Consider the following 144,179-nt stretch of genomic DNA (forward strand, 5'->3'; position numbering starts at 1 on the left):
AAAAATGGGTGTGATGCCTTTTTTCCAGTCAACAGGGACTTCACCTGATTGCCAGTTTTCAAATATCACTGGGTGTGCCTTGGCAACTACATTAGCTAATTTCCTCAGGACTCTGGAATACATCTCATCAGGACTCATAGACTTGTGTTCCTCAGTGGTCACAAACCTGATCTTCACTAACAGTGGGAAGGGCACTGCTTCTTCAATCCTCTCCTACCAAACCAAACATTTGAGGGCTATGTGATGAGCAGTTATCAGAGAAGACTGTTTAGTACTTCTGCCTTCTCTTTGTCTATTGTTTCCAGCTTGCCTGTGTCATTCAGTAGAGGGGATATGCCCTCCTAGACTTTCCTTTTCTGGTTGAGGTATTTGTAGAAGCATTTCTTACTCTTCTTGGCATTCCTTTCCAAGTTCAGTTCAAGCTGGGCCTTGGCATTCCTGACCCCATCCTTACACAGTCTAGCAGCTTCCTTATGCTCTTCCCATGGTACCTGTCTCCATTTCCATTACCTGCACATTCTGTTCTTGCTCTTCAGTTTGACTAGCAGGCCCTGGTTCATCCGTGCCATTCTCTTGCCTTGCTTTCCTGACTTGCTACAACTGGGGATGGAGAGCTCTTGCATGCCAAGGAAAGCTTCCTTAAAGATTTGCCAGCTCTGCTCTGCACCTTTACACGAGGACATTTTCCCAGGGTATTTTGTTGATTAAATGCCTGAAGAGCTGGAATTTAGCTTTCCTACAATTTAGCATCCTAATTTTACTCTTTGCCTGTCTCATATTCCTCTAGAACATGTACTCAACCATAGCATGTTCACTACAGCCCAGGCAGCTCCCAATCCTTCAAGGCCCCTGCTAACACCCTGTCCCTCTAATCTAGCTATGCCATCCCACAACTTATCATGGGAAGGCTCACTATCCCCCTCATCCCCTTTCAGACATGGTTTAAATCCCTCCCAATGAACTCCGCTAGGACTCTTCTCCCACCTGTGAGAAAGGTGAACCCTATCTGGTGCCTACAAACTCAATGCCATATAGGCAATTTGGTTGTCAAAAAAACACAAAGTTTTGGCAATGGCACCAACCATGAAGCTAGAAGATAAGCTTCTTTGATTTGTTTCTGTGTCCTTACCCAATACAGGAGGCAAAGAAGAAAAGATGACCTGTACATTCAATTCCTTCAGCCATTGTCCCAAGGCCCTCAAATCCCTTTTGCTAGCCCTTAACCCACATGTAGCTGCTTCATCTCTCCCTGTATGAAAAAGCAGTAAGGGGTTGTGGCCTGATGGCGTCTCAGGCTAGGTAGTTTCCTGGTTACATCCCTCACCCGAGCCCCAGGAAGACTTTCCCAAGAAGAGGGTCTGCTCAGCATATTGGACGCTCAGTTCCCTGTAGAGAGGAATCACAACTAATATGCATCTCTTCTTCTTCAATGATATTGTACTGATGTTGAGGGAAGGCTTTTCTTGGTTTGGTTTTGTTAGTTTGTCTAGACTATGGGCTATTATGACCCACAGAAGGGCCTTCTGCATTCAGGGCCTCATACCTGCTGTAGAGAGGCACCTTGAGGGCTGTGGAGCAGGCACGCAGGGTTTTCATTCGCAGCTTTGAGCGCTGACTTGCCTCTTTCCTTTCCTTCCATTCCTTTCCTTTGTGTTCTTGCCTGCAGCCTTGCAATTTTTTTCCTCAACCTGATGTGATATGAACTGCCTAGGCTTTTGTGTTATTTCCTTCAAAACATGCTAGTTTCTTCAGATAATTGTTGTATAACTTTTTTTTGTAATTATGTTATATTGCTGTTTTATGATGCGTTTTAACTGCTGAATCTTCTGCTAACAATGTTTTAGGCTAGCATAATCAATACAGATAAAAAGCCAGTTCATGAAGAACAGGAGAAAGGAACTAGAATTATGTTAAGTCCAGTGAAACCAAGCCAGTAAATATCCATTTAGTAAGGAAAGACTTAATGAGAAAGTCTTTTAATCTCATTTTGTGCTGATACCTCAGATATATAATGCATCCAATCATGTTTCTGTGGGTTGCACAATTCCTCTCAGCTTTGATGAAAAAATTTAAAAAATTAAGACTAGTGTTAACCTAAAAATGTGCAACATGTGAAACAACCAAACATGGACACCTTTGTTGCTTATTAATCTAATTTGGTGTCTGCTAAACTGATGAAATGTTGTCAGGCTTAGGAATTACAGGGAGACAGACACTCTGAGAGGCAGACTGTGTTCCAGGCATGAAGATGTAGAACAAAATAAAGAAAAACTGGGAGCAAAATAGGAGATGGAAAATGGGGAAGGAAGAGAAATGAAAGCATGTGGCAAACATGGGTACGAATAAATGACATTTAATATAATACCAAGGGAGAGAACAACTGAGAATAGTGATAGAAAGTACAGTTACTGTGTAATACCAGACTCAAACCTTGACCTTGGTGCGAACTTTCTGTTGTCTTTAATGAGTGTTGGACTGCACACTGTGGCAGATGCATGTCCTAAAAAAAATAAATACAGTGTAATTTTCCTGCCTTTGTCAGATGAGAATCATGCCCTTCTGCTGAAGTGAAGCCCGAAGACCAGGTGAATGCAAACAGGCTTTGCATCAGAAGCTCACTCAGGGGCATCCTGGCTCTTGAACAGAGCTCTGGAGGCAGATGGTGCATTCAATCATCTCTCAGGAAGGATGGCCATCTTACACATGGGAAGCAATTAGGTGAATGAGAATCATTTAGGGTAAGACTTAATGTCCAAGTACACATATTAAGTATTAAGGACTACTAGTAGAGGCATATAGTTAAAATATATACTTGCTAAGAACTTGTCAATTGTGTGGTATAAGATCCTGGTCAGGTATATGATACCTCCCTCCTCATATGCTTCTTGTTTTTATTTTTCTTTTTAATTCTCTTCCTCTGTTTCAGCCACATTGTCTCTGTGTATGTTCCTGAGGAACGCTTTCACGTATTTATGCTGTTAGCTCTAGGCGGGCCTTCGCCTACAGCTGCATGGAACAATAGCGCCAGCCAGTGGCTGCCTGCAGTAAACAGGGGGATTTTCTGTGTAGCTACCCTTCAGGACTGTGAGAAGCCTGCTACCGAGCTGTTCTTGACCTCAGCGGTAAAGAGAGAGGTGAATAAGCGAGCCTGGCTCGAGGCTCTGAGGAATTATCCCTGCTGCCTGCGTTCCCCATGCTTCGAAATGGGCTCTGGGGAAGATGAAAGATTCTCCCTTCCTCCCTTCCTCCCTCCCTCCCTCCCTCCCTCCCTCCCTTCCTTCCTTCCTTCCTTCCTTCCTTCCTTCCTTCCTTCCTTCCTTCCTTCCTTCCTTCCTTCCTTCCTTCCTTCCTTCCTTCCTTCCTTCCTTCCTTCCTTCCTTCCTTCCTTCCTTCCTTCCTTCCTTCCTTCCTTCCTTCCTTCCTTCCTTCCTTCCTTCCTTCCTTCCTTCCTTCCTTCCTTCCTTCCTTCCTTCCTTCCTTCCTCCCTTCCTCCCTTCCTCCCTTCCTCCCTTCCTCCCTTCCTCCCTTCCTCCCTTCCTCCCTCCCTTCCTCCCTTCCTCCCTTCCTCCCTTCCTCCCTTCCTCCCTTCCTCCCTTCCTCCCTTCCTCCCTTCCTCCCTTCCTCCCTTCCTCCCTTCCTCCCTTCCTCCCTTCCTCCCTTCCTCCCTTCCTCCCTTCCTCCCTTCCTCCCTTCCTCCCTTCCTCCCTTCCTCCCTTCCTCCCTTCCTCCCTTCCTCCCTTCCTCCCTTCCTTCCTTCCTTCCTTCCTTCCTTCCTTCCTTCCTTCCTTCCTTCCTTCCTTCCTTCCTTCCTTCCTTCCTTCCTTCCTTCCTTCCTTCCTTCCTTCCTTCCTTCCTTCCTTCCTTCCTTCCTTCCTTCCTTCCTTCCTTCCTTCCTTCCTTCCTTCCTTCCTTCCTTCCTTCCTTCCTTCCTTCCTTCCTTCCTTCCTTCCTTCCTTCCTTCCTTCCTTCCTTCCTTCCTTCCTTCCTTCCTTCCTTCCTTCCTCATTTTAACACAGGAGCCATTTTGCAAAAAAGCTGTGGGGAGGTTTGGCAGCCAGGCAGCAGTGTGATGCAAGTGACCTTACCTTCTGCAGCTTTATAGGAATGTTCCATGTTCCATACAAACAGGATGGGGAACGGCTGTTTGCAAGGGTGGATAGTGATAGGACAAGGGGGAATGGTTTTAAACTGAGACAGAGGAGGTTTAGGTTAGATATTAGGAGGAAGTTTTTCACTCAGAGGGTGGTGAAACACTGGAACAGGTTGCCCAAGGAGGTGGTGGATGCCCCATCCCTGGAGGCATTCAAGGCCAGGCTGGATGTGGCTCTGGGCAGCCTGGTCTGGTGGTTGATGACCCTGCACATAGCAGGGGGTTGAAACTAGATGGACATTGTGGTCCTTTTCAACCCAGGTTGTTCTATGATTCTGAATTACCAGCACAGTGTAAGCAGTTAGAACAATAAATTACTGAATTTTCAGTTGTCTGCATAGAAGTAACTTGCTGCACCAGTTATGTGGAATGAATAATAAAGGATTATGCACTAGAAGTGCATTCAGCAAATGGTTTCAATCCACAGCTATCAGTGCTTCTGTATGTATGAATATCACTTTACTCGCAGGAAATACTTCTAATTATTAAGGTGGTATCTGTTTTAAGTAGTTCAACAAGCTTTGCATATTTTTGCTTATAAAGTAACTATGTGAATTTCTGAATAGTATTGCAAGAATTACCTACTTTAATACTCTGAAGGGTTTTCTTTTAATCACAAAATTATTAAGCTCCATGAAAATCTTCTTATCTTTAGCCTAAGAAATAGTTAAACTGTTGTTTGAAGGAAAGAAAATATATCATTTATTCTCAGCCCAGCATCTTCAAATGAATTAACTGAAGATAATAGTGGAGTAAGGTGCAAAAATAAATCAACTTTTTGCTGAAACAGGCACTCTCTCTGAGCTAGGTTAGATACAACTTACCTTAGTTACTTCTGTTGAAACTTCTTATGGTGGGAAAGACTCACTGATTCTAAGCAGCAAGTGGAACACGCTAGCCTGATTATAAGTACGGGTTCATCAACCAGATGGAGGTCGTGTGAGTCCCAGTGCTCCTTCCACAGATTTTGTGCAACAAACAAACAAACAAATGAACAAACAACACCACTCTCCTCAATCAGGTGAAATGCATAAGCAACCTTCAGAGAAGAAAGGTAACAGTCAGCCGCCCTGCTGCAGAACCCCACATTCTTCCTGACCTCCCTGGCGCCACGCATGTTTAATTCCCATACACAAATAGGAGCAGAGAGCAGGAGGAACCCCGGCTGCTGCTTGCCCATCCCGCGGGGCTGCAGAAAGAAGGGCGGCAGCTCCGATGCAAAACCCGGCTTTTAGACAGCGGGCCTGGGGCTGCGGCTTCTCCCCGAGCACCTCCAATCCTCCGCACCTCTCGCAGCCGCCTGCGGAGCCGCCTCGAAGCCCCGAAGCCCCTCGAAGGGGCACGGCACAACCCGGCCCCAGCGGCAGCGCCGGCTGCCGCCCCTGGGTGGCGGTGTGACCCCGCGGGACGCGGCCCCGCTCCGCGAAGGGCTCGGCCTCTCTCTCCCCGGCGGGGCTCTCGGAGCGTCGCCTTCCCGGGGATTAAAGGTGTTCAGTGAGGGGCGCTGCTCGGAAGCCGGGTGCTGGTGAAAGAGTTCGGGCGGGAGTTCCGGAGGCCGGAGACATGAATGGTTTTGCGAAGGAAAACACGGCCTCGCCTTACATTAAAAAGTCGTGTTAAGTCTTGGGGGACGGACGTTTAAAGAGAAAGAGAGGGGAGGAAAGCAGCCTTTTTAAAAGCGAAATTATTCTCAGTTAATTTTTAGGAAAAACTTAGCAGGAGAGGTCTGGGAGAGCCGTTGATTATTAGAGAATAAACCTTGAGGAATGCAGGAGAAAGGCAGAGCTAAAGTGATCAGCGCGGAGATACAGTGGGAGCGGATTGCTCTGCCCGGCTCACCGGGGCCCGCCGTGAGCCGCCCCGCTCAGGGCCGCTGCTTTCTCGTGTGCTATCCTTTCCCTGACAGCAGCCGGGGGGGTCGAGCCCTACCCTTGAGCAGATGTCGTTTGGGAGCTGCGGGCGGCCCTGGCCGTAAAGCCGTCTGCGAATGACCCGCAATTTCACACCGCATCACTGCCACCACGGCAGCCTGGCCGGGCTTTAAACTATCCTTTGTTTTCACCATCCGGACAGATACTTTACGATGAAGTTCTGTGTTCAGGCTCTTTTACTTGCTTGTCACTGCTCGCTTTCCTTTCAGCCTTCACTGGTGTGTGTTTAGCAATTTCTCTGGCAGAGATGCCCAGAGCTATCCGTGTTTGCTGTGTAAATGGGCACAGGCGCACGGGTTTGTCCACTTCTGCAGAATTTACCACAACCCGTAGACGTGTATCTGAGTGTTCTTTCAGCGTGTGTATGCATGCGACCCAGACAGGAGCACGTTGTGTAGCAGACTAGAATAGATGGTTTGACAGAATGCAGGAGTAAACCGAACAGCTCTGGAATCAGACAGAAAGAGAATCAGACAGAAAGAGAGAGAGAAACACGGAGAAAGAAAGGAAGAGAAAAAGAAAAGAAAAAAAGACAGGAGTTTTGCTTGACTGTGCCTGAGCACAAAATTCTTTTTTTTCTCCTTATTTTCCCTACGATCAGCAAACTGAGTATCCCCAAACTCTTGCTAAAAGCCAAGGAAATCTGGTTTTAAAAGGAAGAAGAATGTTTTCTTACTGTGGAAAATGAAATCGAGTTTAGTGACGGGCATTTGTGAGTGCACAGCAAGGTCAGATGGCCGAAGAGCCCCGGCACACACACACAGCATTCAGGATACGGAGCTGTGAGCAACCCTGGCTAATCCCTGCCTCTTTCTGGTTAAAAAGGAAACAGTTTAACCATCTCTTTTGGAAGTCCGTGCGTTACAAATCTAGCCGCGTTACCACACTAGAGCAAATGAAAAAGCACTGCAGACAGGACAGACGACGAGACCTTTCTTTCCCTTTGTGGACATGTTTGTGTGTTTCCCCAAACGCTGCGGCTGCTGCAGGACGTGCCTTCCGAAACACAAACTCACAGCTCGCGCACACACCCGCACAGACAGATAAGACATGTATTAGATTTTGACACATACGGGGTGGGGGGAAGAGCAGGAGAGAGAGAGGGAGAGAGAGAGAGAGAGATCCTCCTACCTGGAGCCATAGATTGCAAGATACGTAGTGTTACCTGGGGAAGTCAGAACAAGTAAAAACACATTGAACTTCGGGGCTCTATGAGGCAGTTGATCAAGATCAGGGCTTGCTCGTTTTCTCCCTCCGACCGTCTGCCTCGGGTTTTTTGTTTTACCCGTTTTGAGCAGCTCTTTCTGTTTTCCTCCCTCTGTAGCTTTAGTACCGAGCCAGGTTCTGTCACCATGGCTCTGGGAAGAGCTGCCCGTCTGCACGCCGCTGATTTTGTGCAGTTCGGCCGGCTTTGCTCCCGGGCAGCTTCCGAAACGCTCTTGACTGGGATTTAACCGAAACGATCAATTCGACTTTTTGTGCAATTTTTATGGCTCAGTCCATTCTCTAGATCATGCACAGAAACTTTCGGAAGTGGATTTTCTACGTGTTTTTATGCTTTGGAGTCATCTATGTCAAATTAGGGTAAGTCCTCGCGCACGACAAACCTTGTCTTTTGGGTCACGTTATTGCGGAGTTGCGAACAGAGCGTTGAGACGGAAAAAGAAGACGAAGCAAACGAAAAAGGCAGGAAAGCGACGGTTTCCCTCCGCCCCTTTCCCCGTGCGCAGCCCCAGCGCAGTCTGGGGCCGCTCCGCGTCGCGCTCCGCTCCCGGGGATGGGCACTGCAGCGGCGTTGCCCGCACGGAGCCCTCTGCTTTTGTGCTGCTTAAGCGACCTTAAGTATTATCTCTGGCGTACAGTACTCTCAGACAGAAAAAAAAAAAAAAAAAAAAAAAAAAAAAAAAAAAAAAAAAGCCTGACGGAGTTAACTCAGCCGCTGCTGATGAGACAATGGAGCAGAGCTTAAGTATTAAAAAGGAGAAAGGGGCGGGAGAAGGGGGAATCCCTGCTCTGAACCTGCGCTCAGGGATTTGCTTTATGCAGGCCTAGACACAATTTGCTTTTCTATCCATCAGGCGGACGTGTTGAAATGAGCTTGACAAGCGGCCCGGCTGCCCCCGCGATAAGCTCCGGGCCGGGCGGGCTGAGGGCCGGGCGCGCCGGGAGGGCTGTGGGCAGCCCGGGCTTTGCTCCTCGTTATTTGATCGCAGAGAGCGAGATCGCGCTGTTACTGCAGTTGCCAAGTTTCTCCCTCTGACTCTCCCCCTTACCTGTATGCCCTTATTAATATTGCTCGTCGCAGTAGGCTGACTTGAGTTGAATTTCCACATTCCTGAGCCCCAGCCGAGTCCTTACCTGTCGAGCTACAAACCCTTTAAAGATCCTGTCTTTGCATAGCTGCGGGATTTTTTTTTTTTTTTTTTTTTTTTTTTAATGATCAAGAATGCATAAGGTGAGTTACAATCCGAAAACGCTTGTTTCCCGCTTCGAAGCCAACACAGGGAAGAAGAGGTGCGAAAGGGCAGCTCTGAGCGGCGAGGCCCATCCGCGCGGCACCCCGATTCGGCACGGGGATGGGCGCGGGGCCGCCCGTCTCTGCCCGCCTGCAGCCCGCTGCACAGAGCGCGGCGGAGCCCGGCCTTGCTGGCAGCGGCCCGGGGAGCAGGAGGCTGCCGGGGGGCACTGCAGGAGGGAGAACGGAGCGGCGGGGGGCTAAGGTCACACGATACAGGGGTGTTAAACGGGGCTTCTAGGGACGAGAAGGGAAGCGTTGTTTCAGCCGGAGCTCCCTCCCCAGCCCGGCTTTTGCCCTTCTTTTGCCGGAGGATCCCCGGCAGGTTGCTCGGCAAGCACCGGCCGGACTGCGTTCGCTCGTCCGTCTATCCAGCTATACGTTTCGTCATTTGGGCAGGGCTCTCAGCCCGCCCCGCGGCTGAGCCTCTAGGACCGACTGCCCTGCCCCTGCGCCCCAAATCAGCTTGCTAGAGACAGGTTGCTATTTGGCCTCGGGCCAAATATCTCCCGCTGTCATCCTAGCTGTGAGCGATCCTCCCTGTCGTCTTCCAGAATGACGTGGATTGGGGCGAGAAGCGGGTTGGTGGGACTGCGTACCCGTAAATTAAGCACCACGACGATCAGGGCACCTAATCAGTTCCAGTAGCCGGAGGGCTTCGTGAGGCACATTCTCCTCCAAATCACCGGGGGACAGAGGAGCTCAAAGAAAATGGTTTGCACAATAAGGGGTAATGGTATCAGTGCTCGCTTTCGCTGCTGTTTTATTTTTAAAGGAAACAGAAGATTCGGCACACTTTACAGGGTGGAATGCAGATTTACTTGAGAAAATGAGCGTGGCTGTTTTAAAAAGGGGTTTGGAGCAAAAAAAAATCACAAGAATGTTGTTGAACTGAGCCTGGAAGCAAAACTGAATGGACGGCAGGAACAGTGAAAGCCCTTACAGGAATCCCATCAGATCCATCACCGTGACTGTAAGGCGATGAGGATACTTCTCTTTCTTTGAACAATAGGAGAGAAATTCTCTCTGAGATCCAGGGCTACCACCAGGCTGAGCATGTAGGATGCAATTATTTCCTCTTTCATCAGCCACTGGAGCAATCACTTTGTTGAAACCATATCTTCTTAGAGTAATGATACCTTTTCTGGTGAGCTGTGTGCATAAGAAAGGGGAGTTACTTGAGACAAAACGTAGTTTGTCTTCCAGTGTATTCTGTTTAGCTTGCACAGTAAAGATGGAGATAGCAAGGAGTTACGCGGTCATTTCATTTGCTACGGAGCACGTGTTCCTCTCTTAATAAAACGTGCTAAGAACTCCGCTTCCTGGCTGGACAGGGGCAACCCCGAGCCCAGGGGAGGGGAGCAATAAAAACACCGCTGTCTGTGTGCACAGCAGAGGAGCAGCAGATTGGTGGTGCCATGGCAGGGGACCAGGGGAGTGTGGCACAGGAAAGTCGCTGTTTCCAAGTGGGAGGAGAGAGTGAGACCCGCTCAGGGGATCCTCCTTCCTTCCTTCCTCCCTTCCTCACGTGGAATTGTCGTTATTCCCATTTCCATTTTGCATTTTGCCGAGGAGGATGAGGTGCGAGGTGGTGTACCTGCCCGCGCCCAGTCTGCCTTCCACGTTTCTGGGGGCAGGTAGGGAGAACGGAGCGGGCTGCAGCGCTCACACGTTGACTTCGGTAATAGCTGTATTGGAACGGGAATTTCGCCTGCGAAGATCGCAGGGCGATCAGCTCCAGTTTAATTAATAGATGTATCGGAAGTCACAAATCACAGCTGTGCCACAGATGCAAATGACAGCAGATGCTCTGAGGGTGAGCGATGGACCTTCGGAAGGACGAATCCGTAGATACTGCGGGACTCGGGGCAAATCGCCCTTTCCCCTTTATCTCTCCTGCCGGCTCGCCCGGCCTCAACGAAATACCCATCTTCTCGAGTCCCCTCGGGGCGGGGGAGGCGGCCCCAGCACCTCCCGCCCCCTCCAACCCGACCCCGCTAATTGCACGCTGCTCAGCTTTGCCCCCTTCTCCCTTGCGCTGAGCTCGCAGCGGTGCGGGATGCAGGGAGTGGCGGCTGTCAGCAGGAAGAAGGGCAGCGCGGTGCAGACTGGACGTGTGTCCCGAGCTGCCGACGTGCTCTGCTGCCGCACACGGCGCTTTTCGGGGTCAGAGAGAACCCGCAATTGAAAAGAGATGAACGGAAAGGGAAATGTTTTTTCATGCCCGCTCTGCCTCATCTGCAGTCTGTCGCAGGGAGTAGGCAACCGTTCCAGTTCCGTACTGCTCTTATTCTGTCCGCAATACACGTGTTTGGGGAAGAAGAAGTGGCAGTACCCAGGTGATGTGTTACCGACAATATTGGCTCGTCCAGTGTTACACCAAGAATCTGACAGAACAAGCGTACTTCTCTGTCCCGAGCTGACACACATATAGAAAGAATCCGTACAGAACCTAACACGTTATCATTATCAGCATCATTACTATTAAATTTCCGACGCAATAACATCTCCCATTTTTTGAGGAAAAAATATTTTCCCGAAAGGGAACGGCTCGATTTGGTTGATGCCATACGAGATTCCTCGGACTCCACGATTCGGCTGTGGAAAAATCCCTCTTCACCCCGAAACTGTGGGGAATGGCAGAGCACCGTCGTCTGGATTGGGTTGGATCATAGCCCGCGTCCTCACCCCCCGGTGCTTCAACGCCAGCAGCTACTTTTCGATTTTAGAATTCAGTTCTATTCTATTTTTTCTTTTTCCTCAGGCACGTGTTTCAAAGCAGATGCCCATTTAAAATATATGCGATGCCGAACAAGTGCTCGAAATAAGCCGTCAAACCTCATCCCCCGTTCTCCATCCAGCTGGCGCTCGGCAACGCTGCCGCAGCCGCTTCATGTGTCTGAGAGGTGACGGGGAGCAAAGGGGACGCACAGCCCTGTAGCTCTCGAGGTTTACGGATATATGCATACATACGCACTTAAAGAGGTAAAAACACGTCGATTTTAGGTTTGTTCTTTTTTTTTTTTTTTTTTTTTTTTTTTTTTTTTTTTTTAAGAAATTATAAATAAAGGAGACAGTTCTAGGGTTGTAAGTGATCGCTGGAAGGCTTCAACTTCCCCCGATGTTAATCAACAGCAGCGTTTCCTACAATGACACTCTCGGCTCCAGCACACGCACGCACTGCGCTTACAGATGAAAGTGCTTAAATGAAACAGAACCCCGAGGAGATCCTTATCGGGTGTTCGGCGAAAGACGACGTTTTTACACCAATTCTGCAGCTGCGGTTCCATCCGAAGGAATATTTCGTTGTCCCGCAGAGCCTGCAGCAGCCGTGTGCAGGGACTGGTTGACTCGGGGAGGTCACCCCGGGGTGCTGGGAAGAGCTCTCGGCCAAGAGATCTCCCTCAGGCATCACGCAATTAACCCGAGACGAGCTCCTCAATCCCCGCAGAGCGAGGGTCTGTCGGAGCCCGCTGAACGTTCAGTTCGACTGTATTTCAGCTAAACTCTCCACGGTGCACTTTCCTCTTTCGGGCTTCCTTTTTAAACCCCGGCATCCCGGAGCACGTCTCTCCGTCAGCTCCCAGGACTGCAGTCGCTCACCCGAAGAGAGAAGGGGCCGTCGAGGCACGGAGGAGGAGCAAGCAAGCTCTGCTCCGCGGGGCTCGGAGAGGCGAGGGGCGGGCGGCCTCTGCCCGGTAGCGGCACGGACCTGCCGGGAGCGCCCGGCTGGGAAGGAGGCAGGGGAGAGTAGAAACGGCTCCGAAAGCTCTCTCCGAATGCTTTCCTTCCCTTTCACCCGCGGAATCCAGCCCCGTTATGAAGCTTCGAGCTGCCTTTACTCTTTACTCCTCACTCACTCACTCACTCACTCACTCACTCACTCACTCACTCACTCAGGCGGGCTGCCGCAACTTGCATGTCTTTTTTTTTTTTTTTTTTTTTTTCTTTCTTTCTTTTGGACAGAGCCCCCTGATATCTAATTTTCAACACGGGGGGCAACGAGAACCAAGAGCCTGCGGGAGCTCTTCAGGGGAACCAATAGAGCCATTCACCGTCCGCTACTGAGCCGTTCACCGGGAGCTGCCGACTGTCCCGGTCGACTCTCAGCAGGAGAGCAGCCCGCTCCTCCCGCGGAGTGTCCCCGGGGAGCGCTGCGCCGGGAGTGGGGTGCACGGAGCGGGTTGGGCCGGGCAGTGAGGGTGAGTTGCAGCCGGGGCTGGAGCGGTGTCGCGCCATTGTCATCCTCTCCTTTAAATAAAAAAAAAAAAAAAAGGGGGGGGAGAGAGGGAGAGAAAAAAAAGTAGGCGGATTGCAGCGACTGACTGCCCAATGGCAGCCCCGAGTCTCAGGAGAGTTGCAGAAAGAGGGAGAGAGAGAGAGAGAGGCACTTTCTGCCATCCAAATCCCTTAAACCATCCTCATTCCAACACGAGAACCCACTGTAACAACTTCCAACCACTGAGACATGACAGGCAGGAGCCCAGAGGCAGCAGCAGCAGCGAGAACAGCAGCAGCAGCACATACTCTGCCCCGGGAGCAGCATTAGCGCCAGGGGAATACCAGCCCCACCAATACAAACTAACAAACAAACAAACAAACAAAGCCCCCCCAAGCCCAAGGGACTGGATTCCAACTCAGATTCAAGGCACAGCTGACACCAAAAAGGGTGGGGAGTTACGACCGGGGGGGGCCAGAAAGGAATAACCAAGGAAGCGAACTCCAAGAGTGTAAACGGGACTCAGCCATGATCCTTTTTTCATCTCGCAGTGTGTTACTCTCAGTGTATTACCCTCAGATTTTCCTCATCCTTACCAGTGGGAGTTACCTGTAAGTGATCCAGATTTTTTTTTTTTTTTTTTTTTTTTTGGTTGCAAATTCTGTTTGAAATGGCCCCGCCAGCTACCTAGGGGCGACGCGCACACGGAGGGAGCCGGGACACGCCAGCTCCGCGAGGCGCGTGGTGGTGAGGATGGTGATGGCGATGGCGGTGTTGGCAGTGCCGGTCGGACCGTGCCAGGGGAAGGGGACCCGCCAGGTAACTCCCGGGGCTGCCCGGGGGTCGGCGGGGAGCGGGGCGGCCGCGACTCCCTCGGGGGCTCCGGCCCCGGCTCCTCCTCCCGGCGGGGGAAGCGCGGCGCCGCGCCGGGACGCGCAGCCCGGGAGAGCTGCGGCCGCGGGCGGGCGGCGCGGAGGCGGAGGCGCTCGCTGCCGGCCGGGTGCTTTTCGCTCGGGAGGGATCTGCAGTCCCGCAGTTAGAGCCGGCTCCAGGACGTTTTCCTTGTGAGGAAGGGGGTGGAGGTAGGGGTGGGGGAAATCAGAGTCGGTGGGTGGGACTGCAAGGAGTTTCGGGCTCTTTTTTTTTTTAATATCTATATCTGTATCGAACGGTGCGGTGGATGAGAAGCTATCGGGCTGCTCAGTGCGGGCTGCGGAGAGAGGCTGCCGCGGGGCTGGGGCCGGGCGCCGGCTGAGGGGGGCATGGGGCTGCGGTACGCTGTCCTCGCGCCGAGCCGAGCCGAGAGGCCGGGGCCGCAAGCCAAGGCTCGGAAGGGCGGCCGGGGAGCTGTCAAGCGCTCCCGTGCTCCAGTCAAGGCGTGAGCACGCTTTGAAGCGGCAGCGGGGTAGGGAAGGTGCTGGGGCAGGCGGTGGTCCCGGCCGCCGGAGCTAGCTGACAATCTGAGCTCGCTCCCTTCCGTGAGTGCCTCCCCGGGGGCCGGGTGCCCTGCGGAAGGGGACTAGGGATCGACTCAGGTGTCTCCGGGTAGAGAGCGGGCTGTGCCCGAAGGACTCTGTCCCGCACTGGAGGTTCCTGCCCCAACACCACCCGGCCCCACGTCCAACTGCGCTGCGGGGCCGGGAGGGTTTCTGCTAGCTCCTGCCCCAGCGCCGAACAAAGACCTTTCAGTTCACGGTGGGTGTATAATTTGAGCTCTGAGGTGCATGTGGATTTCTGTCTGTCTGTCTACCTACCTACCTACCTACCTATCTGTCTACCTACCTACCTACCTACCTATGCACCCACACATCCACCCATCCGACCGATTGTTTCTGTATACATGCAGGCAACACACACACACACACACACACACAAGCACGTGTGTGAGAGTCCTTCTGTATATACATATATATATATGTATTGTGGGCTAGGGAAAAGTACGAGCCAGCACTATGCATGAAAAGCAGGAATAAACACACACGTAAAAAGAAACGAAACGCGTATTCCTATGTTTGTAACTCGTAATGAAATGCACATGCCATCGCTACTGATTTTTAAGGGCGCTTGATTTATGGAGCTGCGTTCGGGTCGATCCGGCAGGATGCTGCTATCAGCCCGAATTGCCCGCTGCCCTCCACAGCCCAGCAGGCGACCCAACAGCCTGTAAAGAGACGGCACTGCTCTCTGCTTTTTCAAGTAGGAGGAAAAAGCCGTAATAAGCAAATAAATAAATAAATATACCCTTCTAATACAAACGTAGCATTTCTCTTTCTCTCTTTCTTTCTCTCTTTCTTTCTTTCTTTTCTTTCTTTCTTTCTTTCTTTCTTTCTTTCTTTCTTTCTTTCTTTCTTTCTTTCTTTCTTTCTTTCTTTCTTTCTTTCTTTCTTTCTTTCTTTCTTTCTTTCTTTCTTTCTTTCTTTCTTTCTTTCTTTCTTTCTTTCTTTCTTTCTCTCTCTCTCTCTTTCTCTCTTTCTCTCTTTCTCTCTTTCTTTCTTTCTCTCTTTCTCTCTTTCTCTCTTTTTCTCTCTTTCTCTCTTTCTTTCTCTCTTTCTTTCTCTCTTTCTTTCTCTCTTTCTTTCTCTCTTTCTTTCTCTCTTTCTTTCTCTCTTTCTCTCTTTCTCTCTTTCTCTCTTTTTTTTTTTTTTCTCAAAACCGTAGGAAATTACTATCCTACAGAGTTTTCCGTCTATAAATAGTTCGGATCTTGAAACAAAAGTTTTAAACCACACGCCAGATGCCGGGATGCTGGCGGTTTCCCTTGCTGTGTGACATAATTATAAGGTCCGAAAGCAAAAGCTATAGAAGTATAATAATAATACTAAGGCGACTGCTGAGGGGAAATACAAGGGAAGCGATGGCTGCTTTATTTAGAGCTAGCTGCTCAGGGATCTGCTGAGCGCTGCCCCGCGCCCATGAGAACTCGGCGAGGGGACATAAAGATTCCCCTTGCCCGCCCCCGGTCACCGAGGCCGAGGCCGCGGAGCTATTGCAGCCCAGCAGAGCAGAAGGGAAAGGGATCAGGAGGTGAAAGGCGACAAAGCGCAGCTCGGCACCGGCGCACGTCTCCCGGTCCATCCATCATCACCCGTGGGACGCTGCCGGCAGCCCCCGGCCCCACGGACCCGGAGTGGCCCCGGAGCGGCCCCGGAGCGAGGCGGGCACTTCGCGGTGCTCGGGGGTTAAAGAACGAGGAGTTATTTCGGTGCTCAATGGAGAAAAGCCTAGCGGACTTGCGGTGTTTGTCTTGTGGGTAAATAGACTTCTCTGGCTTACTAATGGTAGCTTTAGAAGATTAAAGCATAGTAGAGCCCGTTCGAGCATTATCTGTCTGGTTCTCTCTGCAAAGGAGGATGCTTCCCGAGCCACTAGTCTGTAAGCTCCTGTGGACCATCAGGTCATTTGCCCAAGTTCTCTGTCTTCTCTTGGCCGTGCTCGTCCTCTGAGCTGCTGGTCCTGCATCCTCCCTCCGAACTGCCGGTCCCCCCGGGATGACGGCCCGGCTCGGCCCGGCCCGACCCGCCTGCCCCGCCGGAGGGCTGAGAGCAGAGTCCGTCCCAGGCAACGGTGACTGTGAGATGTGCAGAGTGAAAAAGGCACCCGCGATTGGGCACAATAGTCGCGAAACAAGCGAATTTACTGCAGACTATACCCAGAATTAGCCTAAAGAACATATAAAAGGGCCCTTTCTAAAATCGATTCCTGTGCTTTAAGCACGCTCTGAGGTACAGCGATCATCTTCTGTGTGCTCAGGCACTGAGAAGGTTGTTACAACCAGCAGCGATCAGTGTCCGACTTCTCAAAAAAGCAAAGGGACTTTGGATAGAACAGGCGGCAGTCGAGTGATTGATGCACATTAACGCTCTGGACGTATTTTGGTAATCCAATTACATATTTAAAGTATACAGCTGCCATTTAATAATATCCAGGTAATTAGTATAAATATATAAAAAACAGGATTATGTACATCATATATAATAGTGTTTGGCACTGCTTCTCGTAGTGCATGTCTGAATGCTTGTGTGTCTGTACACAGATATGTGTTTAGCTGCTTCATCTGAAGAAGACAGCGCTGTTCTGGCTTTCCATTTGTTCTGCTTTCACTGCTCATCTTTAGGGTTGGGTGCCTTCAGTAGCAGCACGAGAGTTGGCTCTTAAGAAGCTTATTTCAGGGATTATCTGCTCATGCGTAAACAGAGTTAATTCTGTTATTTGCTAAAAAGTGATTGGGAATAGAATGTAAAAGTGTGTGCGCATAGTAGTCTTCAGAGCAGCTAAGTATTCTAAGACCATAATGCAGCAAATAATGTATGTTAGCCAGTAGATATTACAGGCAGATTACAAGACAAAGGAGAAAAATGACTGCATGTTTTGGATCTTATCTGCTGGTGCTGCCACTTCCTTACAATTCTATAATTCCTATAATTCCTTCACAGTTCTCCCTGTTTGTGGGAAGAGGGTTAGAAGAAGCACATATTCTTCATATGCCTACAGGAAAGGACTCAGGCCTAATTCCTAAAGATTAGGACTCATTAGATGGTCCCTGAAGCTTGTCTCTGAATGTGGGCAGTGTAGGAAGGACCTGCACAAACAGAGAAGAGTGAGTTTCTCTCAGCTCCTAGGATCAAGGGGATGGTGGCACAACATCTCTGCTTTGCTCCTCAGTGTGGCTGATGATCTCACATTAACTGTCACAGCTGGAGTCATCATCTGGCCCCCTCCTCTCATCTTGGTTAGACCAGAGCTGTGCTGGCTTCTGAGTTAAAACCTACTGTTGTCAGAACAGGATTGTCCATGACTCAATCCCCGGGTTGTGGTGTAAATCCATCATTTCCCTGCTCTTCCACCGTGTTCATCTTGTTGCTGGGGCTGTGCGTGCTTTAGGGCAAGTTTGCTCTCAGCCTCTACTTGTGCAGCATCCAGAGTGCTAGAAGAGCTTTTTTTCCTCTTTTTTAAAATTTCTTTTTACATTGAACTGTAATAATACTTATTTAGAAGAGGATTTGGAATGAAACTTCAACTGTACTGCCTACCAGCAGATGTGTTGGCTTAGATTCAGAACAGGTGAACCCTGAAAGCGTATTGACTGTTTTGGGGATCTCCTAAAGAACCTTCTAATGAAGCTGCCGCATAAAACCAGAAGAGTGATAGTGATATGACTCTAGAAGATAGTTTACCATTTCTCCAAAATGCGCAAATGAAAATTCCCTGTCTAAAACCAAGGGGTCTGATAAGTGTGTGGGTAGCCTCCCTCCTTCCTGCCTGCTTCAGGGCAAACACACCTGTTCTGGATAGCCCTGAATTCAGGTGTGTTTGGATGTACCCCCTGTTCTCAGTACTTCGAAGCAAGAAGGTTCTGGGGATTCCTTTTCAAGCACATCTTAAATTTTAAGAAGTCATGACAAGTAATTATAAGAGAAGGTGGCAGAATCCAGAATGTGTAGGATGACAGCCTGGAATTACTACATGTGTTGCGATACTAACGTAATATTGCAGGTGGGTACAAAGCATCATTAAATATTCAGATGAGCAGGTCAGATTAAAAGCAGATACGCTAGCACATTAAGCAGGCAACAAGGCCAATCCCTCAGAAGACAATCTTTCAAAGGAGGTGTTAGAGAGCCAGACAAAGAAAGCTGCAATTATATAGTTAGACTGACAAACACATTTATGCAATGGAAAAAATATACCATGTATACCTCATAATGTGGTATGATAAAGGTATGATGGTGCCAAGTGTTTTCTCAGAGCATGCAGCTGCAAAATTCAGGTTGAAATCCTGCTGCTGAGATTCCCCAAAACACCACAACTTAATGCCATAGCCCTCCCAGTTCACCACAAACAGCAGAAACTGAGTACCAGTTCTAGATCAAAGGTGCTTTGCAGACGTGCTGACACCAGGCATTGCAGAACTGGTTAATGTTGCAAGCCTGATTTCTTCAGCCCAGAACCTCTGCAGGTCATTTTGCCCACAATGGACTTTCAGCAGTCTTTCACTCATGCTGGTGAAACACCTGCTAGCTACCTGACACTCTTTTGTAACTCCAGGTCTGTCTGTCTGATTGATTCTTCTCATTATTTTTTTCTTCTTTCCTCCTTGACGCTTCAGTGCCCTTCTGAATAGCATTGCTCCAACCCACACCAAATCAGGCCCATAACTCCCATAGTATGACATTCACACTCTACATGTAAGAATTGCATGAGGACTGGCCTCTGATCATGAGAACTGTGACTGAAATGTCCATGCATGAGAACAAAATATCCATGACTTTTGGGATTTTTCTGTGCACCTGTGAAAACAGTGAGCAAACTTGACACTGACAGATGCAAAGTGAAGCTAAGACAGAACAGGAGCTCAGGCGTGCTCTGGAAGCAGAGCCACGGAGGCAGGCTGCTGGAGAACAGTCTCTAGTCCTTTAGGGGCTATTGGCTCCTTCCCCACATCTTTTACTTTCCCTTCAGCCCTGCCCTGAAGGTAGATGGATATGTTTTCCCTCCTTTGTGAAAGAATGCATAGGACTTGGTGGTACTTCAAGACAGCTCTTACATATTTGTTCTTGCTAAAACACACGACTAAGGAGCATTTCAAGTACTTCAGGTGGTGCAAATGCGAAGAAATCCTAGATATAGAGAAGTGGAGAATGTTCTTGGTGAGTTTCTCTGTCCATATGCAATGTATTTCTGTGACTTCTCTCTTCTGTTACGGCCCGAGCACTGTTAGGACAAACCTTCGTACAAAGCACTGAATTGAATTCTTCCATGTTCTGTTCTGTCCTGTCTCTCCTCTTTAATACCATTTTCTTGATAGTGCAATTAACTGCAAGTTTGCTGACTTGTTCAGTGCTGCTTTGTTCAGTAGAGACAGTTTTTTGTGAAGTTAAGACAGCTATGAACAAAACTTTTTCTCTCACCATTAAAAATATTGATTCTACGAGGATTTGACCGCAAGATAATTATCTCCTGTTAAATATTTCATAGCTGATCATACCTTCTTTAGAAAATCTGAAGACAGGCCAAGTTAGAGAACTATTGTATCTTTCTCTGGAAATAGTTATAGCAGTGGATACAGTTTGTACCCACTTCACAGCTACAGTGCTGTACATCTATTTTCTTTTCAGCCTATGCCTGTGGATCAGATTTCCCTTGTGGCAGAAACCCACAAAGAATAAAATCCATGCTTCTGCAAAAATCCCACTTAAGCATCATGGTGACATGGTCTTTGTTCCAGCTTTGTGTACAAGGTCAAGTTTCACCCTGAGCTCCTAAGTAATTAGGAAAAGGGACATCCAGTGGTATAGCAAGTGTGCAACCGAGGGCAAAATGTAGCCTCAGGCACTTAACATGTGGCAGGAGATCTTTCCCCTGTAAAGTGGCACCAAGCCCACTGGTCACTCCACTGCATCCCACATTGCTTATCCGAGGTAGGGCCACCCTGCTGCTCACCAATGACACCTTTTCTGAAAACTGCTTGAAGCTTGGGGACTTTACTGGCGTGTTCGTGGCTTTGGTACAAGTTGTAAAGGTAATGCTGATGATTTACTCCCACCAGAGCATGCCCGGAGTCCCAAAAAAGGCCTCCAGAAGGGTTTCCTTCTGTTTGACCACCAGTGTAGGTCTCATCTATTCAGCTCTGAAGGTCTAGGGTTTCTCTTCCTGAGGCTGTAACCCATCTTGTGAGCTGACAAAGCAGGAACAGCTCTCCTGCAGCTGATGGAGAACCATGCCTGAAGCAAGCCCAGGGCTGCTTCTCCCAGCATCCATCCTGCAGCTCAGCACAAGCTGCCTCATTACACAATTTGAAGGGAGCGTGGCCATATTTTCCAGAAATATGCAGCAGAAGGTAAACTAAGAGGCTACTCCTCCATGTCAGACAGCTAGAAATCAGTTCTGCGGACTGTTGAAAAAATCATTGTATCTGGCGCTAGTAAGAGCTGACACAAAAACAAAACCTTATTTAGTTTTTTGAGGGAGAAGCATTTCAAAAGCACCTGCCCGTTATGTACAGGGCACCTGGAAAGAAGCATATGCCATTAGGATAGAAATTCCTGCCTGCCTCCGTGTAGGGCCTGGAAAACAACTTGAAGAGCACTAAATTTAAATTTTTAAGCACTGCAGTTCTGGGCCTGGATATTATATTCACCCTCCTAATCTTTCTGAAGTCAGACGTATTTATAAAATGTGACTGCTATTTAGTAATAGTTGCTTTCATGCAAGGACTGCACTAAGCAGTAAGCAAATTAGGCTTCCTAGCACTCAAATGAGTGGGGCAGGGATTATTTCACTTGTTCTGGGGTGGGAAGTAGTGTTTGCCAGGCAGTGCATTGAGTGTCTGTGGGACCAGTGCCCACCCGAGCATTCCCAGCACAATGGGGAGATATCTGCATGTCCAAGGGCATCTCCAGCTGGGGAGAGCCTCCCTAAAGGTGACACATTTTTAGCTTGTGATACCAGGCTGTGGGGCACTGGCTGGTGGCAGGCAGGACATGGTTAAGGAGCATGGAGGGATGGCAGCATCTCTCATGACTCCCCTGGCTGCTGGCCAGCAAGCCATGTGACTTTGAGGTTAAAAGAGTCCTCTCAACCATGAGATGCTTTCGTTCTTTTTCTCCCTCTGGTTGTACCTTTTCTTTTCTGAACTTAAAAGAAAACAAAACATACCCACAAAACTTTCCACATTAAAGTTGTATTGTAGTCCAGTGACTCAGGGAGAGAAATTGAAGGGGAGTGAAGAGGAAGGGGAACATTTCTGAATCAGACCTGTTGTGCTGAGCCTTAAACTGGGGAGGGTTTTTCTGGGTGGAGGACACTACAGGGAGCCAGGAGCAGAAAAGGCTTAAATCCATTCCCTACTGTTATAGGCTACAGCTAGCTCACACAAAGTAGCTTAGATACAGTGGATTTTGATGCTGTCACATGGCTTCATCTGATTCATAGTATATTCCTTTTTCTCCAGTCCCACGGCCTTAAGGGGTACCTGACTTAGTTTTACAGTGTTGGGTTGCCTTTCTTTATTGGCACCTCCCACCCCAGCATGTGAGCACTACCTGCATCAAGGAGACTGGCACATCCCGTATAGGCTTCCCGGAGGTTTTTATTCCTCTCCCTTCTGTCCATGGGGAGCTGTGCCAAGAGTGGGTGCTCCTGAGGGTAGAATGGGATCGAGTTATTGTTGTTAATGTCACACCAGTTATGTTGTAAAAGATGTATCAACGGGGAAGTTCTTGCACTATGACCTAAAGGTCACTAAGCTCTGGCTTAGTCTAATCTCCATACGTTTGTTCCCCAGACAGATCCTTTTGACCGAGAGTAACTTACCTCTGGGCTCACGGCTTTGTCTTGTGTTTTGTATCTCTCTTGCTCCTGAGGAGCTTGGCAGGCCTGGCACAGCCAGGGTCTGCTCTGACTTCTCCTGCTGGCACCCAGCCACTCATTGTGGAGGATGGGCTTTACACCTTGAGCTGGGGATGAGAAAGAACATGAAGGGTGACAAGGACTTGCAAATAGTGGCAACATGCGCAGTGTGACCTCACCTAGATATACTTTGAAGTCTCTGTGCTGTTTTTATGGTCAGAGCCCTTTGGAAGCTATAAAGCCTGTGTTTTGCTTTTGCTTTGTCCTCTACTGGGAGAAAAGGGCAGAACATTTCGAAAACTCCCAGCAGGATGCTTTGAGTTGTAAACTCGAATGTAGCTATGCTTCTGAGCAGAGCAAGGGCATCATCCCAGTGCTAATACAGGATTTTAAGGAATGCACCGGTGTGCCAGCCCTTATGTGCTGTGCTCCTCTCTCAGCCCAGCCCCTCATCAGGGCTTGGCAGGTGGCACCAGCTGAGATACTCATGCCTCAGGGGCAAGACAGGAAGGAGATGCAGCCAGGCACTCCCAGTCTGTCCGTGAGTGTAATTTCTGTGCTAACCACACCCTCAAGTGTTGTCTTACTGCAATTAGGAAATTTGCAGAGTTTAGGTCAAGTACTTCTACAAGTGTGCTCTTCACACCTGGCAGGTGCTGGTGTGGCAGAAGCTTGTGGACACTTGAGGTTAGGCAGGGTGATGTGCTGAGTAGGATCCCTGCTGCTGGTAGGCAGAGCTCCTCCTCATTGTTTGGTTCTGTGCTTGCTCCCAAGCCTGGGCCTTCCCGTTCCAGGTGCAAATGAAAACAAGTGGAAATAACTCCCCAAGAGCAGGCAGAAGGTGTATCACAGACAGGGAACCTTTAATAGTTAGCCATGTTTACCTTACGGAATTTTCATCTTACAGAGAGGACTATAAAGCCTGAAATAGATGAGGAATGACCAAATTGCAAAGATCAAATGACGGCTCCTTCTTGTAGATAGCAAATGCCTTGGTTTTGCAGGCTGACTGGCATTTCATCCCTGCTACAGGCAAGTATGAAGGCTAGGCATTAAATCAGTCAGGGTGCGAAGAATACCTAACAGATGGGTTTCCACCTTCTTATTAACGACTTGGTGTGACAGTGTCTGGTGGATGATGAGACTCTCAGGCTGCCACTGAGGTGAATAAGAAATGGGGCCTCCAGCTCACAGCATTTACTCCCTGTGTCTTTGTCTGGGCAGAGCAGTCATTGCTTGCCATGAACTACGGCTCCTAGTCTGGTCATGCTCACCTTGGCTGCAGGGAGGGAGAAGTCTCACACCTCAGTGCTGGGCAATGTTTGTGATCTTTGCCCTGTGTTCAGCCAGGCAAGGTGCTGACTTGCATGTGTAAATTGAAATTTTGTCTCCATCCAACCTTCTTCTGAAATGCTGCAGGCCTTACCTCATGGCATTTTGCTGTTTATTGGAAAGACTTGGCAAAATCCATCAGCTCACTAAGGAAGGTTTCCTTTGTTGGGTAAAGGTAAATCAGGGGCCTGGCATATTTTACCTCTCTGGAAAAGCAAAGCACTTTCAATGCTAACAAAAGACCTGTTTGCTTTTCTTCATCTTGCCCGATACGTTTTTTTGAGGCCTATTACATCTTTGCTTACATGATAGTTGCCATTGTATACCTAATTGGAAATCAGCATTAGCTTGCTGACAGTAGCTGGCATGGATTGTGTTCCTTCTAAGACACCTTGTGAGGTAATTAAAGTGATGACTGACAACATAGCACAACAAAAGGAATGTTTCCAAACTGAAGCTGCTTCCGCAGGTTACTTGTACACATTTTCTGAAGTGCAACACCAGTATAATTACACTGGATCTGATAAATTCCCTGGAAATTAGTTAACCCCTTTTAAAATTTATTTTTATTTTTATTTTTTAAGAATTGATCCTGCAAGTCCTTCTGTTTTGAAGTCTCTATTCCATTCATATTCAAATTCATGCACAAGAATATAGTGCTTATGAAGGGTGCCTGAATCACTGCTCTGGAAAATGAATTCTTCTCCTTACCCGCAAACCAGCACAGCACAAACAGAGGGTGTGTGTGCTTCCCCACTCCACCCCATCTCTATGTCTCATCCATGACCTAGAGGGGCAACCTCTAGCTAGGCATCAGCGGGTGGCTCGCTCTCTGTACTTATTTAATCCTTGGCCAACCTGCTAAGGCTGCCAATAAGGGTGCCAATTGTGGCGGTGGTTTCTGTGATGTGGATAGTTGTCCACTGGGAACTGGATTAAGACCATCAACTCATTTCAAATACTCTAGGCCACAAAGCATCTGCCAAATGGTAACCATTTTTTGATCACTACTGACTTGGGTCATGTTTGGATCAGCGATGAAAGGCTCCATATCCCAATACCCATCCCCCGAGCCACACAGTTTCCCAGAATAATTTCTGTAAAGTAGGAAAAACAGTATTTATTAACCTAAATTCTACATTGATCTGTTGTTTTCAGTGTGCATTTCACCCTTTGAAGTGCTTCATTTTCATTACTGTGTAGTAGAGGATTCAGGCGCTGGAAGATGGCAGGTGGCAGATCCACGTGGTGTGATACAAAATGATCTCTCAGAGGGTAAATACACACCCTGGCATCTTAGCCGGCATTGTATTTGGATTCAAAACTGAGCTTACATCTTCAGTCTTATTACACCATCCCTCAGCAGGAAAACTACTATTAGATAGAAGATCACACTGCTTTCTCCTTTTATTCCTCATATACCTAAATATATATAGCAGAGAAATTGAATCAGTGAGCTTTGCTGGTAGCTCTTCCAGCAGCTAATTACATTGTCAGTGGTCCCTTTTGCCACAGTCTCTAAAAGTACCACAGACTTGTGTGTATGCCCCTTAGCGTGCCAGGTTATTGGGAAATGCCTTATTTCCCAGATATTGAGCTGTAGGATGCGGGAAACAAATCATTTGGCTTTAACAACACAGCCCAGCAGGACAGAGAACTGAAGGGAAGCTTTCTTGATCTCACTTCAGCTCTCAAACCATTACCAGTTCTTCTCTTCAGCCTACCTGAAAGTGGAGCCAGGGCCAGCTTTAGTTGGCAATGAATAAGATTGGCTCCTATACCGGCATGCCCTGAAGAGACTCCCTCCCAGAAAACACTTGGGTGGGTTGCATGTTGCCAGCACACTGAAGGAATGTCACTGTGGCTTTTCTTGGCTGGTATCAAGCTGTTCAATGTTCTTACCAGTCTACCTGGAGCTGAAGAAAATCCTAAGAGTTGACTTTTTTTCCTAGGGGGAAATTTACATTTATGCTAGCATGAAGACATTAATTTCTTACATTAGTTTCTCAGAACAGTGAATCACTCACCTTCTTCTCTATTACACTTGGAAGCAAAGCAAGCTGTGATACTAAAAAAGTGATAGATAAGATAAGATAGTTAAGAGTGATTGTTAAGATAGAAAAATCCAGACAAATCCATTGCAGCAATGGATGGTCAGATGCAACAGACAGGAGTGAAAAAAACCAATGATACTGTGTTAATTGTGAGACTGTGGTATTATCTACTTTCTATCATACAAGAAAAATGTCAGGAACATCATATCAGAAGATATTTCATAGTGTTTTATTGTTATCAGACTGTGATGTATATTATTTTGAATTTACTTTTATTTGACTTAAAATAATAAACAAAAATATGTTATTTCATATATCCTTTCATTGTGAAAAATTGTTTCTGTTAAGAGAAATAGAAGGAGATTGGAAGAAGTAGGGATAAGATTATGTTTGATAGACTATATACAGAGATATAAACATGTATAAATATGTATAAAATTCATAATTCTTTAACTGTTTTAAAACAAAAAAAAGTAGCACTACAAAGCCTGCTTTTTATAAGTTTCTCTGCTTATTTGGAGCCATTTTATGTTGAGTTTCTATTTCCAGAATAGAAGCTTCCCTCCAATAGCAGCTGAAGCTTAAGTTCAAGAAAACATATGGAGAAATATAAGCATACAGAACTTAAGAGAACTTGTAGTTACATGCCTATATTCAAGCAGACCACAGCCTAAACCTAGAAAATACTGGACATACACAAGGCCTATACGTTCATACATTCACCCCCATACTTTCTCTGAACACAAAGGGATTTCAACACATGATTAACTCTTTCCTAAAGCAAGTTCCAAAGTTTCCAAAGTTAAATGGTTGCTCTCAGTTTATATATATATTAAATATATATGTATTTAGTATATATTTAATAACAAACTCCAAAAGTGAGTCCAAAACATAGCAAGCCAGAGAAATCTCGACTTGGTGTGCCTGGGTCAAGACTTTTCCTTTTAGCCCAATGTCTGTGTGCAAGGACCAAGTGTCTGTTCCAGGTGCTTTGGGATGTAGGAGCTGGAAAATCCAACAGGAAGGAGATTAAGAAAACAAGGAAGAGAAAAGGGGAAGGAGTTTAGCAGCAGGAAGGAAGAAAAACAGAGGTAGAGGAAGCATGAAAAACAGAAGAGATGGTGCTGGAGAATGAAATGGGCTTTAGTGGAAGGCAGTTTTTAGGAGGCCCAGTGTTTAGCAGAATTATTATTTAGCCTTTCTTGTTGTTCAAAGCCCCACCAGTTGATCAGAAATTTAATCACCTGGGAGCATGTCTTTTGCAACTCAAAATGAGGACTGTAGTCAGGAGAGGAGCATAACCTGGAACCAGCAGGAAGCACAGAGACGGGAGACACAATCAGAAAGCATGAGCAAAGCAGCTCAGGAAAGCCAGTCTCAGGCAAGAGACTTTGTACTGTGCCACTGAAGCTGATTTGTCTCATGTGGAGGACTGACCATCACTAGTCAGAAAGAGACAACAAAGGACAAGGCAGGACATGCTAGTTGCTAATTTCAGTGAGAGAAGGATGATCCCCCTTTTGAGGAGGGGGCAGGGGCAGAGATGCAGGGGAAGGCATGTAAAAGAGGTAAGAGACAAAGCGGAGTTTACATCAATAAGAGAATTTGGCTTTGGAAGAAGATTTTCTGCATGGCTGCTCCACATAAATTGTGCTTAGCCTTGCAGATTTTGGGGTCTCTGACAAGGCTCTTGAATGTAAACTCCCAAGGACAATTTCACTATTTAGCATTCCAATTTGCTATCATCCACTAAACCTAAAGCTTTGTGAGGGTGCACTTTCAGGTTTAGAAATTTAGTGATACTCTAATAATAATGGTTAACATGCACACAGATTAAAGGGTTTCATTGGTGAATACCAAGGTACTAGGGAGAAAATGCCCTGTCTGGCCTGTGGATTCCATACCGCAGTATATGATGTCTGTATTAATAGCATAATATCACAATTCTTCCATTACAGCAAATGCTGTGTAATACCAGTGTGCTGGAGGCAAAGGGGGATGGCCACTGTGCAGGGAAGCTCCATGGAAAGCTTTTCCTTCTTCTAGAGCATGAGTTCATTTCAAAAGCCAGGCTTTCAGAGGGTATAACATTGTTTGTGTGCAGCCAAACCATGAAGGATTTTCTTCTCAAACTAAATTCAGCTCTTTTCTTCCCATCTCAAGAACTCTCTTCAATTTTTCAGCAGATGAGGATCCTGTTTTTAAAATATGTATAGGAGCTATTGCTTGACAGGGAGTAGAGAATCTCGGCTTTTTTTGTAATATTCATGCACTATTAGGATGTAGTTTATTAATTTTTCAAATATTTGGGGGTATATCTTCATTTTTAACTTTTTTTTTTTTAAGAAAACTGAATCCAGGTCCACCCATATTTCACATTTTTGTCTTCCATTTTTTTGTTCATGAACACACATATATATGCGTGTGTGTGTATACGTAGAAAGTCACATAAAAATGTCCATTAAGACTCTGAATGATTTTCTAATTTTCTTTTTTACCCTTGTGAGTTCTCTTTCCAGTTCGAATTGAAATCGGTATCTCATACTCACATTATTTCAATTTAAGTCACACAAGCTCTTTCCTAAGATTTTAGTCAGCAGTTTTCACTAAAGGCATATATATAAGTAGACCTAACACCAGGACAATGTTAATGCAATCTGGCTATTGTATCTCATCCTTATGAGGAAGTGAAATTAAACTCCTGGAGATAAACAGAGCAAGGCTGTCAACTGAAGTAGACTATCTTATCGAACTAAAATCAGTGCAGCTATGCTGATTTGAATCTTGTCCCCAGTTATACAATCCCAGAGCTGTATTATTCTTTTTCTCCCTCTCTTCCATTCTGTCCTTTATTTTTTTCTCTAACAGAATGATTAAGATAACTGGTGGAGAAACACAGGACACTGAAATAAGGCTCAGAAGCCACCGATGGTCTCTCTAGGTGGATTCTCCTCCATTACACACAACTAGCCAAAGGTCATCTACTTTCTTCAAGATGTGAAAGCTGAGAGATGCTACATGGGAAGTGGGGAGCACACTGAAAATACCTGGAGGGAGGCTTGCTCACAGGCTCAGCAGCACATGCTTGCACACACGTGCAGTCATCCGGGCATAGAAGCAAATGCTGGCTCCAGAGCTTCCAAGCTGAGAACACATATCTGGGCAAACATAGGTTATTATAACTCTGGACAGCAAACCACAAAGGCATTCAAAGAATCACTACCACAACATTTTACAGAATATTATTACAACTGTCACCAGCAGTTCTGTCAGAAATCTGAAAATTGCACAGGACAAAATTTAACTACTGAGGAGCAGGGAATTCTCAAAAATTCTCCGGCAATGTGCTGGCAGATAGGACCAGTGAGAAAAATACTGGGCTTTGCTATTAACTATCCTGCAGCGAACAGGGGGAGAACTACTGTCAGAATGATGTTACATTATCACCTATACCTCTTCCTTCATGATCCTCTTTTCATCTTCATCAGTACTTTTATCCTGTTCTCCCTCTGTATCACACTGCTTCTGGAGCTGGGCTAGTCCCAAGGACTCAGTGAAAGACAGTTCTTCATCAAAATCTCTGACCTCCCTGAGTTTAGAAACAGGTTTGAATTTCATTAGAGAGAAAAGAAATCAGAGCTGTGCTTATCTGAACATCTCGCAGTATACTGACATGGAGTGTAAAGAACCTGGTTAGACATGGCCTCTCGTGCTGCTAAGAGATTTAGTTTGTGCATTTGTATATTTTATTATAAAATAGCTGGTATGTGTTGCTCCAGAATTTCCTTATGCAACATCGATTGCCAGAGAAGTAGAGATTTGGACAGAAGGACTTGGGAATTGGAGCTTCTGCTACTTAAGAAACTTCCATGGGAAATAATTTTGGGGCTGGAGCCTTTAGGATATATTCCAGCAGGGAGTGGAGCAGGGCTGTTGTTGCAGAGGTGGAGAACTTGAATTCCAGCTCTCAGTCCCATGATCAAAGCAGCTCTAAGGAACCTCCAGTTGCTGCTTCATCCAAAAGCAATGCAACAGTACATGGCCTAAAAGCTTCTGGTTAAATGGTTAGGAGTGAAGTGGTTAAGCACACTGATTGTCATTTTCACCAGATTTCAGTGAAAGCAGATTTGTAGCAAGATGAATTACTTGAGAATATATTCGACATCAGTATAGTGCTCCAGTTTCCCTGTAATGAACAAGGACATGTTAACACAGTTGGCCCCAATTACTCTCCATGTGAGAGCCTGCCAGTATGTGTGCAAAACGTTGCTGGGCGTGTGTAAGCCTGTGCCAACAAAGCCTTACTGTCATCACGTATTTCAGGGATGGCTTCCCTGGAGTCCCGCACTTGAGCAAAAGCACGTGCTTCTGGAGGATGAGGTGGGAGCACAGCCAGGTTCAGTTCACCTTCTCTGCTCCTGTAGGATGCCCTGAAGGGTGAAAGTTGTCCTAGAAACACGTAAAGGAGTTATACCATTTTTATACTTGTTGTGCCCGTCTCCCTTTAAAGCCAGCTATTTTTAATGTGAAGAATTTGGTGACTTGCTTGTAACAGCATGGGCACTGTGGAGTGCCATGGTGTGCAATTGTGAAATTATTGTGAAAAATCCCTGCAGCTGGTACAGCCCTAATGACGTGGCAATCGGTGTCAACCTGGAAAGTGAATTTCAGCATCGTCTCACTTGGGGCCCAGGCACACAGTGCTGGATGAGACATTTTGTTATCTTTGGTAGTTTTTTGCTACCAGGATAAAATGCTGCCTGTGCTAATGGTATGTAGGATATTGCACATGAAGCCTGCCAGTTTACCAAGACTGCTGCATCTCTGCTGTGGGAAATAACATATCATGTGGAAATATGCTTATCTACATGCTAGTGGGTTAGTAAGTGCTGCTTGGGTTTGGAGCTCCAAAAGTGGCTCCAGCATGCCTGGGTGAATGGGCTGGGAGCAGGAGAAGTGCAGGATAAGCTATGTATGAGGCATTTCTGCATCTCACCAGCTGATACCACCACAATGTGTGTGATATCAGTGTATGCGCTGAACAAAGCAATCTGCCGTATCGAGTTCCCACCTCGTTCAGTTCAGTAGGAGGCTGACATTTTGCGGCCAATTTTTGTCAAAGAACTTAAGCCTGGGAGTATCCCAATGGCTCTGGTTTGAACTCAGTGGGAACACATGCATGCTTAAAACTTTCCACACACTCTAAAGCCCAGCCTGGTGTGCTCTGTGGGACTAACACCGGAGGGCTGTGCTTTCAGCCACAATGATGTGTGTGCTTCACTCCCTAGGGCAGGTGGTTGCCTCACCAGTCTGTTTGCTGCCACATTTTTTTCTGATCAGGGATGTTTGTCTTGCCCCTTTGCTCTCAGCCTTTCGCTTGGACAGCCTGGGTCACTTTTAGAACTGCATTTAAGGAATGAAATCAGAACTCTTTGGGAAATTTGCCTGCAGTCATCAAAGCTGATTGGGACAAATCTGCATAAATAACAAGCTGAGTATGTAATGTCACTCAGATACCCAAGGAAGATATGAGCTCTTGAGGAAATCACACTGCTCCTGTGCCAGAAATCTGGCTTTCAGTTCCTTGGAAAACCTGGGTGATAGAGAGATGTCTTTTCAATGATCTGTTTCCCAGCACTGTTAGGAGCTTGTTGAAGACAGTCACCTTTACTGAAAGCCTAGAGAATATTGCATGACTCACAGGTGTGTGCCATAGCCAGCTGGAGGTGCATGCCTTGTCCACGTAGCACTTCTTGCCTTCCCAGTGCCTCTTATTGCAGAGCCGCACCCCAGCTACCAATGTGGTAGGGAAAGAGAGGAGGGGACAACACGTAGGATGGGAATACTAAGCAATGAGAACTGATACTGACTCTTTCCCATATGCATATTGTTGGATCTCTACTGCATGGAGGACAGTCATTTTTCCGGAGTCCTCAGCCTCCTGAGGAATTCAGCAGCCTTTGTCTCGGCCCATGTTTGTTTGCTACAATCATTTGCTTTAATGGGGTTAGTCAAATTGCTCCAGTTACCTCCCAGTTTGAGACAGAGCTGACTGGAGGAGAGGGTGTGGAAGTTGCAGCAGGAGGGAGAAAGAAGGAATAGTCTTTGAAAGCCAGTAAATGTTACCACTTCTGCTAATTGCATAAAAGTCAAAAGCTAAGCCATAAATGGTAGTGCAAATCTAAGATTGCTCAACAGCCCTGTTATTCAAATGCAGAATGCTGTATGAGGCAGATATAGAAAAGCTTAGTGTTAGAAAAGGCTCTTATCTTCACTTGTTAAACCACTCATGTGTTATGACAAGTCATCCCCAGCCAAACAAATGAAGATTAGTACACCACCAGGAGCATTAAAAAGTACGATGCTGGGAACTGTAACAGCAGACCTAACTGGTCCCTGATCATTGGAGAACTGACACCTTCTTTCAGCATTGGTTCAGACCCCTTCCTCATGAAAGGTTTGAATTCACCTGTCTGTCACGTACTGATGAACACTCTAAACACTCTTCTTGGTCGGGGAAATGGTTCCCCTGTCCCATTAAATGAGTGAAGAGACCTCTACTGATTTCAATATGCTTCAGATCAAGGTGAGGAGTGGCTAATAACCTAATAACACAGACAGGGCATTAAAATGTGACCCAGAAGGATGGCAGATACCACAGCTTCTGCTCGTGTTTGGTAGCTCATGATAAAGTTGAGGCATACCAAAGTGGCTCCTCAAGGATGACTTGATGTGGAGTGGCAGAAAATTGGCCTGGATATTAATATCCAGAGTTGTTTTTGAAGTGAACTGGAATACATATTTGTGCATAGGATTTTTTATTTGAAAAATTCAATATGCAGAAACTACAATTGCTCCACAATAAGAAGTAAACAAAGATGAACAAAAAGAGCTATCAAAGCTGCTGCATGTTGCAATCCATTTCAATGTTTATCTGCAGCAACATGTAGAAGTGGATTCATGCAACCAGATTTAGGCAACTGAGAGAGTCAGGTTGGGATTCTGGCCTCCTTGTGTGCCACATAAGACTGAAAGAGAAACAGACAGGTCTGTGGAGTTGTTTAATCCACCACCTGTGACTCATCCTGGGAAGCGACTAGCTCTTTGCTTGGTGGCAGAGAGAACCTTGGGGGCCTGGTTGCCTAACATCAGCACCTTTGGCAACACTGTTTGGCATAAAAAATGGAGCCTAATGAAAAACGCTAACCAACATTGTTGCTGAATTCCTGTTCAAATACATCAACTTTGGGTGAGAATGCTGAGAGGCAAGAGAGTAAGAAGGTAGCAAATAGGATGATAAAACTCTGTGCCCATGATACACCATGAACCCCAGTTAGTGTAGGGAAAATGCAGTCCTGGCAGTCATTGTGATGCATGGATTTCCAAACTGATGAACAGAATCTGTGTAAATCCCACATAAAGTAGCCCTGCTACTGCAGTACAGCAGCCTTCTCTATGCTTTTGGATGGAGTGATAGCACTGTCACACAGTAGCATCTTTATGAAGATGGGATGGTGAGGATCCATTGTACAACCCCAGTACTGCTGTTGAAGCAAAGTGATTCCTCAGCCTTTCCTATAAGTTATCAGTGCTAGGGTCAAAGTACATCTGAGGAGGAAGCAAGGCAAACCTGCTTCTAATTCAGGTAAGGAGTTCAGCTACAAAGTAAGGGGAGGCAACACAGTCCCTAGAGCTGCTGAAGTGTGCTTGGCGCTTCCAAGCAGGCAGAATGAGTCACAGGGAGGGACAGAGAGAGAAAGAAATGCCAGCTCAAATCTGGGAAGGTAGAGAATGTGGGTGGAAGGCAAATACCATAGAAGAGCAGAGGGCTGTTGCATGAGTCAATAAAATCGTATAGATACTAATACTTATCATAAATACCAAAGCGGTTTTAGTAGCCGCAAGCTCTCAGAAAACAGTAAATGAAAACCTTTTCCTGTGGCTAGGAGGACCAGAGAGGAAGACGTGAGTGGAGGAAAAAGAGATAACAGGACTGTGAGCACAAGCGAAAGGACATTGTGGAGTATGACATAATGGAACATGAATTAGCAGCAATTATGTGGCATGGACAACGAGATCAGATGATTAGCTTTTCCAGAAAGATGCTGCGTTGTTTTTCCTGGTAATCTCTTATTAAAAGGGTGCTAGAATGCATGAACAATACAAGAAAAATCCCTCTTATTCTAGTGGCTTTTCTTTCCATAGCTCTGTAAGTTTTGCGCATAAAGCATTACGGGGTATTTTTTTAACTACTACTTCATTTTAGTATTATGTTGCTTGCTTGCCTTGGTTTTAAGATGGCAATGAAAGCAAGGCTTATTTTTAACTTTGAAGGTTGCTTTTGGGGAGCTCTGCCAACATGGAGATCACCATTTGCTACTTTTACTCCACAACATTTTCTCCAGCAAGGGCCTATCCTTTGAGATGAAATAGCCTGCCAAGGATTCATTTATTTCTTCAGAAAATGCACTGGAGGGTGAAGCAAATTAAAAATATTATAGCAAACTTCCTACTCAGCTTTTTAATTTTAGTAGCAAAACAGACATTGTGGAAGAAAAAATAGAAATGCATCATTGAAGATAAGGAAGCAGTGCTGTGCTTAATAGTACAGTTTACACAGAATAAAGCTTAAACTTTGGGCATTGCCAATATATAGAAATGATATATTTTTTTTTACTTTCAGAAGGACAGATTGCAGCAAATTTCAAATATCATAGAATCATAAAGTCATAAAGGTTGGAAAAAGATGATCTAGTCCAATCATCAACCCATCACCAACATGCCCACAAAACCATGTCAGCCCATGCCACATCTGCCCTTTTCTTGAACACCTCCAAGGACGGTGACTCTACTACCTCCCCAGCTCCAATGCCTTATTACTCCTTTTGAGAAGACTTTTTTCCTAATATCCATCATCTGGAATATATAATTGACAGCACTGAACTCCAAACCTTCTCTGGTAGCTCCATCCACAGGTTAAGTTGAGCACTATTCAGAATGGATAGAAAGGTAAGAATCTGGGCCACAGCTGTTATAGATTAATACTGTTACATACAAGCCAGTGTAGAAGAGATTTTTTTTTGAGAACTTATAAAAGTGATTGATATGTATTTAGTGTGGTATTGAAACTTCTCCTGTTCTACGACTGTGTCAGTAATTTCGGATGAGACAGTTCAGAATACTCTTAGGAAGAGGCTGCAGAAAAGGATGCTGTCCTGACCTTTATGACTGTTTCTCTCATAAATCTCTGTAGAGCTCCTGAAGAGGAATTAGCAATTGGTGTAAGATCTGTGTCCAAATTTGGCTTTTAAAGGTTTGTGTTAAGATTTCAGTTTGCTAACTTTTTTTAGTAGTAGTTGTTCCCGGTATTTGGTTACATGATTGGAATTCCCTGTATGTGACTGGCTGAAGTAGTGAACAGTCACAGCTGCAGAAGAGCAGCAGAAGTTGGAAGGTTCAGTATTTCAAACCCAAAACAACTCTGAAGACTAATGTCACAAGACTTGTCCAACTGAACTGCTCAGGTCAGCAAATACTTCATAGTTGCATCTTCCTAAAACTCTAAGGTGGGAAGAATGGTATCTCCTCACCTCAAGGGGATAAATACCATAGAAGATTTTTTCTGTGATCTTCTCTTACTTCATATTGATAAGCATTATCTAAAAGCCAATGTGAAACTCAGAATTAATCTATAAAATAGAATTTGAAGCAGAAGTAAATCCGGGGATGTGCACAGTGAGCAAGAAGAATGCAAAACAGAGCAATTGCTCATCAAGAGTGTGCATCCATTTTGAGCACTAAGAAGACAAGAGGGTTCTGAGGAATAAAACTTCATCTTGCCACAAACACAGAAGACTGCTGAATTAAATTTTCATGGGCAGTCCTCATTCTGGCACTTCCTACATTTCAACTTTTGACTTGAAACTTAGTTTAGAACTGCTCTCTTTGTTAGTGTTATGTATGCTTACAGGTTAATATGGAAGGACTGATGGAATGACCCAGGATATGAAAGTTTTCTTTTTTTCCTTTTCTTTTTCTTTTTCTTTTTCTTTTTCTTTTTCTTTTTCTTTTTCTTTTTCTTTTTCTTTTTCTTTTTCTTTTTCTTTTTCTTTTTCTTTTTCTTTTTCTTTTTCTTTTTCTTTTTCTTTTTCTTTTTCTTTTTCTTTTTCTTTTTCTTTTTCTTTTTCTTTTTCTTTTTCTTTTTCTTTTCCTTTTCCTTTTCCTTTTTCTTTTTCTTTTCCTTTTCCTTTTCCTTTTCCTTTTCCTTTTTCTTTTTCTTTTTCTTTTTCTTTTTCTTTTTCTTTTTCTTTTTCTTTTTCTTTTTCTTTTTCTTTTTCTTTTTCTTTTTCTTTTTCTTTTTCTTTTTCTTTTTCTTTTTCTTTTTCTTTTTCTTTTTCTTTTTCTTTTTCTTTTTCTTTTTCTTTTTCTTTTTCTTTTTCCTATTCCTTTTCCTTTTCCTTTTCCTTTTTGTCTTTCTCAGGCAACTGAGCTTTTCACACTTGATTTTCTGACAATATATTGGATCGCTCATTTTTACATTAATAAGTTACTTGAATCCAATTAAATCCTAGCATTTAACAGTTTGGAGTTTTAGAGACATTTCCCAAATTCATCCCTCGTATTACTCTAATGACTTTGGTATTTGGCTTATTGCACCCCTTTCACTTAGGAAGGTTAATCCTGCTAGCTTTTCTCACAATAAAGAGATGCACAGACATGGCCTACTAACTGGGCTTCTCTGTATCAACAACTCAATAAATGAAGAGATATATCTGGATGCCTTTGCAGGGCAAAAAAGAACTACTTTGTGTCTTGCATATGAAACAGCAGCATTCACAGGGCTAATTACAACTTTGTCACAGAGCTGATGGAAAACAACTAAGTGATGATTTCATGCTGCAGTTTGCTGAAGGCTGAAGTGTACCTATAAGTGCTTGATTCAATCCTCCATAACTCATTGATTTTAGCAAGAAAGACAGAGAATATATCTAGATAGAAGTATTATAATACAACGTAATTTCAACAGCTGATTACATTACTGAGAAAGTGTAAGCCGAGCCCAGGCCTTTGTTGGAAAAGGAAACAAGGCGTGTGGCTGGGTGTGTGTGCCTAAGTTGCATGTGTATATGTACAGGCATGTGCAGGTGTCTGTAGTAAAGGTAGAGTTAACTACTATTTAGAAAAAATACAAACCCAGGCAATTTCTGGTTTTGCTTCATTTCTTTTGAAGAAAAGTCTTGTGAGAGCGTTGCTGGCAAAACATCTTTGCTGCATTATGGCAGGGAGAAAGAAGAATGATGGTAGCAGGGTATCATGGAATATCTCTGAGCAGAAGAGTGATGGCTGCAGCAGAAGGTTTTGGCTTAACTTGCAGAGCGAGCACTGCAGTACTCTTATGACCTTTCAAAATCCAAAGAGATGTGACAGCCAGGAAGAATCTCAGCAATGGGAAGGCATGGGTTAATTTAACTATCCCACCATCCAGCTACCCAGAGGAAAGCAGTGAGATTGGCTTGTAAAGAAAGAGAAGGCAACTCTGTCTTAGAATGCTAGTATCAGCATCATAGAGCAGAATTAAATTCCATACAGCAGGTGTTTCAGTTTTCTCTTTGACTGTCATTTGCTATTCTGTGGCAAATGTTTTAGTCTGAATCAATAATAAGACAAAAACAGAATGGTTCAGGTTTTTGGAAAAGCAAACATTATCACAAGAGTCACATGAGCAGATCACCAGGGAGAGTAGTGGACCATTCGTCTTTGCAGGTATTCATATAAAGCCTGGATCTTTTCTGACATGTGCTTTGGTCTTATGTTTCTCAAGTTAGTAGTTCATGACCTTTTTAAAGGTTGCTAGGTGGGGAGTCAACAGAGTCAACATTAACAAACCACAAAACTTCTGCTCTAGTTATACTTGGATTGCAGTTGTGATAAGATTTTGGCACGTAATTTAGCCACTACATCCTCTTTTACTGAGTCTCCATCCTTTCCTGCATTTGGCAGGGAATCTGACCACTGAAGATAAGAAGAAGTCTCAGGTTCTCAATGTTTTCTTTACATCTGTCTTTAAAAGTCAGACCAATTATCTTTGGGGTTGTCTACCCCCTTACCTGGAAGCCTGGGATGGGAAGCAGAATAAATACACAACAATTCAGGTGGAAACAGCTAGAGACCTACTCCTCCTCCTGAGTTGTCACAAGACCATGGGGCCAGATGAGATCCACCAGTGAGTGCAGCCAAGCCGCTTTCCGCCATCTATCTGTTTTCCTGGTCAACTGGAGAAGTCCCAAAGGATTGGAGGCTTACCAGTGTGACTCTCATCTAAAAGAAGGGTTGTAAGGAGGATCCAGGGAACTACAGTTGCATCAGCATGACCTTGGTGCCAGGAAAGGTTATGGAGCAGATAATATGGAATGTGCAGGACAGCTGGGGGATCAGGCCCAGTCAGCATGGGTCCATGAAAGGCAGGTCATACCTGACCAAGCTGATTACTTTCTGTGATCGAGTGACCTGCCTGGTGGATGAGGGAAGGCCTGTTGATGTACTCCACCTAGACACCTTCAGCAGAGCCTTTGACACTGTCTCTTATAGTATTCTCCAGGGAAGCTGGCAGCCTGTGGCTAGAGCAGATACAATCTTTGCTGGGTAAAGAATAGGCTTGATAGCTGGGTGCAGAGAGTGGTGGTGAATGGAGTTAAATGCAGCTTGCGAATGGTCACGAGTGATGTTCCCCAGGGGTTGGTATCAGGGCCTGCCTTGTTTAATATCTTTATTGATGGTCTAGACAAGGGGATTGAGTACACTCTCAGTAAGTCTGCAGATGACACCAAGTTAGCAGGAAGTGTTGATCTGCCAGAGGGTAAAAAGGCCCTACAAAGTGATCTGGACAAGCTGGATAGCTGGACTGAGGCCAAAGGGATGAAGTTCAATGAGAGCACTTGCTGGTTCTGCACTTTGGCCACAACAACCCCAGGCAACACTATAGGCTTGGGGCACAGTGTCTGGAGGACTGTGTGGAAGAAACAGAACTGTGGGTTTTGGTTGATGCTCAGCTGAACATGATCCAGCAGCTTACCCAGGTGGCCAAGAATGCCAATGACATCCTGGCTTGTATCAGAAATAGTGTAGCCAGCAGGAGCAAGGAAGTGGTCATCCCTCTGAACTCAGCCCTGGTGAGGCCACGTCTTGAGTACTAAGTTCAGTTTTGGGCCTCTCACTACAAGAGGGACATCAAAACTCTGAAGTATGTCCAGAGAAAGACAGCGAAGCTGGTGAGGAGTCTGAAGCACAAGTCTTATGAGGAGTGGCTGAAGGAATTGGGATTATTGGAGAAGAAGAGGCTCAGGGTGTAACCTTATTGCTCTCTACAGCTCCCTGAAAGGAGGTTGCAGTGAGATGGGTGTTTGCCTCTTTTCCCTCATAAGCAGTGGTAGGACTAGAGGGAATGGCCTCAATTTGCACCAGGGGAGATTCAAGTTGGAAGTTAGGAAAAATTTATCCAAAAGAGTGGTCAGGTGCTGGAATGGGCTTCGCAGGGATGTGGAGGAATTTCCATCCCTAGAGGTGTTCAAGAAATGTTTAGATGCTGTACTAAAGGGTATGATTTAATGGGGAAATATTGATGTTAGGTGGATGGCTGGACTAGAAGACCTTGGAGGTCTTTTCCAACCTTGGTGATTCTATGATTCTGTGATTCCTCGATTTCAGCAGGAGATAATACATGGGATAATGGTTATTTTAATGTTAATGTTAGTCTGTTTGACATAGTTGAACTTAAATATGGTCCTTAAGATGGTTTTGCTGAGCATCTGAAGGAGACATTTAAGATTTGCTATACGTATATGAAGGTATATTAGTATACCTTTTCTGTAGCTGGAAAGCACTGACATATTCTGAACAAAGTGAAGAGAATGGCTTGTTTTGGAACTACCTTGGTAATAACATCAACTTATCTAGGAAAAAAGCTTACGGACAACTAGGAAAACAAAACAATTCCATCTTTGTCCTGAACAAATGAATAACAGCAGAAACAGCAAAAAAATATCAGGGTGATTAAAGACAGAAAAGGGTAGTTTGGAGGCCAGAGAAAAGCACTAAACATGATGGTACTCTATTTTTTAATGTCTCTCTTCTTTGCTGCCAACTTGTTACTGCTAGTAAGTATGTGGGAGTTAGTCGGTATGTGTCATCTAATTATTTTTCAGCCAAATGAATACCTAGTACTGAGTCCTTATTGTGACAAAGATTGCAAGAATGGGAAAGTTACTGCCCTGGCTTACACAACACCTAGGAAGGTAAAATGAAGGTAATGAAGCACGAATGAAGCACAGGGCAATGAAGCGGTCTATCCAGAGACACACGAGTCAGAGCCAAGAGTAGAAGATTGTTCTTTTGACCCTATGTCCCAGCCACTGAAGAAGTTATTCTCCACCTCTACCTCTATGGACTTTCTAAGTCAGCAAGTCAGCAAGGAGAACAAGTCCAAGCTCTGAATATACTGCACCTATATCTGATGCCTACCTCCTCCAACTCAGCTCAGAGCTCTGGCTACTCTGTTCATATCTAGATATCAGCTTGCTACCTTTGTTAGCTTGTTTTAAGGTCTCCTACTATTATCTATCCTGTTTCATGTGCATTTCATGGTAGAACAGATTATCAGGTACTTTATGAGTCTATGACTCCAGAGGACAATCTCCTAGATTTCCATTTCAAATTCTAAACATATTCAAATTCTAAATTTAGTGAAGTGTCTAGCAGCTGCTTACTTTTGGGCATGTTCTCTATAGACATACATCTATTGGAAACTTTAACTAAAGATTTTCTGCAATGTCTTGTGTGGGGTTTTGATTCTTTCTTTCACATTGTACTGTAACTCTTCTACTCCAAGAAAACAGAGGGTAATTCCATAATTCTCAAAAAACTGAGAAAACAAGTAAGAGTTAACTTGACAAAGAGAAAAATTTCACTCCATTTATGTGGTAGGGAGATGTGTGAGATATTCTTCAGTGACAGTAAAAAGCTTTTCCATTAAGATTCATTAAAAGCTTTGTGAAGTAGGAGATTAATTGCCACACTCAAATTCAAAACATTTTTTTTGCATATTTCTGTGTCTGAGTATTCATATTTCTAATAGTACTATTTCTCATCTGTTGCTAAGAATTAACACCCTAGACTTTTCTTTACTCCACATAGGAGAGGTTCAAAGTCTGCTTGTAGAGTGTCTCACCGTTATTAGAGGAAGTCTCAGAACATGTTGGATCCTACCAACAGCCCATACTGATTCTGAAAAATTGTTCATGAAAAAGAATTGTAGCAAGGATAAGTGAAGACTTGCTGCAGAAACACTGAAGTCCTTAAAAAAATTGCTGTACAGAAGCTGCAACTTAGGTTTCTGGCTACAGGAACTGAAAGATCTTCAGAGGGGTTGGGGGGGCCTACTTTTTTTTTTTTAAAGTAATCTCTACCATTGTCATGTATGAGTTTGGCTGATTATACATAACTTTACTTCTAACTGAACATAGGCCAGGACAACTGTAATTTTGCAAGTCAATAATTAACAACCAATCCCAAAGATCTCAGACACTGGAAGGTAATCTGTAGATAGAAGAAAAATCAAAGCTACACAAAAATTTACTGAGCTTCTGTGTATGGAATATTTAAATCCATCTCCTCTAACTTGTTGTGACTATAGTTTGAAAATACTAGGTTAATTCTGTGTGAGTTCACAGAATTAAGTGAAGTGCAGGTAATATTAGTGGCATCTCTAGTGTGTAGGTTGTTCCAAAAGTAATATGTCCTATTCATTTCCATGGAAACTACAACGAAACAAAGAGTGCAATAAGACTGTTTGGTAGAGCAAAGTCTCTCAGCTACAAAGCACTATTTTTCAACATAGTCACTGCTGTTAGCTATGCATTTTAGCAAGTGAGGAACAAGTGCCTGTACACCACACTCATAAAAATCTGCACCAATGGAAGTGATCCACTGTTTCACAGCTGCTATAATGGTGTTGTTGCTAGGAAAATGTCCATGCAGTCCAAATTTCAGCATCCTGAAAAGGAAAGTCAGAAAGTGCCAAATCCAGACTATGTGATGGATTGATGGGACTGGCAATGTGCTCTGAGATCTTCAAACTGTTACGGGGCCTGGCATTACAATGTTGGAAGAGTAAAACTGTCTTTTTCTCTGTCCTGACTCTACAAATTCTAGCCTTCATCTTAGCCAGCATCACGGTGTGGCAGACAGAGAAGATGGTTTGTCCGGATTCCAGCAAATCCATAAAGATCACTTTTTTCCTATCCCTAAAGACAAGTGCACATCTCTTTATCTGCTGAAGGCAGGGCTGCCTCTTGAACTCTTTGATCGGAATTCATATTTTGCCACTCCATGGATGGCTGTTTGACTCTTAGTGGCTCCACCACATCTTGTCACTAGTAATGGTATGATCCAACAAACTGTCACATTGAGCCTCATATTAGTTCAGTATCTCCTGACAAATTTACATACGGTGCTCTTTCTGTTTCAGTGAGTGTTTGTAGAACCCACCTTGCACAAACTGTGTGATATTTCAATGTTGCCAGCATCATTTTTAATGATGAGATGCTTTTCATTTTGTGATGTGATTGCTGTGAACGGCCATCCAGAATGTGACTTTTCTTTCACGTCTCTTTTGCCGCTGCTGAAATGCACCTCCCACTGCCTTACTGTGCTCACATCCACTGCTTGATTTCCACAATCATCCAACAAGCATCAATGAATATCGGGGGTTGCCATTATTTCTACATAGAGGAATTCTCTGAAAAAGGTGACACACCTTTGCTTCATATGCACTTCCATCTCAGACACCACTTTGTCAGTCTGTCCTTGTGCTGCTGTACGTTGCATGGCAACAAAATGCAGCAGTATATTGGTGGGAGGCTTCATCTCTGCTACCATACATCCAACACCCACATCTGATGTTGTGGACTAACATAATAAAATACTTTTGCAGCAGCTCTTGTGTTTGGTGCAGAGTTTTAAACCCATGAAGACATAAGAATATTGCAAAGGGGCAGTGACCAGGAAGACAAGTTGCTAGTGACAAATATAATACAGTTGCTTGTTTTTAATACAGCTTATTCAGATCATGATAAAACAAGAAGTTTTGAATGATATGAGAATGACCGGCTTTGGAATTATTTCCAGCAACCTAGGATACCACAGCTGTCATTGTTTACCACTGCTTAGTTGACTGTTCCTATGTAGAATTCAAGAACTGAGTGATTATAGGATGCAAACTATCTTTCACTTGAATAAATTTTTCTGAGGCACTGAATACTGTAGGGAGTGAAGTAAAGGAGGGTGTTTCCCAGTTTTGAGAAACTTACCAAAAGAAAAGTGCCAAATATATATTTTTTCCTTTCATTCTTATTCATAAAAAACGAACAAACAAACAAACAAAAAACAAACAAACAAACAAACCAAAACACACACACACAAACACAAAACAAAAAACCCAAAAGAATTATGTAAACCATATCTTGGAAGAGCTGGGGAAGAATCTCCTCTATAACTGGAAAAAAGACATCAGGTTAACATCCATTATTGAATTATCTCTAATGTTTTTAATCTTAGTTTGTTTTCAGAGGAGATTTTCTTTGCAGTCTCCTCTTTATCATGCTGAGTCACATAAGGTAAACTCACTCAATAATCTCTGCCTTAATGAACATCCTTTTGCTGTGTTTCTGTATTCCAGCTGTTGCTATAAGCAGGCCCTGCTTAGCTTGGGTCCACTAGCAGATGAGCAGTCCCACCACATGCACCTTCTTCAGGCCAGACTGTGGCCCCTTCTGCTGTCATTACAGTGCTCAGTCTCTTGGGTAGATCTCCCCATGCTGCTGTTATAACTGTGACTACTTTACGCACATAGGTGACAACTTATAGGTTAGTGGATTTGGTCTAAGGAAACTCTTTCCCCCAAGACTTCCTTTGTTCTCTGGTCTTTCCTATCTCAATCCTGGATGATACTTGCATTTCAGTCAGGACTTGCTGTTGACGTCAGTCAGTAAAAGTAACTGTAGTGGTCTGCAATATCTTAATATCTTAAGATCAAAGGCCTTTGAGCAAGGCCTTTGACATGGTCTCCCACCACATCCTTATCTCCAAATTGGAGGGATGTGGATTTGATAGATGAACCACTCGATGGATAAGAAATTGGTTGAAAGACCACAGATAGAGGGTGATGATTAATGGTTCTATGACCAGATGGAGGCCAGTAATGAGCGACGTCCCCCAGGTGTCTGTCTTGGGACCAGTGCTCTTTAACATGTTTATCAATTACATCAATGATGGAATCGAGTGCACCCTCAGCAAGTTTGATGATGACACCAAGCTGAGTGGTGCGGTTGACATGGTGGAAGGAGGGGATGCCATTCAGAGGGACCTCGACAGACTTGAAAGGTGAGCCCAGGTGAACCTGATGAGGTTCAACACGGCAAAGTGCAAGGTTTTGCACTTGGGCTGGAGGAATCCCAGGCATGTATACAGACTGGGAGGAGCAATCCTTAAGAGTAGTCCTGCAGAGAAGGACCTGGGGATCTTGATGGATGAAAAACTTAACATGAGCCAGCAGTGTGCTCTTGCATCTCAGAAAGGAAATGGTATCCTGGGCTCAATCAGAAGAGGGGTGGCCAGCAGGGACAGGGAGGTGATTGTCCCCTCTACTCTGCTCTTATGAGGCCCCATCTGGAGTACTGCATCCAGGTCTGGAGCCCACAATACAAGAAAGACAGAGATGTTGGAGAGGGTCCAGAGCAGGGTCACAAAGATGATCAGAGGGCTGCAGCACCTCTCCTATGAAGACAGGCTGAGGGAGCCAGGCTTGTTCAGCCTGGAGAAAAGAAGGCTGCTGCCTTCTTTTCTCATTGCAGCCTTCCAGTGCCTAAAGGGAGCCTACAAACAGGAGGGGAGTCAACTCTTTGAAAGGGTAGATAACAGTAGGATAAGGGGAAATGGTTTCAAGTTGAGGGAGGGAAGATTTAGGTTGGATGTCAAAGGGAAGTTCTTTACAGAGAGAGTGGTGAGGTGCTGGAACAGGCTGCCCAGAGAGGTTGTGGATGCCTCATCCCTGGAGATGTTCAAGGCCAGATTGGATGGGGCCCTGGGCAGCCTGGTCTAGTATTGAATGTGGAGGTTGGTGGCCCTGCATGTGGCAGGGGGGTTGGAGATTCATGATCCTTGAGGTCCCTTCCAACTCGGGCCATTCTGTGATTCTGTGATTCTGTTATTCTGTGAAACTATTGAAAGATCTCACATCACAGACTACCTTATTCCTCTTTTGGCTTAAGAATGACTGGTTTTCTGTGTCATGGGAAAAATTTCACATTCTTGGTGAACTTTTCTCTGCATTAGTTTTATGCAGTAATACTGTAGATGATGGATATACTGTCCAACATAGGGCAGAATTCCCTTTACCAGGAAATTTACTGTCAGTAATTATGTATTTCACTGAAGTAGGACAAATGTGGTTTTGCACTAAATAACCAAATTGACTAGAGGAATAATTGTGATATTAATGATATGGAAAAGTTCTATGGTGCAAAAAGAATTATAATATCAATCTTCCCTCTTGAATTCTCTGGCACTGTGAATCAAATATTCTTTTTTTTTTCTATTAGCATTACAAGGAGAGTTATAATTTGCTCAATCCAGTATGGACTTATTCATTGCCATTTATAGAAAGCTCTGAGATCCTCAAAGCACTCAATTTACATGCAAAAGCAATAAGCCTATTTCACAAGTGTGGCCATACTGTAACCCAGCTGTTTTCTTGCCTGTGGTGAGGGGTTATGGACAAAATCCATCCCGGCATCTCTTAACTTCTCCAGTTAGAGGCCATCCAAAGAAATACGCAAAATCATTCACCTTTTCTCTCTGAGTTAGAAGTCTATCCATCTACACAGTGTATATGTTGTATGTAAGGAAGTCACAAACATACGTTTCTGGCCGTCTTGAAAGAGTCCCAGAACAGCTGCAGGCCTTTCACATATGCTCAGTGTCACATTCACAGGCCTGTTCTGGAGTTAAATACCAAATGATGTCTAAAATCCTAGGTAGAATTATTCAATTCTTAAGTAGAAAATATCCATTTAGGAGTTAGCTGTATCTCATTTACTCAAGTTCTCAGCAAGTTTCTTGCTTTGAATTTTGCTGAAATGAAAAACGACATTGGTTCTTGTGTAAACCAAAAACTGAAAAGCTGTTCTGGCAGAGAAAGTTTGCAATATGTAGCTAATACTTGCAGGAATTTTATGCAGACAAATATAATTATGTGATTTTTCGTCAGTTGTCTGATTCCAAAAAACACCAGAGAGTTTTTAACACCACAAGAGATCAAGCCCTCTGTTTCATCTCCAGGAGGAAACATCAAAATGTAGTACATGCGTCATTGTCTATCACCATCTATTTCCACTGTGAATGAGACATTTGGTATCTCCAGAGAAACTGGATTTTGGGTTTGCATGAGCTTGCATTGTTTTGTTCTACAACAAAGACGTTGATTTTTGTTAGCTTTTGGGAGTTGGTTTGTGATGTTTGGATTGTGTTATCAGATAATTCACCATACGGGTTTGTTATCAATCCTTCATGAAGCCATAGTTTTCCCAACACTAAACAAAACATCAAAAAAAAAAAAAAAAAAAAAAAAAAGGAGGGATGATTTTCTTACTCTTGTGGTTATGTAAGGCAGAAAGAATGCTGTGAATTTTTCTTTTTTCTTCTTGGTTGACAGGAAGTTTTGAAGCATAACAAGCAAGGGAGGTCTGAAGTATGCTTTAAGACATGGCGTTAAGGTATTATTTTATAATACCTTTTTTTGTGAAAGCATTCACAACCTTCTCTTTTGTTTGTTAAAGTTACTTGCTGAACAAACATGAATGACATTCACACACTGCAACTAGTTTTTCTTTTAAAATGAAAATTAATACAATGTTCTGTATTTTTTAGAACACACCAAGGGCCAGAACAAAAGCAAGGAACCTGGAAAACACTAACCACCCCCAGGGAGAGCCTTGGGGGGCTTTTGAATAGCAAGAACTAATTTTTTTCTGGGTGTCTGTGAAGTGGGTTTCCCCACACAGAAGGGCAGTTCGTGTCTCATGGTCAAATTTTCAAAATAAGTGAGATTTCTGTTGACCCTCCAAATGGGTGGCCAACTCATCAGAAAGAATTGTCTGTCAACTGAGTAGATTTGTGACAGGGGTGAGTGGTCCTACTTACGGACTGAACCCATGACCTCCTAATCCGATCTTATATGTAGTGCCTGCTAGACTGTTCAATGGTCATTAGACCTGGGTGAACAATTTGGACAAAAAAAAAAAAAAAGCCTGAGCCATTCTGGGAATTAAAAATCCAAAGAAACCAAAACCCAGCTCTCAAAATTTTGGCTATCATCTTCCATGTAATTCTGTATTTCGCTGATATATTCCCTGTGCTACATGCGTGTTTTGCCATGACAGTAAATTTTCATCCTGGATCCAAGAGGCTAATCTTGGAAATTTTGAGCATATGGTACAATTCTTTTGTGAGTGAGCCAGATGAACTGGTGTTTAAGGATTCACTTTGATGGAATAATGTAATAGTAATTCAGTAAAATCAGGCAGTTTTAAATTTACTAGGAATTAAATGCCCAGAAGATGAATTAAAAAATGTAAACACCAGTTTAAATCTAGAGCTGTGTATTTAATGTGGTATTGGATAGAAAGCTTTATCCCATATCATATAAAATTCCATAAATTATAGCAAATTCAGAAGCATCTAATTATTTGGACTCTTAACTGGTAGGGCCCCTAGAGCAGACAGGCTGGCCTAAAAAACAGAGACTACTTTTCAACCTGACATTGAAAGACATTTTTTTCTTTTTTCTCCGATGCATGCCCTTCCTTACCAAAAAAAAAAAAAAAAAAAAAAAAGAACTATGCAAGTCAGGAGTGTAAAAGACCCTGTCTTAGGGAAGGTGGATGGACTGCTGTTTCCATTATGTCAGTTTCTCTCCTGTTTACTTGTATCTGTTCACAGTACTGTGCAGTCCCATCACCATTCAGATAGAAGTAATTGCTACATAGCTTTCATACAAAACTCTCTTTGGGGTATACAAATCATTCAATCTCCAGCATTTGTGGTCTTGAAACATCATGGGAACCTTTCAGTGTACACTTACAGTGGGCAGCTTTGCATGCTGCTGTGCAAAAGCATCCCGATCCAATAGAGTGTTCTGGCACATGCACTTAGAGATCTTTTGATGCATGGGTTCTTGATACATTCAAAGACAAGTTCTTGCTTCTTTGGCAAGAATTGGCCTAATGCCTCAGGCAAAGGCATGTCACATAATCTGAATGCCCACTGAGAGAAACTGTGCGTGCAGGTTGCAGATTTCACATCTCAGAACCTGCCCATGACTTTCCTTGGCTATAATCCTAAATATTTTTAACAAACCTTCCCCTCTGTGCAATGGTTAAATCCATGGGTCTTAATGATATTTTATTTGTGCGACTTTAGGAAAATGTAATAATTTCATGGAGTTTAATATATCGTATGATGTTATTACCAGTTGAAATTTTTCTGGTCTAGAATGGTTAAATGTAATATAGACAGAAAAGTTAGATTTCTCCATCAATTTCTACAATTCAGGGTAAAAAATGTAAAAAAAAAGAAGTTAAAAACAACAGTGGCAAAAGAATGACAACACTGGAAAAAAAAAAAACATCAGAGTAAATATTTTTTAGCAGGGAAGGCTTTTCCAGGAGTGCAAGCCTGGCTGAAGACCAGGGTGTAATGCAGAGGTAACTTTTACAGCATGCTGGGGCCTCACTGGGAGTTTTTCGCATTGCTCACCCTGCCCTGGGTGCTGACTGACCGACTGCATATGCTAAGCTGTCTGCCCAAATGTCCTGTAGATTGCACATGCTGTATTTCTGTGTAGCTTTTGTAGTACAGCCTCTTCTGGCTCACCTGTGAATCCCAAACAATTTTATTTTCATTTATCTGCTTAAATAGGTTAACTCAGTAATTCATGGTCGTAGAAGAACTGTTTCAAATTATTAGATTTATAAAGAGAGCTGGAAGAAAAAAGCATGCAAATTATAGTAGAAAGAGGCAGATTCAAAAATCATCTCAAGTTTGAAGGCATGAAGATGCTGAGCCAGTCAGAACATGCAGCAACAAACATTCAGCTGTGAGTGCTAGTATATATGCATGATCTTTTGAGAGAAGATCATAGAAGTATTTCATCTACTTTCTCAAGCTTATCATGATTTGTAAGAGCTTGGTCTCCAGGGACACACTGACCACAGGCCCTTAGGATAATAACACAAATGCTCAATTTTTACAGCTGCCTATAAAACTCAGAAATTCCTCCTGGAAAAAGAGTTTGCTAATCCTATCGAACACCTGGAAAAAGTGCAACAACTTGGGGAACTAGAAAAGATACTGTGTGGTTTCCCATGGCTCCTACATCAGTTTAAAAGAAAGTTTTGATGAAAGCAGCTGAAAGGAACCTTGGCAACTCTTGGACAGCCAGTTGACTGTGGTATTGCTTTGTACCAGATTTGACAGTTCAGATTTTAAAGCACAGCATTTCTGGTCACTGCCCACATGCTGAATACAATAACGTTTTAAGCATTTTCTCTCTAAATTCCGTATTCTACAGTTTCTGAGGGGGTTACCCCAACGTTTTACCATCACTTTCTCACTTTGTGGCCATTTCATAGTGGTGGACAATTTCTGGGAGCAGATCTGATAGTCTGGTGAACCTCACAGTTTGCTAGCACCTCAGCCCTGCTTACTTCTCTAACAGAAATTAGCAAACTCAAGTCAACAAACTCCCTCACCATTTCATGCCAAGACGTGAAGCATAAGTTATCTATCTGATGGATCAGAATTTCTCTTTCCATCATCATCAGAGGGCACGAGATGCAGAGAATGCAGACCTGCTTCATAAAAATGCCTTTGCTTACAATTGTAATGGTGAAAAAGGCTGCAAATAACTCTCACTGGGAAATAAAGGCTGATAAGTAGACTTGGAAGAGAATAAGCAGGATTAATATAGTAATGGGCTATTAATTTTTTTTACAGGAGTAATGCTGTTTGATATTTGCTTGAAAATATGTTGTAATCCTTCTCTCTCTCTCGTCTTAAAGACAAATATTTATTGAAAACCTACCTAATACAGTGTTTCTGCACCCTGCATTTCTTAATACAAAGCTTCTGCTGCTTAGATTCATTTTGGAAAATTTGGTGTTCCCTCAAGTCATAGACATTTACTGATGTATTTACTTCACCTGACTTGCAGCTAAATAGCAAATTTCCAGTTTCATGATGAAATGACAAGGAAAGCATGAAGGGTGACAAATATTGAAAAGTGTAAAAGACTGTTCCTAACAGATCCTCCTTCTTTAAGTCAAAGCTCTTCAAGATCCTGTCTGAGCCGTGCAGGCTGAAAGGGACTTCAATAACACCTCTGTCTCAAGAGTGTGCTTGCATTGCAGGCAGCCTAGCAAGGTGATTTAAAGCCACCTGTATGGCTACAGCAAAACACGTTGGTTGCCAAACCTGTTCAGGGAGAAGGACAAGCACCTGGGCAATCAGGTCATGCCTATCTCTGCAGCATTGTGGTTATGTTGCAACTCTTGTTGGGTCATCTAATGCTGATTGAATATGTCTGCGTGAGCCTGGTGATGGTGCAGATGTAGCCTGGTCTGAGAGGAGGGTTAACTGTGTTACCCTGCATCCATATAACAAATTTCATCCGTAACAGAACAGATGCCATCTAACTGTTTCCATTAGTTTGTGCCCACGTAATATTTTGTGGGCTCTCTTTTCAGGATGTGCCTACCTGTCCCTGAGTAACATGACATGGTATTTTGATTGCTGTTAGCACCATGACAGTACCAACCAGAATGTGCATGGGAGTCTCTAAACCAATTGAAAAATACCAGAAGACAACAAAATATCTTGATTCCAAAAGTGGAGTTGGTGGGGATGAACTGATGTAGTTTGTTGCTCTGAAAAAGGCAAACCATATCTGCCTTCACGTCAGACTTGGTGAGAAGATGATTTCTGTTTCTGGGATGTCATACTTCTTTCCCAGTTTTTTCTACATCTGGAAACTACACAAATGTGTTTATTATAAGTGAATGTACACCAACTAGTGTAATTTGAGGGAAGTGGTGAAAATGGACCAGTGATGAAGAAAAAGTCTAGGGATGAAAGCTTTGCTACCATATTGGAAACGTGTCAAGGGGCCAATGATCTTCCTGGTACATTTGGGCTCATGTCAAAGGGCCCAGTCCTCTCACCTACTTCCTATATTCTGCAAACCTATGCAGAAGAGGCTGCTTTTTCCTGACCATGCTGTCATCTCAAAGATTAACTGAACTAACAGAAACACTGAAAAAAGACCTCATGCTCTTCATCTCTGTATTAGTAGACTTCGCTTTAAGTAGTAGTTCTCTTAAGTCAAGCGACATAAAGGCAGCAGAAGCTGCCATTGTTGTAAGCAATGCACCCATTGCAGCCATAGAAACATGCCAGTAGGTAAACCAAACAGCACCAAGCATTTGAGGTTTTGGATTTAATTTTGCCTGCAAATGTCACTTAATTTGATATTCCACTATCTCATAGCTCTAGCAAATAGGCACCACCACAAAAATGGTGCTGAGTAAAGGAAAAGAACAGATGAATAATGACTTAAATTATTCGGTGTATTCATGTACCAAATGTAATCTCATTGACAAAGTGAATGTAAAATTTTTCTCTTCTGCTGTTAATTCAAGACCAAACAGACTGCTTGATTTGTCAGTGCAGAAATAGCAACCTCCAGTGGTCACTTAGTCCAAATTACACATTGTGCTTGGGGTCAATATGACTTCTTCACTTTCCTCACTTGAAAAGACCTCTGAGTCAACTTGTCATGGCTTTTTCGCTGGAGATTAAAGCCACATGCATGCTTTCATCTATATGTTTAACAGACACTGTCTTAAAATTAACATAGAAGACTTAATTTTCTGATGGAATTACTCATTAGTAAATCTTCAAATTTATTCTCCTTGACTGCTCATATCTTGGCTAGCAGAAATGAATTCCCACTTGCACTGTCAGAAATAAAGCCAGATTATATCCTTCTGGAAAGCAGATATCTTCCTTTCCTGTAGATCCACTATTACATGCTTTCCTCTTTCAATTTGTCTATCTCATCCATGGAAGCCCTGTGCATATGAAGACACAAAAAGTAAGATATATTATATGCTTAAATTTTAAATGAAAAATATAACAAACCCAATTTTTAAAAGATTCCACCGATGCTCCATCTTTGATATTTAAAACCACATATGTATATCTGCTATTAAATAAGTGACAATTTAGGGTGAACTAGCCAGGCGGAATATATGTACACTGCAAATATTCTACAAGGCTTCAGAGCCACACCAGGTCTGACATACATCCATCAGATCTCACATATTAAGCAGGGTACAGTCTTTTCAAGTCTTGGACTTTGCCTGAATGACTTCATCTTTCTCTTTCCCTTATAACTGTTACATAGGAAAGAACAGTCTGCTGAACTTTGGACAAAGCCAAAATATGCACTCAGTTGGACTTAATTTAAGCTTGGATTTGACAAAGTTTGGCAAATGTCCATATCTCTGCATATGTCACATGTGATGTAGACAATTTATTTGTTCTTATTTGCTATAGAAAGAATACAACAAAAGCATGGAATTTTACATCTTGAACTGTGATTTTTTTATTTCTCTGTTACACTGAATCATTTTTCTGTAGACACATGAAATGTGTGGCTTATCTCTTCCAGCCGTTTTAGCATTTCAAAGTTGTATTCCCCCACAGTGGAACTGCAATATCCCACCACAGTTATGCTGCAAGGTAATTTTTTTCCTCTGTGGTGAATCACTATTCAGCAAACAACTCCGTAACTTTGTTAGATATCAGCACAATTCTTTCTAGTTCTAAAGGAAAACAGAAATGGGGTGGAAGGCAAATAATAGCACTTGACATCCGTACCAACAGCAAATGCTCAGCAGGCAGCCTGGCATTCAGGAATGGACATTTTTGTTATTGATGGGAGAAGTTGCTTGGTACTTTGCTGGGCATAACGTGTGTGTGGATGCTGATAATGAAAGAATAGGACCTGTTAAATGCGTGCTTTGCAGCCAAAAGATGAAACCAGAAGTGTTTCAGTGTGATTTTTACATCTGACAATGTCCTGGATATTCAAAAGAAGTCAAATCACTTTATTCAACACCATTTTTTTTATTAAACTCAGATAAGTTCAGTTACACCACATGCGTCACCACCTTCACCACTGGGAAGACCAAAGTAGGGATATCCCATATCTCTCGAATGGATCCACATGTGCCAGGAGTGCTGCTGCCTTCCTGCATCTTGCTCAGGCCTATCAGCTTACTCTGGCTTAGCAAATCAAGTACTTTTCCAAACCCAAATTGCTTTGGAATCAATGTTTCCTGTACTCCAGATACTTTCACATTCTATTTTAATATTGATTTTTATATATGCAAGATGTGAATGTTTTCCTCCATCTAACGACATGCCCCTACAATAAAGAAAATGTAGAACAAAAAAAGAATGTCTGTTATGTAGTAATTCACCATGCAAATACTGTAAGAGCGTGCAGATGTCCTGTTTGTCAGGGTGATTTATCTGCTAGGTGATTTATCTTGGTGTAGACATTCTCTCACACAGATCCATGGGGAGGAACGGCTCCTAGATTAGTAGGTGGCAACTGAAGAGTACCACATCCTAGAGTTCACCAGGACTTCCTATCAGAAAGCCCTGCTTTGGATCAAATATTCATGTTGCTCTGTTTCAAACATAACTAAAAAAAATGGGAAATAAAACTCATAACTTTTTATTTTTAAGAATTCTAAGTTCTTTCGGAGAAGATATTTGCACTTATATATAAGGCTTGCTTGCTCTTGCGGCTAACACACTCTGAAAATGTTGGCATCACGTATAATGGAAATAATGGTCTTAAAGAAATCCAATGCAAGCAAACTAGAAGTGTAACAGATCTTTAAGATATCCTACTGTATATCAAGAGTTGCCTCACTGACTGCTGAGTAAAAGATTATTACAGTGAACAATTCACGTGCCAAATAAACTATCAAATCAGGATGTCATCACAGATATAATTATCAGGAGATAACACTCCTGATATACTTGTCAGTCATAGGTGCTTGTGCTTTTTCTTGCTCTGGCTTGACCAGAAATAATTAACCAAAATCTGATGACTTCTGTAGCCACTCCCAGCCCTCCCATCCTGGTGTACTACTATTTAGATGAGAAGTAGATCCTGAGCCCTCAGTTTGAGCTTCAGTTATCTTGTTGTTATGTATGAGGATATAATGTGGATCCTTGTTTCCACTGCTCACTAAAGCAAGTGTTCATCTTGAATTGCATCCTGCTTTTGTGCTAGCTGTTCCTCAGGCTTGCCTATCCTACCACTTTCATTCTGGAGCATGTCAGCAGCCACACTAAGTGATCTGGAAGTCTATTTTTTGGGTGACTACCTCAGAGAAATCAACCACTTTTCATTTAATTTGAATGATCTCGTTGCTGTAAGCATCCCACATGTCCAAAGGCTTGGAGCTCCAATGGGAATGGGTGCACCATGAGACAGTACCAAGTAGGCCTGTTTGATTTCCATTTCAATAACAAGGCACTGAATAATGATTTCCTAAGGCCTGCTGTGGAAAACAAAATTGAAAGCATAAACATATGCAGATGGAATTCAGAGCCTGGAACGTCTTTGCCAATTCTTACAACTTATGCATGCTCAAAATATTTACTTAGGAATTCTTAATTAAGTAAACCATTCAGTAGTGGTGTACTGTTTCAGATATGTCACAGTGTCGCCGCAAAATATGCCAGTGGTTCCTCCTCTAACAAAGATCCCATTATAGAACTTGTTATCAGGCTTGGTGGGGTAAGTTTTCAGTACAGTGCACCTAGGTCTAAGCCATGCAGCTCCTCTCATGTTAATGGGATTTGTGTGGATAAATCCTTGCATTCCTCACTGAAAAAGAGCTCCTGCACGCCTGTAAGCTAAGGTGAATATCAGGTAGCGTGGCCACGGCTAACATCAGGGTAATCCTAAACATGCAGCAGGGCTGTCATGGGGCTTGTGGGCAAGTGTACACTGCTCCACTGTGTGGCCAGGAACACGAGCAAGTAGGAATATCAGAGGGGAAGGTATGGCTCTTCAAGTCAGCCAGAGCCTGAAGTAAGGTGTAATTTGCACAGGGAGCAAGGATTAAGAGAGAAAAAGTTAGTGTAGGTTTTTTTTTTTTTAAATTCAAAAATTAAAATCAATTTGTTTAAGTGTTTTGTCTATATGAAACATGTTTGTAGTTTAATATTTCTTTCCTATGTTGTCTTTTATTAGGTCTTTGTTGGAACCAAATTCTAAGCTCTTTGGAGAAATTTTGGTGCACATTTTTGTGTGTACTGGACCTTGGTGATTAGTCTGTTTATTAATCAATGAGCAGCTAGCTCTTCTTCATCACTTTGTAAAACTTTGTAAAATTCTTCTAATACCAGTAAAAAATTAGAATTTTCCTCATGTGGATGTACAATTGCCCATTATCAGTACTTATTTCATATTTATATATTTTCCACTTGTGCAAAGATTATAAGCCTTTCTGTAAAATATAGGTCAGGTGACAACCTTTCTATATAGGACTTTTGTCTGAAGTTGTAAGAATACAGTAATATTTTAAATTAATGTCATGACAAATATGCTGAAGTTAAATAAATGCCTGCATTTCTAAATATAAAATAGAACCTAAAGAAGAAATATAAATGAGAAGTACATTTCTATTCTAACAAGAAAGATTACATTAACTTATATGTTTTTATTACCCATGTGATTTTAGGCCTTAATGCTGAATTTCTGAAGTATTTTCAAGGATCTTTAAGGAGTTACTTGGAATGTGTAATAGAATTATATTGTAGAATTACAGACTGGCCTGGATTGAAAAGGACCACAATGATCATGCAGTTCCAACCCCCCTGCTATGTGCAGGGTCGCCAACTACCAGACCAGGCTGCCCAGAGCCACATCCACCCTGGCCTTGAATGCCTCCAGGGATGGGGCATCCACAGCCTCCTTGGGCAACCTGTTCCAGTGTGTCACCACCCTCTGGGTGAACAACTTCCTCCTAATATCTAACCTAAACCTCCTCTGTCTCAGTTTAAAACCATTCCCCCTTGTTCTATCACTATCTACCCTCATAAACAGATGTACCCACACTCCCTTCAAATATTCAAATTGGAAGGCCACAGTGAGGTCTCCCCAGAGCTTTCTCTTCCCCAAGCTAAACAAGCCCCGTTCCCTCAACCTTTCCTCATTGGAGAGGTGCTCCAGCCCATCATCTTACTGGCCATCCTCTGGACCAGCTCCAAGAGCTCCATGTCCTTTCTCTACTGGGTCCCCAGGCCCAGACACAGTAAGCACAAGAGCCAGGCAGAGGGGCACAGTCACCTCCCTCTCCCTCCTACCATAGTAATTTTTATGGTTCTAATTTTTTCTTTTTCCCTTCTAATGTTGTGAAAAGGAAGGCTGTACTTGTATAGGTCCCTGAGAGAAAACACAATCATAACAAGGAACAGATTTTGAGGGACAATATTATTTGTCATCTGTCTTTGTACAAATTAAGAAGCATTATTTCAGCAAGTACATTGAAATTTTCCTCCCACTGTCATGATATTTTGCTTATATCCAGATTATAAGAACTGCTATGGACTTATTTCCAAGAATTTGGTGGCCCTGCCTGTGGCAAGGGGGTTTGAGCTTGGTGATCCTTGAGGTCCTCTCCAAGCCAGGCCATTCCATGATTCTATGATTTTATGATGACAAATATGTTATTTCAAGACTGTCATGCAAAAAGCAAGCTTTCTAAGACCCCACTACTCAGGTTTAGTTTGTTGCTAGCTTTGAACTGTAGTGTCCTATCCAAGCCCAGATTAAGAGCAGGGATATTTAATTTGGATGTGACTCTGTTTATACCTCTATTTCTGTGCTGATGTTTCCCTCGCATTGATGACTAATGATGAAGAACAGTGAAGGCTCTTCATATGTCAGCTGCTACCAGTAACTGCTTAGATGTGCAACGTTATTCTGCTAGCACTGTTCAATTGGATAACCTATGTGTATGGTACAACAGCATAACAGCTGAAGCATGCATGGGCTACCTCAGTGTGGTATGGTTACAGTTGCACCAGAAATCTTCACAAAACCCTGCATTCAGGATTTCCTTGTGATAAGAATCAAGGGAGTTTGCACTACTGAGAAATATTAGATGGGAAAAGATGCCAAAATGTGGTGTGTGGATCTGTCTTTTGACAGTTATAAAGCAAAACATTCTCCATCGAGCGAAACAAATGCAGTCTTCAACCTGCCAAGAGGCAGGAGCATGGCACAATTCTCCCAAATGTGTGACAGATGCACAGACTGAGGGATGCCACAAGAAATAGCAAAGAGGAAGCTTGAAATGCTGCTGGGTGCATTTCTTTAATAAAAATAAAGTTTTCCAAAACCTCAGATTCATGATTCAGCATTTCTTTTGGCACTGAAATTATAGTAGCAATTTAAAACTAGGCTAAAGAAGTTTGAGGGAATGTGCTGGCAAGTTCAGGCCCAAAAGAGGGAAGTCCCTGGAAGTAATAAAAAATGAGAGCCTTTTTGCCCTCCCCCCCAAACATTCTCTGCTCCCCAGTAATTGCAGCTTGATCCATTTAGTCAGGATTGTCTTAAAGCTTTCTACAAGCATGCAGTAATTATTGATATCTTCACAATACCTTCTGTGGCAGATACGATCATGCTTATTTTAAGGATGAATAAGGTGCCCCACTTTGATCAAAGCCTGCTCCAAAACCATTGAGAGACCAAAGAATACATTAAAGAATAAACCTAATTATGAGACAGCAGTGGGGTGAATGGAGGAAGAAAATAAAATCTAAATTATACATGGGGTAGATAGTGTAGACAAATCTTTTTTGCTTTCTTTTGTTTTGAAGTAATAAATTATTGCTGCTTAACTTGAGATAGCTGTTGGTGGAAGCTGTGGGGGCTCAGCACTTTCCAAAAACACAGCATGATATCATAGCCCAGGGATGAATTTGCAGCACAGGTAGTAAAATAAATAATTCTTTTTTGTAGCTGCATCTTGAGTACTGTGTTCAGTTTTGGGCCTCTCACTACAAGAGGGACATCAAAACTCTGGAGTATGTCCAGAGAAGGACAGCAAAGCTGGTGAGGTGTCTGGAGCACAAGTCTTATGAGTAGAGTGGCTGAAGGAACTGGGACTGTTTATTGGAGGAGTCTCAGAAGAGACATTATTGCCCTCTACAACTTCCTGAAGGGAGATTGTGACAAGGTGGGAATGAGCCTCTTCTCCCTCATAAGGAGCGATAGGACTACAGGGGTGGCCTCAAGTTGCACCAGAGGAAATTCAAATTGGACATTAGGAAAAATTAGAGTGGTCAGGTGCTGGAATGGGCTGCCCAGAGATGTGGAGGAGTTTCCATCCCTGGAGGTGTTCAAGAAATGTATAGATGTTGTACTAAAGGGTATGATTTAGTGGGGAAATATTGATGTTAGGTGAATGGTTGGACTAGAAGACCGTGGAGGTTTTTACCAACCTTGGTGATTCTATGATTCTATGATAAATGATCAGAATGATACTTTCCCTTGTGGTTTTCAGTATCTCCCTATATTCCTATCTAAAGTGGCATTGCAGAGGTCAGAAAATGTTACTACATGAAGTTCATAATATTTTTTGTACATTTTTATTTCTCTTGCATAGTCTTGATTTAAAGGCATCATCATTTTATTTTATTCAGTTGTTCAGTAGAGGTGGGTGAGAAACAAAATCTCAGCTCTAAATCTGCATGAATCCTGGGAAGTCACTGATTCCAGCTGATGCTTTGTTGCTCAGTACTCAAGTACCATGAATGAAAGCTACTGAGTCTGAATGAGAAAGGTCTGAGTGTTCATGTCCCATGACATGAGTCACTGAGACACTGAGTTGTCAGATCTGCAACTACATTTTGTTCTTATTTTTTTTAATAGATAGTACCACATGGCATGCATGCTCTATGTTAGCAATACCTTGTCTCCATATCTATAAAGTCACAAGCCATAAATAAAAATTTACAACTGGCAAGTTTCTTAGAGATTTTTAACTTCAGAAGAGATGCACCAATACCATTAAAAGCAGAATGAATCATCATAGAATTTCCATCTCACAGTAAAATTGGTATTTCAATTTGACTAGGGAAGAGTTCTCCATCCTTTTTGCTCTGGCTTTACTGTAGTTTATTGAAATAGCAAAATGAAACACTCTGATTTTGTTTAAATGCAACATTTATGTAATTTTTTGGTTACCTTTGAGATGAAGAGTATAAATTCCTACAAAATGCTTTGCTTTTGTTTAGTCAGCATTTTCCAAAAAGACCATATCCATCCAGTGGGAAATTTTTTAATACTGAGAACAGAGGCATAAGCGATTGTTCAAGATGGAGAGGAAAGGAATGGGGAAATTACTCTGTACACTATTACTAACAGGATGGGAAAATGAAACTATCTGTATGGCCCAGTTTTAGAAGGAGAGAGGAGGGTTCATTGAGCTACTTCTCTGCAGTTATCAAGAATTAGAGTACTTTCTGTGATTCCTGACAGCCAGTTAGTTTGTGCAGCAGAGCCTGTTTTAAGCTCTGTGATGTCTATATAACTGATCAAGGATGGGGATCAGAAACAATGCCCACAGGCATCATTTTTTGGGCAGGATGCCTCAAGATCTTCCCTTTTGGTAGTGTGCATTATTTAGAAGGCATTTTCAAAAGTGCTTCATTGACTTGGACGTTGAAGAGCATTTTCTGAAAATGGACTGAAGCCTTCTAGACTGTGTAGCTGTCATGTAGTCCAGTACAACGTGTTGAAAAAGGACTGTTTTGCTAACAGAACTATTCTGCTGGCTTGTCCAGTGCCACTTGAGCATAGGTAGTACTCAGGATAGATGTGTCCTGAGGCATCCCTGAATATGTACTCATGTTATCTCATTTTTCCAAAATATTACTGCTTAAAATGCAGTCTGTGAAGATGTTGAGAAATGAGCCTGGAAAGATGCTGAAAAATAAGCTGAAAAATGAAAAATAAATGTACTGAAGTGAAAACATATGGTAGGTGCAAGTTACATGCACACTTTATAACAAATTCTGAAAATATACTTGAAGAATGGGAACTGCAAATGTTTCTGGTCTGGATGGCACATACTAAGGATCACTTGTATGTGCTCCATGATATTTGCCAGGTCTAAAAGTTCAGTTATGCTAGTGAACTTTCATTAATCGATCAGGAACTTGAGTGTAATAATGAGCAGGAGGGCTGACTGTGTTGATTCATCCTTTAAATTGTGTTCAATAGTTTCACATGAGGAATGCTTGAACTGGCTGTAGAAATTAAAGTGCAGAGCCTGAATCTGTGTAGGCCATTCAAAGCAGACATGAGCTTCAAAGATTCACAGACAATCAATTAGCACTATTTTCTGCTTTTCAGTATGACTTAGTTTCCACTTAGCAGCAGCTGGTGGCACTGCACAGGACTGAAGTGAAAAGTGCCAAAATTCCACTTGTGTGGTGCTTCTGGCACAAATCAGATTAGGAATTACTGCAATATTTCCAAATCCATGTGCCAGACCAGAGAGGTTGGGATAAGTCTGTGTAATTATAGGAACACAACCTCCAACCTTTTCTCATTTACTTAGCGCCTTCCCTGCCACACTACAGCATTCAGCAAAAGCAATGAATCGCCTCTATCTGATTCTAATGTGTCTTTCTGCTTTTCTTCAGAGCTTTGTCATCTGTGGTGGCTTTAGGAGCTAATATCATCTGCAACAAAATTCCAGGCTTGGCCCCTCGGCAGCGAGCAATCTGCCAGAGCCGCCCTGATGCCATCATTGTGATCGGAGAAGGGGCACAAATGGGAATCAATGAGTGCCAGTACCAGTTTCGGTATGGGAGGTGGAACTGCTCTGCGCTGGGAGAGAAAACAGTTTTTGGACAAGAGCTTCGAGTAGGTAAGGGAGTCTCTAATACAGTGCTAAAGCGGTGTACTGGGGCTATTTTTTATCTTTCTCACTATGGTCCTGCAAAAGCTTATCCCCCTCTTGTATTTGCCTGCTGGAGTTCAGCAGTGAAGCTCCCAGAACAAGAGTTGTCTGTATTTTTTCACTGATTGAACAGTAATTTGCAAGAGGCAAAAAAATCCCTAGTGGACTCTAGATGAAGTCATTCACATCTGTGCAACTTCGTACCCAGCAATGACCCAGATCCCTGCTCAGACATCCATGGACATAGTCATCACACCCTGTGAAAAAATTATTTCCAATTTTTGTCCTGTTAAAGGTTGCCATGATAACTGCAGTGTATGATATAGCCAATCAAAAGGGAACTAAAATGAGCTGCATATAACACCTCCTCACAGATTAAGTAGAAGGAAAGTCCCAGTTAACTCATGGAAGTATAGCTCATATAACACAGGCCTTCCAATGTAAAGCAATGATACATACCCATTTTAGAGTTGCTATCATATTTTAAAGAAAATACTGCAAATGATTTGAGGCAGGAAACCTATTCAAAGAAAATAATATAGGATCTTGGCCTGACAAACCACTATCTGGCAGAAGCTAAATGATCACTTTCCATTTATCCTATGTCTGATATTATTTCATAGGGAGGAATATGCATATATTTTTTTCCCACCACTGAGATCATTGTTTTCCTCATCATCTAGCTCATTACATTAACCCTCTTCCTGTCCTTACCTCCTTCCCCCAAGGGCTGCCCTCTTATCATGCTGATGGTGCTAAGTGTTGGGTAATGTTTTCCGGTGTGTGTGGCTCTCATGAGGGTGCTCAGAGTGAAAGCATCCAGCTTCCCTTTGGGACTGTATCACATTACTGTTGTGTCACATTCTTCTCTGGGTGACACTTTTTTCTTAAATTCAGTAGTTCAGGTGAACCTGTAATATGAACACGATTAGATGCAAGATCTCTTTAAAACTGCATGAAAAAATGGCATAACGTTTCATCTCATCTGTGCAAGGAGGAAAGAACTCACATGGTCCTCCTCAGAGCCATAGATCATGGCTCTGTTTTTTTTTTTCCTTAGCATGCCTATGAAATGAATGCCAAAAGCTGAGATAGACTTAAGTCAATGATAAAACTGAGTATTTTTTTTTCAGAGAGAATGCAAGTATGGGAAACTGACTGAGGTATGGGTTTTGAAGGGCATGGTGGCAGGGTTATACAGATTTGAAATTAAATAAATACATTGATTTATTATTAATTAATTAATTATTCCCATTAATACATAATGGGAACTGACTCACATCATCAGAGAATCACCATATTCTATGATCTTTACTCCATGTAGAAAATATGCCTTGATTAACTTTATTTTCTTAAGGAAACTATAAGTGGAAGACATTAAACATCCTCAAGGTACAGTGTACAAGAAACAACGTCATATTTGACATTTGCCTTCAATTTTAAATATATCAGAACAGCATCTAGTCACTTGTACTGACTAACAGAGACCTAGGTCTGGTCTTCCTTAGTTGGTCTTATGCTTATTTGTCATAAGTTGATGTCAACAATGATGTTGCTAGAAAATATATAGATGCCATGCATACTATTGTTCTTTATGTTCATTTATCCTGATCTGCAAAATTCTGCAGGAAGAAAAGTCCTCTTAATGTCTGTAAGATCATTTATGTTTTTGGAAAGAGACACGCTGGAGTGTTGTACCAGAGTCTGTGTCATTGTTAAATTTTCAGTTAAAAAGGTTTTCACAACTTCTGCTCTCCTCTTCAAACTGAGTATCTTATGATATCTCACCAGCACCCTCCTTGTATTCATAACTAATAATTTTCACCACTGAGAAAAACCGTGCAAGTGAGCACAGTGAAATACCTAAAGTAGACAACAAATTGTGGTTGTGCTTTCTTTCTGAAATAAGAGCTATAGCAAATAGAAACTGTTTGGCATCAAGATGGACTAGCAATCAGGATATCAACTACACAAAGTTTGAAAAAACAGGGTTTTCTTGAGCCCTGTACAGGTCATTTTGCCAAAATGTTCACCAGATTCTTGACCTCTTCACCGAACTTGGGTGGTTTCTTGCAGCTCTGAAATGACTGATGTGGAATTTGGTGGATTCTTTTATGGCTTAACCCAAACACAGACAAAACTTGGCAGTTGCAGCAGAGTTCTGATTTGACATTTGTTGAGTGTGAAACCACACAAACTGTAACGGATGGAGAAGGTTTACATGACCCCTGCCACCTGAGCCAGATGAGTTCCATACAGGTCTATAAAGAGTCCCATAATCCATGTGTCTTTATTTGTTTTATTAGAGAATAGCATCCGGAGACAATGTGGTCATTATCTAGGGAAAGGACAGGATTTAGGAAGTGGTGTTATTACACTAGCAAGGAGTAAAAAGACAAATAAGAAAAATAATTAAAAAAAAATACTCAGAAGGTTCGAAAGACTTGTAAGCATAAATATTTGCAGGTGTAATAAAGCACATCTGTATCTGACGCATACACAAACACTAAACCAGATATTTGATTCTGGCTTAGACAAACTGAAGTGAGGGTTAGGACTAAAAAGTATAGGCATATTATCCACCTGACCTCAAAGGAAATCTCATCTAGCTCCACCGCAGGACCACTTAAGGACAAGAAAAATCAAGACAAATTATTCAAGTCATAGGAAGGAAGGGGAAAGTAAACTATGACAGCAGGATCTGAATTGCTTTAAGGCATTTTTAGCTTACAACCCAGGCCGCTCATGCAGCACGGCCCAGACCATAATTTGGCCATTCCCTGCCCTGTGCTATCATGGTGAGTGGCTATTGAACACCCTGGCCCAGCCCTGGGCACACACCCATCACTCAGCAACAGCCGAACATTGGTGTGAGATTGCCACTATCTGGGCTGAAACTAGGGCATGGGGAGGGAGCAGTGCAGCGCTAACTCGAATTATGGCAAATAATTCTATACATTTTTATACATTGGATAAAGACAGTCCTGTGAACAGCAAAAAATGCATAGCCTTGCTTTCTGTTTCGATAAAGGAATTTGAGAACCACTTCGAGGTTGCTGAAAAAATCATCAATTTTTTGGTATATTCGCAATTCCATTTTCAGTTGACATAAATAAATAACCTGCAGATTTTCAAATGGAATGTATATAGTTGCAATCAGATAAGAAGAAAAAATTGATCATGTCTCCTCACTAGACTTTTATAAGCCTCTTTTTGGCAGTATGTACATTTGTAACAACTGTTTTCAAGGGTAAAAGAGAGAAAGAGTAAAATTTTATCAAAAATCTCTGATGAACACTTTGAGAACTCACTAAGAATTGCAGATACTTCCATTGAAACAGACTGATGCATTGGTTTCACAAAAACAAGGCCAAATATCCCACTAGTTTTGTTTTTGTTTCTCTCCTTTCTAATGTTTTAATAAAAATATTAAATATTAAAATAAGTTTTGTTACTTTTATGCATTTATATATACTTACATAATATTATATAGTTTATGAGAGCTGCTCTGAATATGCTGATCCCAATATCAGAGGCAGATGGTGGTGGGATGGCAGTAGAGGCTGAAACTTCCCACCAATATTCCATTACATGTTGTTGCCATGTGACAGATGGCAGCAGAGGGGCAGTCTGACAGAACGGTGCCTGACATGGAAGCATGTATGAAGCAAAGGTGTATTACTGAATTCTTCCATGCAGAAAAAATGGCACTCACAGACATTCATTGATTGCTTTCTGAATGTTTGTGGAGATTGAACAGTGGATGTGAGCACAGTGAGGTGACAGGGGTTACATTTCAGCAGTGGTGGTGATAACAGTATGTCAATTCTGCTTGTGCAGATTTTGAGGAGTGTGGCATGCAGACTCTTGTTCATTGCTGATGAAAATACATAACAAATGGTGCAGACTATGATGAAAAATAGTATTTTGTAGCTGAGAATGTGCTCTATTAAATAGTGTTATTGTAATCATTATAAGTGTTTTGTAGTTTCCATGGAAATAAATATCAGGCATTACTTTCGGCGTGACCTACATATATGTGGCTCAAGACAATTCACTCAGTGCTGCTAGGCGACCCAAAAAGGTTGGATGCCCATGACCTCTGTAACACATGGGTGTTTATGTTAAAAACAATCAAAATATTTTGTTCAGAGGACAGAATAACGACTGTAGCAACTAAGTTATGCATGGGGCATTTGTACTTATATGGAAGGTTTACAGTAGGCAGACATAAAAAGTGACAGGAGTATCCAAATCAGTAGCGTGAACAAAAGATGTGGCATGGGGTTAATAAATGAAGCATTGTGTATAGATTTTTTGTTTGTTTGTTTGCTTGTTTGTTCACTTATAGCTGGGAACTTTTCCAAGCATGCTACTCCCAAAGAAAATTGTCGCTACTACACTCAGTTTTACTCATCAAGTCCTTGTGTATACTTATAGGTGTCACCTTTCTGCAATCAACCCTAGTTTTCATGCCTGCTCCTCACATTAACTCATCTTTTGCACTCTCCATTCATTCTTTTTATTATAAACCTTGAGATTATCTCTTTCACAAATAGATTCACAAACTAATTGCTTAACAATATATAAATTAGTACTATAAATTTGATAATCATTATTGAAAGATAATTGTTCTAACTTGTTGAAGATAAAGAACCTGGTTTGGAAGCATTTAGTCTCTGGTCCTAAGACCATGGAGTTATCTTAACTGCCCTAAATGATGTCTGAAGCTATCTATCACATAGGTAACTCTAAAAGTTACAGATTATTAATAAGAGTCGGAAGCAAATAACTCCAAGGAAATAAGTAGCCAGTACAGTCTCTGAAGTAGTGGATGAGAATATGAGAAGTGAAACTTGCTTTCCTTTGAAATAGTATTGTTCCGGCTAATTATTGATCATTTCCACTGGAATTTTCCGAACTGAAGTGCTCATTAAAAAACTGTTGTTATCAGTGTTTAATCCAGGGCAAAAATGAGGCGCAGAAGATACAAGTGTGTGTGGCTGTCAAGATGGCAAAAGGAATTTATAGATGCCTCCTCTGACAGACTCATGATATAGAAAAGGATCACAATGTAGTATTATTCATCTGGCTGTCTCGCACACTGCAGAGTGTCTCAGAGAAAACAACAGAGATATGTATAAAGAAAAAATTAGTACATTAGTCTCTCTGAAAGACTCTCTTCTATTTATTTCAGTTGAAATAACAACAGATACAAAGAGCACAATAACATTGTTTGATAGAGCATATCCCCAGGTACAAAACACTATTTTCCAATACACTCATCACCATTAACTGCATATTCACCAGTGATGAACAAGAGCTCTTCATTTCACATCTGACAGCTGTGCACAGCCTTCCAAAATGTAGCCTGTCTTTCACTTTGCTGTCACTGCTGAAACACGCTACTCACTGCCTCACTGTGCACATACCCACTTTTTGGTCTCCATAAACATTCAGAAAGCAATCAATGAATGTCTGTGAGTGCCATTTTTTCTCTGCATGGAGGAATTCAATGACACACCTTTGTTTCATATATGCTTCCATGTCAGGCACCGTTCTGTCAGACTGCCCCTCTGCTGCCATCTGTCACATGGCAACAACATGTAATGGAATATTGGTGGGAAGTTTCAGCCTCTGCTGCAATCTTACCACCATCTGCCTCTGATACTGTGGGCCAACATAATAAAATAGCAGGCATTACTTTCGGAGCAGACCTTGTGTTTGAACTGCACATCTCATAGAGAAGAATCAACACATTTACTTATTTAAATATCTGATTTTTTTTTTTTTTTGGACCTACAAATTACTGATATATGGAAAGGATGCTCCTAAAGTGAGATTAAGCTGCTTGCTGTGAGAGATTTAAGAGAAGAACACATTTTCAGAAACTTCCATTCACTTTGCGCTTGCTTAAGTTTTACTTCACACTCTAGGCATAAAGTGGGCAGGATGGAAAAGAAAATGACCTTTTTAAAGACTGCTAAAATATGTGTGTGGATTTTCTTAACTCACAGGTGAAGAGTACCTTACAAGTTTTTTTGAGAAATAATGACAGAAAATAAAGTCAGTTGTCAATATTTGTATACAAGCATTCACTCATACACAAGCATACACATGCAAGTGTTAAATGCTAGGAAGACAGCATCATTTCAAAGAGAAGATGAAGAAAGAGAAAAGAACTTCTGAATCTTCTGAAAGAATGATACTCATTTAAAGAAAAGATATTCTTCACTACATATGTAATAAATCCACACTGAATCCCAACATTTCAGCTGCAGACCTAAAAGAAAATGGCAGTTGAGCATGTAAGATATGTAAGTGATGGCATAATGGAGAAATTATTGACATTTTAATATCAGTAAATTATTCTTGGTTCAGGCCATATATAGGCTTTATTTAATTTGGATTCACATATGAATTCAGTCATTTTTATTCTGGGCTACAATGGTGGTTTAACTGAGGTGCCAAATGTTCATAAAATTTCCTAGTAAAATGGGAGGAGTAGAAAGGCTTATTATTCTCCAAAAATGGAAATTTACCCCCAGGCTGATACATTAATCTGGTACAGTAGTGTCTAGTATGAGTTGGCCAACTTGCAAAACTTTGCTTGCAGTATGAGCAGAAAACTTCCAGTACATGAGGACAGGCGGCATTCTTAGGAATGCTTTACAACCATACACATGTTTTAATACTATCAGCAAATCAGTAAAGGGAATCATAAATGAATCTGGATAGTTTGCTTTAAGTAAGTATCTCTATCTCTCTATTATCCTTTCCTTCCTCCCACCATTTTTTTCTCAGTTACTTTTTGTCTTCATTTTCCAATTTTTAATCGATACATGTTGCTAGTTAATGCTCAGCAATATTCATACATCAGGTTGACTGTATGACTGTATGTTTATTATTCTAACATCTGTATATTTATTATGGGAAAATCTATCTTTACTGACTTGTGTTATATCCAATAAAAACAATATGGGGGAAAGAAAGGAATAGTGCAGCTGGAAACAATTTGAAAGGGGAAAATGAGCTGGAATTAAATTATTTTAAATGTGATACAGAGAAGAGTGTGCACTTCACCAGCGGAAAGGCAGAAATGATCTTTGTTGTAGCAGTAGGTGCTATGATTGGTTTAGGTTTATCAGTTACTGTCAACCACAGTTGCATGGTAGTCTGTGGATCTAATATGGAAAAAACTTTGTTTATTTTGTTGTTGTCATACAGGATGATTCATAAAAACAAAGTCTTTTTAGCATTCAGACAACTGATCAGAAAGAAACTTGCTGGTAATTTGAACTGGAAGTCTGCCTTGATGCAAGGATTTGATGAAAGCCATTTCAATGTGAGGTGGCTTCTTGCAAGATGGCATTGTCTTCCAGTGTATAGTGCAGAGGCTATCTGGGATGTCAACAAAAAGGTACACATGACGTATTTAATCAGCCAACACTATGTGCATCTTATATAAACTGCATAAGACCAAAACACATTGGATCTTTATTGCTCACACGAGTACCTTGGAGTGACTGCCAATGCCCATTTTACAAATGTCATGTGGAGGCTTTGCATTTGCTACTGTGATTTAGTTAAACGAGTACATGCTACAAATAGCATGGCAAATTTAATGAGCTGTGGCTTATGCAATGATAGTTTTTAATAGAAGCACGGTGGCATATTACAAGATGTATAATTCTCAGTAATGTGAAGAGAGAGATTTCTCATTATTAGGCTGAATTAAAAAAAAAACAAACAAAAACCATACATAGCAAAGTCACCATTCATACCAGTTGGGTAAGTCAGTCAGGCAGACAGAGACATCTGGTAAAGAGAATAAAGTACAAAATCTGAGGACCTTCTCAGTATGCTCACTTTGCTGGTAAGATTTATCAGAGTGCAAACACTCATTGCAAAGCCTTCTGTTAAACGGCTCAAATAAACAGTGCATTTCTTTTCACAACTGTTATGTTTCTGGAAGGAAAAACAACCTTAATAAACATAAGAGAATTCAATATATTTGTATGAATTTATTATATATATATTATCACAGAAGGATTTCAGCTTTGTTAGTGACTATCCCAAAAGTTTCCTTACAAAGACAGAAAGGCCATGCTGGCACAAAATCAGGCTATTTTCCCTAAAGACCCTCATGCTTACATTAGTTGTCCTATAGGCTGTGATCTAAGTACGATAAGGCATGCAGGCTGCCTTAGGACAGTTTTTACAGGACAATTCCATTTGAAGATAAACTACAAAGTAGAAAAAAGCTGTGAAAATCTAGTTGCTGCAAGGTAAAGTGAGAAGACTATTCCAGTTTGCATTATCATCATTGAAAAAAATTAAAGAGTAGATTCAGACAGTTCATATTTTCTGACTTTAGAAGAGTGGATAAGGTTTTTACTATCACAAGCAGAAGGGCAATACGGTAACCCAAACCAGAATAAGAAAATAAACCTTCCAGCTGGCAGCTGCTGATTCTGGGAAGGTTTAGTAAAAAAGTTATGAAACAACTACTGTGCTAAGAATTGATAATATTCTAGCAGAGGAGACAAGCTCTCTTGAGAGTAGTAGGTTCAGATTTTTCTTAATTTCAGTAGGTTTCTGTCTGGAGGTTTTTAGAAAAAATAAAAAGTAATTTCTCTTATAAGGAAGTACTGTGTTAAAGAAACATTTTAAGAGATGGAGGATTCCCATCTGAGTGAATCTGTTCAAAAATTTGTGGCTGATAATTTCTCTGAGCTTTAAATATTTCTTTTTATGCCAGAGCCTCACAATGATTCAGAAAGAATTAATGTTTTCAAAACAGACTGCAAATCACAGATCAAAAGATAAATGTGAATGGATAGTACCATTTGTAAATTATGTGTTGATAGTAAAAAGTTTTGACTTATATTCTCTACTTCCATGCCTTTTTGTAAGGTACAACTGTCCAGTTGAAGAGTAGCAGATTAAAAAGTTATCACTGTCATTCAAATATTTGTGTCTCTGAAAGAACACTTGCGGACATAGCACTAATATATTAATACATTTATTTCATGAACTTTACATGGCTTGCAGCTGGATGAAAAATGGTAGATGCTGACCTGAGTGAGATCTGGAATTTCCATCCTGAGGGGAGTGCTAACTCCTTAAACTTTTGTTTTATTGCATTTTACCTATAAAAACGAAGTTTTCCTTGGAACAGATGTTGTCCTGTAGAGAGTTTTGAACTAAAATATGCTGATATACCTGACTCTGACCAACTTCATTTTGGTCTATTAGTGTATTGCCTTTTAAATTAGTTAAGGATGAATGTCCTTTGATGTAAACTGCAGGGACCTGCAAATGTGGAAATCCAAATCTCTGCATCTCATGTGCTTTGTTCTTGCCTAGTTCCATATGCATCCTAAGTTACATGGCTCTATGAGACACCATGCAGCTTGGTTAAAGACACTGCATAGCACAACACACTGCCTTCCTGTGACCTTAGACCTCAGGTTACAAAAGGGCCATTGTGTTCTCAAAAAACAACAGGTTGATATGGGGAAACAATTTCATACTTTGTTTCAGTTGTCCAACATCAAATGGATTTTAAAAAATTAAATAGAATAACTTCTTTTAAATGCCAGTGTGGAAAACAACGTTTATTCTTGAAATAGATGGCTAGTCAGGGTTTTTGGCATTTTGTGATCTAGTAAATCTGGCTATCTGCAGAAGCAAAACCTGATGTTATGTGTAATGTGGCTTTATGAATAGAGTGTATAACAACCTATAACTCTGACCATGTTGTGCTCAGCATTGGCCAGAACAAAATCCTCATTTACAGTTGCTTTTTAACTTTGCTTTCAGCTACTCAGGATAAAATTTTCCATGTTACTGGTCTGCCTTGGGATGAGTGAGTCAGAGGTTCCATGGAAAAGATAGTAGGGAAATTCTAGGCTGTTATTTAATTATAAGCTGTACCGTAATTTGGACACGATAGGGCTAAATTTGAACAGCAATAAGAGTGGCATTTCCTTACTTCCAAGTGCCTTGCTTGAAACATCCATATTCCTTTACTGTCATTTTTTTCATATCACTTTGCAATAAATTTTGCGGACTACAAATGATACATAGCATGCTGACTGAATAAGAAACTTCTAGCCTTCCAGTCCTATTTATCAGTGACTTTCAATGCAATGCTCACCTTAAACAGGAAGGCGAATAACATTTAAAATTACCCACTGTCTGCTGCTGGGCCGAGCCCAATATCATGGAGAGCAAATTCTGGTCAGTAGCATTTTTGCTTCTGCTTTCACAAGAGCCAGGATTTTACATCCACTCAAAAGACTCCTGCCTTTTAAGTACAAGCAGAAGTTTAAATTGGAGCTGAGTTTTGTATCAGGGACTTTATTAAACCTAATTCAATAAAGAGAAATCAACTGTGCAGTATTTGAATATTTAGGTACAGAACAACTTTACAAACTAGCATGTGCTGCCAAATCTTCCACTTTCTTACCACGTGGTAAGAAATTCTTTCATGTAAAATGAAAGTCAGCACAGAAGAGTAGCTGACCCAAACCTGTCAGTAGCTGATGCTGTAATAACTTGGGCTTCTAATGACTCTGAAGATTCCCTGCATTTCACTAGTGTGGTTAACTATGTTGTCAAAATCTCTTCCCTAAAATTACATATGATAGGTTTGGTCCACCTAGCTCAACCTCTACATCAAGCAGGACAGATTAAATGTAACGTTAGATTTCAGAGTTGCATGTAGCAGCATCTATCCCTTTCCTGCCCTTTTGCTTGGGATGCATTCTGGCTAGTAAACCATCTGTTTCTAAATTGAAAATCTTGGAACAAACAGAGAGGCATGTACAAAAATTACAGAAAACACACTTGTTGATCTGTGCATTTTGGTATGCAATTGAATGTTTCAGCATTCATGCTCAGATCACCATTCCACGCAGTTTACTGTCCCGCCTCCAGTCATGAACAATTTCTTTGTCTAATAAAGTGACTGGCATATTCAAAAATATTATGACTGACAATATCTTATTTTCTTATTGTGAAAATTTCCTTCCTGAGTATCATGCATGACTCTTTAGCATTGAATTAAATTACCCATGACTAGTTTATTTCTTACTAACGTATTGTATGTCAATAATTATGAAACAGAATATTATTGTTAATGATACGAGATTGAAATGAAAGCAAGCATGCAAGCAAACATACAAGAGGACAGTTTCATGTATTATTGTTGGGAGATCTGAAAAAACAGAATCTAGCAGAACTGTACTAAGGTTCAATTTAGCCAAGAACTTGTGTCATTGTCTACTTGTCTAACATACACTTAACTTCAAACTCAATGTTTTAAGTCCTATTTGAGTATAACGGGGTTTGAAAGTGCTTCACTTTAAATGCATGCCTAAGTTCTGTGTAAAGTATGGAAATCATAGTGAAAGCCAGCATGTAGGATCAAGCTGAGGATGGGTCTTTCAGTTAGCAAAAAGTGTACACTTTTTCAGTTTTTATTCAGTTTGTTCTTAGGATTTAACTAATTCTAGGTGAAGACTTACAGTCACAGAATCACAGAATCACAGAATCACAGAATGGCCAGGATTGGAAGGGACCTCAAGGATCATGAATTTCCAACCCCCCTGCCACATGCAGGGCCACCAACCTCCCCATTTAATACTAGACCAGGCTGCCCAGCACCCCATCCAACCTGGCTTTAAACATCTGTACACAACTGTAGTCTGTCTTTCTCTCTACTACAGAGATTCAGTCTCAGATTTCTGGGACTGGCAAAGAAAAATGATTCCTAGGAATTATCAACATTGGTGTAAAAAAAAAGGAGGCTTGAATGGATGAGGAGTTTATAAGGAGGCCACTCTCATCCCAGAAAGGAAACTAATGTGCTGGCTTGTATCTCCCGATTTAAGCTCAACAGACATGGGATGACTTTGATGACAACAGTTAAAGGCAATTGCTGTTGACAGATTACTGGAAAGCACTATTCAGGGTCATTATTTATTTTTACCAGTTTGCTCATTTCTTCATGCCAACATGGAAACTTGTTTTCTGTCTTCATCATGGGCACTGTGTCCAGTTTGGGGTTGTCCAGTTAAGAAAGACAGGGAACTTCCAGAGAGAGTCCAGCAGAGGGCCACAGAGATGATCAGGGGCCTGGAGCATTTCCTGTATGAGGAAAGGCTAAAGGACCTGGGGTTCAGTCTGAAGAAGACCAAAAGGAGACCTTATTAACACTTAGAAATATCTAAGGGGTGGAGTCAAGTGGATGGGGCCAGGCTCTTTTCAGTTGGTGCCCAGGACAATAGGCACAAACTGGAATACAGGAAGTTACATCTGAACATGAGGAATATTTTCTTTACTTTGAGGATGACAGAGCACTGGAACAGGCTGCCCAGAGAGGTTGTGGATTCTCCTTCTCTGGAGATACTCAAAACCCTCCTGGACTCCTTCCTGTGCAACCTATTGCACGGAGCCTGCTTTAGCAGAGTGGTTGGACTAGATGATCTCCCGAGGTCCTTTCTAATCCCTGTGACTATTTGATTTTGTGATCTACACATTCTGTTCAAACAAGTTGTCCACTGACAGGGTTGAAGCAGCTTTGCAGTTTCTGAGGGGAATGACACAAGTGGTAGCCTTGGCATCTGTCTCTGTTGCTGAACTTTCAGGCTTCAGACAACAGAGGCAGAAAAATGGAGAGTCCCTTCCTCACTTCTTTCTTTTGGCCCAGACTCACACCTCATAGATCAGGCACTTGGATGAGATGTCTAAGATGAGAACCTAGTCAGCCTGTATTCCTTGTATGGTCAAAGAAGAGAGAGAAGCACTTCCAGAGGGTGATTTGGATCTCAGTTTGACTGCATGACTGTGTGGATGTCCCAGTTGACTGTCTTGGGAGTTTAGACTCCCTAATTAGGTATCGAGCCTCTTTATGTCTAATTTTGGTCTGTCTGTGTAATTTTGCCTTCTCTCTACATACATTTCTCAGGGAGCATGTGGTCCTCAATGAAAGTCATACCTGCTTGCCTGATATAACAGACATGGAAACATGACCTTCATTTAAACTCCTGGTTATTATCGGTACTCATTTACCATTAATACCTGCAGAAGTTGTCTAAGTTGATGGCTTTCAGGCAGATACTGGCAGAAAAATGCTATAACCACAGGCTTATACTCCACCGCTATTTGGAAATTTAAGAACAAGTGTGAGTCCAAAATTACCACCAGATGGTGCACCTATTTAGCAAGTGACAAAGACATGTTCCACAAGAAAGGGTAGCCTCCAGCAACCCATCAAGTTTCTTCCCCTGCTGTTTATTCTCAGTTGTGATATGAACTGAACGTGTTTGAAACATGGACCTCCTGTTACATTTAATATGATGTATGTTTTCAATCTCTGCATGGGAGCCTTTCAAGTGCTTCACTAGGGGCATGAGGAAGTGGGAAAAAGTGTAAAAAAAGATCTGTGAAGGTGCATAAAGGGTGAAGAAAAGGAAAAGGGATGAGTGGGGAGCAGGAAAAAATGGTAATGGTAAATGGCAATGAGCAGACTCCAAAATCAGAAATGATCAGCACAAGCCATCTGTGCACTTCTATTTTGTTAAGTGTGACTAGTTCTGATTATTAATGGTAAGTAGCTGGTAGAACAGTGAAGACAGGGCATTTCTGAAGGATAGTCTTGATGCAGAAGTCAGTGTTTTGGAAAACTGCCAATGCCAGTATCCCATGCGAAAACACACGGAATATTTATTAACTGAGTAGCAAAAGTAGTGAACTTTACTAAACTGTGTTGCGTTTTTATTCTCTGACTACTTCTCATTCTGAAGCATTTGTGGTATTCCACACTCAAAAATTAGCAGAAATTGATAAGCATGTGTTTTCTGCCATATTTTTCTGAACATCACAAGAACATGTGATTCATCAACTTGATTCGCTCTAAATCATAGAATCATAGAATATACTGAGTTGGAAGGGACTCATAAGAATCACTGAGACCAACTTCTAAGAGGGAATGGTGTCAAGCTATGGCAGGGGAGATTCAGGCTGGACATGAGGAAGTATTACTTCTCAGAAAGGGTGGTCAGGCACTGGAATGGACTGCCCAGGGAGGTGGTGGAGTCACCGAGCCTGGGGGTGTTCAAGGAAAGGCTGGATGTTGTGTTGAGGGACATGGTTTAGTGGGAGCTATTGGGAATAGGTGAACGGTTGGACTGGATGATCTTTTAGCTCTTTTCCAACGTTGGTGATTCTATGATTCTATGATTTTATGATTCTAAGATGGGAATGGGAAGACTATTTCCCATTCCCATCATCCCAGGGAGGAAAACCTGCAGTTCAGAGAGTCACAGCTTGCTATAAGCATTGGCAACAGATAGAGCAATGGGCTGAATCACATCAGTACACTATCATGTGTAGGACATGAGTAGATTTCTCTTCTCATCCTACTTTTCTTCTTGCATTAATGAAAATTTTGAAGTTGTTTGTAGGTTACTGGCAATCCTCTGCCATGAACATTACAAAATTAACCTGAAAGAAAGTATTATGAGTCTGGTTTTATTATGCTTTAAAGGATTCCGTAATTATAATTTAGTAATATATTCCCAGAAAATAATTAATTAGAATGGTTGTTCTTTTGATTACGATTTGACCAGAATGGAAATGCCTGAATAGAATATCCCCTCTGAGCAAAGAATGAAAACATTTAAATACTCTTTAATCAGATAAGTACTCATTCTGAAAGGATAAAATCTTTTTTCATTTTCTTTGCCCGAACTGAGAGGAAGACATCATCCAAAGAATCTCAATAAAATTCTTCTTCTATCATTTTTCACATACCCTGTGGCTCCTAGTGCAATGTGAGAACTATCATTTTATGGTTAAAGCAAGGACCAGGAGATAATGGATTTGGATGATCCTTCCAGTTGTGCCATATACTTTTCTTGTGACCTTGGGCAAGTCACTTCATACCTCGCTGTCTAGAAACTACAGATGACTAATTTCAGTGGGAAACTGAAAGGCTTAATTAATATGGGCTAACCTCACTGGGACATAAACATTTCTGAAGTATCCTGGGATCTTCAACCAGAAACAATTGCTCTTCGAGTCTTCTTATCCAAACAGGAAGCAAAGGACAGATATGTCAGTGAAGGGATTCATTTTTATAGAAAGCGAGTTCAGGTCTGAAACAGAGTTCTTACTGAAGAATCACAGTAGGCCTGGCATGATTTCTTAATCTGAACAAGAAGGAAGTATGGAAGCTTTAAGTAGTTGTCTACAAAGACTCTGAAATCCAATTTCCCAAAGATAAAATATTGCTTAGTACTTACATGAAACATTATACAGAGAGGAAATGAATCTCACTGGACCAGTAACTGTTACTTACTATATGCTCACTGTATGTCTGCCCAAGACTCTTTTTTTCTAGCTACTGGTGCACAGTGACATCCTGACACTAGCAATGTGGCTTGAACACATTTTATCCCCTTTCTTTTTTTCCTTGTTTTCTCCATTTTTTTTTTTTTTTAAATTTCAGTAGTTGAGCAGTGCTGAAAGCAAATTCCCTTCTTTTGTTTGCTTTTCCCTTGTCCACTGATCAACGACGTTTCTTTTTTACAGACACTACAGTATAAACAGAAGCTCTCAGCAGGAGCGTTAGCTAGGATTTCCCTGTCCTCTTACACAACCAAAGTTTCTGCAGGACTGCTTTATTGTTTTATTTCAGGGATTACCAGCAATATTCCACATACTACTGACACAATGAGGCATAAGCTTCATTCAGAGAACGCAAGATGTGATTTCTAAAGAATTCTAGACTACAGTGCAACTGAGGATGGCCATGGAAAGCCTGAAAGGCAGCAGTCTACCCTGAAATCTGAGAGGTAGAAAGACTTCTGGAGGGTTTTCACACAGCACAAAGTATTTCCATGACCACTGCTCAAAAGTTAAATTCAAAATGTCTGCTCTGAACGTCTTATATAGAAAAAAGAAACATTACATTATGTGATAGGCAAAAATATGACTTGGTACAATGTAGCCGAATCCAAGATTTTTCACGTGAAACATTTGTTTTGGTTTGGTTTTCAGACATTTGCCCTTCAAACTGGTCTATCTTAATTAGAGCTCAACCTGAACCACAAAAGATAGATTTGAACTTTCCCAGAGTTCAGTGGTGTTCAGATCTGGCTTTTGGTTTGGCCCATCACAGAGATAAGGGTCGGTTTCAAAAAGTTCAGATCTGCAAACAAGATTCTTCAAAGCATGGGACTGTGAAGATTATTTAATGAGACCCAAATCTTGTAATGGTAAATTTGCAGTAGAGACACTTGTTAGTGTTTTTCTGAAGATTTTTTTTTTAATTATTTTTATGTTATAATGTAAGCATGCCTGAAAGATTATGTTCATATCAATCTATTTGAATACCCTTGTATTCATTCTTCTGGAAGAGTGTTGTGTCTTTTTTTCCTGATCACAAAGCCCAGATCCTGCTCTGAAACTGGAGTACCTCAAGAACCTACAGATTTTGCTTCAGATCTCTGTGTAAAACTCATCCTTTAGTTCTAGGGTATTGTGCCTAAAAACAATAGAAACTCCTTGTGGGCAAGAATTTTGATCTCTTTATTCTCATAGAGTTTTGATTTTTCAGCTGAAGGGGCAGTTAACCCACAGGGCTTCCATTCATGCATTTTTCAAACCCTTCTGTGCAAACTCTTGCAGGTTTGAACTAGCATCTTAGGGTGAACTCGCACAGTTACTTTGCAAAACACAGGCTTAGCTTTCTGATCTTAGCACAATGCAAAGAACAAATATCAATCACTGATCTAATAAGATAAGATAGCCTGACAGGTTTAGATTAAACAGCAATCCAGTATCTTCATGAGGCCTATGAAGATCAGTGTAATCACTCATTATTTTTGTGAATGTTGTCACTTGCTGACCCATTGTCAGGACCAGCAGCTCCAGAGCTCAAAAAAAAGTCTTTGCAATGCTTCCAGGCTTATTTTGAAAACCAGAGAGGTTTGGACAAGTATCTGAACTCTGTGTGTTTAATCCAAAACCCTCTGAGCTCTTTATTCTTTTAAATCTCTTTCATATGTGTGATTTGTGCTGCATCTTGTTCGCTGAGGTTACAAATGAGTACCAGGCAAATACCCTGTAAACACCAAGAAGGGTAGACATCATCACTTGAATCTCTTTTTCCTCTCAGAAAGATTGTCAGGCAAGCCAAACTTGAATGCAGCCTCACAGGCAGTGTAAGAGTGTTTAGAAGACCTTTAAGAAAATTTGAATGCAACTTTGAATTCAGCCCCATTCACCAGAACTTTCTTATTTGCTTTTCACAAAATCTGTGCTCTGGCAGGGAGCAGCAGTGATTTCTGGGGTTGCTGCCCAGCTATTTCCCCTATACCTGGAAGATGTGGTCTTTACAGCAGAATTAGCAGAGCAGAAGGCAGGCTCATGCTAATCTACAAATCCAGCTTCTATTCTGCTGCCACAAAGGAAGGGCTGGCTTGAACTGGACTGTAAGGTAAAGCCAGTGAGGCATGCTTCTTCTTCTACCATGGATGATACCAGGGCAGTGGTGTCATCCTGAACAGTCACACAGAGACACTATGTCTCCCATGTCAAACCTTGTTTTGCCAAGAATGCTCTGGAAAAAAACACTAAAGCTTTCTCAGCTGAGGGAGGAGTGGTGAGCAACCAGTGATAGAGCTCACACTAGAGATATGCTTGTGAAATATGACATTGCATGTCATAGTCAGTCCTCTAGGGTGTCCTGTAAGACATCAAAAACCAGACCAGTAAAAACATGATTTGCAGAACAATCTTAAGGAATAACATGCAGAATGACCCTCCAGAAAATTGACAGCACTGCCCAGCAAACACAAGAGCCTCTCTGTTATGTTCCTGTGTGGACTTTTATAAAAAAAGCAAAAAAAGCAAAAAAAGCAAAAAAAGCAAAAAAAAAAAAAAAAAAAAAAAAAAAAAAGCAATGTTTTAGCTCATTCTTTTGTACACTAGTTCTTTTTTTCTTTTTCTTCTTCTTTTCTTTTCTTCTTCTTCTTTTTCTTTCTTTTTTTTTTTTTTGCCATGAACAGGAATGTTCTTTGCCCGTGAAGCTCTTGATATTCTATGAAGAATATCTAGAAGATATTATAATTTTTTTTTTAATCTTTATAATTTTTTTTTATCTTTATAATATTTCTATAGATTCATAATGGAAATAAATAAATATTTTATGTAAATATTTATTTGTATCCTGGCTAGATCAAGTAAATGCCTTGTGTATATTATTCAGTTTGATAAAAGACACTTCATGAACCTTACTTTACAAGTGTCATGAGTACCTAGAATTAGCTTTATTACTTTATTTCACATAGGTTCATACTAATTTTGTGCTTGATATAATCTGAAAAACTAGAAAAACATACTAGAAGAAGTTGTATTTTGTTCAGTAGAATACTTCTGTCCTAATTAGCTGGATAAATAAGGTCATCTTCTAGTTTTTAATGTAATGAAAGCTTTCTTTCTTCAGTCAGAATATAGAACAGGATAATAGTCTGATTTTAAGGGTGGGACTCCCTTTACTTAAACCACCATATGCCTTCAGCAATTACAGCTAGATGACTGCTGCCAGCATAGTTTGAAAGGCTCACAGTACAGGGAAATGTGGCTTACCTCTCTGATAGGATAAGTTCAGACTTTGTCCCTTTGTACGAATATTTTACTCACAGTTTTGGGGCTTCCCCATCTAGCTTGATTACTTCTGGAAGTCTTGTTTTTTCATCTCTAACTCTTTCAATACTTGGTGATGTTTGATTTCCATCCCGACCCCGTGGAAAATAATGTGTGCCAGAGCATTTAAAAGATAGGCTTTTAAACTTTGTGTTTCAGATTTACTCAAAATATCTAGCTCTTGTGCTATAGATGTAATTATCTGTATACTGAAAACGCTGGGATCTCATCTCTACAAAAACACAGCTGTTTATGCTGACACATATAAGAGGCCCAGTGATTGAGATCCTGCATAAAATTGCAGCTATTGTAGTGGTAGTCAAGAAATGTCATTAACACCAAACAGAGACATGAAAACATTTAGCATCTCTCTGAAATAGAAGCAAATGTAGCTCTGCAAAAACTCTGACAAGAAACTGAAATTAGTTGTTTTGTCAAGTGAAAATTAAGGAAAAGCTATGTAACTAACTTTCTGCAAGTATGATGTGCGAGGCAGCATGAATATAGGATGTTAGAAACATGTTGTAAGTGCTTCTGCATTGCAGGTAGGCTGGGTGATGCCAAGTATTGCTGTGTCCAAATCCCCCCATGGCTCTGCAGACAAATCCCATTCCTAGGGAAGACCTCTGCATTCAAAAATCTGACTTACATTTCAGATGTTAGATGAGAAGTCTACTGCTGACTTCTTTCATAGCCTCAGCACAAAGAAAACCCAGCCAGAGAACAGCTTATTCTCTTGCAAGTCCTTCTGCTGTGTGAAAAAATGCCTTAACCTCCTTGTTCCCCTGTAAAAGAGGTCTATATAGTGGAAAGACACACTTTTAAAGTCAGAGTCTATCTCTTGCATAAAAAGATTTGTGTCTAACACAAATTGTAGCTGAGTATCACTTAGTCTAGACAGCCAAGGAGAACTTCCTTTGTGAACATCTTCATTTCTAAAGGCTCAAGTCCATAAAATTCACATGTGAAAATCTGTGATTTTGGACTGTCTTCCATTTGTCTGACTGGTTCAGAGTGGAGGGTTTTTTTGTTTTTTGTTTTTTTTTTTTTCCTCTGTTATTTATTTATTACTTATGATGATTATAGTGGTAAAAACATTTTCTATTTCTTAAAATTCTAGTGTTCAACACTTTCCTTGCTGAGCACCACATAGATCTCACAGAAACCTGTATCAGGTGATATTGTAGTGTACTCTCAAGAGCAAAACTAAAAATATGTATGCCCTGAGTAAAAGCTATAGCCTCCCTTTCCTCTTTCTTAACTGGTGTTTTTATTTCTTCCTGTGAAATATCTTTCAAAAAAGGGATAGTACATAAGTAAATTCTGTACATAAGAACTGTTATCGTGAGCAGACCAACACAATTCAATTATTATAAAAGCAACTGGGTGCGTGTGGCCCCATCTCATTTGAGGATATTAGCATACTTTCAGACCTAGTTTCTCTCCCATGCCTTCAGGATTCCATGCTTTCTCACAATGGGTGCAAAGAACTTTAAATAAACCAGTGTACTACAAGATGCCTCCAGCTGAGTGTTCACATATTAGGATATATCAAACCACTAGTCATCACTGAAAAGTAAAAACACCAAACGTTCAACAGGGAATCATTAAGTTCCACAATGAAACTTCAGTAGTTCCAGAACAGAACACAAGCAGGAGAAGATCCCTCTGCTCCAGCTATTGCATCCCACATAGTACTTTGACTGTATTAGCAGTAGCATTGTGAAAACACAGTCGGCTGTGACACTGCACAGGCTTTTCTCAACGGGACAGTGTATCTGGAAGCTACCCTCTCACGGTTCATGCACTGTGTATTTCTCAAGCTATGCTCTTGTGCATTCTTTCAATGAGTGTTTAATACCATGTTTTGATAAAACTTTGATGAGAACAAGTAGTGGTACTTTTGGATCAAAACTTGATGTTCCTATACTCTTTAAGAATGAGATAAAGTTTGTTGGAGCTGAGTTACTAAGAGATGTTTGCTTCAACAAACAAACAGGGGAGAGCCTAGAATTCCCTTTTTCTCTGGCCACTTTCAAACATCATCAACACAAAGATCAAAACTAGTGTACTGAATTCTCAGGAGCTGTCCCAGAAAATTCCAAGGAGCATACTGCAAAAGACAGTCAAATACACAAGAGAACTATGCTCACTTTAGATCAGAAATGCTGACTATTGTTTATGGTTGTCAGGAGCTAACTGAATGATTAGGGGGCAAATTAAGCAAAAAAAAATCCGATAAATTGTTGGAAGCCCCACTATGGAATCCACTGTGGAAAGTACCACTGAGCCTTTAGAAAATAGCCATGAGAGTGGAAAATGTTTGAAAAAAAATCTGAAAAGCAGAGGCATAGCAAATAACTTCTTTCAACATTCTTCCAAAACTATAAAAACTAATATATAGCAATGAGCTGCAAAAAGGCAAGTGTGAAATAAGTCTGGCTCATGTAAGAAAGAAAATTTGACAAACTCCTATGAACAATAGAAAACAAACCAGTTGACAGTGTGATTGTAAACAAATAACCAAAACTATGGCGGCTCCATAATGACTTAGTAGGAATCTAGAGTTTAAAGTGCTGAATAACAGGAGAATCTGTAAACAAAACATTGTGTCATAGCATTGCATTTTCTCTGCTTTGAAATCTGCACCATTTGTCTTCTGTTCCACTCAAGTATAGTCTGAAATAGACATCATGAGCAGTCTGTAAAGAAGGTACTGACATTATTTGCAACTGCTCTGCTTCTGGTCAAGTTAAACAGATCTATCTGGATGAAACAATACTAAATAACACAATTTTAATTAGCTTGTAATAGAAAATAAAAGTGTCAAGTAGGAAACGGGAAACAAATATGGGAAAGAAATCATTAACTAATATGACTTTCAAAGAACTTCATCAGATTAAATCAGAAAGACCTGCCAGACCAGCAGTTATTCAGTCTGCATCAGTTCCTAATTCAGGAGCACTTCTGAGTGCAGACACTGTAAGGTAATCCTCATGACCATGGATGACTGTTCTTTTTCTTTTAACAACAGACTACAGAACCACCATTCAGTCAGTATTTTGTCACTGAGTGGAAGATGAAGAAAAAATGATCCATCAAAGATAATGTCAAGAAGGCCAAGAAGGTCTTGCATCAACCTTTTCTAAGTGTGTCAGTGTTGAGCAGAAGGTTATAGAGCTATTGTAATCTACAGAAGAGTATAATATTAGCACTAGATAGAAGGAATTATCTACCCAGGTTGAGTGCATTCTTGTTAGCTGTTCCTCATCTCAGAATATTTGTCAAGTCCATTGTAGCACCATTAGTCCTGGCAGCCATTAGAATTGAAAATTTGCTGAGAATTCTCATTAAGAAAAGTTGAAAAGGCGAATATATCATCTTTATCTAAAAGATGAAATAAAGGAATCACAGGACCAATCAGCTTGACTTCAGTGAATGAAAAAGATATGGTAACAAAGACTCATTTTTAAGCTTATAACTGAAAACAAGGAGATGAATAACAGTCTACAAGGATCTGTCAAAAACAAATCATTTTAAACCAATCTAATATCCTTCTTTTGCCATCTAGGGCCTCAGAGGCTGAGAGGAGCCAGTATATATACCATATATCTAGGACTTAAATGAAGATTTTGACAATGCTTTATATTATATTCTCATAAGAAAATTAAGGAAACTGACTGAACAGGTACATGTTATCTGGAAATTTACTTGGAGGGTACTTGGGTGTACTTTTTTGAGTTTCCTTTGTGATTTATGCTGGTTCTGGCAACAGTTGATTTTACACTCTTGGCTTTACCAAGGGAATAAGCTGTGCTCATTGGACTTACAGATTAAATCCAGATTGCAAAGATATTGGAGGAATTTTGAGTCAAAATGGAAAATGATTAAAAAAAAATGTCTGAAAAAGAAGAAAACAAAAGATATAGAGGAGGCAAAGCAGAAAGGCTAAGATTAGTATGTGGGAATAAACAGCCACACAAATGCAAGAAATATCTGTTGCAATAGTATCTGCAATACAAGAGGATCTCAAACTGATTAAGAGTCAAAAATGTCCTGCTACTGTGAAAACACAAGTAAACTGGGAGGCAGCATGTGAGATGCTACTTCTGCTCTAACCCTAAGTGGGCAAGGCCTCTGCTTGTCCTTCTCTAACATGGCAGCACAAGGCATCAGCTGACTGGGAGAGTCTAGAGAGAGCCGCAGAAGTGATTACTGCTCTTGAGACTGTTCTACAGGGACTAATGGAACAAGTCTAGAAAGGGTGTGGAAGTCTTTAAACGTTTAAAGGCTGTTACAGGAAGAAGAAAACAATCAGTTTGTTTGCATCTGTACAGTAAGAAATGGTTTGTACTCAGAAATACAGTTTCAGATTGATATTAGTAAAATGTTTAGCAATGTGTGTCTCAAAGCTCTGGAATAGATTGTCAAATCTCCACAAGGAAGGGTAAATAAAAAGCAGTTGTGAAGGGCACCTGAATTATTAGCATACAAGAGGGTTGAGGGATGGATTAGGGATTCCCCTGAGGCTCCTGCAAGCTCTACTTTTGAATTGCATTTCTTCTACTTGCACAGTCTGATTTCAGTATTTCCTACTTCTTACATATGGCACTGGGAATAGTAAATTAGAAGCTCAAAGAAATCATATAAATCCTTGCTTTTAGATTGTTAATCTTGAAGTCCTTAATTACTTAACTGAAAATGCAAATAGAGAAAGGATCTGCTTCAGACAGTAAGAAAACTCCCACTGACTTGTCTTACTGCATATCAAACCCAAAGAAAAGAGCCTGTACTGTTTTTTTTTTGAGAATTGCTAAAGTGTGTGTTGAGTAAGAAAAACCAAAATTATGAAGGAACTAAGCTCATCTACAAGTGTCTTCATCCAGCCCTATTTGTGGAGGGCTATGGTCTGAGTTTTAATTTACTCAACCAGAAGTATCTATTGTCTTTAAAAAAAAAAAAAAAAGTGACTGACCATGTCCTCAGCTTTCAGAATTGCAGAATAAGACTTGTCAAAAATAACAGGCTTGGCAAAAAGTCTAACTTGCCATGGCTCATTTCTTCTTACCATTAATATTCATTACATGGTTGACATATAGTCCAAGATCCGCTAGTGTTTAGTGATTGTGTAAACATAGTAGGAACTTGGTTTTTTTAAATAACATTGTGTAATTTTTTTCTATCATTGTTAATAGAAGATTTAGCAAACTAATGTATAAACAGTTTATATTCCATAGTCTGATCTTTTGATTAAAATTTGAGTTCTACTAGCTGACATTCATTAGCACTTTTATTCAACTAGCTGCTGAGAGAAGACATTTCAGAATGATGTGTGGAATAGTAATATTCTCAACTAGTTACTCTGAGAAATAAATGCCTTGCTGATAATTATGAAACAGTTAGATCTGTAGTGCTGTACATTCAAATACAGTCAAATGGTCAAAATTTATAGCGTACAAGATTCTCAGCTGATTGTGGTTACATGCAGAATATATGCGTATTAGAACACAGTAAACTATAGCAATTATAGAACTTATAGTAATTTCCACATCAGACCATACTAAACGTAGCGCTCAGTTAGCAGCCTAAAAGTTAGTCAGAGATGACATCTAAAGTATAGGCTGCTCCAGAACTCCAACAATGGATAAATAGGCTCATCTCATCCTATCTGCCAGAAATTGCTCATTGTAGGAAGCAACGATCCAATATCAGACTGTCTGAGCAGAAACTGTCTACATTAATGGGTAATAGAACACTTTTTAATTACAACCCACAGTAAGAATGCTTAAATCAACAGATCACAGACAAGACTTCTTTCATGACAGAGCAGATTGCCAGAAGTGTCTTTCAGCACCATTACCAAAGATAATAGTCATCATTTCAATCAGTACTGATTGGCTATCTTCTACAGGAGTTACTAGGTTTCTGTTTACTCTCCTACGTTTTAGGAATTAAATCAGAATTATCTTCTTTGACACCAAAGACATTTCTAATAGAGAAATGTAGGAATCCAAAGGTCACAATAAAAGCCAACAGAGTGTCTTTTCCACTAATATAAGATCCTAACAGAATTATTCTCATCTATGTAAAAGAAAATATTGAAAAGTTAAACAAGTAAATTTTCTTCTGCAATACAGTCAGTAAGAACGTATGTTGCCAAATAACTGGGTGATCAGGATGTTTTTCAGAAAAAAAAACAAACAAAAATCTAGCTTCAAAACTGAGTAAAACCCCAGATCTTCTGCTATTCATTTCACCTTTCTGTAAGAATTTTTGGAAATTATTAATTGTTTTATTATTGAATCAGAATATTTTTGAAATGTCAGAAAATTTCAGAAAGTGAAATTATCGTCCTCCATTAAAATAACACAGCAGTCATTACTCAAATTGTTTTAGCTGCCTAGAAAGGACTTACTTAAGACTGACTCCAAATGATGACATGCTAATGGAAAGCTTTGTGTTCAGCAGACAGCAATTCTCCTCTCTCCTCCACTGGCATTTTCTGACAGTCCTGATCCTAGGGCTTTAAAGAACTGCTGAGGTAATGCTTACCCTGAAGTTCAAGGGAAGCTTTGGAATGTTTTTTAGTTAAAAAACTACAGAGCACAAAGTATTAATTCTTGGCAGGGCACCTTGACTTGCAAAAGGAGCCTGATTTTTAAGTCACCTCTTATTTCTGAGCCCTTCTTATTGTAGAGCTGCACTGAAACCAAAGAATACACTCTTCAGAGAGTCAATATGGTTTTCATTCATTTTTACCCCCTGACTTGAGATAATTCCATTACTGCTGTAGTTCTCAAGTGGGTGAAAGAAATATATTTCTCTCTGTCCTTGAGTGTAATCAGGGTATAAAAAAACAGGGGGAAAAGAAAGGAAGATAAAAACAGAATATTCCTTAGTTGTTCAAAACTGATTACAAGAAGTGCTGTGTGAAAACTCATGAACAGGTCACAGACACATTGCCTTTACGAAATAGCATCTTCTACTGTAGTTACATGTGGAATGCATTGAATTTAAAAATAAAACATCAGAAAACTCTCTCTAGCTAATCTCCTGGTAAATCTACTTACAAGCAGCTCATCACTATGGTGTTCCCTGACAGGAATATGTTTCTGCTTGTTTACAAGCTTTTCTACATGTGTTTCAGAGGTGTCTGAACTCAAAAATTTTCATGACTTTGAGATCCAACTTTCATCCTGAAGAGAAAAGAAAACTTACCTATAAATGTCATTCCTGTTATTTCTCATATTTCCAAACTTTCAGTTTAACAATAAAGAATCTAAATTAAGAATCTATATATTTAGAGGAGATAATAAAGAAAGAAACCCTGCAAGTCAACAGGATATACTTTAAAATATGTGTCCCAGGTTTGACTTCAACTGATGAGTGAGACACGAGTGAATACTGATATGAGCTTTTAGAGAACAGACTAGGAACTAGAACAGAGGTTCCCAAACTTTTTTGGATTGCTATCAACTCTCAGAATTTCTTGTGGACCACCAGGCATCGTTATCATCAAACTTTTAATTGAAAACACTATTAAAAACAGTGTTTAATATGGCTCTGTGGATTAACTGCAAACCCTTTACCGTGGCCTCCTGGACCACCAGTGTTCTGCAGACCATGATTTGGGAACCACTGAACCAGACTACACACATAGAACAACACCCCAACAAAACACTTGTGTGTCTGAGAGCATAGTCGGGCCTTCTGTTGGGTGATGCACTCAAATTCTGTACAGCTCAGGTTAACCTTCCTGGTACCTGAAGAACACAAGACCCTTTTGTTTTTCTCTTACCTCGAGTTTCTTTTTTATTGCTTTGGAGAAACAAGTAAATGGTGCCAAAATCCAGTTTACGATTGCTTCATGTAGGATCTCTCTTGTATCCTGAAACAGTGTAAATTTTCAGGAAGCTAGCTGAGAAAAGGACACATAAAACATTAAAAAAAAAAGAAAAAAAACCAAAAAACACAATGTTGTGCACAGATAATTACCGAACACATACGATATATGTGAATCCCAGAACAAAAAAGTAAAAATAGTTTATAAGGTTGTTTTTTTAATCCTCTTGAAAATTTATTCCTTTTTTTTTTTTTTATTTTATTTTATTTCTCCCCAGTCCTTTACCCATGTTAAAGCTCTGTGTGTGGTCATTAAAACTTTTCAGCAACTTTCTGCAAATTTTTTACAGTTATTCTTTTGGCAATGATATTACAAGATTGTCTGTTTATCACCAGATAAACACACAGAGGAAAATGATCATAGCACAGAGAGGGGAATTTGAAGAGAAACGTTATAAATAAGAACAGCAAAATACACTGAGCCATGATCCAGCCCTACATAAAGTCGGTGACTGAGCGTGGGCTTGTGTGAGAGCAGTAAGGGGCTGTTGCATCCCTTTTGATTGCTCTGGCTCTGTGTCTCCTTGTTCATATGCATCCCAAAGGCAACTCAACCAACTCGTGTTTAGTCAAAAAATGACATTTATTTGCCCCTTATCATATTCTTTTTAATATTTTTAATATTATCAATATTAAAGCTATAACACTGAGCAGGGAATGTGGAATCTTGGAAATTATTGGCAGTATTTAAAAAAAAAAAAAAAAAAAAAAAGGAAAAAAAAAACAAAGCTGTGCCTCCATGGCAGCAACTCACTTGTTCCAGAGAGAAAAGAATGCTGCTCTGATACTTCCACTGCCCAGTATGACCACTCACAAAGGTAAAGCAGAATTCTGAGTCAGGGTGGGATTGGAAAAACTCACAGTAGGAGTCATAAAATCATAACACTGTAGAATGGCCTGGGTTGAAAAGGACCTCAAAGATCATCTAATTTCAACCCCCCTGCTGTGAGCAAGGTCGCCAACCACTAGACCAGGCTGCCCAGAGCCACAATGCAAGATTTCTCATATGCAAGAGAACTCAGTAAAGGAAAGAGATCATCTTTACTTTACCTTGAAAGGAAACAAAACCCATGGAGCTCTTCACCCTGTAAGCAACTCTTGCCATATTTCACCATCAGTATCAGTAACAGACATTACTGGAGAGTTTATAAAGGTGCACTAATAACCTTCCTCACTTGTATCCTAGCCATCTCACATACCCAGAAAGATCTGGTATTTCTTAAGCTGTCTGTACACTTTTTCCAGGCAGTACCAACCATTAGAACTGTTTTTCAGTGAGCATTGCAACTCACCTATTATTTGTCTGAAATATATGCAGTTCAGTTTGCAAACCTGATGAAATTGCATGAAAACAAACTATGTTGCCTCACTTCGTCACTAGCAGATTGATTGCAAAATTCCCCTGTGGTGCAGGGGGTTAGATGTGACTGTCATGTAGCTGGTGTGTACCTGGGGCAATGATACCTACCTGAGCCAAGCATTTAAAATACAAATTACATACGTAATTCTGCCAGAATGAGATGCTTATGCTAGTAATGTCCACCTCACATTCTTACCTGACACCATTGCTGTACATAATGTGTGTACTTTCTTTAGTAAGTGGTGCCTTTCTGCAAACCATCAGCTTTTGGCTTCTCTCCACAGGAAGCAGGGAAGCTGCCTTCACCTATGCCATTACTGCTGCCGGGGTTGCACATGCTGTCACGGCCGCCTGCAGCCAGGGCAACCTCAGCAATTGTGGCTGTGACCGAGAGAAACAGGGCTACTACAACCAGGAGGAGGGCTGGAAGTGGGGAGGCTGCTCTGCGGATATCAGATACGGCATTGAGTTCTCCCGGAGGTTTGTTGATGCCCGAGAAATCAAAAAGAATGCACGAAGGCTGATGAACTTGCACAACAATGAGGCTGGAAGAAAGGTATTCGAGAAAGCAGGAGGGATGGATGGGGAAGTGTGTGCGCTGGAGGAAGGGGGGAGGCTGACTTGGTCTCAGGAGTCATTCCTTGACAGTTTGCCCCTCACACTTGCCCCAAATTACCTGATGGTGCTTAATGTTTACGGTTTGTTGCTTTTCATTCAGAGCTGGCCAAAGTATTACATAGCTCCTCCTCTCAATTTTTCAGCTTCCCAAGCCATCTTCCCAGTCCTCTCAATAAGAGACAACTTTGCTGGAGCTGTTTGGGCTAAAGTTCCATCTTTGTTTTTCATCTCCTTTGCAAAAGTCTAGCAAGAGATGATGAGACAAGACTGAGTTTCTGCATTGCTGAACTCCCACAGCACTTGCAGCTATTTATTCCATCCAAAAACAAAACACTTCTTTGACCACAGCTCTAATGAAATACATGTTTTGTAGCAAATATACAATTGTCTGTTCCTCACTGGCAAGCTACAGATGGCTGAACAAGCATGATTTTGGAAGAAGAAACAGCTTCATGTCTACAACCATGATTGAGTTGCTTGCAATTGAAAAAAAAATAAGCATCATGAAGCTGATTCATGTCCATTGAATAGAAATCCTCAAAACTCCAAACGCTTTCCCTGTAAAAAATGAAATGTATATTATACACACCAACCTCAGGGAGATTTATCTACACCTTTCAAAGTGTTTCATCCACGTAAAAAAAAATGCTATTTCTGTCCTCCAATGTGCATATGTTGTGCTGTAGGTGAAACCAATATACTGCTTCTCCCTATCTTGCCCCCAAAATTTTCTGAGATTTTCTTCTCCAGAACAGTGTGAGCTTTTATTCTACACCAAGTACTAGCAAAGGTGGCTGAATCAGTGATGCCATGAGCAGCACAGTTACCTTGCTGCATGCATTTTGGAGAATGTTTCCTAACTCTCACTCTTTGCAAGACAACTTCTAGGGGATAGCAGCCAGCTGTGCACAGAAACAGGTGTTGGGTGGACAGTTACTTACTGAGATGAAATTGTTACATACATTCCTAGTGATGAAAGAAACCAGTCATGTGGTATAATTGAAAGTTTAGAGACAGGATTCATAGTCAATTGATGTTTGATACTGATGGCTCCAGTTATGAAGGAGATAGCTGGTTCTGAAAGCATCCTTAAGAGTAGCACAATATTTTCCCCAAAACTTGCCCTGTCGAGGCGTGAGAGCACCTCATACTGCCGCACTGTGGTGTGAAGCACTGGTTCCATTGAGCACCAGTGAGCATTTCTCTTAGCCTAAGTGTTTCACCTTGGTGTCACACATTGCATTTGAATGCCAAAGATGAAAGCCACACGTTAAACTTGCAATGGAGTATTTGTTACTGTTACATGCATTACGAACCCTGCTTAAATTGCCAACCCACTGTGTAGATTCAGTTCCACTCCCACAGAAATGCCAATTCATGTCCTGTTTTGAACACGTCACAGCCTATATATGAAAGGGGGACAAAAGAGCAACAGTGGATGCATAGATGGAAAACAGCAATGCTTCTTGCCAGGGACAGAAGGCAGCTCAACATCTGAGCTAGGCACTGGTCCCAGGTCCCCCAATTCTATATACAGTCCAGTAACCGCTAGACCACAATGCTGATTCTTATTAAGCAAATTACATTTTTACTGTTCATCAGAATTTCATAAGCAGGGGACATAAGCAAACCAAAGATGTGTGTGCTTTTACAAATATTTCTGGCTGCAGCATGCTTGCAATTGCACTTATTTTAACTCTCCTAAGACTTCATTTTCTGTAAATATTCTTGTAAAACCAAATGATAGCACTCATGTCATGTTTTTGAGATAGGAAAAAAAAAGATTTACAAATCCAGACAATATAATTTTTTTTTCCCCAAATATACTTTGTAAACAGTGTTTTACAGTTTACTCACTCTGTTGTTAGAGGTATTTTTCAGTCATTATTTGTAGCCATACATTGTTATTGTAATCATTAATGCATTATTATATTTTGTAAAGCTAAGGATGACTGAAAGGATTTGATGCATCTTTTTGTTTTTGGTTTTAATTCCAATCCACCAAATCCTGAGGAATGTGCTCATATAAAAGATGGTTTGGTGTCCATTAGTTGGTTTAGAAATTGGTTTAGAAATAATATTGGTGTTATGACATATACTCACATGACATGAACATGTAAATTTTACAGTATATAATACTTAGTGATTTTGGTTCATCTGAAATCATTTTCTATTTCTATAGATTAGTCCTCTGAATTTGAGGACTGACTGAAAGTTATGGTTAGAACAAAACTCTGGTAACAAGGATATATTTCACTTTCTGCGCAAGGCCTTTAAGAAAATAGCCAAAGAGTTCTGTGCAATTTCAGCTAAAAATCAGCACTCCCTTCTAAGAATCCAGACAAATTCTGAATTTGTTCTCTGTTGACTTGACATTTGGCAGTTTTGGTGATCCTGGGTAAACTTGAATCTGATTGTAAACTGGAAAAAAATCTCAAACCAGAACTTTTGCTTACATGTGGATGTCATTCTGACATGCTTTGTGTGGTCCTTATTCAACCTCAAGTCAGAAATATTGCATTAAGGGCTGGACATTCACTAAAGCACAACTCTGGATTTCCATCTTCCTCCTCCTTTCCCCTTCCAAATTCTCCCAGCAAAACTAGAAAAACTTGTACCTCTCGGCTTGCTCTGTCAGTGTGGTTCTGCATTTTGTCTTATAATTTGAAAACAGTTTGGAGTCAAACTTCTGATTATGAGAGGACTGAAGTAAGGATATTTTTCCCTTGTACTGAATAGGAATAAAAATTCAGAAGGAAAGAACAGTAAATTCAGATTTTTTTACTTCTTTTTTGCTTTAGCCATTTTCAAACAATCTTTTCAACTGTAGGATGAGAGTGTCAAGGCTGTAGGGGAAACATGCTTTTGTAGCCTCCCACAATCATTCCACTAGCCATTTAAGTATTTCTTAGTGCAATCTTATCAAAACTGGTATAAGGAAAAAAATTCAACAACTTGATTATATGAGCATTAATCCATTTGCTAAGGTTTTGTATTTCATCGGACTTTTGCTATTTTAAAAAACATGTTTCTATCCGTAATGCTAAGGCTCACAGTTCTTACACAGTTCATATTGAATTGTTCTTTTGAATTGTGTAAGACCGACAATATTTAGGCAATAAATCTACTCTCTTCATTTTAGTCTTTTTTTTTTTAATCCCCAAATTTCCTACTACAGAAACATCAGGAAGAAAGAATGCAAAGAGATCTCAGCCCCACGTATAGTTATTCCCATCTTGCTCTGAAAGCAGTGAGAGGGCCTTGATCACCCCATTAGACCTCTACTCAGTGCCTAGAAATCACTTCTAGAATCATCATGCAGGAGATTGGTCAGCAGGTTTACCTTTGGAGCAATTATTGGGATGCTCCATTATGTTCCTATGTGGAAATATTCATGGATGGACCTTTGCCCCTTTCCAGTCTCTGCCAGTGCATGTCACAGAGCTGCTGAACATGCCTAGGGTCCAGAGGCAGTTGTAGCTGTAGCAGTGTAGATAATGTGCTCTCTCAAAGGATGTTCTCAATAGCTAGCCTGTTGGCATTTTGCTATTAAAAATAGAGTACTGAGGAATTTCTTTTCGAGGAAAAAGCGGCATACTGCGTAAATAACTACACAAACACTGCAAGCAGATGAGGGAAAATAGTTCTAGGGGGCTCTTTAACATGATTCTAGGACTGAGATGCTCAGCACAACACCAAAAATATACTGCTTTGAAAAGGCAGACATTTAGATTTTGCAGAGAATTTCAGGTGACTGAAAAGAATGGATCCTCTTATTGCTCAAAAAATTGCATCCCTTAATTTCTCTGCACTGCATTTCTAAGAATTATTTCAGATAATGTCAAGCCTGTGAAGTTTCATTTGTAATGAAAAGCACCAGTGACAAAGTCATAAACTTATTGGTTCCATTTGGAAGAAATAAATGCTTAGTGATTCCTGGTGACATGAGATGCTACCAATGGAAGATTTATGCATTGTGGCAAAATAGTGGCATGCAGAGTAAAAGAACAAAACAGCTAACTTCACCATCATGTTTTAAATGGCTGCTGTGATTCAGAATGGAAAGTACAAGTGTGTTAAATGAAAACAACCCTCCAAAGGAAGACAAGCATATGCCTAATGCAAACATTACTGCAAAAAGGAGAAAGAATGGTTTGTTGTAAATCTGAATGATTAAAGAGAGATTTGTGGGCAAAAATTTGATAGAGTAATGAAAAATTAAATAGCAACAAAACCAAGTAAGCTCTAATGCTGCTTTATGAGACAGCTTTCTACCATGTATTTTTAGAAAAAGTATCTTTATTCTGGGACAAATGAACATAGAGAGAGCAAAATCTGGGAACACATGCTGTTAGTCTTAACTTTTTGTTGAAAGCTTCAAAACAATGACTGGCACTCATGAGGAATACCAATTATAAAAATGTTTTTTTGTTTGTTTTTAAGGGGGAGGGGGAGCTAAAGGCTGACAAATTGATAGCAGATCACAGCTTTTACCAAAAAGAAGACAAGAAATATTTCTAACAGTTCATCAATCGGTTAGGCTTTTACAATAGATAATGACTGTGGTTATGTGGAAAAAAAACCTGGCCTATTTGCTTATCTTCCAGTGACACACCCATAACGCCAAATGCTAGAAACTCAGCTTGGTACCATCCCAATATTTATTCCTTTGTAATGTCAATGGATTTTTCATGTTGTTTTTCTGGAATGCCTGGAAGATGACAACATCTTATTTTACACTCAAAGCTGTAAGAGTCAAAATCCATTTGACAAAGAGACAAAAATAAAAATAAGATCAGACTCTCTTTACAAGAGATTATTCAATTACTTGGGGCAACATTTCCATCTGAGCCATGACTTGTTCTCACAGTTGCTGGCACCACAGAACTGTGGTACTGGGAAGAGTTTTCTGCTGACAAGCTTTGGCAGTGGAACAGCTAATGAAGTGATTTGTTGGTCACCATTAAATATAATACACATGCACACGTATAGACACCTACAGCCTGTGCTTGTGCACATAATTATACACACCTACATGTAAATTTATATGCATCGTTTGCTCGTAAAATATGTTAAGAAAGTGTTAGCTGAGTTCACTCCACCTGTAATATTTAAATTAATAAGCCAGCTTCTGTGAGATGCTTAGTATGCCTTAACACATTGCAAACTGCCCTCACAGTCACCTAGCAGGACATGAGTATTAGAACCAATTCCCAAATTCTTGATGACATACATGTTATAAAGTTGCAGTAGAGACTGAATTCCACTTTCAAAAGCAAAAACCAACAATTTTTCTTCTCCTATGAGCCTAAATTATTCTTAAAAATGTGACTTTATTTCCTAAGTAATTTCAGTGATTTAAGAATGTGACTTTCCAGATTTTGCAGCCCCAAGCCTATTATTTACTGAAACCTTTTTTCTCTAAAGGAGAAACATTATTTCATTGCACTTTCATTCTGAGAATATTCACAAAAGAAAAGCTTTAGATAGTCGTGCTCAATGGCATACTTTCCATTTTCCCACTTAAACTGATTTGCAGACAGATATAAATCCAACTTCAAAAAGTTTGGTGTTACAGCTTGGGTGGGTTAGATGGATAACGAATGCTTATCCATATGTCCTGAGTATGCAAGCTTTGGCTCAAAATCTCATGAGGATAGTTCTCCTGCTTCCAGTTGGGCTGGATTTACTAGCCTATTTTTTTCTTCCAGAAACACACCCTTAATGTTGACTGCCAGAAGCTACATCTGGTACTATCCTACATTTTGAACGTATTGCTTTAAAATTAGAGGAGGGAAAAAGCCAAATATTTTAGAAGTTGTTAAATGGTTTTATTCTAAAAATGGGCATGCCCATGGCATATCATGCAATGCATACAAGATGCACATATCATTTATCTAGTAAAACACTACTGCACACCCTCCAAACCTGACATCTCTTTGCCTGACACATCAAAACCAGCAGTGAAGTATTTTATTCTCTTTAAGATGATGATTAAAAATTTCCTTGTAATCTTTACAGAAGTTTCCACCGAAAAAGATAGTGAAATAATGCAATCACACTTGGTTTGAGGATGATTTAAGGGGTGCTTCTTCAGATTTCTGCTTTTTTCAACATTGCCCTTTGAAAATACTTTTCAAACAATTCAATCAATTGCAGCAGTTTTCTGTTCATACTTAGCTATTCTCTCCTCTTCTAGAAGGTAGGGAAGAGGTCCAGATGGGCAAGTTTCTACGGTCCATCTTAATATTAGGGGCTTTCATCTGATGGCCAACAGTTCTCAAAATTCCAGGCTTATATTCCTGCTGGCCAGGGAGAGAACTTGTGTAAGGAAAGCAACAGCCTTTTTCAGTTTGCAATGTATTCAGTGGGAATACAATGGGATTGAATGCCTTACCTAGGGAGGCTGATGAAAGGCAGGAGGTCAATTCATGCCTCTCAGAAAGTCAGAGGGTCCCCAGTCCTGATGACTTCTAGCCAGTGCCAGAGAAAAGCTGTCTCGTGTTGTGGCTGGGTACTGATCCGCTTCAAAGCTCCTTGCTCCCATCAAACTAAACAATAAGAATAGGGATGCAAAAAGAGAGGGAGTAAACATGATAAGTCAGTTCATCACTTTACACAGGAACATCATAAATTAAAATACGCAGCTGAAGTACCATTAGCCCTCTTGCTAACTCCACTCTTGCTGGCTTCACTATGCCCCGTCTTCACCAGAGCTGGACACAACCTGATGAAATATGACATAAGCTGCTCAACTTCAGGTTCACTCAACTGTTATTAAAAAATATTTTCAGAACATTTGTATGTAGCATTACATCTAATTACATTACATCTAGCATTACTAATATTAGGATGCTTAGCTTTCCAAATTAGAAAAGAAAAAAAACCAACAAAAATAACCAATAAAGAACAAATGAATACAAAACACATACAGACCAACATCAAACCCAGCTTTGTTTCCCAGATGGGTCCATGAGGTCAGTATTTTGCCAGCAGTACTGGACCCCAGGCTGCACTGAGGCTAAAGTTTGCTAATGCCCACTTGTCACTGGCAAGCCATAAGTTCTTGTGGCTGCAGTTGCCTGAGTATGCAAAGAGATAGTGACATCTTATGACCAAAATCTATCTCTTTGGGCACTGATATTACCCAAAGCAAAAGTTGATTACTTGCATTTTTGATGGGGAAAAACTCTTAAAGTCTTCTATTTCTTTTTGATAATGCAGTCAAAAAGTAATATGGATTTTGTTACATTCAACATCTGGTCCAAAAATGTGCATTTCCACTAAGAAAAACACAAACCAGAAAAGGCAAGCCAAAACAAACACACACAAAATGTTACTATTGTTTTTACATATTTTATCCAGATAGGATTTTTAATATGTACAGAAACAGTATCTGATGTTATGCAGTTGGGTCTAGATATGGAACTTGAAAAAACGAGTTTTTTTTTCATGCGTATCATTCTGTTTTATTTCAGTCTTTGCTAGGTTTTTCTACTTAACTGGCAGTGGAAAACCCTCAAATTGCACTTTCAATGTATGATTTATATAGATATAAAAATTTGTGGAATAAGAAAGTTTTAACATTATATTTCACAATTCATTTAGCAAAGTAGCAGCAGTTAGAAAATTTTACTTGGCAAGATCCTACTGGGGTGGGAGTGGGCCTGCATGTGGAAAATGGACGTAAAGAATGTTCCTACTATTAGACTGAGGCAGCACGGTCCAACGATGGGAATTTGCTTTGGGAAGTAGATCTTGCTGTAAACTATTTGAGATTAGATATGAGGCACTGACATATGACAAATGAAACTGCTGAATGAGTGGGTCATATGAGCTAATGATTTTCAATCTTTAATCAGGCACCTACCTTGGCATCATGTATCAGATCTGAGTAAATAAGTACCTTCAGGGTTCAGGGTCAAAACTCTGATGGGAATTCTGCTGAGAAAAACTAGGTTGGAGGGACATACAGGAAGAAAACACTGGCCACTCTTCTATCATAGCATTGTGATGACAAAATGGTAACACCTTTGTCAGAGAAAGAGTAAGAGAGTAAGAAGCTGCTGAGATCCCAGCAACAAAGGTGCAGCTTTCTGTCTGAATGGCAAGGTGCAAAGTAGAAGCAGCAGGGTCTTCTCAAGGATTTCCTTATAGTATCTTGTGGGGCCTTATGGCCACACCTCAAGAAAAGCCCGAGTGTGCTGGCTTGCTAGCAAAGAGGAACTCTCAGCAGCATCTGTGTGGAAAAGGAAGAAAAGTCTTACTTCAAATCTGCTAAGTTTGGGCCATACATTCCCTGACCTCCAAGTTTTTGGGCACAATTTTATACCCACAGCTGACTGTGGGCACACAAATTATAGCATTCAGGAATTTAACTACCTGATGATTGGGCCTGCACTCAGTGTTGTAACCCCAAGCATTCCACATTCATGAGAAAAGTCCTCCAAAAAATAAAATAAAAAAAACCCTGAAACATTGACTTCAGGATCACAAATTAATACATTTTGAAACTTCTGGGGTTTTTTTTGAGCTTGCATGGCTTGCATTTTCTGGTTCTTTCACAATTATAAAAATCAGGAATATTTGAAAAAATACTATAGTGGAATCTGATTTCTATACAACAAAATGACTCATGGAACTGGACCTCCAGAAAGACAAAAAAATAATCAAAATTTGGGATTAAGCTACTGCAGATTATGCTACAGAGTGTGTTGGGCAGTGCTGCATATAAAGGCAGTGTCTCAACAGAATACACACTGGTACACACAGTAAATAGACATGCACATACATATAAATATACATATACATAGATAGCACCTAGGACACCAGAATGGGTAATATTTTTACTTTTAAGAAACAGTGACACTCTGTTGTAGAGAGAGGCCAAGACTCCTCAAGGCAGTGTCCAGAGTGCCAAGCCCATGGAATCAGGAGCCTCACAAGCTCTGACTCCTTCTGCCTTCTGGGCAAGTTACTTGCTTTGCCTTTCGAACTGAAAAATGGATGTCACACACACATGCAAAGCCTGATGAAATGCATACAAAAACACAAGGTTGTGCTTCACCAAGAACTGTTACTTAGGGAGAAGAGGAACATAAATCAGGTGTGGTGAATCTGACCCATTTCTGCTGCTTTCTTGGAAGTTTTTACAACTTGTAGTGCTCTATAGTGATGGCATAAAGAAAGTTGCTTCTGTCCACCCTCTGCTACAAATTTTTGTAATGTTTTGTAATGTTTGCGGAGTTGGAAGAGAGAATTATAGAATCAGGCTGGTTTAAAATAATGTATTTCAGCAGTATCAGTGAAACACATAAGCAATAATAATGATTAAAAAAAGTAAATAGAAACATAATGGGCATCCAAATATCAGATTTGTGGAACAGGATTGTAATCTTCTCTGCAGTGGGAGAAGACCTCAAACCATCACATCCTCCTACACATACACAAAGTAGAGTCAGAGGAGTCCTGATGGACCCTGGACTATTTGATAAGGCAGCTTTCTATTTGCTGATACTGAAATGATTCTGTCATGGCAGAAGGTGGCAAGCTTTCTGTCTGGGAAGACAGGAAGGTGATACAGTTCAGCAGAGAGCAACTTATATCCATATAAAGCAGTTCATCATTCAGCTGATTTCCTTCTAGAGCACTGCAGCTGTACTAAGCCTGTAATCCTTGTTGGAAGTCAGATTTTTTGTCTCTAAGCACTGAAGAACTGGCTGGACTTTGGCATAGGAAAGCCATTGTTTCCAGAAAGTCTAAGGTATTTTTGACTAGGTTGCCCAGCTGTCTTGTTCTTCCTACTGTATGTTGGCAAGGCGGAATTAAAACTAAATATTCTCTTTAATACTGAAACCTCAGAAATTTGGGAAAAATACAAAACATACAATTTAACTGAAGCTCAAACAACACGGGAGAGTGTCCTCTATTTGCAGGGATAACCAGATCTGCTCAGCTTTTATTTTAAGGCCAGTTTCTTAAGCAGTAAGCATTTTTTACTTCCCTTCTACTTCATTATGCCATTGTACTCAGATTTCGGCCCTTTTATCCTTTGCCCATTTCAGTCATGTTCTGGGATCTGCAATGAAACCACTATAGGAGATGGTCTGTAGCATCAGTAATGCTTCAAGACAAGATCGATAGCTCGTATTTCTTAGTTAGGTTCCCAGTGCAAAGGGGAAAGATCAGTTTGCTTTGTTTTTAGGCCTTGATTTTCATAATATAATGGTGGCTGTGAGTGCAGTCGTGGTCATGTAAGGACAGGAAAACAGAGGTGCTCTCCTGAGGCCTGTCTCTCCTCCAGGCACAAAAGAGGCAGGAGAGCATTTTTATCTCTTCTAGGGCACACCTGATGCTGGGTCAGCCTCCTCCGGGGGCTGGTGGCAACACCTTCACTGAGCCCAGAAAGCACATCCATAATGAGAACGAGATATTTTTAGGCATTACAAAGCAATAGCAATAATAAATGCTCCTTCTTCTCTTTGGCTCACAGCTCAGTGGGGCCCTACATTGTATATTATTTCCTCTAAAGTTGCACAACCATTGCCCTGGGGCAAAAAATATTCTTATGGATGAGCATTTTTGTGAAATAATAGGCTGCCCAGGGAGGTGGTGGAGTCACCGACCCTGGAGGTGTTCAAGGAATGTTTGGATTTTGTGTTGAGAAACATGGTTTAGTGAGTACTATTGGTGATAGGTGATGGTTGGACTGGATGACCTTGAAGGTCTTTTCCAACCTTGGTTATTCTGTGATTCTGTGAAATGGGTATGGGTACTGCAAGAAGTGCTGCTTTTAAAGCTGATAATATGCTGCGGGTTGAGTAGTTAATATGTATGCTGCTATTGCCATTGCTGGTGTAAGCAAAATTTTTAATTATGCAGTGAACATGAATGCCTATTCACCCACATAGTATATATTGTTCTGCAAATATTAAAACTGTTCAAAAATTTTAAATATTGTAAATTAACTAAATTAACTAAATTAAATAAAATTTAGTCTTAAAGCCATTAAGACTAAATATTCAGAATCTTATACCACTTTTAAAAAGCATTTTTCTTTTCTTCTACTTTCAAAATGAATGTGATTTGGAAAAATTTCTGAAGTCTCCAGAGTGTTACTTTGTCTCTGAAAACATTTTCTGAAATTTAAGTAAATAATTTCCAATATTTGGAAACAGAACACAAGTATTTCATAATAAAATGACCAAAAACTCTATTTCTGATAAAGCGGCACATAAAACAAAATGTGCTATAAGCATTCTGCTGTAAGGCAAGGGGATTCATAAGTATGCATTGAAAATTTCTGCTCGCATTAATGACCTTTAACGTGAACTGAACAGATTGAGTCTTAGGTGAGCTTGCAATGTAATGTTCCCATGGTAATAATATTCAATATCTGTGCATGTAGGTGCTTGAAGAGAGAATGAAACTGGAGTGCAAGTGTCACGGAGTTTCAGGTTCCTGTACAACCAAGACCTGCTGGACCACCCTTCCTAAATTCAGAGAGATCGGATATATTTTGAAAGAGAAATACAATGCTGCAGTGCAGGTGGAGGTGGTACGAGCCAGTAGACTAAGACAGCCAACTTTCCTGAAGATCAAGCAGATCAAGAGTTACCAGAAACCAATGGAAACAGATTTAGTGTACATCGAAAAGTCACCAAACTACTGTGAGGAAGATGCTTCCACAGGAAGTGTTGGCACCCAGGGACGACTCTGTAACCGCACCTCTCCCAATGCGGATGGGTGTGACATGATGTGCTGTGGAAGAGGTTACAACACACACCAGTACACCAAGGTGTGGCAGTGCAACTGCAAATTCCACTGGTGTTGCTTTGTGAAGTGCAACACCTGTAGCGAGCGGACAGAGGTGTTCACCTGCAAATAATGGCGTCGTGCACAAATGAACAGAGCAAATTGCCACCAGTGAAGACAGTGGAGGACAACAAACGACAACAGCATCATTTTGCACATCTAATCTTCTTCGGGAAAAAAAATAAACCAATACATAAACCAACTCCTCCCCACCACTTACACCTCTACAGATGGTGCATTTTGGCTGGCTGACTGTTGTGACTGCTTTGAAAAACAGGACAACGGGACTAAGGTGATGTTGACAAGTACATGAAACTTTTCTCTCTCTCTCTCTCTCTCTTTTTTTTTTTTTTTTTTTTTAAGCTGCAATCTGGATGTTGTAGAGTTCTCCAAGTAAGCGTTATACATATCAGAGAAGCTGATGGCATTGCAGCTCCCATGAAATTTAAAGAAAAAGACGCTTTCTCAGATTTTATGACAGAAACACCAAGCCCTGTGCAAATAAAGACTTCTTTTTGTTAAAAAACAAAATCTTCACTGACTAGAACAAAGCAGACTTGCTGCAAAACCCTAAATTTATAAGAAAGCAGGTAGAGAGAAAACCACAACTGGTGGGGAGATAAAACCTGTGGCGGAAATACTCCACTATCAGCTTGAAAAAATAAAGTTAACAAAATTACATCAGCTGCCAGTGACACTGGAACTCTTTGAATGAACATTAAAAATAATTATTTATGTTTTTAATAGCATCAAAAAATTCTAAGCACTAACGGGTAGTTATGTCTTAATTCTGTACTAAATGTAAACTTATTGGAACTCTGACTTTATGATTTTTGTATTTGGTTCTCCCTAAGTTCTTCAATGCTACTGATCTGTTGTCACTCCACTAGTAGAGAGTTCAAATTCTGTAGGCCTTAGGCAATGACCAGAACTGAGCAAAAGATCATGTGAAGCTGTGGTTACGAATGCTTGATGAAGACTTTCTCGTTTGCCTCCTGCCTACGAGTGACTCTTTTAGATTCAGGCTTCAGGCATGGAGCACCTACCCTCAGCTCCCTGTACAGAGTTGTGGGATACAAATGCTTCAACAAACATTAAAGGTTTTGCTTTGCAGTCAAATGCACTGGCAGGATCTTCCAAGCATTACACTTTGCCTTTAATGGTTAAAACATAAGATTAGCAATAGTTTTTTAAAAATTATTAGCTCAGAATCAGCTGAGAAGTTAATAAATATTAATAAATATATGGTAGCTGAACACTATGTTGCTGCAGCCTGTGAATTGTGATGGCTTTGTGAGCATAAGAAAGCTAAAACGTGGGTTAATTTTTGTCATCATTATTCTAAGGTTGGCAATAACACACCCCTGGTATAAATGTATGAATATTAAGAAAGTAGAGGACTTTTTACAAGTGTTCAATTTTAATTCGCACTTCTTTTTCCTCTAAGAGATTTAAAAAAAAAAAAATCCTCTGATGTTTTACTACTGCTAAACCCAGTGATTCTAAACAGACACATCCATTACAATACAGCCCATTTAATTATATAGTCATACGCTTGCAGCAGGGATCCCTACCTGATTTTCAGAAAAATTGGATTAAAAATGTACTAACATCTGCGTATCTAAATTTCTAGCTTTTCTTTCATCCTTTTACTTATCATGAGGGGCTGCACAGCCATGTGGACTCCCCACCCAGTGCAGGAGCACACGTCACCTCACACTGTGCTCTTGGGGCAAGGGGCTGGTGGAGTTGCTGTGCTGCTAGCTCCCATGCTGAGTATGTGGATGATCTAGGATCACCTCCCAGATGTATGGGCTTGTGCTATCAAAAGTAACCAGACACATGGGGACCTTAGTTTGACTGCTCTCATGAAGACCTGCCTTTCTGACAGAGACACTTACTCTCTGAAAATCAGACTCCTTTGATGAGTCACTCATGGGGCAACTGAAATTCTAAGCACTCATGCTTTTTTGTTAATGCTGTTGGTTTCTAAACAACAACCCCAGGTTCAAATTCAGCCTTGGCATAAATGAGTGCACGAAAGGAAGCTGGGCCCCTCCCCAAATGTTAGGGTCACTCCATATCATTTAAAGTTCTTTCGATTCATGGGTATTGTTGAATGATAGCAAAATACTGTACTTTCACTACATTCTTGACAGGAAGCAAATAAAGCTCCCAAGCACAGTAATGCACAGTCTTATGATAGTAGATACTGTAAATATATTAGAATAGTATTTGTTAAGTACAGTTGAAGAATCCAATTAAGTTATATTATTGTATATCGTTTAAATGTCTATAGAGTATTTTAAATTATTGTGAACTACACTGCATTAAGAAAAAAAAGGTTATATATTATAACATCAGCCACTCTGAAAAGTGGACCAAAGTGATGCTATCTTTTTTTTTACACACCCCTATTTCAAATAGCTACGTCAGGTATTCACTATTGTAACAATCCTACAATTGGATTATCTGTCTACAATATCATGTTTCAGAGCATCCTATAAAAGCTTTGCTCATGTAGGGGTGCAGCATTCAGAAAGGTACTGCTGTATGGCACAAAGCAGAGGCTGATCACAGAAGTGCATGGATTTTGAACTACGTCCCAAGAAAAAGCAGTTTTGATCAGAAAACACCATTACCACTACTGTACTGAATAAGAAAAAAAGAAAAAAAAAAGAAAGCTTTTACGAATGTGTTTATGAACAGAAGTAGGTTACACACAACTTCTCTTTTAAAAAATGTAGTTTGATGTCAAAGAATTGTGATAATTGAGGTTTGAATGTGACCAGCAACATAGTATGGTTTAACCATACATTAGCCATGACAAAACTCAGAATACTGTATGTTATTAAAGAGTATAAGAACAAAGATCAATTTGTTTACTATGTCAATGTCTTATGGCAAACAGAAAAAAAAAAGCTGAAATGTGTTTCCATTAAAACTTAATTTTTTTCCCCTTCTAGACCTCTTTCTTTTTGTTCATTATTTACTTAGGAAAAAAGAAAAGGCAGAAATGCCTTAGGCAAGGGCTTCTCTGATGAGAAATGGCATCCAGATTCAAAATTCTAAACAGGTTTTGTGTTTATGAGAAAGAACAGTGGATGCTCCTGTGTATGACATCTAAGTTCAGAGCCCTCTACTTACACCGATGGTACAGTGGATTGGGAACTAATACCAGCCTTGGTGCTACCAGAGACTTCCACAGTCTCAAATGAAATGGAGAAAAATGTTCATTGGCAGCAATGGGGCTTCAGATTCCAAAACACTTCCATGAATCTCACATTACAGATTAGTGAACAGAGAGGAAATGGAGGCATATAGGAGAGGCTTGAAGGCCTCTTGTGTGTGCACTTGCATGAGCTCCAGTTTATTTAAATAAGTTACAGACATCTGAAAACCTAGATTAATCAGGACCCGGATTTTGACAGCATTTGCTTTGGTCAGAATTTCAGCAACATCCTTAATATTGAGAACGGTGTATTTCTATAAGGAATCCAAAGAAAATGCACAACCTTTGTTGTATTTGCCCCTCAGGAAAGATATCCAGCTATAGATAAAGGCATAGCCAAGTTCTACATGAACACAGTCCAAAATAACTTCATTAAAATGTACTGATTTGCCCCGAGTTTACAGCAGTATAAGTATGCACAGCATTTTATCCACAGGTGCCAAAGAAAACACTGCACCTTCTTTCTAATTACATCATGGGAAACTTGTTAATAGATCTGCAGGAAGTTTTTATAGCAAATGACAATATTGCGTTTGGAATACATCTGGAAAGTAGATGAAACTTGTCAAAAGGCTGGCAACTCTTCTAGCAAATTTCAAGCATGTTGCAGATAAGTCACTTGAAGTTTCAAACACCTATTTTCATGGACTCCTTTCTTTAAGATTAAAAATTCAAAGTGATATTAAATGTAACAAATCAAGACCTTCCCTTATAGAAGATTTCCCATATAAACAACGCGTCTTTTGCTACTGAGGGCACTCTTGGCATTCAATGGAAAAAGTTTTCTATAAAGCTGGAGATAATTTGCATTCACAGCAATTGTCATAACTGACTGGAATGACTGCACATTTCCTTTCTGATCACTGGGGCCTTTTGTTGCAGTGACAGTTCCCACAGCGAAGGCAGTACAGTAAATACTACAGTAAAGACCCAGCATTTTTCTCCCGGAGTGACAGCCACAATAGGACACAAATATATACAAATAAACCTACATCCAAAAAGCGTCAAAATGGAAAGGCAGAGAAGTTTGCAAGTAATTTCACTTTGTGATACTGAGAAATCTCATGCATGCAAAACAAATCACACTGTATGCTGAACTTCACACAGATTTTTTCCCCTCAAATTCAGTCCCTGTCTGTATCTCTGCAAATGAAGATTTATTGGAGAACAAGTGCACACAAAGGTTTGTAATTATTTTTCTTTGTGTTTCAGCTGCTATCAGGAAATTGTTCTGGATCATTACTTGAGAGGGGAGACACAATTGCAGATTTTAAATTTGCATCTCATTTTTAAAACAAAGATCTGCATTTCTCTCCTTGTCAGTTCCTCCAGTGCAGATATACATGCTTCAGAAGATTTGGTTGGTGGAGAATAAAGATGGCAGTTTTCACATAATATAAAGTTGTTGGTTGTATTTCACAGAGCACTGAGGTAAAGTTAATGATACTGCTGTAAACGTGAAAAATTGCTTGTGTTGTTTTTTACTGATAACAGTATTTGGAGACCTGATTGCAATTCTATTTTATAGGATGGTCCTTTTCGTAACTTGCTGCTACAGAAGGCCCTCAAAATGGGAATAATAAAGTTTACTTTGGTTTTGGGTCCTCCTTTCCATTTGTCACTATAAACATACCATATGATCAGTAAGAAACCAGCTTTATGACACTAAAACTTGTACTTTGGTATGAAAAATGATTATGATCCATGATTCATGGGTGACCCAAACAAATGTCACCACACCAGACACTGGAAATGTTTGTGTTGAATGCTGGCTGCATAATTATTCTCTGCCTTCCTTTGCCATGAAATTTAGGGAAAAACAGCATTTTATGTCCAATGAAGCTAACAGGAAATCTGTAGGAGATTACAAGGTTTTGATTTTATTGTTTAATTCCTGTTTCTGTGAGAGAAGAAGAGCATTCCCTACATCATATTGTAAAGGGAAAACTGAAGACATTTTGAAGACTGTTCACACCACCCAACTTAAATGGAAGCCACATGGGATGATCACTCCTCCTAGCTCCTTTCACAAAGTTACGGGTGCACTGGCTCAGCTGTCGTCTCTGAAAAATCCCACACAGACAGGCCAGGTGATTAAGCCACTCAGACAGAACACCAGAAGTTGTGCCATGGGAATGAACTCCTATGAGCTATTTCCCCACAAAAAAAAAGTCTCAAAGAGTGTTGAAAAACTATTCTATTGTCCAGTGGTTTGATGAGGCAGTTCCTTACAACATGGTTAGTTTATAATTTTGACTACCTCTTCAGATTTGTGCTGTGCAAAGAAATTAATTTAAGGATTGAACATTTAACAGCATTTTCCTACTTGTGAAGGATTCTAACACTGCAGTGTTCCCCTGGTTACTCTATCAGAGCCCATCCATGCTGCTATTCCTGCGCACTTCCGACTATGCCAAAAGGCTCTCCTGGCAACTGCATCCTGATTGCCTGCATGGATTGCACTTGCCTGTTAAAAATGAATACAGTTTAGTCTTGTTAAATTTAATAGTAATCTCTTTTCAACAATGTCAGCCATCGCATAGAATTCTTTCTGAAGCAAGTATTATATGTTTGTGTACTAGTACTTAAAAAGGATTAGTCTTCTCAGAGAGAGGAAAATACATCCCCTCTCCAAAACTGTATACACCAAATTAAATCCTAATACACACACACATCATGCATATATTTCTCTACACATGCATACAAACATATATCAATACATTCAGAATACATAAATATGTGTGTGCAATTGGAAAATACACAGAAGACATTCAGTGAAATTTCTGTAAAATCATTCCACATTTTGTCCCTTTCTAAAGAGACAGGATTTTTGTATTCTTGAACTGCAGTTACAGATCTTGTTTCCTTGCTGATGTGCTGTGTCATCAGCATCACAATAACACCTGATAATGCTTATTTTATTTGTAGGTCTTTTAGTTTGAATATCTCAGTGAAAAGAAAAAAAAAAATCCCTCATTTTGTATTTGGAGAAAGTGGAGTTTTGTGAAACCTCTCACTCCTTTATCTATTCAGGAACAGAAGGCAGAATAATTTAGCCCTAATCATTTGCCAAAGGGTCCAGCAAAACTCAGTGGCTAGGGCTGCAGCTTAGATGTCCTGGTTTTCTGTGGAGGCTCCAACTGCCAGCCCTACCTGATGTGGTTACTGCAATGTACGAGATTATCAGCCATGATGTACAGACATGTATTTATTGGCAAGCATATCACAGCTCTTCTTCCTTATCTCTCTCTTTAAAAGATAAGCTACTTAATATTTGCCCTGTTAACCTTTTGAGCAGACGCAGGAACTTTCAGTCAGAAAATCATCACCAATATGCTCTGTTAGTATATCTACAGTAGTGAGTCAGACAAATGCTTTCTCTTTTTTGAAAGGCTGGAAGCAATGCAGCAGGACAGGTTTGTCCACCCACTGCATTTTGTTCCAGCAGCTCTGGCACAGAGCTGCATTTGGGATCAAATAGACTTAGGAAGCCAACATGCAAAGCTTGAACAGTAGACTAAAGTAAATATATAATGTCGTGGGAAAAAGTCTCTTGTTTGTTAATATTAGGTGATACAGAATATCTGTTGCTCTGGACAAGCAACCTGAGAGCTGCTGGATTATGTTCAGCAATGCTGTCTTTATCTCACTGCACAGGTTGCCTCACTGTGCTTGGTGCGTATGTGCAGGCAGAAGGACTGGGGAAGCGTTTAATTAAAGTCAATGCATGAATAATTTTTTTTTTTTTAATTTCAAGAATGGGGAAAAATGAGTAGGGAGGGGGAGGTTAGTAGGAACTTAAATGAGAAATAGCTGGAGATGGCTTGTAGTAACACGGTAAGAAAATACGTGCTTTGGAAGTTTCAGCTGGCTACCTAATTCAAACCACTCCTGAAGGAAGGAGAAAGAATGAGGAAGTTAGCTTGTGGTCAGCAGCTTCTCTGCCCATGATATCCAGTTCATAATTATTGCAGGGCTACAGTTCAGTCAGCTTTTGACAAATGAATTACCAAGTGTTTTCTCTGCGTGTTTTCTATTCAAGTGTGTTTAGTAATAAATACTTGGATCCAATGGCATTTTCTTAGTCAAACACAGCCACTCCTAAGCATTAATAATAGCTCTTATTCTTTCTATAAGCCTCAGAACAAGATTCTTTTATTCTGATTGAAGTTTTCTTTACAGAAGTTGAGTATCTTGGACTTTCCCCATTCACGTTAATTTTGACTAATTATAGCCCTAGCACTCTTCCTCTCCAAACCCTCTGCAACAGCCCACACACTGTGTAAAAGTTTCCAGGAAATAGAACAAATCCTTGTGAGATTTGATAAAATGATCAAAATCATTGTATAAAAGGAAAAAGTAATAGCAGAATGACACTGGCACCAGGTCAGAATACAGAATTTCCTTACTCCTTTACTCATATTCAGTTTCCATCTTTTTAGGTTTGTAAAATGATCTTTCCTGAGAATATGCAATGCTTCCATTAGTCTGGCTTTGGAAGTCTGTAAATAACAATTTTCAGTCCCAAAGATTTGAAGGAAGAAGTAATAAGCATAAACATTCTCTGGTAGTGCTATTATATGATTTTCCTGTATTTGCAAACAATATTCAAATAAAAAGGTATTCATGGAAAATATATTTTTTAAATCATTACCTAATTTGTTAGTTATATCGCAAAAGAGGGACAGTACTCAATTTCATTCAATCCATATTTACAAGCAGGTAATAGGAGGTCATATGCCTGTTTTGGTGATGGTAAATTAAAATTTAACATTAGGTGCTCTTACTACTGTTGGAACCTTTTTTATAGTTTTGTTCTCTGTATAAGCAACTCAGTTCTGTTCACATAAATGCCTGGTGGAAACACTAGCACTGACAATTTTTGTCTTCAGGTATTCCTCCTTTCTTTTTCTACCCACCCCTAATTACTGACCAGCACAGAGAACAAACAGAAATACATTTTTTTACAAGCCAGCCAAATGGATGCTTTTCCAAAGACCTCAGTTTGTTTTCCTTTAATAACAGTACCCTTTTTTTTTCTTTTTTTTTTCTTTTTTTTTTTTAAAAAACCTTTTGCATTCAAGAGATGCCTCTTTTCCCTAGATGGCTTCACTTGAGCTTCTTTTTCCACTTCAGCATTTTAGTTAGTCTCATAAAATGATGCCTGTTCAAATGTCTCTACTCAAGCTGAGACAGATCCAAAAAGTACTTGTAAAGGGTGTTGGCCACAGTCCTGAAAGCCTTTCTGCTGGCACTTCAGAGCTGTGAAGTGTTTGCCTACTCTATGGTCTCCAGATGAATGAGGAGGGAACTGAGCTTCCCCTCCAGCTGTGGATGACTGCAAGGTAAGCCACAGCACTTTAATAAGCAATAAATGAAATCAGGCCCATCTCGGCCTCTTGACCTGAAACTTTTCAAAGGTGACAATCGTTACCAAATTCAGGCCCCGCTCAATGGTCAGTAAGGATGCATGTTGTGACCTAAATGTCTGGGTTTTCTAAGTCCTGCTTCAAAAAGGATTAAATTCTTGTAAGTCTCCCCTCTGCAAGTTATGAAGCCAGCAGGATTGTGCACTTTCACCTTTCCTACAACATTTTCACAAACTTACCTTAGTCAGGGAAAAAATACCCATAAGAGAGCTCTGCAAAAAAATTTCTTTTGTGAAAAAAGAAAGATTAATCAAGATCAAAGATGGGGTTGGAGTAAATTTCTCAAACTGTTTATAAAAATGGGAGACTAGAAGCTGAGAAAATTTTTTTAGATTGACTTCCTATATTTCTTCATTTTTAGTTATTTTTATTCAATTATTTCTATATGCGTAAGCAAAAACCTCAAAAAGGGGAAAGAAAAAAGATATAAAAAGATTTTATAATCATCAGAATGAAATACAAACCAGACCCTACCTTGGATCTGCAAAAACCCAAAACTACAAATTTTTGTGCTTACTTGGAGAGAAGACACTTTTCAGGATTCTTTTTGTGTGTGTGCGTGTGTGCTTGATGGGAAAATGCTTTCATTCACAGTTTAAAGAAACATTTTTGTTCAAATAGACACCATGGTTCCTTTCTGTCCTACTTTGGTAAAAATCTGATCAGGTGTCAGTGGTGTCATTATTTAATAAAAACAAATCTTTATTTTTCTTCCCTCTAGCCTTTCTCAGGTCTATCTATCTGTATATTAAAATATGTCTTTTTTCTGAGTTCAGACATCTCAAATAAGCAAAACAAGAACATATAGTCTTCTTTATCTTGGAGAAAGATATAAAAACAAAATGCATTAAGAGTATTTTTTTAAGAAGGTAGTGGGATTTTACGACAAAACAAGAATACTCAGATAATATTTAAATAACACAAGCTTAATACTTAAATGAACCTCATCTGCCATATCTTCCTAGAATAAGCATGAGTGATAAAATATGAGCTTACTAGCCAAGGCTTGAGATCTCACTTCTGAAGTATGGTCCATTGACAAGGTAGTTTACCCTTCTCCCACATTCAGGAAATCCTGGGAAAGCTCAATCCCAGTCTGGTGCAGCAGGTGACGCTTTAGAGACTGAATAAGACCTAGGAAACCAAGGAGCACATGCCCTCTGTAGCAGTTCACAGGCTACCATGACTTTTTAATGTCACCCCAGTTGCCTGTGAGAGACAAAAATAGATATGTCAGTGGCTATACTTTAACCAATTGATGGTGAGAGTTGTTGTTTCCAGTAATGACTAAGGCCTGCTCAAAAGTGCTGGTCTGTTCCTCACTACTAGGCATGGTTTGTGGAACTGAGGGTGAACTAATAGAAAAGCAGTGTGCCAGTGCCACAGCAACAATTTCTGTTCATGGTGGCACTATTTCATGAGGATGCCTGCTGGCAATTCAAGAGGGATGAAGTACAGTTGGTACCCAAGCACAGAGCTCTTCCCCAGCAGTGCCGCAGTCCTGTTGCAGCTCCCTGCTGAATCCTGCAATATTTTGCCTCTATTAATGTGGGCAGCATTGGGTCATATCTTTTTTCGTGCTGCTTATCCAAAAGCTGGGTGAGAGTGCCTTTAAGACCAGTGACAAACAAATGACAAACACATTGCGAGGAGGGTGTGCTGTCAGACACCTATGGCACAGACTACAGAGTTGCACCAACCAAGGATAACAAACGCACATCTCCATCTAATAGATTTCTTCATGTCCTTTTGGCATGATTGCACTGGGGAAACCCATCCTTCCCAGGAGCTGAATGGGGTTTTTCTGCCCTTGGAAGGAACTGAAGGGCTGGGAGGCAGCAGGCACCCCTCTTGCAGCTCATGCAGAAGAGATCGTGTTTGCATACTCGGGGCACAAATAAAGGCAACATTTTCCAAACTATTTTAATGTAAATACAGGGGCGTCCACAGCTACACTAGCATGGCAGTTTGACTGGGATGATTGCCAAAGAACAAATTTAATGCACTGTATTTCATTTGCTCCTGACAATGGATAAATGGCACTCTCTTTTTGCTTAAATAGCATGCCCACTGCTGTCTACGTGTCTGCCCACAGGTGTTATGCAGCATGAACACTTATGTCAGTTAACATAAATTTGTTAGCTTGTGTTTGCTTCCCTCTTCTAGCGTGGCTGCTAAGTCAATCAAACCAACAAAAATAAACAAGTACAAACACTTCTTGCAAAGTGTGGAGGCAGCAATTAAAGCACGCCGAGGTAGGGTGCAGGGTTTTAATCACGTCGGCCCTTGGCCAAAGAGCTTGAATAAGTGCTTCCCCAGCCATGCAGGAGGAAGGAGGAACTTCCTCCATGTCCCTAGCAGGGAGATTTATCTGTAGATTTTGTTTAGGGCCATGCCCTCAGCCATGCATTTCTACCTACTGATGGATCTTCACATCTCAGAATTTGCCTCCAACGTAAGTATTTCTGCAACCATTTTAAATATTAATGATAGTCCAGTTTTTGTAATGACAGTTATTTTTGACACGCTAACAAGCTTCTCTTCGGGTGTGTTTATTATCTTCTTTAAAGAAATGGTGACAGTTGTTTCTTCAGTGTTCATGAAACATCGGTGCCAAAACAAAGCAGATATTTTGCTCTTACACATTAACAGGGAAAATAGGTAATTTTAAAGCTTTCAACTAAGATTTTTTTTTTTAATGAGATGAGCATGCATACAAACAGTTTGTTAAATTGCAAGTTTTGTATGTAATAGGACCAAACTCAAGGATAATGCTGATGATGGATAAGGAAAAATGTATCACTTCAATATTTTTACTTTAGTTATTTTTAGTTATTGAGTGTATTAGAACGTAAATATGAGATGCGGGGTGGGGAAGAAAACCATCATACGGTGCTCCCAGAATTTCAAGCTTTCCATTTGATTTTCTATTGCTGTGAAATAGCTGGAAGTGCATCCCAGATATTTGCATACAAATAGTTACACTGAATTGTTTATAAACATCAAACATTATTTATAGCTCTCTCACACATACATCACCATGGAAACAAAGCAATTGTCGTACTATTAGGATGCAATTTCCCAGCACAGAGAGGGAGAATGGCAATTTATCTGCATCTGGGTGGTTTCACATTACTGTTTGTGGTCACAGATCTCCACTCCAAAGCATCTCTTGGATGTGAAATTAGTTTTGATTACTGAAGAAAAGATTAGATCAATATAAGGCAGTCAATTTGAAACAGCAGAGCACATGCGAAAACACTGCAATTACTGCACAGGAGTGACAGCAGTGCTGATTCAAAGGCAAAATGTGGAATTTTGAACCTTGTGCAGGTCAGGGTTTTCCATCTTGCCGTTGTTGATGGCCAATGCTTGTTGCCATCTGCTTGCTGGCTGGCAGCCTAAATGAAGCAGTATTGATTACAGATTGCAAATCTAAAAAATTAGCATTCAGAGGCACTTATAATCCCCCCAGTTAGGTTGAAGATTGAATGGAAGAGAAATCCTTTCCCTGAAATAAGATGGATTATATGCAGCATCAAAATTTAAGGCTAAACATGCATCTGTCAATATAGTGGCAGAGATTCTCAAGGATATGTATGCTCACATATACAGATAGGCCTATTAGGGATGTTTTTTGTAAGTACGTGTTAAAGATATAGCTTAGAATATAAGGCATTATGATTGCTGCCTTCCACCTGGCACCTGACATGGAGAGTATGATACAAAGAAACATATTCACCCTCCTAACAGTATAAATGACAAGATGATCACACCTTGGCAATAACAACTTTCTACTTGGTCATCCCTACATAACAGGGGCCCTCCATGCGAGTTAAAATATAATGGATGATAATTAATCACAACAACATCCATGGCTTAAATCAATCATGTATTTTAAACACAACAAACAAACAAAGCTCTCAACCAGAACTGTCAGTCCTCTCAATCCAGATGTGTCAGAGTGGGCTGACAGAATCTCAGAATCTCACACTGAAGCAAATTTTGCTGTATTACTGCTGGCAGCACTTCCCAACTCAGGGCTGCGAGGTCACTCCAGAAAGATTGCTTGTAGAAAGTTCCATTATTGCATGAATTCCATTTATTCCCCAGCTAGATTTGATATGAATTGACCTTGCTTTGTGTCTCATTAAAAAGTGCTCCTGAACTCAGAATGGGAGATTCCTTTGTGCAGTCTGTTCTAACACTGAAAACAGAACAACTCCTCTATCTCTGACAGAGACTATTTTTCAGAAGGGGAAAAAAGAATCTTCTCTTTCCTAGCAGATGTAAGTGCTGCAAAGTACTTTGGGAGCCTTTAGGATAAAAACTGCTCGAGTAAACACAGGGTATAATTATCATCATCTGCCATCTCTGCAAATCCATACATTTTATATTCCACTTGAAACAGGAAAAAAAAATCCTCAATGGGATGTCTTCCAGCGAACCAATTTAGCTAATGAGAGTGAATATCAATGACTGCTGGCTAATCAGAATGGTATTAGCATAAATTTTACTTAATGAGGACATATTTGGCTGGTGCCAGAAGCAAAATGGTACTGAGCTAGAATGTAAAATGCAAAGCGTGTGTAAGTCTCAACTGAAAAAAAAACCAACAACAACAACAACAAAAGCTGCTAGCAGAGCAAATAAACAGGAATGTATCTGAAGTCGTGGTTATACCAGCACTTTCTATGCAAGCCAGCATTTTCCCCTCACTTGAGGCTTTTCAAACTTTTTCATTACTACAGAATCTTATCATCCATTTAACTGTGATGAATAAAACACCCTGGGGAACAGCCTGACAAGAGATTCAATTGAACTCTTTTAACCTCGTGTCGGTAGGTAGATCACCAAGGGAACTCGCTTTCTTTTTAATTTAAGGCATGTAATACATGCACTGTGCTGCACAACCAAAGTATAATTTTTCCTTTGTGTATTGTATAAGGCTCTGTTTTGAAAAATGCCCAAATACTGCTCTCAGCTTCAAAAGGAGCAATGTAACATTGCCCTCTATCTGCCTGCAAGCAATCTTCAGCAAAAATTCCCATCTGCTGCTGTTGTCTTGAAGCAGTTAACTTCTCGTCACATCCAAGTGCTGCTATGCACAGTGCAATTCTTCTTTATATATCTGCTCATATTAGACAGTCTGAGAAGGCTCCATGAACAATATGAAAGATTTTTGTCTGCAGCAACATAAAGGGGTTAGAGTTCAATGCTCTCACAAAATATTTAATCTTGTGAAATGTTATTTGTAGTGTCATTCTTGTATATACCTGCTTTGAAATTCCTAACCCTAGATTCTTCTATGTAAAGGAATATAGGGCAGAAGTGTTCTTACCTTTGATATACTATAGGATCTAACAATATTTAACTGGTGAAGTCATTTTTGTTTCCAAACCTATGTCTCAAATATGCTTGGGAACATGGAAACTCACAATGCCCTTATTCATGACATCAAAATGAATTCCATGGTAACACACTGTGATGACAAAATACATAGATTGCAAGGTCACAAGTCACACTTAAGAACAGGAGGGGAGAAATTGTTAGTTTAATGAATAACAGTAGACAATTCCAATAGGAATAAAAATAAAAAAATAACATGCCTAAAGTAAACGCCCTTTAATGCACTTCAGAGTCATTTCAACTTAAGTAGTTCTTCAAAGGTAGAAGGCTTCCGTGGGCTTCACCTCTGCAGCAAATTGAAGCACATGGTAAAAATGAAAGCAAGGCACTGTATGGTAGTGGTCTCACCTGCTGCGTTTTAATTCTGTGTGCACAGAGAGAAAGTGCAACTGCAAGGAAAAAAATAGCAGAAAAGGAATCAACCATCTCCAAATGGTTCTTTCACTTTTTTACAGGGACCTGGTTTTCAAACACAGTGACCAGCCACTTCTTGGTCTATAGCCAGATATTTGAAATATTTCTGTAACAGTCAGCAACAGCAATCATGTTTTAGCTTTGTCTCATGAATTGCTAGTGATTCCATTGCTGTTTGTTTGCTGTAAACTATATCACAACAAAATGATTCAAATTTACTAGATTCTAATGTACACAGACCACTTCTGAAATTTATGTCATTACGCACCCCAAATATTTGTAGGTAGGAGAAATCACCACAACTCACTCATCACCTAAGTACAGCATAAAGAAGAGGAAGAGAAAGGAGAAAAGCAAGGATAAAATTACTAGTCTGGGGTCTGACCAAATGCCAAACATCTTTAAGACTTTGATATTTCCATCAGCTCAGCTTGTAACTTCTCAGTACAATGAGAGGAGAGATTTGTAGAATAAGAAAAAAATGAACAAGAAAATCCCATGGTTAATGGAATGTTCTTGAACATGGTATGTCTTAAGCATGAAGCAGTCTTTCCATGAAGGTGTGGCACAAAAGATAACAAGAACACATTTGAATGAATCTTTCCTTCTACCTCTCATGATAAAACCTTCTTTGAAACTGCAACTAAAATAAATCACACACAGTCCATTTAACACGACTGTGTCATAAAACTGACCCTACATGGTCTACGCTTACCACACTTTGAAAGGTCAAAGGAGAGGATGAATTTCCTTTAACCTCTTGCTTAAATAGCATCTTATTTTTATTAGAAAAGATGTTATTTTTTTTACCATATCATGGCAGACAGCCCTATCCCAATACATCCTTACATAAACAGTGACTGAAGAGCCAAAAGGCAAATTGCAACTTAAAATCTACAGGGAGAAGCTCAGATTAGCTTTCTTTCCATATATGACAGGAGAAGATTTGAAAGGCTGGAGCACTTCAAAATAGATGGGGGAGCAGCATCTTTAATTTTATTTAAATGGTGTAAAATCACTGGATTATTCCAAAATAATGAAGCATCGTTTGGTAAGACATTAACATATTTAACATATTCCTGCACTCTGCCAGTGATGGGGATGGTAAAATTCCCTTCATATTATACAGAAATGGCTTGACGGCTGCATGCATACTCAACCACAGGTGGGGGGTTCTTCTTAAATTGATGTCTATCATGTGATGCTTCATAAGCAAAGAACAGCAGGCCATGCTGCTTTATTCAACCGGGTTATGCTTTTACTCTTTCTTCCTGCATGTGAAAAGCATAACAGAGAGCTAGTAGAGCAGAAGTAAGACGTGTTTTGTTAGTTGTCTGAAGCCCTGGGGCCCGGAACCGGATAAGTCCTGATATTATACCCTGGATTGAGCAGAATAAATCCATTTTGTTTCCTACAAACATTTAGCCATTAAAAAAAATATGAGATAGAAAAACAGACTTTGCTGTCTGCATGCCTTCTTGTAAAGCTCGTATTGTGGAAATGTCAGAATCATTAGGTCATTGGCATATATTTTGCAAGCTAATGCTTCTACTTTAATTCTCACTGGGGACTGCATGTCTGCTTTTCAAATAAAACCCAGACTGAAGAAGGTGAAGAGAATTTAAAATGATGCTGGTAACACTCTATGATGGCTGATAACACTTCTAGATATGAATAATTGGGATAGATCAGCCAACTCTGACACAATCACAGCTTTTTAAGTACCTACTCTCATACCAATCCCCCCAAAAAAGTAGTTGGTTAGCATTAAAATTGTCTCATAAGGACTTGTGGCTCCTTTTAAATACACACAGAGACATGTGACTGAATGAAATTTTAAAATAAATATGGCATGAGAAATAAATTTAATACATGAAATGATGTACATATAAGATAAAAATGGAGGGTTACACTCCAAGCAGTCGAATTTACTTCTGAATCACCAGACAGATGCAGAAGAGGCAGTCACAGAAACATCAGACTCCCTCCAAAAACAGTTACTCCTCTCTGAAAACACCAGTGGCTGATAAAATCTGGCACATGTTCAAGTAAAATATTAACACAAATGGGCATATAATGCAAGAAGCAACACCCAGCAATACTTCATCCACTCACAACTGGATAAAGAAGCCTCAAACTTGGCAGAAACTCTGTTGCCTGCATCCACACTCCCAAAATCAGCTTTCCAGCCCTCCCTTGGAAACACACAATTCTTCTTCTCCCATAAAGATGGACTCATTGCAGAAGATGTCCAACTTCACCAGAGGCTCCTGGAGGGTGATGGCACCCCCAGATTTCCATTCTGAGCTTGGGGCTCTCATGGCCTTAAACATCTCCAAATTCACCCAAATCTGCTGAACGCTACCTGGTTTCTCACTGTGGCTTGCTGAAAACATATCAAACCACAAGTATAGCATGATTTTGGTACTGCTTTATAAATCAACCCAGGTTTATTTGCAAATTAATTAGAGTCAGTAGGCAAGCTAGTGAACTCAAACAGACCTTAGGACAAATGCAGTTTTTATTTCTAATTTCTAAACAAATCCTCAAACTAAACAAATTCACGCAAATCTCTGTTTTTGCTGTGGACACTTTGCGCAGCTCTACCTAGCTGCAGATTTCTTGGTTGATTTTACAATTCTGATCCATATTCAGTGGTTGTATGCTTCATGAGAATCCTACAGGATATATCCTGACTGACTTTCACAGGAACTCTATGTACTGTGACCCACTAACTTAAAGTTACATAGCTTCAATACAAAGGAAAATCAGCTGTGAGCACTGAAAGGTACCATTTCGCTGGCATCCTTCAAGCTGTCCATTTCACTTCTGAATAATTCAAACTCTCTACAGGACTGGTATGGTCCTCACTAATAACTTAATAAATATAAACTCATTCTAAAATTCTTTGAAGTCAAAATATAAGACCTAAACAGATCATGGGCAATTCATAAACATGACTCTGGAGCCATTAAAGCACAGATGTGCTCTGAAGCCTGAATTGTACTCTGGCATAGGAAGCTTTTCAAGTTTTGCTGTTCTCTTCAACTTATTCTCATTTGTTATTCTAATTAAAGTCAGTGTGGCTCTGCAACCTATGTTGTGTATTACAGATAAAATCGCAATAAATGTTGAGACATTCCTTTGAATCTGTAAAAATGACAGTTGTATTGTCATGGAGAAACAAAATACGGGTTTTTAGGTACTCAGTTTTCATCTGTGACTGCCCTCCCTCCCCACCTTTTGCACTGCAAGAGTAGGTGAAATTGCTAGTAAATCAGAAATAGAAAATTAAGTTTTACTCAGTTCTGCCTGTGATTCATTCGTGTCCTTCAACTAATCAATTTGAGCAGTTTGAAGCTTATTGGGAAAAGGTGAACTCCTAAAATATTTTAATAAAACAGTTTTCAAAATGAGTGCACAAAAAACATTCAAAATATATACTATGAAATGTAAATAATCCTAAGCAGCAGCCTCTGACACAGAACAGAATATCATATTAAGTATCATCACCTTCAGTGAGCATGTGTGCACTATACAAAGGTGATTCACAAGGGAAACTGAGGAAATCTAAATTAATTCATTTTCTTAGAAATACTGTGGAAGGCAAGTAAGCTTGGAAATATCTTCAAAAATAAAGTACATATTTTGACAATTGGCTTTGCATATACTTTTTTTCTCCAATTATTGGCTCAGTGGTACTTATGTTTTTTCTCAGCTGTTACAAGTTTGCCAAACATTAGCCTACTGTATTTTCCTTTCCAGATCAAGCACAAGAGGAACTGGAACATGATTAAAAAGAAGGCCGTATGAGAATATGTTCTTATGTGAATAATGTGGGTTAGGGCAAAAGAAGACATGCTGCAAGAGGACTAGCCCTCTAAAAGGCATGGAGCATTTTGATTTTATCCTGTTTTTAGAGTTAGCTGGCTTCACGGAGAGCCCCCTCCACTTCTGTATCTCATAAGCACCTTGTTTTCATCAGATGTGAACTTTTTTTTTATTATTCTATACAAGACTTGCTGTACTTTATAAGTTGTAATACAATATTCTCTCTTGAGTGATATTAACTCATGAGCATTAACTGGTGCTGTAAAATGGGAGGTAGCCTCCAGAACCTGAGAAAAAGATAAAGGGGTAAGTGCAGGGCTTGGAAAAGCTAATACTATTCCCAGCACTACTTCAATAAAGGTAACAAACAACAAATTGGGAAAGGTTCAAACAATATTTGCCTCTTCATGTAGACAGTGAGTTGTACGAAAGCAAAAATTGCCTTGATTTTGAATTGTACTGGGTCAGAAGCACAAGGCTTATTGAATGGAGATGAGCAAACTAGTTCTCATTCTAGATTACAGGAACCACAATGATACAGTTGTAGGAAAAATGAATGCATGGGAAATTTCCCAGGAGAGGTGAGAAGATGGAAAGACTTCTGAGATACATATAACAAATGCAAGGGGAAAACTGATATGATTTAATTATAAGAAGGAAGCTTGTAACTAAAGAAAGGAAGCAGGGACAGAAGGAAGCAGGGATAGGCTACCCAGGAGGACTGCAGAGACACTGCCTAATCCTTCAGGGTTGGAGCTGTGGAAGACAAAACTCAGCTGCAACTGGAACTGGCAAGGCATGTGAAGACAAGAAGGATTTTTGAATACTGACAGCAAAAAGAAAGCTAAGAGCAATATGGGCACTCTGCTCGAGGGTATTTAGTGAAGAGGGTCATGGAAAAGCCTGTTACACAGTACCTTTTTTTCTCAGTAGGGTTTGCCCTAGGTCTCCCAGATCCCTGGGACCTAGCAGTGTCGTAGGGCAGGAAGCAGTAAGTATCCTCAACAAAGGAAAAGTGAGATACATGATTACTTAACCTATATGGACATGCAGGACCTCCTGGAGTGAAGAAGATGGATGTTGAAGGAGCAAGCCAACATCACTGTGAGACTGCCTTGCCATTTCCCTAAGTCATGGAAATTGGGAGAGAATTCTAATCACTGAAGAGATGCAAACTTCACTTCCTTCTACAAGAAGGTGGAAAGGAGGATCAAGGTTGATCAGTCCTTGGTCCTTGAGAAAGTTATAGAGAAAATCCTCCTGTAAGCCACTTGAGTCATGAGGAGCACAAGAAGCTGAACGGGAGCAGTCAGCATAGATTTACCAAGGGCAAAACATGCTCACCAACCTCATGCATTCTGTGGCAAGGGAAAGGCACTGCACACTGTATATTTTGGCTCTAGCAATGCCTTGACTGTGTCAAAGCCCAGAATAAAAAGAAACAGATTGTGTATTCCCATACTGTGAGGTAAAGGAGAAGAAAATGAGTAGGACTCTTTTCAAAAGACAGCTAGAACCAGTAAACAAACTAACATGTTTTTATAGCTTAGACGCATATATATATATATATATATATATAGCTTATATATAAAAAAAGCTATATAGCTTTGATGCACAAGTTATTCTCATATGCAGAGAGTGTATACAGGCTACTGGCTAATTGGAGTCATAGAAACAGTTTTGAAGAAAAATCTATATATGTTGAAAGCAAGTTGATAAAAGCTTTCTTTGATACCACTGGAGTGAACTCAAGCCGTTATGTGTGAATATGAACTTCATGTGAAAGTATAACAAAATCTTGAAGAAATAACATTTATAATTGTTTTCTTATAAAACATTTTCAGGAAAGGGAGTACTTATTCAAGGGGTGAAAATGCCTGATATTAGGTTGTTAAGAAAGCGAATGCAGTAGGACAGAAGCCACTAAAAGGTAGAAAATATATCTTCAGATGTTTTTAATGGCATAGAAAAGCTATCAACAGAATATAAAATGAAGTTAACAGAACCCAATTTCTTTGTTACATACGTGCCAACACATACCTAGAAGTGTACTTAGACAATAACTTAAGGAAAAAGTTAGACTTATTACTCCAATCTAGCAGAGAATACTGATGCCCCTTTAGAATGGGTCTTTTCTATGCCAGCTCCTGAAGAGGAAAGAGAAAGTCTTCCTACACTTAAATCCTAAGGCAAGACATTGTTATTTAAAAAAAAAAAAAAAGGTTTTTTTTTTTTTTTTTTTTTTTTTTTTTTTTTTTTTTTCCCAAATACTCTCATCTTACCATAAATCTGGGTTGTAGAATGTTACTTTAGAAAGATAATTCATTTGTGTGAAATTTTAAATTGCTCGGTTTGAATACAGTGCTGTACTGTAAATTGCTCTGCTCCCATGTGATTTCACAAAAGGATGTCCCAGCATGGGAAGATATGGAAGGCAATAGAGTTTATTGATGGTATTTTGCTGTGGGTATAAACTTGATGTGGTGTAAGCCAGAAACTTAAATTGAGGAGTAAGGGCAAATTGAGGGATGAATTCTTAACATTTAGGTAAAAAAGGAGTAATGAAGGGGCTCTGGAGGTGGTGGTAGAGGTATAGTAGAAAATATCAGTATTTTTCTATTTACAAAGAAAAAAACAATAGATTTAAAAGAAATATATATATATTCAATCTGGTTGCCATAACTATTGATCCAAGAACATTAATCTAAAAAAAAAAAAAAAAAAAGGACAGCGTATGCAATTATAACAGGTAGTTTAAGGACAGTTAACGAAGAAGATGCCTTTCCTTTTATTATCTGATCACAATTGCTATGCAAAACTGCCCACTGAACTCACTATGAAGGCCCTGCAGCATCTTTTCCAAAATGCTATTCACCAGAGACTGTAGTTAGTGCCACTAGCTACATCTAGCTTTAACTGGATGCCAGCAATATGGGCAGAAAATTGAAAAAGTTCCCACACTTACGCACATATGAAGAAAAGGCTCCTGTATGAAATGGCAGTACTTGCAGAAGTAGACTGCAAGCCGTTTATGACAATGGCAGAGAAAAGAGCCACACAAACACAACTTTGATTGAAGAGGTTACTCTTTCATGTGCAGTTAGATGATCTGTAACTAGAACATAAACCTGGAAAAGACTTTTTGTCTTTTCCATTCTGTCTGAGTCTTAAATAAAACGGAGGTAGTACAAACATGAAATCTGATGTTGTTCATGTAAATATGTTCAAGAAAATATTTTCAGTCTCAGGCAGGATGCAATCAGTCACTGCAAGAGACCATAATGCAAAAATGAGACTTTGCAAATGGTAATACCAGTGATTAAGGCTGGCTGTTTTAAATGTAAGCCTATTTTTTTAACAGCTTTGGAGGAGAAATGTATGTTGTAGATGGTACTTTACTCAAAGGCGCTAGATCGATAGTGAGTAAAAAATGTAAATAGGAAATATGAGTACTTGAAAGATTGGAGAATATTGGTTAGAAACACATAGAAATTGGCTAAGAATTAGTGCAGATATAAAGGGAAAAAAACATTCCACCATGACAACAAACATAATACTACAAATATTCAGAAAATGTGGGGGAAAAAAACAATACCTTTGTATATACTGTGACTGTAATTTTAAATAAGGCTAGGCCTAAAGCCCTCATTTGGCTTAGATAGATTTATATTTTTAGATGAATAACTCTTTTATGTTTAGGGTTTAGATTATTCCTAATTTCCAGAAATATCACCAGTAGATTAAATACTGTGAAAGACGTGATCTGACATATAAAATTTCTGTTTACATATAAGAAATTACCTGCCTTGGAGAAACAAAAATGCTGCTTTTGAAAAATTGTTGATTTTTGAAAATCTTTATAAATAGATGGAAAATAATTGCAGCAAAAGCCACACCATGTCAATACATCATATGATTTAAAGTCTTTGTAGTCACAAAATAGCACACACGAGGTATTTGAAAGCAAATGCTGTTATGAAAATCCCTTGTTCCTTGTGTAAAATAAGTTTGTCCATTTCTCTGATGATATTACTAAGGGCCATATGAACAGTGTCTACCCCAAACTTGCACAAAAGAAAGAGGAAAAAACAAACACTCAGAGGCTCAAAAGCTCCATAACAGAGTACAGTAGAAAGAAAATGAGGATCCAGCAACTGTGGAGGAAAGAACTGTGAAGAAAATATTGTAGAGATCCACAAGCAAAGGAGCACAAGCTCAGGCTTTGCAAAATTTACTGTACTGTCAATCTTTTCTCCCTCTTTCATCGAGAGATGAAAGGGCAATGTCTCCTCAGAGATGTCTGACACTGTTTTGCCTCCTTTAATTCAGAGCTATTAATGTAAGCAGCTTGACTTTAATCAGCGGTCCATCTCTTTTTCTTCCAAACTCCCTTTTAAAGCAGCCACTAACACAGAAAATGCCAACTGCTTTTTGGTCATCACCTAACACACATGATGACAGGGCTCAACTACCATACAAATTAAGTTATACAACCAAGACGATGTGAAAAGGGAAACAGAAACAACCAAAGTTGACTATCAAGAGAAAGCACGGGAAAAACAAACTTATTCCTTGATTATGGTATTACAAATTTGTTTCCCTTCCTACCGCTTCCAGCTTCTTCTTTCACTATAGTTTAAAGATACAAGTCATTTCTGGGCAAAGTGAATTTTGAAAACTAAGTGACAAGATTCAAATTGTACATACGTATTTGTCCCAAGGAAAATTGTGCCAAGACTGCAGGATGCAGTCCACTCACAAAATCTGCTTCTGTGAAGTTGGATCACACAGCTAGAATTGATCAATGGTAGGAGCACAACATCTCTGAAGTACGTTTCTAGATTTGCAAGTAGAGACTTACTGAACTTTTACAGCCATTTGGCTGATCTTGGCCCCTTCCTTTTTCTCTGCCCCATTCTATGCATTTAGACCTCAATGAAGGAAAATCATTTATAAATGCACTTACCTTTAAAGAGGTGATTAGAGCCTACAGGCATCAGTAGCAAGCAAGCATATAATTACTTATGTCTATAATGAAGATGAGATTTATACACTTTAAGTGCATTCCTAAAAGAATTTCTTACAAGAGATATTTCCATAATCCTGTTTGCCTATAAAAAGCACAAAATATTTCTGTAAATAAATAAAAGCAGAAATGTGCTCTTGGCAAGTAGGTTTAATTAAGAAGCTGTGCATTTTGTTTTATTAGGAACATGATATATTTCACCATGCATTAATTTCTTTAAACATAAGTAGTGTCTGTGTGAAGTGATTTTCAAGACAGCATAGCCTACCTTTTGATTTTTCAAGTATAACATCTATGCTTCTACTGTTGAACCAGTCACTAATGGTCACTCAACCACAGTAAACAAAAAAGCTTCCTTCCCTTTTTGTATGGCCCATTTGATGCTGTTTCTTGATCTTGAATTAGTTGTTGACTCATATCAAATGCAAATCAAACTCCTTCAAAGTATGAATCACTGCTGCCCGTGGTTAAGGGGGTAAGAAGAGATGAGAAGGGAAATATTACATTTCTGGACAATGCTGATGACTGAGAGCCGGTATGACTCATACTTAAGAGGGCTGATAGGCCCTTTCAAGTCAACAACTTATGAGATTAAGAAGCAACTTCAAACAGGACTTTCAAAGGCAGAAGAAAACATGAGCTGTAATAAGCAACAGAGTAATGCACACAGCCACATCCGGAAGTCCTTGCTGATGCAAGATTCCCATTGACATGAATTTCATGGTTTGCAAGAACTGCTCTCAAAGTTCATGGTTTAGAACTGTTTGTCAGTTAGCTGGAAGCTTCAAACAGATGGAAGTCCACTTAGAACAGTTTTAAAGTAATGATTATTTTGGTCAATTTTTGTAAAAAGAGAGTAATCAAGAGAGCTGAATGTCATTCCTCACAACCTCCTTCCTCTCCCCCCCCACCCCCAAAAAAAGAATTTCTTATCATATAAATGACATTGCTATGAAAAAAGTGAGCATACCTGTAGTTACAAGGAAAAGGTTATGGGGGAGGAGGAGGGGTTCTATTTGCTGAAAATTAGACATGGGAGATAATAGAAAAAGTAGCATTCAATTAATCATTTTGGTGTTAAATCTAATTTTATATTATATGGGAAATTACTGTTGAATTAGAAAAAATGTCCATCCCTACAGCAAAGCATGACTGTTGAGGAAAAAGAAGCAGCAAAAAATACATCAGAAGATCAGTAAGTCAGAAATGTACCACTAAAAACTGAGAGAGATTTTTGCTGTTATTTTAAAGATTACTTTTGTGTTGAGATGTGATATTTAATCAAAGCTCATTTTGTGCATTACTTTCCTACCTACCACATACATTACTGCACATGAGCTCCTTTTATATTTGACTATGCCGGATTTAAATGCAAAACTCATAATGCTCTCTTTGGAGGACAAGGAATCAACATGTCTTTTGTGTATGAGCAAGATTCTGTCTTAATCCTATAATAATTTTCTAATTCCTTTCATATTCTTGTCAATAGTGCTTAAGACAAAAACTTGGCAAAAGAGCTTTAAAATAGAGTAAAGGTGTTGCTCAACTAGTGTAAAAAGACCAAAGAAGCAAGGAGATTTACCTAATTTTAGAGAAGTGGTGAAACAAATATTTTTACTTAGAAGAGGGTAGTGGACTTGGTTTCGAGTCTTTAAGAACATTTTGGATTAAAGAGCAAACGCAATTAGGATTACTTGGCAATTATACTGGGGTAATCAGCCAATGATCCTGCACAGAGATATGCAACTTCTATCACTTCTGCCCAAAGGAGGCATTGTACTGAATGGCAGTGACCCAATGAGTGGCTGCTATCTGCAGGCAGCCATCCGTCAACCCTCCTCCTCTGAAATCTCTGGACAAAACCTTGGCCCCTCACCCCACCAGGCATTCCTGTGGAGGGGGGCATCCACAGGGACTTTCTGCCCAGCCACAAGCTGGGGCTGTACCATCTCCTGGCTTCTCCTTCCTGCTCCTCCAGACGGTGCCAACTGACTGCACTAACCACACATTCTGATATGACAGATTAAACACCAAGAATGAGGAAATCAAACAGCACACAAAATCCACAAGGCAAGCTCGCTGGACAAATATTTCCAATTAACTTTGCAGTTGGGCCAAGCTGAGTCTGAAGCTGGCTCTGTAATCAGAAACCTCTCAGTCAGCCAGGCGGGTTTCATGTGGTTGGGCTGCTGTGCTCAGTCTGGCAGCAGAGAAGCTAGTCCTGTGGAAAGGATATGGTGGGAGGATCATAAAACTGGTGTTTGTGCACTCTTTAAGGCAGGCAGTCGCTTATTTTCGTTGCTGTTTAAGCAGGCAAGTTAAGGGGATTCAGGTGCAAAGTCCCATGGGCACATCTGGAAACCCAGGGACCCAGGAGCTATGCCACAGCAATGCCCCAGTTATTTCCAGCTCTGAGAAGATGTTTTGCCTCAGCCCAGCCTTTCTGGGAAAGCAAGGTGGGACACCATGTTCATTCAGCATGGACAACACAGGCACGTAACTATCTGCATGACTTGTAACTAGTGCTTAAGACCTGCCTGTCATAAGTACTCCTGAATGAAAGTCGAGCACATACAATGCTTAAACCAACATCAGATCCCTGTCTTGCCAGACCCTCAGTAACAGCAGCTTTGAAGTTTTGGCTAGCACTGAAACAGTTTCTGTAAAATGCACCACAGATAGCTTATAATTTGAAAATATTAGCATGAGTAACAATGTGTTTGATATGCATTCAAAGTTATACACTTCGTTAAAAAAAAAAAAAAAAAAGCCTCTAATAAATGTTTGAGAGAATCTGTCTAGAGAGGGGACTGATACACATTTGTGGTGTCACTTCTTAGTTGTTTAAATTTGAAATGGGAAATTAGATTGATTAGATTTTCCATTTTAACTTTCTGGTTATCCTCTGATGCTAAGTTGCTAATTGCATGCAGGTGGTGTAATATTCAAGTGATGAAAATTTGTGGCACAGAATACTTACAGTCTTGCATAGACCCGAGTCAGCAACGCTCCACCAGATTTACAAAGTAAAGCCACAGATTTAACAATGAGTTCCTGCTTGCGAGGAACCAGCACAAACAGTAACAACTCCTGTCACCCAGCAGCACCTCTTGTGCACCTCAGATCAGACTCTGATGGAACTGATGCGTATTCATCATTCATTTAGGTCACCTTATGTCTGCTGGGTTTTCAGCTTTAAAACCTTTTTAAAACATAGATTCAAGTATCTTAACATGTACCTGGGAACTCTGGAGGAATAAAATCCCTGGCAATATTTATGGGTTTTGTTTCTTTGCTTATTTTTAATTGTTTTGTCATATTTTACATATCAGTATTTTCTGTTTCCTCAACAAAAATGAGGGAATAGAAACCTGGAGTAGCTCACAGTCCCACCTGCACATTTTGCCCTTCTCTTTCTATCACTGGGTTTGTATTTCTTTAGGACAGCTATTCTTTGCAGCCTCCCTGCCTCTTCTAGTAGCAGCAGCACTTAGCTTTGAACTGTGCATAGCCATCTGTCCACATCAGGACTTAAGATGTGAGTGGTGCATGGCATCTGCAGGCCTTGAGGAGCACCTCTTGCTCTCTCCACATAGGTTGGAGACACCTCCCACACATGGGCATTCTCAAGGACCCCAGTACTTTGCAGATGCAAACTTCTTCTACATGTTAATCAGGGCTGCAAACAACCCTGAATACACCATTTTGTTCAGTCCAACATGCATAAGTGATTAACAGAGAACATTGAGAATAAACATTCCCTGATCAGAATAGACCAGCCTAGATTTCAGATTCACCCATTGCAAATTCCAGTCCTGTCCTGCATTTATTTGCCCCAAGATGCTGTCTGCTTGAAACCAGGAGCCCATTACATTAAGCTAAAGATGCATACACAGAAACAACAACAAAAAGCGGTGGAGCTTCCAAGAGCTGGCAAGAGTCTGAATGAGCAGTGAGGAAGAGAGGTGGAAGGACAGATGGAAAGTGAAGGCATGGAACAATGCATTGAAAAGCTGGAGTGTCTTAAGAACAAAAGTCTCACTTACTTTCAGCAGAGCTTTTGAAAACTGCATCCAAAATGACTTCTTCATGGTCACAGAAGGGAAGCCAGCAATGAAGCTGATACAGGAGCAGCAGTCCAGTACCCACAGAACCCCACAGCTTTCCTAAGAGAGCTGGAGGCAGGCTTCATACACTACAGACTACCAACTCAGGATAGTAGACCCATCTCAGAAAAAAGTTAAATACTCCAGCAGTGCTGCTGAAAACAAACAATATGGCACTGGCACTAATGCTAGCCTCAGCATCCAAACCACTAAAAGGAAAACCATGGCAGCAAGGCTTGCTGAAGAAGTCAAAACCTCATGAACAGTTATGAGGGAGGAGGAAAAGGATTTGCAAATTCTGCAATCGTCTGTACAAAGCTGCATCGAGATGTACAGCTAGTGAGATCCTCATGGTGCAGTGAAAAACGTGCACCTGGCCCATGACTTAGTGCAGGCTTAAGGTGAGAAAACTGCAGCTAGGAGAGAAAACAAATATTAACTAGAAGAAATTAGAAAATGGAAGGAGGGCCAAAGGGCAGGGAACAAACCCAAGTTCCTCTTTTCTCTCATGCAAGCAACAGAAGATTTCAAATTTAATGAACAACCTTGAATTCTGTTGCTTTTTTTTCCTTTTCCTTCCTGTAGGGATTTTTTTTTTTTTTTTTTCCCATTCTAATATAAGGTTGAGAATTGCAAATTATGTTCTTCAAGAGATGGCTATGCAGTTGTAAATAATGAAGTGGCAATCCTTCCCTGCCAAAGGGGTGGCCTGGGTCCCAAGTACTGAAGAACAAGCCTATGTGCCTAGTTCTAGCCTTCAGCACAGTCTGTTGTGACCAGGAAGGATCCTCCAGGGAAGCACACCAGGGAGCATATTGCAAACATGGCTGCTCCCTGTTCTGCAAACACTGCCATAGTGCTATGCCAGAAAGGAAAAGACATCCAAGACACTGCACAACCTGCACAGAAGCTTGCTTTATTTGCAAGCTGTATTTCCTTGACACAGCCATGTAGCTGTTTTTAGCACTCTCTCTCTAGATGACTTCTGACTGTCAACTGAGGCTCATGCAAGTTTTTGCAATTTTCTCTAATATGACTTTGGTAATATTACCATATGCAATGCCAGAAATATAAAAATTCTAGTGATGCAAGAGACTACAGAAGTGATGTCAGAGGTTGAGACACAAGTTTTTAATCTAACCACACCAAAAACCCTTATAAGTCTTTCAAACTCTAACACTGGATTGATTCCTCCATCTCCTACCCTTAAAAATATTCTAAAAGTGAGACAGAAGAGGATAAATAGATTAGAATCAATTATTTCCCGACCTGATTCCTGTGCTTTTACAGGGTGCATATTCTGGGGACTTTCCACCATCCATGGTTCTGCTTACTGGGAGGTAGGACCTACCTGGATTGCAGCAATCTCAGCTTATCTCAAAAGTCCATTGGTTTCAATTGTCCTGCTTCTTCTCTGAAGTCACCACTCCCTGCTGGTTTATAAACTCCTTGCCCTTTGGCAGGACCTTGAGACTTCAGCAGTTTTTACGTACCCAGTCTTCCAGTGGGTCCTGCTAGGCTCTGGAATCAGAAGTCACCTGTCTGGCCTTTTTCCATGAAATATGGTATTATTATGAACAAAGAAGCAGAACACAAGTAGGAAATACAGTCCAGAATAGTCAGCGTCCTCATTAAAAATTAAAGGTTTAAACAATTAAATATATATTATGAAAAAAATTATAAAAATGATTAAAAATATGAGTATCTTTAAAGAATAAATACAAAGGAACAATTTAACCTGTTTGCTGATGGAAAACAGGTTCAAACATACCATCTTACAAAGCTGTGTGCTGCAAGACAAGGTTGACTCAGAAGCTAAATTTTGTGGATCAAAGCTCACCTTGCTGATGGCACGAAGAACTAGGAATAGTGAATTTGGTGTTCACATGTCAGTGATATTAGGGAAAGGGAGAGGACAACGGAAGACATGAACAAGGGGTTGTCCTGAGAAGACATAAGTGAGAGCTTCCAGAAATGTTGCAAACAGAAAGGACAAACTTGACCTTCCTTTGGCAGTGTGTGGTGTGCATCTTCACCTGGCAATAAGGGCCCAGTGTGGCCTCTCCAAATGCACAGCTTTGCACCAAAAAATATTACTGGCTTGCATCACTAGCTGTTATGAAAGGTTCAGTTAGGCTTGGCAACCACTGCACTATAATGACTGCTGTGGTTTAACCTGGCAGGTGGTTGAGCACTGCACAGTCATTCATTCACTCCCCCCACTTCCCAGTGGGACAGGGGAGAGAATAGGGAAAAAAACCACAGAGTAGAACTCATGAATTTAGATAAAACTATCTACAAAGATAAAGGAAAAGAGGAAGGAATATATGTACATATATGAATGTATATAACAAGTGATGCACAAGAAATTGCTCACCACCCCCTGACCGATGCCCCTGAGCAACAGAAGAGCATGAGATGAACTCCCACCCCCTTCAGAACTTCTTCCACATAATATCATATGGTATGGAATATCCCTTTGGCTAGTTTAAGTCGGCTGTACTAATTCTGTTTCCTACCAGCTCCTTCAGCCCTTCACCGTGAATGGCCTTGGCTCTGTACGACACTGCTCTGCAGCAACTATAAGCATCAGTGTAATATCAACACTGTTTTTCTCCTAGAACAAAGACATAGCAGATCATACCAGATGCTCTGAATAAAACAATTCCATCCCAGCTGAAACTAAGACACATCTAGAACAATATTGTTCTTCTGTAAATTAACCTCTTAAATATACTCAAGCTAGTAATTATATTCGTTAAGTTTCCTACTATTTTAGTCGGGTCTGTTGCTTTTTGTTCATGATGGCAATATTGAACAGGAAACTTTCTTTCTTTTTAAATAATGACAGGTATGCTTCTCCTGAAAAATTCAGTCCTGCAATTTGGTTTTGCTTCATGGATACAAACTCTCAGGAACAGATTCTAAGGGACAGCTCTTGAATCTTCTTGTGGGAAAGACAGGTTACTTTTCCTGAGAGACATTTTAGAGCTTAGAGAAAGTGCATTTGTTGAGTGAGAAGCATACAGTTGTCAGGGAAAATAATTCAAAATGAGGGAGCATTTTAAAATCCTTTCTTTGGTCAATGCTGGCAGTAAAAGTCTCACTTGAAATACTGCAAGAAAATACAGCTAGCCTGCACGGGGGAGCTGTGGCTGAGCAGAAAACTAAATGCAGTAATTAACAGAGAGATTTTAACTATGAAGCACAAAACACAGCACAGCACATGGACGAGGGCATACTTTCAAATATGGCAAAGGACTTCAGTGACAGTTAATCACTCATCAGCATGTCCCAGCAAGGATTCTCCGATCCTTTCTTATTGGGGTGATGCTGGGTTCTTGAGTCCACATTAGGAGATCACATTTTGTGAAAATGGTGCCAGATGGACGAGCTAAAAAGAATTCAGCCTCATTGCTTATGCAGAGAGTGGTCTAAAGTAGCGACAGTGGAAGTATGAGGAACGGGATACAGAGCCTGCTGATTATTCAACCATGAGGGTACGCTGAAAGATTTCTTTCTAAGCCTACTCTAGCACAACTTCTGCACTGGGCCTAGACAAGTCTGATTACTGCACACACTGTGCACTAGTTTGGCAGTGAAGTCATTCAGTAGTCTGATTAAAATAACATCTTCGAATTCCCTTTTTGTTGTAATTTACAGTCTCTCTCCTTTGGCTGAACCTGCCAGCCATCCTGGAGGTGAACAAAGAGAATGTGCAAAAGTTGCCAATTCTGGAGCCTGGTGTGAGAGAAAGTCTTTGTTTCCAAGGCCTGTATTTACTCTGGAGACAGTTAATCAAAGCTACGCATAGCATTGTAATTCTTCTGTTACTTTCTTCATACAGGTATGAACTTGGTGTCTGATCCATGGGACTGTCTTTCAAATCCCCAGAGTAGGCAACTTAATTGCAGCTTACTCTAGGACTGGTTGAGACAAATTCAAGCTTTCGCAAAATGGCTTTAGGTAATTAGATTACATCACTACTGTTGTTGTATTTCATATTAGCACCATGGACACCAGCACAGCTGAAATGAATATCGAGACTGTTTCAGCAAAAAGCCATTTAACACAGCACAAAAGGAGACTTGCAGGAGCCCATCCCCATAGCAAGGAAGAAGTGAACATTTGGGACAATATGATCAATTTATCAAATGCCTAGCATAAAATCAAGGGACAGTATACACAGACACATCTAAAATGAGAGGGTGATAAAGGTGTGCAGGTTAGATGTTCTCTCTTTGCTATAAGCCCTCCTTTAATAATCCAGATTGCTTCCTACCATGCGTAAAAACTGTACATATGGAACCAACATCTGATGAATCATTTGTCTTATATTCAAAAATCATATGGAAAACTTTTCCTAAAGTTCTCTGCTGACTCCAGCAGACACTTATTTTTTATCCAGGTACAGCTGAACAAAATCATAAATAATTTCAAATGACCAAGTTGCTGATTTGCTCCATTACACAAATTCTGAAGTCTCTGATTCTAAGGCAAAGTAAAACTACACTGAAGCCACTCAGGCTATTGCAACTCTGACAAATCTAGTTGAGAGTTTTGCTACGAGGCTCTGCAGTCTCCTTTCAGTGTAGAATTACGTATGGAAGAAACATTCCTCACAAAAGAAATGGTGTGCTGCTTAATATGCAAATACTAGAAATCTCTTTTGAAATACAGATACTTGAACAAACAGATTTGTAAAGCTATTAAAGGCTTTTTAGCATGGGCATGGATGCAAGTTATCCTAGATAAACATTAAATATGAAGATCAGTGATTTATTTTTAAACTACTATTTATTTTTTAAATGTCTCCATTACACAAATGCAAACAAAGCATACTAGAAACAGAGCACTCTGTGAAAAGTCCCCTGAGCACTGCCTATGTGCGTACATCCAGCCCAGAATGTGCCTTATGGGCAATGACCTCCAAATAATTCCAGCCAGTCTCCTTGGAGAGGATGCTGCTATATCTAGGATCAGTTCTGGGTGGTCTCCAGTTGCACTGGAGAGACTGTTTTAATGCAGATAGTGTTGTAAAATATTTTGTGACTCTTAAGGAGATGGTGGTAAAAAATGCAGTTTGTAACATGGCTTCTTCACCATCTTTATGAAATGAACCATACCAGCACCTGCCTACGTCACGTTTGTTTGCAATGAACTTTTACCAGTTTATTCTGCCATTATTCAGATGCAGAAATTAGGCAAAGAGCACTGCATGCCGGTCTGCAGGGCATTGGGCTAGGAGTCAGAAGTATGGATTTGTCCCAGGTTCATTGCTTACTTGTGACATTGGTTCACATTGTCTGCTTCAGTTTTAGCTTTTGTAATCTAGCAGTATGCTTGTGCAGAGATATCTGCAACTGTAAGCAAACTGGGATTTCTAATGTGCTGCAGTACCAAACCCTAATAGCAGCAGAAAAGCACCAAAGGAGTTGCAGTGTCAAGTGCAGACAAGAGGTTACCTACAAACTAAAACATGGAAACAGATTTGAAGCCAGCCACTCTCCTTCTCCTGCCAGGAAAGCATAGGAGCAGTGCAGTTATGCTCCACATTCCCTAGATTGTGGTCTGCTAAAAATTGCCTCATCACATGGTATTTACTCCTTCATTTCTGAGCAGCGGAAACCATGAACTGATGATACACAATATCTTTCCTGCTTTCCCAGTATCATGTTTCAATTAAAACCATTGCAACAGATACTGCAGAAGCACAATATGTGCTCAGAAACAGCAGGAAAGGTGATCTGTGATACAAGCTTTGTCTTAAAATGTAGTCTACCACATGAATTAAATCGAGTCTCTGAAAGTGAGAGGAGGAGAGCAATACAACCCCAGTCTACAAGCCAGTGCATTCAGATGCGTTAACAAAAGATCATGGTCAGTTATGCTTGAGCACAAAGCCCTTTTGTAGCATCAGATGATGATTGTGATCTAATAAGACCAGCTCCATACCCACCTGAAGCACTCTCAGCTTGATTTTATGCTTACTCCCTTTTGTTTACTACCCTCAGACCCACCTCAGCATCTGAGAGAAAGCAGTTTCTAAATCAACTTGCACATGCTTCTCCTGCACATTTAATTCACATTGTGCTAATGCATACAACGTGGATAAAGGAATAGAAGTGACTCTAAATCACAGATGGTTAAATGGGGCTGTTTGTTCTCTGAAGTGGCAGTTTTTTGACTTATTCTCTCTTTGTTTGAAGTTAAGATTGTGTCACTAGAAATCTGTGATGAATTCTGTCTCCTACTGAATGGCAAAACTCCCAGCTACTTCAGCAAGGCCAGGAACAAATTTCATCCTCTGTATCTATAGCAACTCAGAGGCATAAATTGCATCCATGAGACCTTAATGTCAGAAAGCAATGGGTGGCAATCATAATGAAGATGTTTTTCCCAGGATTCTTAGAAAACAGAAGACAAATAAATAAGAATCTAGAATATTTTAACATTTCATTTCCCAGCCCCTCTTCATGAGCAGCTACAAATCCTAAGAGTTTCCCATTGCCAGTGGTCAATGATATCATTCAAAGCGATTTTTCTACATCCTCCTTTTGCTGGTCTTTCTTAGTGTTGTTACAGTTTCCTGTGGGCTTTAGTTTGATTTGTGTTTATCTTGGCTGTGAACTGACCTAAAAATATGAGGCTATTTCAGGAAAAAATACCAAAAAAAGAAAAAATAGTAATCTGTATTTTAATTTCTATGCTTTCTGCCACTCAGCCCACTTAGCATTTTTAAAATACATTATTTATTTATATGTGCGTTTGACGAAAGTTTTGGCAGTACATGATACAATCAGAAAGTGATTACAAGGGTATTACAAATGATTACAAGTGATTACAAATGTGGCAATAGAAATCAAGTTCTTTCACAAAGACATCACCCTGCTTTTTCCCATCATCCAAACCGGGCCTTTGCATAATGCCACTGATGCCACGATGAGCTGAAAAGGCAGCCCCGATGATGAGGAGCACCTTCCACAGTGTTCACTCGTGGTTTTCCTTCCAATGCTTTCCCCATGAGCAGCCTTTGAGGAGATGGCAGCTTTAGGTGTCACTACAACAAATGCTGAAGGCTGTGCTTCCAGCCTCCTCTTTCAGGAACCTTTCCAAGCTTGCCATAGTACAAACTGATATAGTATTTTAACAGACTTCCTGTATCTGTGTGTACATCCAAACGTATAATTGAGAGGATATTCTAATATTCAATTAGTCATATTTTTCAACTGCTACAAGTTTCACACTGTAATCATGACATTACAGGACACTTGTATGCTTTGATGTGGTCTTTTTATAATAATATACAAGGCAATGGCATCATTTTGTCCAGCTGAAAATCTGTGTGGTGGCATTGAATCTAAGTTTTTCCACTTGCTGAAATGAATCTCATCATTCTAAGAGAAGAAAAAGCCCCCAAATGAATTGTATTTCTAATGCGTTGAAAGCTTCATAAAAAAAAAAAAAAAAAAAAAAGCCAAAAAACAAGCAAAAACAAAAGTAACAAACAATAGCAATAACAACAACAACAAATTTCCCACCCAGAGACCAATAAATTGGTCTCCTTGTGTGTTATAATGCAGCTATGAAGCAAATGGAAATTATTAAGAACTGCAGTTGTTATGATTGATGCTATTGCAGTCCTTCTTCCAGAAGAAAGGCAGCAGTGCAGACTAGTTGAGTGCTGAAAAACTACTTTGAAATAAATGAAATAGAGTGATTCAGTAGCACTTTTGCCAGTAGGATGTGGGAAGGGCAGACTGTGAGATATTCTGAATTTTCTGCACTGTCTTCTGATGTATTTGTGGTGGAAGTCAGTTGCGCTCTGATCCAGCAAAGCAGGTGAGCATACAAACAACCCTCTGTTGCAGCTAAATGCATATGAGTTACCAGGACTCGGGAGTAAAGGTGAGTATCCACAACCTGTGTGTTTCCTGGAGAATTTTAACTCTATTACTGGTTTGGAAAACATTCATTTTGTGGTTTAACACTGGAGTATTGACTGCATATCCAAGTCACTTCACTGAAGAGTTCATCTGCTCCTAAGACCAGAAGGATTTCCTTTACGAAGTCAGTCATTAACCTGTCCTACTACCTCAGCACTGGAGTTGGTAGCTTGTATCTTGTCAGTGCCAGATCAAAGACGTTAAGAGATTGAGGATACTGGACTTCCTTTAGTATTTTTGTTGCAACACACAATTACTCTTCATTTAGTCATTTGGTTTAATTTCTCTGGTGACTCATTACACAACCAGCTTGGTGATTGATACTCAACCACATGTACACAAATACACAGGGCTTCCGACAAATAGCATGCAAAGTTTTCTGTCTGTTTTTCATCTGCAGTTGACTTCTCTCCAGCCTTGCTACTGCTGCTTTGATCTCATGTTGGCTAGCTTCCATGCTATCCTTCGCTTATTTTTGAGAAGATTCTCCTGTTTCATTGTCAGGATTATTTTGTGCCAAGTTCTTTCTGTTCAGAGATGAAATTTCCCAAAGTGGTGCCTACTTCTCAGTTCCTAAACCCCTATTTGAGCACTTCAGTAACTGGCTTTGGCTTTCTAAAATTTTGAGGATAGAGCATCCCCTAACAGAAGATATCAGGTGCAGGTCCAGCTTCATGTGAAATATTAGGTCTCATTTTCATGTTCCTAAATAGGTAATTAAAATTACAGATTTTCACATGTGGGCTTAAAGACCTTGACAGGAATTCCTATACATTGAATTATAGTTCTACATCATTTAGCAGCAATTGCTCAAGTTGTCATAAATAGTTTAGATCTCCACCAGTTACACAATTCAGTTTGTCCAGGGAGGTGTTGGAGTCATCATTCCTGGAGGTGTTTATGAAAAAGGGCAGATGCAGCATGGTGACATGCCATTGAGTGATGTGGTTTTTCCAGCCTTAGCTGAGTGGGCTTTTCCAACCGTAATGACTCTGTGATTCTGTAACTGACTTCCAAGCTTTTAACTAACATACAAGTTCTCCAGAAATGTAATAATCTATTCCAGATATTTCATATAGTTAGCCTTAACTCTATGAGACATTAACTTGTATAGTTAGCTTGGATTGTTATCTTTACTGTAAACCTACTTTGGGGGTGAGGACGGGTGGGGGGAATTTTGGGCTGACAGTTCCCCAGAATCTAAATCAATGATAAATCTCTCCAGAAATTTAGAAGCACCAACAGCTGAAGTGATAAATCATCTGGGGCATCTGTGGAAATATTTCAACTGGAGTTACTTCAATTTCCTATAGCTGTATTGACTGCTATACCTTGATAAAAACCTCTAAAGTTACAGAAGAAATTTGTAATGAACTTGAGTGGGATGCAACTATTTAACTTCTCAACCATGTCTGGACTTCTGTTCTGCAAAGCAATCACTACACAGTGTCACTTCCTGCCATCAAAGTTGCAGCTTCAGGTCAACTAGGCAGAAACTTTAAAGGGAGGATAATGGAACTGCCCTCTCACTCAACATTCTTGGTTGTTAGCTGGACTCCAAACAGAGGCGTGGCATCCCCATGATCCTGCTGGACAACTTCTACCAGGGAAACAAGCCGCATTTCCTCCAGGTCTAACAAATGTGTTGTTGCCTTGAGGACAGCAGGCAAAATCAGGACATTGACACCCCCATCAGACAAAACAAGGCTCCTTTTTATCAGTCTCCTAACTCTGGTGTTTGCACAAAACTCACTAGCAGTCAAAGCCCCCAAAAAGGCCAAATGATTCTTATCTTGCACTTAAGCTACTGTTGTTACTCAGACTTGGACTGGATTGAGTGAGCTAGTCATAACAAGCTTTGAAAAGGGGAAACCCTGCAAACATCCCCCCAGATTTACACTTCAGATTATCTTTCTCATTGTCTATGATACATAAAATATTTGTTAGGAAGCTGCATTAAGCTGATCAGATTTCCTCTGTATCCCTACCTTTCTTTGTTGCTCCAAGGTAGCTTCAAACAATGCAGTAAAAAATTGGAGGAAAACTTAATTTTGGTCACTGCCTGTCAACAAAAACTTGTAGGTTGGATAGTACAAATTTAGAACACTTCCTATATGTCTGCTCAGATTAATAGAAAAAGATGTCCTACGAGCTTATTCACTTCAGTCTTTTAATGGGAGGTGTGATTTCAAATCATACTGTAGTTCATCTCAAAAGCCATTGCTTTTGAGACACTACTCTTTATTGTTTTAGCAGTAACTGAAAAGTTTGCCAGCTTGACATCTCTGTGATATAGCATAATATCTTCTCCAAGTATGCAACTGAAGTAATATGACTTGGTAACCTAGGAATTGTCCTTTAAAGTTTTATCTTCCTCTCCTGAGTCAGAAAGCAACTATGGCTTTAGACCAGAGAAAGATGACATTATAGTCTTAGGGACGTAGTCCCAACGCCTGCAGTTACGTCCTGTGTTAATCAAAGATAACAGCATGCTACTTCAATTACTTGAAAGCTCACAGAAGTCAGGAAAAAAATCATCAGTATGATGTGAAAACAATCTTGAACCAATGTTATGCTAGAGCACAAAAGCTTTCCAGCTGGACTGTAATAATCAGAAATGCATGATGTGAGCTGTATTGGAAAGCTCTGCAGAGTTTGATTTGTAGATTTTTCTTTCTTTTCCTCTCCAACTTTGGTCTTCCTCACCCCCACCTTAATTTTATCATGTCCTTTTACCAGTGTTCTCAAAGCTCCCCGTCTGAGTTTGGTTCCTTTGGAACAGTGCCCTGCACATAAAATTATCTAAAGCAATCTTCCTTTTATTCTAATACTGACATTCATAATCCTCTAAGGACTTAAAAGAAAAAGAAGGAATAATATCAATTGTGGGAAAAAGGCTTTCATAAACTTAAAGGGGTTTTGATCTGTTAAAATAAAATTTTATAAATCAGACATTTGTGTAACATTTCCCAGGCTAATCCCTAACATAATTCAGATGAGATGGTTTAGCATAGAGAAAATAATAGAAATTCTTTCGATGGAATCAAAACACAAGGTTTTGTTTATTTAAAATAATTGCAGCTGTGGGATAAAAACTTTAACTATACCAAACAAACAGTCTTTCTTCAGATGTAATAAAAATTGCAGCTCCATTCTTTTTAGAGCAGAAAGGTGATTACAAAGAATCAGAAATCCAGAAGATCCCAGCTGTTCACTGTTTCAGATCTTTGGAAGGCACAAGGTCACCTGTACTCTGTTCAAGGGTACAGGAAAGGATTAAAAAAAAAAAAAAAAGATGCCTTGCATAAGTAAGAGGAGAACATCCTCCTGCTCCCCAGAGATGTGTATTAATAGTCCTCTGCAAGATGTATAAGATGTACCCTGAGAGTAGGCTTGTACTGTGCTGATATCTAATTCCCCAACTCCACAACTATTCTGCTATGACACTGGTATATGTGGTAGGTAAGATCCACCAACACATAAGAGATCTTTAATTAAAAATAAAAGCTTGGTCTAAATTGCCTCTTGAAAACTGAAAATCTAAATCTAACAGATCTAAAGCCTAAGAAATATGGTTCTTCTCCACACTTTTATCTCCGCCTTGACTTTAACACATATCAGCATGAAAACATCCGCTTTGTAGTTTCATTTGGAGATTAATAAATTTAATTTATTATAAATTAATATTAATTTTAATTTTTAATTTTTAAATTTATTATTTTATTTACTTATATATTTATATATATTTATATATATATATATTTATTTATAAATTTGTTAATTTTTAAAAATTTTTAATTAAAATTTTTAAATTTAAAAATTAAAAATTAATTAATTAAATTAATTAATTAATTAAATTTAAATTAAATTAATTAAATAATTAATTAATTAAATTCAGCTTAACTCCTTGGATTGTTTGAACTTCAACGTTCTTCTCTACTCACTGAAACAATCTGTCAAACAAATAAACAAAACCTTCAAGTCTTTTTTTCCACTTCTCTGAAGAACAAACTAAGCGAAATCACGAGGTCTGGTAGCCATGTGTTTTTTAATAGCTGGGACAGCTTTAGGAATTGTGAATCTAAATGATGCTATCGTGCTGTGGTTTTCTTGTTCAAAGTGAAGGCCTAATCCTTCCTCTGAGCACCTGCAGTTAGAGTCAGAACTGGGACTACAATTCACATTTCTCCACCTCTTGCCCTTTCTGCTTCTCTGCATCAAGGCATCATTGTCTGACCATTGAGCATTTGCTATCAGATCAGGCATTTTCTTAAAGCTCAAGGATCATACAGCTCATTCTCCCTTCCCCACTGAAAGATGACAGCTTGGAAAACTTGTGAGATTTCTGTCACTTCTGCAGCTAGACAGATGACAATCAATCTGAACTAATTTCTCCTGCATACCTGTGTGAGAGTAGAACAGGGAGGAAGATAAAACAGAGCTCTTGGACTGTGTGATGCACTCAGCACTGTCTCATACAAACATCCACCAGGGTAAAGGGATTAGCAACTCTTGCTATCTGTACTTGAAACAATCCCTGTATGAGGCTGGAAGTTCACTGGGAAGGATAGAATCCATGTCTGTCTGTTGGCTGAGTGGGCTGTATGGGATGATGGGGTAAGATAAAAGCTGAGATTTTCCCATTTCATGTCCTAAAGAACACTGGACTCTTAAGGGACAAGAAATGTCAAGAGGTTGGACAGTGTCCTCTAAATGAAGATCAATCCATCCTCAGTGACAGGGAAACAGAATTTATATTGGAGGACCACATATCTCCCATGTGCCTTGGTATGGTTGAGTCATCTAGGCCTTTGGGGTTAAGTAGGCTGGTTGAGAAAGTGATGTTTCAGGAAGATTCAAATCTAAACACTGAAAGGGGATGTAGAAACCTCAAAAAAGCTACCCAAGTTACTTTCTCTTTCACTGCTGGACACAACTTGTCAAGCCTTATTGGCTGTGTTCTTCTGCAATTCCCCAAAGACTCTCCTGGCCTTCTGCTATATCTACTTCTGTCTAGAAGCTAGAATTTCAAAGGCACACACAAACGGAAAAGTATAGAAGCAACATTAGTACTAGCTTTTCCAAACATTGTGCTAAGCTTTCAGACAGCACATAAAGTCACTTACAGACTGAGTTAAACATTTTTTTAAGTGAGTACTGTTACAGCAGCTCTTAAAATCAGATAATGTCAGTCACATTAATATACTGCAATAATTTATATTAAAAATAAATAATAAATATAATTTATTATAAAGTGCTTTCCTATATTCAGGTGAATATGGACTATGCAGCTGACAGTCAAACAAGTAAAGTTTTTGGCATTAATTTCTTTCTATTGAGTTGCTTTGTTTATCTCACAGTATTTGATGTTGATAATTTTTACAGGAATATGGACTTCTAATTTTTAAACAAAAATGTGTTTCTGAACTGGATATCTGGGAAGAGAAAAAACAAAAAACCTGTGATGAAAGATAACCTAAAAGATCAATCTTTCCAATTTCGTACTTGGAAATTCAATTTTTTAATCCAATCATATTATTACTAGACTTAGAATTGTTTAAGATCCAAGTAGGTCTGAGAGATATCATGGATATCTTTCCACAGCCTTCTGCCTTGTAATTCTGTGGAATGAACAGAAAAATGTATCTTCCCTTTGCACTACTTGGTAATGAACACAGTGTTGTAAGAAAGAGTCACTCTTTTCCCTATTAAGTTCAGCAAATGCAATGCACTTAGAAGCATAATTTTCATGTCTTTACAGTGGACTCCTATTCATTTAATCTTTGGATACTCTGTAGACAATTATTTTTAAATCTCTTACACTAAAACATATAAACCCTTCAGACAATTTAAAATGCTCATGATTTCTGCAAGACTCAGGAGTTCAACAGTCTAGGGACAATTCCTCTTGCTTATGCTCCCTATCAAAGGCAAATAGATGTTGCTATAACCTTTTAAAAAAACCTGCTCTTGGAAGTGTTATAGTAAATATTTAAATATGCTTTGAAATCTAATATCCTTCCTGAAGTGGAAGCCCTGGAGTACAAGAGCTCTTTGAGAGTATGTTTTGGTTTCATAGGATTGTACATATGTGATACTTAGCTGTGACCAGCAAGGCCATGAGTCATTACTACCATACCCTCTTGTAAAGAAGGTTCCAGGGAGGAAAGCTGTCCCAGTGCAAGGAGAGGGTAAGGAATGTGTTTGTATTGTGTCCCATATCCAGAGGCCTCTGATCAGAAATTCAGAATCTAGTACTCCAACATATACCACTAGTTGACAACATATACCACTAGTTGATTCTGCCTTACTATAAAATCATCTGAAACATTTTCCATGCTGCTTCCTATCTCCTTCACGAAGAATTTCTTCATCTCACAAAGGTTTTTACCTGTCTGTTCATTAAGCTTCTGCTTGCAGCAATAAAAGGTCTTAGAGCCAGCATAAACTACACTGCCAGCACTGTGATCAGTAAAGTTGTACTGCTCTTCACCAGCAGAGTCCCTTTGAGAATAATTTGTCTCAGCCACCCCTTTCACTACACCAATCCACATAGGCTGATGGCTCTGATGAGTTTCCCAGGGAAGGGTACCCTTGAGTGAATCCCAGAAGAAACTGCCTTTTCAGCCAGAATCTGAACTGAACAAAATTTCCTCCTCTGACAGTACAGCACTCTTAGAAATTAGTTGCACCTTCTCTTACCTATGATGAAAGATAAATAAAATTTTTGTTCTCCCTTGAAGGGTTTTGGCTCTGGCCCACCAATACACTGAAGAGGATTGGGAAGTAGGAGTAGCAATTAGTCTTTGTGCTCAGGAGGCTATTTCTAATTGTGGAACATAGGTTGGTGTTGTTACAGTGAGTAATGACAGTTATGGCATTTCCTGCAGTGCAGGAAAGGACATTTCAGGGCCAGAAGAACAGTAGAATGAACTAACTTGTTTCACAGACTTGGGAGAGTCAGCAAGAACAGAAACACATGCACTGTTTGGAAGAGACCAAATGGCACTATGTCCAGAAGAAGCTGTCTAAGGGGTACACAGGTTGATGATAAGTGTTTCTGTCAGGCCAATGCATGGAATAAGTACCCACCAAGAGCACTGTTTTGTTCTTGCAATCAGCCAGTTTCAACAGTGGGTAGCTCATGATCAGCTTGAATGACGGAAACAACATCATGTTACAAAGCATTTCATCTTCTGCCCAATTCATATTTCATAAATTTGAGGCAGGGGATTCATAAGTTACCCATTGCTTGTGAAGTATCTTCCACAAGTATTCCCTTGGACAACCTCCAGGGGAAAGAGCAGTCTCTTTTTCAGTTCTGACTTTTAACTCTTTAAGAAACTTAAAAATAACATGTGGAGAGTTCTTACACAGAAACCTAGGGCCATTGATTTACACCCAAACATTTCAAACAAGTTTATCCTCTGCGTGGTCACAAAAACACTCTCTGTTTCCAGATAGGGTTCTAAGTGCAGTGACATTCACAGAAGTGCCATTTAATGTGATATCAGTTATATTAAATTAGAGGCGCAGGGAGGCACAGATAAGCCAATGGCATAGTTGTGAGCTATTCCTGTTTTAAAGTCCAGATTGGGATATATGCTCATGTGGCCAGGCACAGCATAGGCAAGGACTAAGGGTGAGAC

At 40.4% G+C, this 144,179-nt stretch overlaps 1 protein-coding gene across 2 annotated transcripts; it reads left to right on the plus strand.

The window, feature by feature from the left end:
• Positions 1 to 7,594: 7,594 nt before the first annotated feature.
• Positions 7,595 to 101,210, plus strand: WNT7B (Wnt family member 7B; the record flags this gene model as incomplete). 2 transcript variants are annotated; one of them, XM_079536944.1, is made up of 4 exons in its annotated part: positions 7,595 to 7,665; positions 60,464 to 60,690; positions 88,990 to 89,261; positions 100,731 to 101,210. In XM_079536944.1, 4 exons carry the CDS (start codon positions 7,595 to 7,597, stop codon positions 101,208 to 101,210), a joined length of 1,050 nt encoding a protein of 349 aa, XP_079393070.1. The 2 variants fall into 2 exon arrangements, with proteins under 2 accessions (XP_079393070.1, XP_079393069.1); XM_079536943.1 differs by lacking the exon at positions 7,595 to 7,665 and adding an exon at positions 13,344 to 13,426.
• Positions 101,211 to 144,179: the final 42,969 nt, after the last annotated feature.

The sequence above is a fragment of the Tetrao urogallus genome (genome assembly GCF_951394365.1).
Source record: "Tetrao urogallus genome assembly, chromosome: 1".
Lineage (NCBI taxonomy): Eukaryota > Metazoa > Chordata > Aves > Galliformes > Phasianidae > Tetrao > Tetrao urogallus.